Source organism: Suncus etruscus, chromosome 15 (genome assembly GCF_024139225.1).
Source record: "Suncus etruscus isolate mSunEtr1 chromosome 15, mSunEtr1.pri.cur, whole genome shotgun sequence".
Taxonomy (NCBI): Eukaryota; Metazoa; Chordata; class Mammalia; order Eulipotyphla; family Soricidae; genus Suncus; species Suncus etruscus.
In genome coordinates this window covers 77807388-77923940 of record NC_064862.1, presented here as the reverse complement: position 1 = coordinate 77923940, position 116553 = coordinate 77807388, and the positions used below count along the sequence as shown (strand labels likewise).

The 116553-nt window shown below is 55.1% G+C and overlaps 3 protein-coding genes and 1 non-coding gene across 5 annotated transcripts; 2 read left to right on the top strand and 2 right to left on the bottom strand.

Moving 5' to 3' along the window:
• Positions 1 to 14036: 14036 nt before the first annotated feature.
• On the top strand, positions 14037 to 33796 carry WIPI2 (WD repeat domain, phosphoinositide interacting 2). 2 transcript variants are annotated; one of them, XM_049788652.1, is made up of 12 exons: positions 14037 to 14261; positions 18697 to 18779; positions 28569 to 28738; positions 29880 to 29976; positions 30160 to 30257; positions 30337 to 30429; positions 30712 to 30782; positions 31695 to 31802; positions 32069 to 32233; positions 32440 to 32547; positions 32677 to 32780; positions 33218 to 33796. In XM_049788652.1, the coding sequence occupies exons 1-12, from the start codon at positions 14188 to 14190 to the stop codon at positions 33328 to 33330; spliced, it is 1284 nt and encodes a 427-aa protein (XP_049644609.1). In that variant the 5' UTR covers positions 14037 to 14187; the 3' UTR covers positions 33331 to 33796. The 2 variants fall into 2 exon arrangements, with proteins under 2 accessions (XP_049644609.1, XP_049644608.1); XM_049788651.1 differs by having other exon boundaries at positions 32060 to 32233.
• Positions 33797 to 39571: 5775 nt separating this feature from the next.
• SLC29A4 (solute carrier family 29 member 4) lies at positions 39572 to 52386 on the top strand. The gene is made up of 11 exons (XM_049788630.1): positions 39572 to 39768; positions 40672 to 40826; positions 44749 to 44880; positions 44971 to 45084; positions 45360 to 45488; positions 48629 to 48703; positions 49302 to 49558; positions 49932 to 50070; positions 50190 to 50377; positions 51132 to 51372; positions 52029 to 52386. The coding sequence occupies exons 2-11, from the start codon at positions 40688 to 40690 to the stop codon at positions 52172 to 52174; spliced, it is 1560 nt and encodes a 519-aa protein (XP_049644587.1). The 5' UTR covers positions 39572 to 39768; positions 40672 to 40687; the 3' UTR covers positions 52175 to 52386.
• Positions 47721 to 47825, bottom strand: LOC126031451 (small nucleolar RNA U13). Its single transcript, XR_007503325.1, has one exon. It is a non-coding gene; the product is annotated as a small nucleolar RNA U13 (small nucleolar RNA).
• Positions 52387 to 52785: 399 nt separating the features above from the next.
• Positions 52786 to 112479, bottom strand: TNRC18 (trinucleotide repeat containing 18). The gene is given in 30 exon segments (XM_049788568.1): positions 52786 to 54174; positions 54409 to 54480; positions 54572 to 54808; positions 55525 to 56687; positions 56796 to 56963; positions 57245 to 57361; positions 58560 to 58668; positions 58758 to 58833; positions 58939 to 59056; positions 59424 to 59565; positions 59644 to 59793; positions 60636 to 61042; positions 71422 to 71667; positions 75374 to 75649; positions 78351 to 78714; positions 79763 to 79934; positions 81257 to 81393; positions 81602 to 81777; positions 83646 to 84626; positions 85331 to 85718; positions 86533 to 86717; positions 86808 to 86954; positions 87475 to 87595; positions 87597 to 87681; positions 87911 to 88007; positions 89993 to 90420; positions 90422 to 91556; positions 91870 to 91995; positions 94966 to 95121; positions 112151 to 112479. Coding segments are annotated over 30 exon segments (8376 nt in total). The 5' UTR covers positions 112341 to 112479; the 3' UTR covers positions 52786 to 53967.
• Positions 112480 to 116553: the final 4074 nt, after the last annotated feature.

Sequence of the window (116553 nt, the reverse complement as noted above, 5' to 3'; positions counted from 1 at the left end):
AGACACTTGCTTATGACTGGGAATAAGACCTCAAGGCTGGGACATATGCCTTACACATAATGGACTTGGGAATCAATCCCTTGCAACCCATAGGGTCCTTCCAGAGCACTGCCAAGAAGTGATCCTCAAGCACTATCAGAACTCAAGCAAACAAAAGTTGTACACATGGGACCATGCCTCGAAGTTGAAGGAGCTAGAAGATTAAAGGAAACCCTTTTTGTTAGTCACTCCCACATCCACATAATAACCTTTAGCAGGCTGGGAAGAAGCAGAGATAGAGCTGGAGGGCAGAGCCTCAAGTGGGCCTGGGGGGCTGGCTAGGCTTCCCTTCCTGGAGAAGTTTCCTCCTCAGCTATACCCTGTTGGCTTGTCACAAGAACTTTGAAGAACACAGAGCACGCTACATACATATAGCTTGAACAGTTTGTTCTAGAAGTGTCTTCACTAGCAGGCATTACAGCACAGTGCCCTAGCTATTTGGCCAATAGACCCTGATGGGGAAGCCCAGGCACCCTTCCCAGTGTCTGCGTCTGAGGCCATAGCTGTGGCCTGTGAGCCCTTCCCTAGAGATCTCAGCAACTTTGCTAGCCACTCCACAGCTACATCCGATCTCTGTAGTCCTGAGCCAGAAGCAAGACTAGGCAGAGCTGGGTGAGCACAAGAGTCACCTTCCTGAAGCCTCATTGGCCACCCTGTGTGAGACTGCACCTCCTTTGCTTACAGGGACACCTGTCACTTGAGATTAGGGTCCCTCCTAATGATCTTATTCCAGTGTCATCACTTGGTGACGAGCCAGGGCTGGGCCTTGACAGTCCCAGAGCTCAAAGGTCTGCCTCACTCCCCACAGGTCTGTCCCATCCTAGGTGAGCCATTTGCTGGTCCCCAAAAGGTCCCCTACATAAGTGTGATTTCCCCACCTAGCTGTGCCTCCACCACCCTGGGCTCCTGACATAGCCCCAATCAGCATCCTCACTGCAGGGCACCCCCCCCCCCCAGCTGCCAAACTCCAGAAATGTGGTGAGAGGAGGAACCAGAGGGATAGCACAGCAGGGAGGGCACTAATGTTGCACGTTACCAAATCGACTTCTATCCCCAGCACCCCCCAATATGGTCCTCTTTTTTTGTTTTTTTTTTTGGGGGGGCCACACCCATTTGATGCTCAGAAATCGCCCCTGGCTTGGGGAGACCATATGGGATGCTGGGGGATAGAACCAAGGTCGGTTCCTAGGCTAGCGCTTGCAAGGCGCTACCTTACCTCTAGCGCCACCTCGCCGCCCCCCCCCCCAATGTGGTCCTCTGAACACAGCTAGAATAATTCCTGAGTGCAGCACTCCTGAGCATCACCGGGTGTGGTCCCAATTCGACCTCCCTGCCCCCAAAAGAAACTTAGCTTAGAGTGACAGCTATTGACAGTCTTTGAACTTGGGGGCAGGTTATGACGGGATGGGCCTTTGCAGGAAGAGCCCCCTGGGTGTCCCTAGTCTGGAATCTATACCCCACTCTGTTCCCACTCCCTTGGCCTGACTTTACCATTGGATCAGTCAACCCCAGAGTCAATGAAAGGAAGCACCAAGGAGCAGAGGGCTCCAGGCCCCATCAAGGTAAACTTAAGGACAGCAAAGCAGCTAGCCACTAGCCTTCTAGGGGTGCCTGAGGGATGGGCAGGCAGCAGCAGAGATAAGGCTGAGGGGCCATGCAAGAAGAGACAGCAGGAGGCAGAAGGGGAGGCCAGCGAGAGGGTTTGGTCTCAGAATCTCTTCCAGGCTGTCTGTATCAGCGGAGAGAGAAGCCAAAGGTGATTTCATCCTGGCATCCCAGTCTGGAGATCAGCCTACAATCCAAGCTCTAGACCGCCAGGGCCCGGCTCACACCACTTGAAGCCCAGCTGGGGCCCCGCCCACATTCCCCAACTCTGACCTAGTGGGCCCCGCCCACCCCGATTTATTTCCTGCAGGCCCCCTCCCACACCGCTGGGCCCCGCCCTCACCGACTCAGGTCCAAATTTGGACCCCGTCCAAATCTCGGAGGCCCCCACCCACATATCATACCACATACAAGCGGGCTCGGCTTGTATGCAACCGGAGTTCTCTCAAACACAGACCTGGGACAGGGGCGGGAGAGATAGCACAGAGATAGGGCGTTTGCCTTGCACGCTGCTGATCCAGGACCAGATGGTGGTTCGAATCCTGGCATTTCATATGGTCCCCTGAACCCAAAAACAAAACAAAACAAAATAAACAGACCTGGGAAGCCTTCACCTACAGGGACTTTGAAAGGGACCTTCCGTTTCTCTGGAGCAGGCCCGAGGGGGTGTTGTCTCAGATGGAAAATGAGGACACAGGACAGGACACGAGGCCAGATATGACCTCAGTCCAGAATCCACCCAGATGTGTCTGAGCCCCCAGTTAAAGTGATGGGAGGAGGTGGGAATGGAAGGAGGCAGAGAGGCCCACATCACTGCTGAGCTCAGTGAGCAGCTGTTGGGTAGCTACTGAGCACTGGGGGGACTTGTGGGGAAAGGGGAGGTCCCTCTGACACCCAGCTGTTTAGCACCTGTTCCCCGAGTCCAGCAGGGAACAGTCACGGACGTCGCCAACCTGCAGGGCAGAGGGACAGGGGATGGGACACAGCCGTGAAGACAGGGAAGTGAGGGAGGTTCAGAGCCACAAAAACACTCAGGGTCAACCTCTCTATGCCACACTGGTTTGGAGTAAGAAACCATGTGCCACAGTTATAAGCTGCTGAAATGTGAATCTGGGGCTGGCCAGTGGCTCCCTAGACAGAGCACAGAGACTGTACAAGATAAAGCCCACGTCACCACCTACACTGCAGCATCCCACAGAGCAGGAAAGGAGGCAGGGCTGGGTCGCTGTGGCGTGACCTGAGACAGAAAGAAAAGACATAGCCCCCGGCTGTTGAACCATTACTGAACCATTGATGATGAGCAGATAGTCTGGGTGTGGGTATGACACCGGGAAGACCTCATTCCGGCTTGAGAGCCATTTCCTGAGCCCAAAAGGCTGCCACAGAGTTGCCCCTAGGAACAGGAAGAGAAGCACAGGTGCCTCCAGGTCAGCCTGGCCACTTGTGCTGGTAGATATAGAAACAGGGTCAGATATGGGGGTGGGGTTTGTTTTGGGATATAAGAGCCTCTGTCCAGGAGCCTAATGGCACCTGAGAAACTAGTTGGCTTCAACAATCTGAGCTGCAACAGATATGGAGGGGGGAAGGGGCTTGGCTATAGCTGGAGGAAGAATTACCACACAAGGTCCCTGCTTCCTTCCAGACTCAGCAGGGTCCCCAGCACTGTCAGGGGTCACCCTCAAACTGAAGCCAACAAAAAGCAACTCTGCCTAAGGCTCTATGCCCAGCACCAAATTTGGTTCACTAAAGTCCCCAGGGTTCAGGATCCATCCTAAGGGATTCAGTGTTGGAGGAGCTGGAAGACATGTCCACATGGCAGCATTGAATGAACTTTGCTGCATTTCTTGGTTTTACGTGCTCAGGTCTGGTGGGCAGGGCCAGATCAGATCTAGGTGGCCAGAGCCCACTACAGGATCCTAATCATAGTGCACCCCAGCCCAGCCCCAGTCCCAATAGGCTGGCTATCTGCCATCCCCGACAGTGGAAGCCATCCTGTGAGCGCCACCTCGTGGACATCTATGACCCAGCGGTAGACTGGACAGGACTGTGAGAGCTCCAGAGAGACAGAGGACAGAGGGAGTGAAGTGGGGTGAAGGGCTGAGTTTTGATTAGGAGTTGAGTTGAAGGGCCCTGAACAAGACCCATAATTTACACCCTGATTTTTAATTATTTATTAATTTTTTTTGGTTTTTCGGGCCACACTCGTTTGATGCTCAGGGGTTACTCCTGGCTAAGCGATCAGAATCTGCCCCTGGCTTGGGGAGACCATATGGGGACGCCCGGGGATCGAGCCGCGGTCCTTCCTTGGCTAGCGCTTGCAAGGCAGACACCTTACCTCTAGCGCCACCTCACCGGCCCCATTATTTATTAATTTTTATGGGGTAACCACACCTGATAGTGCTCAGGGCTTTCTCCTGCCTCTGCACTTTGAAATAACTTTTGGCAAGGCTCGGGGATTCTATGGGGTGCCAGGGATCAAATCCGGGTGGCTGCATGCAAGGCAAGAACCCTCCCCATTGTACTACCTGGTATATTAAAATAAAAAGGAAAACAAATAGAAACGAAAACCCCAGATCCCAAGACATACTGTGCAAGATTATTGGGAAATCCCTTCATTCACTCCTCCTGAAAGAACTGGCCCTGCACATTTTCACACTCACTGCTGGCCTGGGGTGTCAAGGTGTCAGTACTCGAGTATGGTCATAAACACAACCCAGGACACTCGCACACACACTCCTCGTTCCTGACCCAGAGGTCCCTGGCACCTTTGTTCCAAGGCAGCAGCAGGACCTGTAATTGCAGGAGAGACCCCATCCATCAGGCTGACCTGGCCACCCCCTGCCCCCTGCACTGCCACAGAAACCAGGAATAGGGCCAGAGGGATAGCACAGCAGTAGGGCATTTACCTTGCACTCGGCCAACCCAGGACCAGGACAACTTGGGACTCAGAAACCTGGGTTAGATTCCCAGCATCTCATTTGGTCATCTGAGCCTGCCAGGAGCAATTTCTTAGTGCAGAGATAGGGGTAACTCCTGAGTGCCACCAGGTGTGGCCCAACAAACCAAAAAACAGGAGCCAGAGTGATAGCTTGGAGGTAGGGCATTTGCGTTGCATGCAGAAGGACGGTGGTTCAAATACCGGCATCCCATATGGTTCCCCGAGCCTGGCAGGAGTGATTTCTGAGCATAGAGCCTGAGTGCTGCCAGGTGTGACCCAAAAACCAAAAAAAAAAAAAAACATCCCTCCCCCAAAAAATCAAGAAAAATCAGTGCCAGGCACTGGGCCCAGAACATACCACAGATGCTGAAGCAACTGTCTATGGCTCTCTCTCTCTCTCTCTCTCTCTCTCTCTCCTCTCATCTCTCTCCTCTCTCTCTCTCTCTCTCTCATCTCTCTCTCTCTCTCCCCCACACAGAACTAGTGCCTGGGCCAGAGAGATACCACAGTGGTAGGGCGTTTGCCTTGCATGCGACCAACCCAGGATGGACCACAGGTTCTATTCCCAGAATCCCATATGGTCCCCCAAGGCTGCCAGGAGCGATTTCTTTTTTTTTTTTTTTTTTTTTGTTTTGTTTTTGGGCCACACCCAGTAACGCTCAGGAGTTACTCCTGGCTATGCGCTCAGAAGTTGCTCCTGGCTTGGGGGACCATATGGGACACCGGGGGGATTGAACCGCGTCTATCCAAGGCTAGCGCAGGCAAGGCAGGGGCACCTTACCTTTAGCGCCACCAGGCCCGAGCCCCGATTTCTTTTCTTTTTTAATTTTTTATTACTCAGTCATATACTTTTGACATTATTACCTTAAATTTTATTGGCACTAATGTTTTATAGTCATAATAATTTCCAGATACACATAACTGCACTTTTTCATGGCATAAAACACATTTGTCCAGTGTTAAAATGATGTACTAACTATACTTAAAGTTCTAGCAGCATAGTACAGAAAGAAGAAAAAGAGCTAAGTTGTTTTTTTTGGTTTTTTTTTTTTTTTTTTTTTGTGGTTTTTGGGTCACACCCGGCAGCGCTCAGGGGTTATTCCTGGCTCCATGCTCAGAAATTGCTCCTGGCAGGCACGGGGGACCATATGGGACACCGGGATTCGAACTGATGACCTCCTGCATGAAAGACAAACACCTTACCTCCATGCTATCTCTCCGGGCCCAAGAGCTAAGTTTTTAAGATGTAGAATTTTCTGAATGAAATCGGATGTTCTCCTGAGTCAGGATCAATTTCTGAGTACAGGAGCTAGGAATAACCCCTAAGCGCCACAGGGTTTGACCCCTCCCCCAAAATAGAAAAAATAGAATCACTCTAGCAGGTTCAAAGGACCAGGGTTTGAGCCTGGGTCTGCAGTGTGCAAAACAGGTGTACTCTCCCGCTGTGCTCTTGCTCCAGCTCACTAAATCCTTCTTGGATGGAGGATGGGGTACTGGGGCAGTGCTCAGGGGCTGTTCCCACTCTGCACTCTGCTCAAGGGATCCCTGCAATGTACTGTCTCTACCATTGAAGCGACTGTGTTTCAAGTTTGTTTTGTGGCCACACTCAGCTATGTGCTCAGGATTGCTCCCAGCAGTAATCAGGGGCCAGTGTCTCTCCCGTGCTTGGCCAGTCCCCCACCATACTTGACCCCCAAGGGGAGGTGGCTTCAGTCTAGGTTGAAGCCCCACATATCCCATCAGGCTGAATAAAAGACAAGAGATATTGCCTAGAAAGGGACACACAGTGTGAATAGTTCTGTGGAGGACAGTGCTGGCCTCTGGGGAGGAACCCAAAAGGCTAACGCCCACCAGACACCCCCTCAATGCAGCCTGAAACCTGGCTGGCTGGGGTGGGGTCACTCAGGGCCTAGAAGGGGCTGTCTTCCTGTCTGACTGTGCTGGTGGTTCCTGGCTCCCTATGCCCCTCCTTCTCCCCCAAGCTTATCCAGAGATGCTGGTGCTGAAGGGACAGCTCCCAGGCTGGGTGGCTGCCACGCCCATTGATGCCGGAGCACCAGAAGGGAGGAGGGATGCCACAGGCATGGGAGCACTATAGGTGGATCCTATATGAGTGAGAAGTTGAGAACGAAAAGACTGTCAGCGTGGTGGCACAGTCTGACCGAGTGAGAATGTGCCAGGTGGATAGTTCCAGGCTTTGGAAAAGGAAGAATCAATGTTCCACAGAATTCTGCTTCCAGGTAGAAAGACTAAGTTATACCCCACTTTCTGCTCTTTATAACCCTGAATGATGCCGTCACCTGAAAAGCCAGCTCAGCACTTTCCTGTCTTGGTTTCTGGGCCACACCAGCGGTGGTCAGGACTTACTCCTGGCTCTGTGCTTAAGGATCACTCCTGATCAGGGGACCACATGGGATACCAGGGATGGAACCCAGGTTGGCTGTGTGCAAGACAAATGCCCTACCTTTATGCTATCTCTTCGGCCCCTAGGAGCTTCATGAATTTTAAACCTGTGATTGGGCCAAAGCAATAGCATAGTGGTAGGGTGTTTGCCTTGCACGTGGCCAACCCAGGACGGACCCCAGATTGATTCCTGGCATCCCATATGGTCCCCCAAGCCTGCCAGGAGCAATTTCTGAGTGCAGATCCAGAAGTAACCCCAGAGTGCTGCTGGGTGTGACCCCCCCCCCCCAAATAAAATAAGCCTGTGATTAAAACTCTTTTTTTTGTTTGTTTTTTTGGGCCACACCCGGCGGCCCTCAGGGGTTACTCCTGGCTATCTGCTCAGAAATAGCTCCTGGCAGGCACGGGAGACCATATGGAACAACGGGATTCGAACCAACCACCTTAGGTCCTGGATCGGCTGCTTGCAAGGCAAACGCCACTGTGCTATCTCTCTGGGCCCAATTAAAATGACCACACATGCTATATATATTTTGCTACACTTCTTTTCTCATGATCCAAAGGCCCACCCTACCATGTACTCAGACACCCTGGCGAAAAAAAATAAAGCTCTAAATCCGCTCGAAACTCGTATGTTCGTTTGTTTTTTACTCTTTTTTTTTTTTTTTTTTTTTTTTTTTGTTTTTGGGTCACACCCGGCAGTGCTCAGGGGTTACTCCTGGCTGTCTGCTCAGAAATAGCTCCTGGCAGGCACGGGGGGGACCATATGGGACACCGGGATTCGAACCAACCACCTTTGGTCCTGGATCGGCTGCTTGCAAGGCAAACGCCGCTGTGCTATCTCTCCGGGCCAGAAACTCCTATGTTTTTTTTAAAGGCTTCATTGATAATCACCAAGAATTCGAATCCACCCAATGCCTACCAGCTGGTGCAGACTAGAGCTTGTCAGCTGAAGGGTGTGTATGTGTGGGTGGGTGCTTGGCAACTGGAGGAAGGGGCGGAAATCGGGGAATGACAGTCGGACTGGAAGCTGGATTCTCCCGCCACGATTTGATGCACGTAACATCAGGGAAGGGCAAATTAATTGTAAATAGAAAACTGTGACAGCCTAGCTGAGAGTGGTAAGAGTGGACGACTGAGCAATTGGGTTCATACCCTTGCATACATCAGCCTATAAGCACACACAAATGGGGGCGGAGAGATAGCATGAAGGTAGGGCGTTTGCCTAGCATGCAGAAGGACGGTGGTTCGAATCCCGGCATCTCATATGAGCATGCCAGGAGCGATTTCTGAGTGTAGAGCCAAGAGTAACCCCTGACCGCTGCCAAGTGTAACCCACAAACCAAATAATAATAATAATATTAATAATAACACACACAAATGAGAAATTTCGCTGAGCATAGATCAAGCTTTAAAAAAAAACTGGGGGGGGGGGCGGAGAGATAGCACAGCGGTGTTTGCCTTGCAAGCAGCCGATCCAGAACCTAAGGTGATTGGTTCGAATCCCCGTGTCCCATATGTTCCCCCCGAGCCTGCCAGGAGCTATTTCTGAGCAGAGAGCCAGGAGTAACCCTGAGCACAGCCCAAAAAAAAAAAAAAAAAAAAAAAAAAAAAAAAGGAAAAAAAAAGAAAATTATGAAAGGGGGCGCAGAGAGATAGCACAGCGGTGTTTGCCTTGCAAGCAGCCGATCCAGGACCAAAGGTGATTGGTTCGAATCCCCGTGTCCCATCTGGTCCCCCGTACCTGCCAGGAGTATTTCTGAGCAGACAGCCAGGAGTAACCCCTGAGCACCGCCCGGTGTGGCCCAAAAACCAAAAAAAAAAAAAAAAACCTGGGGGATTTGGGGTCGGAGAGAACGGTAAGGCGTTTGCCTTGCATGCAGAAGGATGGTGGTTCGAATCCCGGCATCCCATATGGTCCCCCGAGCTCGCCAGGAGCGATTTCTGAGCGTAGAGCCAGGAGTAACCCCTGAGAGCTGCCGGGTGTGACCTAATAACCAAAAATAAATAAATAAACAAACAAAATAAACAAAAAACAAACTGGGGAAAATGACTGGAGGAAAAAAAAACAGGAGACATTCTCGGCAGGCTTCTCTGCCTGCACCCTCTGTGCGCGTCGTTGCCGGGAGGTGGCGCTCGTGCCCTGCCCTCGCATCCCCGGCGCTCGCGGTACCCATCTGTGCCGGGAGGTGGCGCTCGCAGTCTCCACTGACAGACGGTTGGCATCACCCAGGAGTTGCTTTGCAGCGACCTGTAAACCCGTCTCGTTAGTACTAGGGCCCCACCTAGACAGACATCCCAGCCTCTCCCCACCTGCCCTGGTCCCTGAACTCACCTGCCTGCTTACAGACACCCCTGTCCTGGTAGGCCTCATGCAGCCCATATGCCGGGCTTTGCTGGCCTCTAGTGGTCGCAAATAGAACTGCCTCCTGTTTAAAGTGATGTCTCTAGAGAAGTGTGTGTGTTAAGTTTTGCTTTTCTTGTCCGTGTGTGTGTGTGTTTGTAAGTCTTGTTTTTTTTGGGGGGTCACACCCGGTAGCGCTCAGGATTTACTCCTGGCTCCACGCTCAGAAATCGCTCCTGGCAGGCCCGGGGGGACCATATGGGATGCAAAGATTCGAGTCACCGTCCTTCTGCATGCAAGGCAAACGCACTACCTCTATACTATCTCTCCGGCCCCAAGTTTTCCTTTACTTGTGTGTGTGTGTGTGTGTGTGTGTGTGTGTGTGTGTAAGTTTTGCTTTTCTTTTTTTTTTTTTTTTTTTTTTTTTTTTTTTGTTTTTGGGCCACACCCATTTGACGCTCAGGGGTTACTCCTGGCTATGCGCTCAGAAGTCGCTCCTGGCTTGGGGGACCATATGGGACACCGGGGGATCGAACCGCGGTCCGTCCTAGGCTAGTGCTGGCAAGGCAGACACCTTACCTTTAGCGCCACCGCCCGGCCCCCAAGTTTTGCTTTTCTTATCTATTCAGGAAGTGGGAGTACCTTCACCTAAGTGCTCCAGCTTGATCTGTCAACATTGCGGATACACATGCCTTATGGCAAACCTCCCCAGCACACATCCAGACTCCTATGTACCTTGTCGTGATAAGTCAGAATGTTCAGGAAACAGCTTGGATGGAACACAGCCAGGACATCGGCAGGTCTCTGTCCCCAGATAGATACATTCAAATATAAGAAAAAGACTGGGAGGGTCCTTGTCTTGCACACAGCCAACCCGAATTCTATTTTTTTTTCGGGCCACACCCGTTTGATGCTCAGGGATTACTCCTGGCTAAGCGCTCAGAAATTGGCCCTGGCTTGGGGGGACCATATGGGACGCCGGGGAATTGAACCGCAGTCCTTCCTTGGCTAGAGCTTGCAAGGCAGACACATTACCTCTAGCGCCACCTCGCCGGGCTCCCGAATTCTATTTATTCGCAGCAGCCTATAAGGTCCCTGAGCCCTGCCAAGAGTGATTCTTAAATGCAGAGCCATAAATCACCCTGAGCATTGCCAGGTATAGCTCCAAAAACCACTTGGGCAGTTGCCACTGCTGTTTCAGTCAGGACAGAGAATCCCACATAAGCAGTGCCGAACCCTTGGGCACATTTACACGCATAGACATGGAGAAGACCCAACTCCAGGAAGTGGCACCTAGGCTCCCGTACCCCTTCCTCCTCCAGAGGCTGCTCGTCTCGGGGTGCCGGGAGGGATGGGGTGAAGGCGACTCCAACTGCCACCAAAGCTCATTTTCCCAAGGAGCTCGGCTATTTTGCTTAAGTTATCACATCCCAGGTGGTTTCAGGCTCCAGGTGGGTTTCTAGATCCCTGAGAGTCTCAGGAGAGTTCTCTAAGCTTTGGGAGAGGCCTGGCTTTCTGCCACTCCCCCAGGGTATGATTCCTACCCTAAGTTTTGTCCTCAGGGCCTGCCCTGGACCATGGACAGCTCTGAGGAGCAGAGGGCCCGCCTCTCCAGGCTGCTGATTACTGGGGCGGGTTCTTTGGGGAACTGGCCCTTGGGAGGATTCCTCGGCTCTGAGTAGAGCAAGGAAGGAGAACACCTGAGGAATGTTCCAGTCATCATGGACAGCGTTTGCCAGGAGGAAGGAAAACTCTGGCCCTGTGCTCAGTCTAGGCATCCGAAGGAATCCTGTCATGTGACACCTCCACATAGGCTCCTGTCTCTGCCCAGCCTCAGGAATGTCATTGATGCTGGCCCCAGGTGACCTGACAGGTGACTCACTCACCTCACTCACCTCTGGAATCTGGCGACTGCTTCCTCTGTTCTTTGTTTTGATTTTTGGTGTTTTGATTTTTTTGTTTATTTGTTTTTTGGACCACACTTAGCAGTGTTCACAAATCACTCCTGGTGTCCAGAGGACTATATGGGATGCCAAGGATTAAACCCGGGTCGGCCATGTGCAAAGCAAACGCCCTCTCAGATGTGCCATAGCTCAGGTCCCTAAGGCCCCTTATTCTTTTTTTGTTTGTTTGTTTGTTTTTGTTTTTGGGTCACAGCCGGCATCTCTCAGGGGTTACTCCTGGCTCCATGCTCAGAAATTGCTCCTGGCAGGCTCAGGGGACTATATGGGATACCTGGATTCAAACCAATGACCTTCTGCATGAAAGGCAAATGCCTTACCTCCATGCTATCTCTCCGGCCCCAGGCCCTTTATTCTTTAGAGTCAGTCTGTGTTATCTCTGGGCCTCATGCAAGTGGATGAGCCCCTGTCTCTACTAAATTATATATATATTGGTTTGTGGGTCACACCCAGCAGCGCTCAGGGGTTACTCCTGGCTCTACACTCAGAAACCACTCCTGGCAGGCTCAGGGGACCATATGGGATGCCAGGATTCAAACCACTGTCCTTCTGCATGCAAGGCAACACTCTACCTCCATGCTATCTCTTCGGCCCCCTGAGTTACATTCTTTTCAGGGGCTGTAACAGCTTATTTCTCTCTCAGTCTAGAAAGCTGGGCTACTTCCAGCTTCTTGGTGAGTGCACAAAGGCAGTTTGTGCACAAAGGCAGATAAGAACATTATCTGAAGAGTTATGAGTCTTGGGGAAAGTGTAGGCACCATTTCAGGGGCTCAGCTGGGTCCTGGGGGTTCATCTGCTTCTCCTGTTGTCTCCCCAGACACCCGGTCATGGTCCTGTCCTCCTTGCTGACAGTCCTGTGAGCATATATTTTGCGCAAACATAAAACAGGAATTGTGGAGGGTTTGGTAGTTTCTTCATTGATAGCATAGATCTTGAAAGATTCTGGAAATAAGTCCTTTGCCAAAAATACATATTGCCAGGATGAGGCTGGCACTGAGGGTGCAGCTCAGTGGCAGAGTTTACAGCACTGTATGTGTGAGGACCTGGCACAGATCCCTGGCACAAAAAAAGAACAATAAATGAAGTTAAATGTGTATATATGGTGCACAAATATTTTATATATATACATATATATATATTTCATTCAGAGATTTGCCCTTTTTAAAACCCTCTGAAAATCCTCTTTGAAAGAATGAAGGTTCCTTTGTTTTGTTTTCGGGTCACAACTAACAGTGCTCAGGGGTTACTCCAGTTTTTACACTTAGGAATCACTCCTAATGTGTTTAGCGGACCATAAAGGGTATTGTGGAACAAACCCAGGTCAGCAACATTCAAGGCAAACATTCCTCCCCATTGTACTATATCGCTCCAATCCAGAAAGGAGGCTCTTAATTTGGATGACACCCAGTCTTTAACTTTGTGGTTAGGACTTTTTTTCCCCATCTTGGTTTTGGTGCAATAACTGGAGGTGCTCAGGGAACAGTATAGGGAGATTGAACCTGTGTTGCCTAGGTTACAAGATAAGTACCTTAACCATTGTACTATCATTCTGACACCCTGGTTAGGACTTTTTCCAAGAACCTGATCAGAAGACTTAGCTCAGCCCAGTGTCATAAAGATACTCTCCCGCACTTTCTTCTAGAAGCTTTAATATTTTGCTTCTCACCTTCGCCTCTCACCATCTCCTGTTAATTTGGGGAATAAGACAGAGGAACTAGGACGTTCTATTGGAAAGAGAAAAATCCTTCCCCCAAAGATTCTCCATGGGCTCTGGATTATCTTCCCTAAGCAAAACAACCTGTTTCTCACTTCTCTTGTCTGACCATTAATTACCAGCTTAACCTGGCCCCTCCAATGCCTTCAATGAAATCATGCCTTGTGCCCATCACCTACCTCACTGAATCGCAGATACATCGCAGACCCATTGCTCACCCAGGCTATTACCTACTACTCAGACATCAATTGCCAGTTCCTCCTTCAGGAAGCCTTCCTGATTGAATACCCTGTTCCCCACCATCCAAATCTTCACTACTCCATCCCTCTTTCTAATATCAGAGTCCTATTCCGTTTGCAGGAAAGGTGCTGCCTGAATATTCCTGAATATTTTTAGAACCCTGGGGAAATAAGGAGGTTGCCAGGCCCAGATCTAACGCCTGACAGACCTGCTGCTTGCTATTTCCCAGGTCTGGGTTTTCTAATAATCTGCATAAAACACCCCCAAACACGCAAGGCCACAGGAACTTGCAGCGCCAGGCGCGCCCCCTTTGCTCAGAATGAATAGCTCCGACTCTTCCCTCTGCGCGTGCGCAGTCTTCCAGGAGTCGCGGGAGATGCCCAACCAGTTCTCACGAGTGCGCATGCCCAACCGAAACCCAGTTCTGGCCAGAGGTGAAGGGGCGTGACCTCGGCGGTGCGTCGGGAGGGGCGGGGTAGGCAGGTCCCGCTCTGGAACGCGCGAGAGGTGGGCGGGGCGGCGGGGTGGGTGGGTGGGGCTTCTCCGCGCAGGCGTACGCGAGAAAGCGTGCGTCGAGGGGCGGGTCCCGCCAGGCACTCAAAAAGAGTACATCCGGAGGGGCGGGTCCGCGCAGGCGCACGCAAGAAGACGTACGCCTCGGGGGCGGGTCCGCGCAGACGCACTCTAGAAGATGTGCGTCCAGGGGCGGGTCCGCGCAGGCGCACTCAAGAAGACGTCCGTCCAGGGGGCGGGTCCGCGCAGGCGCGCAGGGCGCCCCGGCTCTGGAGCATAAACAAGAGCGGGGCCGGGATGAGGCGGCCGTTGCTCCCCGAGCAGCGAGTGGCGGCCTTTGAGGCGCCGAACGGGGCCCGGCGTCGACCCTGAGCGCTCCCGAGCCGCCCCCGGGCCGGCCGCTCGCCCGCCCGCCCGCCGCGCGCCCACCATGAACCTGGCGAGTCAGAGCGGCGAGGCCGGCGCCGGCCAGCTGCTGTTCGCCAACTTCAACCAGGACAACACGTAAGGCCGGGCCGGGCCGGGGTGCAGGCTCGGGGAACCGGGTGCGGGCGTGATCCTGGCTCCGGGGTGGGAGGCAGAAGGGCCCGGGACACGGAGGGCAAGTCCCGGGGTGCGGAGCCAGGTCTCGATGGGCCCCCCTCCTGTGTTCGCACCGAGCACGCACATGCATATGCAGGAGAGAAGGGGGAAGCCCTCCTTGGGGACCCATGGGGTGCTCCCCGGGGTGGGGAGACAGTGCTGGTTCTAGGGGAGCTCGGGCACCATCACATCACCCACCCGGGGCTCCATCACCTACTCCCCAAGTTGTCGCTGAACCTGGCAGGGGTGATGCTTGTCCTAAGGTGCTGGTTGTCCCCCCCCCCCACCGCAACCCCATTATCCTGTGACACCCCCCACCCCGAGCGCCCCTTTCCCCTCCCCGGCTCCCGGTTCTCTCTTGACAGGTCGCACCGATCCCTCCCGGAGGCCAGATTTCACGAGCGGTCCCAGCTCCAGCCTTCCCTGCCACCTAGGGGGAAACTGAGCCCCTAGAAGGGGTGCCCTGTCCAGGGCTTCCTCCCCCCCATCCTGAGCGTGCCCCACCTGGGGAATAGAGAGACAACACCGCCCCCCCCCCCAACACACACATTGCCTGCTCCCGGACCTGGATCCAGTCCAGCCCCGCGTGCCCACGCCCCCGGGGTTCCCTGAGAGAGTGGGGGTGTGGGGCCTGAGGGCAGGAGAGCCATCTTGGGAAGTGAGTAAGAGGAAGTGATGTCAGCAGGGAGGAGTGGGGCCCTGGCCGCCTGCAGCCAAGTGGGGAAAGAGGGGTGCCGCACCATGCCTCCAAGGGGAGCCTGTTAGAGAGTGGCAGGGGCACCCCTTCACCCCACCAGGTGTAGGGCCCCTGAACTGGAGACATTGCTGGGAGCAGTCCACCACTCCCCCCCTCGGGCTCCTGATGAGGAAACTCAGGTTCAGGAGGGGTCAGCAGTTGCCCAACAGCCCCAGGGCAGCGGGCAGAGTGTGCCTCCAGCGTTCCCCAGGCCATGCCAAAGGCCACCACATCGGGGTCCAGGGGCCATCTAGGAATCACACTGCAGTGTCCCTGAAAACCCAGACCCCAGGGTGCTGGGGGTGCCAGGAGCAGAGGTGGCCCCAGGGCTGTTTGCACAACCTGTTGGTGAGGCCACTCCCACGGGGACTGCAGTAGCCAATCCAGGCAGGAACAGTGCTCCCACACCGGTGCCCTGGCTCTGAAGCACTCTGTCTTTTGAGCCCAGTGAGGCTGGTTTGGGGGTGTTCTCTAGGGTAAGAAACTCTTCTGAGCCCTAGTGAGTTGAGCACAAAGCCTGTGTTCTGGCACTCCCAAGTATTCTCACAGGAGATAGGACAGGGTGGCTCTAGCCTCAGAAAGGCCCCATCTGACTTCTAGGGTATCATCTGCACCCACTCTCCACACAATCCTGGAGTGACTATTCCAAGAGGATTTCTGGGTAGTCAGTGCCTCAGAGAGAGCCAGTCAGTGAAGATGGCAGAGACAGGAGCCAAGCATGCCACGGTGGCTGTGAGGTTGCTGCTTTGCCTGGCCTGGTCTTGCTGTAGCAGTGAGAGGGACACCTTCATTTCCCCCGGGGCACGGTCTGGTCCAAGCCCTTAGTCCCAGTATTGGGGGAGCAGACGTGCCTGTGTCTACAGATTGCTTGGTCTGCCTGTCCTGAGGTTTTGAGTATTGCTGGGCTTTGCCAGTTCTTACCCTATGGGTGTCTTTACCCTTTGTTTCATTTGCGTGCTTTTTACACTTGGAGCTTTGCACGAGGCTCCAGCGACAGCTGACCTGGCTTTGGACTACCAGAAAATCCCCCCTGATGACTTGATATGGAGTCGGAGCCTTTGGAAATGGGCTACATGGATTGTTGAGGGGCAGGGGGCCCTGATGTGTGAGCAGCTATGCTGAAACCCCGTTTCCAGAGGGGTGGTCTAGAGAGGAGAGTTTGAGGGGTGAAACTTTTGAGACCCTGAGTGCTGCGGAGCTGCTGTCCCTTCTCCCCACATTAGTCCCAGCACTGCTGGCTCTCTCCTGAGGGGTGTGGAGGAAACAGTATCAAGGGTTCTTCCTTCAGCCTTAGCTGTTCAGGTGAGTGATTCCAGAGTGGACGACAGTATCCTCGGTTACAGCTGAGAGGCTCTTTTTTTTTTTTTGGTTTTTGGGCCACACCCTGTGAGGCTCAGGGGTTACTCCTGGCTATGCGCTCAGAAGTTGCTCCTGGCTTCTTGGGGGACCATATGGGACGCCGGGGGATCGAACCGCGGTCCGTCCTAGGTTAGCGCAGGCAAGGCAGGCACCTTACCTCCAGCGCCACCGCCCGGCCCCGAGAGGCTCTTTCTCCCCCACCCCATGTTTTTGTTGTTTGGATCCCACCCCGCAGTACTCATGGCAGTGTTCTGCAATCAGGAACCAGACCTGGTTGGTGGTGCTAGGGGACCGTATAGGACACCGAAATAGAACCCACATCAGCCCTACCCACTGTCCTATTGTACCAATGCTCCAGCCCTGGGAGGACACTAGAAGGTGGGCGTGGGGGGTGCTGAGTGGCTTTGAGAGTAGGACCATCTCCTGTGTGCATGCAGGATGTATTCCTGTGTCTGAGGCTGCCCCAAGTGAGCCATGCTCATGACCTATGAGACAAGCATGATGCATCGAAGGGAGAGATCAAGGCCATTTCACGGCTCTCAGGGGTCCTCAAACTTTTTAAACAGGGGGCCAGTTCACTGTCCTTCAGACCATTGGAGGGTCTGACTATAGTAAAAACAAAACTTATGAACGAATTCTTATGCACACTGCATATATCTTATTTTGCAATGAAGAAACAAAACAGATACAAATACAATATGTGGCCCGCAGGCCATAGTTTGAGGACCACTAGGTGAAGGGACCAGAGATATAGCACAGTGTGGTAGGGCATACAAAAATAAAATCAAACCAATGCTCTGATGCAGTGGGGAACATCTGCTGAGGGTCTTCTGTTGGGAGGATGGCAGGTGGGATCCACTCTGAGGGCTCCTGAAACAAAATGGCCTGGGATGAGCAGGGAGCCCACAGTTCCAGTCAGCAACAAGACCCAGCCCATTAACTCTAAATCAGTGGAGGAGAGTGAAGGGGCCAAAGGGTGGAGGAAATTATTTTTTTGCTTTGTTTTTTTTTGGGGGGGGTTATTTTTTTGGTTTGGTTTTTGGCCACACCTAGTGGTGCTCAGGGGTTTCTCCTGGCTCTATGTCCAAAAATAGCTCCTGGCAGGCTTGGGGTACCATGTTGGATGCCGGGAATCAAACTTGGGTCTGTCCCTGGTTGGCTGCCTACAAGGCAAAAGTCCACCGCTCCTGCCTGGCTCCGGAATTTTTTTTTTTTTTTTGTCTTTTATTTTGTTCTGAGGATACATCCAGCAATGCTCAGGTTACTCCTTCTGGTGGTGCTGGAGGACCTTACAGGATGCTGGGGACTGAATCTGGGTCGGCTGAATGCAAGGCAGGCACCCTACCCACTGTGCTGTCTCTCTGGCTGAGAAAAGAAAATGTGAAGGAAAAGATCCACAGTTTCTTTTCATTTTGGGCTTCTGTTTTGGGGCTACATCCAGCTATGATCGGGCTTACTCCTGGTTCTGTGCTCATGCATCACTCTTGGGGGAACATACGGGATGTCAAGGATGAAACCTGGGTTGGCTATGTGCAAGGCAGAGCCCTCCCCCTGTGCTATGGCTCCGGTCCCAGCAGCCGTGTTGTTAGAACATGTTTCTTCAGTGCATCTGTGAGAAAGAGTCTCATGACCCCATGTTGGGTTGACAGTCTGAGCTCTGCCTTCACTTACGTGGTGTGGGAGCCTCTGGTCTTTCCTGTCCCCCCTCTTTCTCTCCCGCCACCTCCTGTGCTGTCCCCAAAATACTCAGTTCACAGCGAACCCTCCTCTGCTGCTCCTGCACACCCTTCCTGTTGTCTTGCCTTCTCTCTGTCCTGCTCTTTGTCCTCTGCTTTGTCGGCCATCACCTTCTGACAGGTGTTTGCGGGGTCTCAGCTCCCATGTGCTAAGAGCTGTGGGTTCAGCCTGGAACCTTGGCTCTTTCTCAGCACACTGCTCAGACTTCCATGGGGGGAGGGGAGAGACCATGTCACCATTGGTCCATCCCTTGCACCCCAGCCTCGGCCACACCAGCCTTGCTTCCTCTTCGTCTCTCATCCAATCCACATCAGGCCTGCATGAAGTCTTTCATGTAGAGCTGAGGGGTCTCCTTACTGTCATCTGATGCTGCTCCTTGTTCTGCCACCCGCAGTCCCCGCTCCTTGTCCCTTCCTGGTACTGGTCATCCATTTGGGTAGCACTGGTGTGGGTGGCCCAGAGCACATCTGTGCATGTCCGCTGCCTTGCAGCCTGTCCTCATTTGTGCATTTGCCTTTTTTGCAGGTCTCTAGCTGTTGGTAGTAAGTCCGGTTATAAATTTTTCTCCCTTTCTTCTGTGGATAAGCTGGAACAGATCTATGAATGCAGTAAGTGTTTGCTTTATTTTTCCCCCTTCTTAAAACAAACAGATGGCTAACTGAATGTACTTGCTCTGGAATGTGTCCCGAGAGGCACTCTGGTCCCCCCCAAAAAAAAACCCTGAGCGGGATTGGTCTTCCCTATAGTCTGGCCCCGAAGTGTCAATGGGGACCCTTGGTGGCTCCCTACTCACAGCTGTACCCGCAGAAACTGGACATCCCTTCAGGACCCCCGTTACCCTGGAGCTTCACCCGTATTGGTCCTTTTCACCTCCCAGGTGTGGGTATAGGCCATGGGAGTTGCTTCAGCATTGTTCTTCAAGCTCCTTAACCCTGACGCTAACCGAACCGGGACTAGGATCCCCACTTGATTTTGGGCCTGGAAGCAAATGCAGTCCTTCAGTGTGGCACTTAGTCTGCGTTTCTAGGGAGCACGGGGATTGGGGGGCAAGTGAGCCTCCCTCCCCCACTGAGGGCATGCCGGAAGTAGGGACTCGTGGGTCACATGGGTCCTGTCCTGGCAGGGAGAGAGCTGGGGGTTCCCATAGTCAATGGCTTGTCACAGCAGCAGTCTTCACACAGCCAGGATGCCAGGTGGGAGCCAATGCCTGTTCACAGCTCCCTGATTCTAATCACATATGTGTGCTGTGTGTTTGTGTGCTCAAGGCAGCTGGGCTAGATTGCAATAGTCTCTGTCCAAGTCTCAATCAGAATCCTGATCTGTCCCTACAGCAATTCCACTCTAATGCCTCTGTTAGGCCAGTCTCAGATAGGGGGTAGAAAACAGGCCGTGGCCTGTCTGCCCTACCCCAGCCCCACCGGGCTTGCCTTTGGCCACTCCTGTCTCCATTTTGTCCTTTCAGTGCTGAATAGTGGCCCATAAGAATGACCCTGTCACCTGTGGTAGGACACCAGGGTGGTCACAGTTGTGGCTTTTCCCTGGAAAGTTGTTTAGAGTCTCTTGAGTGGCCAGAGTTCCCGTAGCCAAATTTTCTCCTTCGTGCTGGATTGGAGGTGATACCGGCTCTGAGCCTGGCCTTCCTGGTCCTGTGGCCAGTCACGGCGAGAGACAAGTTCATGTTCCCAGTGACTGGGGGACAGGGAGCTGGGGAGGCTTCAGGCCTGGCCTCTCCAGTATCACACGGATTGGAGGTGGGGCCTTCTGGGGGAGCTGCTGTGTCTTTATGGAGCGGGTTAGTTAGGCTGGAGCCACAGTGGCATACTGATGACAGATGACATGGTCCTGAGAGAAAGGCCTGTCTGGGCTTCCACACCCTGCATACACCTGGCCTGGTATCAGCCCCTCTCCTAGGGGTGACATCCAGCCTTTATCTCCTGCCAGCCAGCTCAGAAGGTGCCTCAGTATCAGCAAACTGGCCCCCAGACTCCCTGCAGTCACTGACCAGGTCACTGACTTCTGCAGGAGGTGAGGCCTAACCTGTGCTTCTGAACCCCCCAGAACGTCTCTACTACTGGGGGGGGGGTTTCCTTTTGTAGTCAGGAGTTACAGATCAATTCTGACCTGGAACTTAGAAAGGGTATGAGACACCCCCCCTACAACATCCTTAAACTAGCCTTTCTTGAGATGTGTGTTTGAGTTTTAGAGCCTCCACTGGCAATGCTCAGCGTTCGCTCCTGGTAGAGTGGGTTGTGCCAGGAACTAAACCAGTGTTGGCATGTGTGGAATCCACACCTCAGGCCTTTGCTGACTCTGGGCATGCTTGGATGAACCTAAGGACTCACCCTTCTTCGAGGGTGTTTTGACCTGTTAGTGCCTTGTCCTCTGGTGTTCCTGTCAGAAGGAAGTAGAGCGTCTGTGCTCAGTTGGGATGCTGAGGAGAGATAGTTCTGGTCAGTGAGCTTCTGGCCCTTTGGAACAAATGAGGAGGGCCAGGTAGCTAGCACCCAGGTAAGGTGCTTTCCTTGCACACAGATGACTCAGGTTCAATTTTTTGTTGTTGTTGTTTTGTTTTTTGGGTCACACCTGGCTACGCTAAGGGGTTACTCCTGGCTCTGTGCTCAGAAATCGCTCCTGGCAGGCTCGGGGGACCATATGGGATGCTGGGATTCGAACCACCGTCCTTCTGCATGCAAGGCAAACGCTTTTCCTCCATGCTATCGCTCCAGCCCCCTCAGTTTTAATTTCTGCACCTCCTATGGTCTCCTGAGCACTGCCAGGAGTGATCTCTGATCATAGAAGCAGGAGGAGTCACAGCCTTAAAACCAAAATAGATGATGGGGCTGTGCCCAGGTGACCAAGCATGTGAGGGACCTCGAGGTCCTCCCCACATGCCTGCTGTGCCCCCAGCACTGCTGGGTATGGCCCCTCTTAAAATTTATGATGAACCAGGGGCCGGAGAGATAGCATGGAGGTAAGGCGTTTGCCTTTCATGCAGGAGGTCATCGGTTCAAATCCCGGTGTCCCATATGGTCCCCTGTGCCTGCCAGGAGCAATTTCTGAGCCTGGCTGGAGCCAGGAATAACCCCTGAGCACTGCTGGTGTGACCAAACAACCACACACACACACACACACACACACACACACACACACACACACACACACACACACAAATTTATGATGAACCAGATAAACACTTCTGAGGGTTTAAATTGAAGCATTTATTTTTCTCTAACCTTTACCCTTTTTTTGGGGGGAGTGTCACACCCAGTGGCCCTCAGGAGTTATTCCTGGCTCTGTGATCAGAAATCACTCCTGGCAGACTTGGGGGACCATATGGGATATGGGATGCGAAGATTCAAACCACCCACACCCTTTAGCTTTGTGCAAGGTGAACTCCTTACCACTGTGCTATCTCTCCAGCCCCATTCTCTTGCCTTTTTTTTTTTTTTTTTTGGTTGTTTGTGTTATGTTTTTTGAGCTACACCCAGCGGCACTCAGAGGTTACTCCTGGCTCTGCACTCAGAAATCGCCCCTGGCAGGCTTCTGGGACCATATGGGATCCTGGGATTTGAACCACCAATGTACGTCCTGGGTCGGCTGTTGCAAAGCAGATGTCCTACCATGCTATCGCTCTGGTCCCACCAGTTTGTTTTTCAGTGTTCAAAGCAGAGAATACTCTCTGACTAGTGCTCACCCCACCTCATTACTGCCTGAATCCTCATCACTGCCTTTCAAAAAAAGGCAGTAAAGCAGGCCCTTGCCCTCAGCCTAGGAGAGAAAGAACAAGCCTCTTGGGGCCAGAGTAATAGCCTTGCATGTGGTCAATACAGGATGGACTGGTTTGATTCCCGGCATCCCATATGGTCCCCCAAGCCTGCCAGTGACCCAAAAACCAAACCGAAACAAAACCCAGAACAAGCCTCTAGGTCAGGGGTCTCAAACTTGCGACCCACGCCCGTTTTTTGGCTCTCTGTACAACATTTTGTGGCCCTGCCCTAGAGGAATCTTTTTTGTTTTTTGTTTTGTGTTAGTTGTTTGGGCCACACCCCCCAATGTTCAAGGCTTACTACTGACTTTGCACTCAAGGATCACCCTGACTTTGCCTCCTGCAGCCCCCACGTAAATTGAGTTTGAGACCCTTGCTAGGTCTTAGGAAAAACAAGATAGACAGGTGCTTTTTTTCTTTTCTTTGTTTTTGGTTTTGGGCCACACCCAGCAGCACAGCGCTCAAGGTTCCTCCTGGCTCTACACTCAGGAATCACTCCTGGCAGGCTCAGGGGACCATTTGGGAATGCCAGGGACCTAACCCTGGTCAACTGTATGCAAGGCAAATCCCCTCCCTGCTGTACTATTGCTCCAGCTCCCCACTTTTTGTTTTTGGTTTTTTTTTTTTTTGGTTTTTGGGCCACACCCGTTTGACGCTCAGGGGTTACTCCTGGCTATGTGCTCAGAAATCGCCCCTGGCTTGGGGGGACCATATGGGACGCCGGGGGATCGAACCGCAGTCCTTCCTTGGCTAGCGCTTGCAAGGCAGACACCTTACCTCCAGCGCCACCTACCCAGCCCCATTCTTTTTTTTTTTTTTTTTTTTTGGTTTTTGGGCCACACCCGTTTGACGCTCAGGGGTTACTCCTGGCTAAGCGCTCAGAAATCGCCCCTGGCTTGGGGGGACCATATGGGATGCCGGGGGATCGAACCGCGGTCCGTGCCTTGGCAAGCGCTTGCAAGGCAGACACCTTACCTCCAGCGCCACCTACCCGGCCCTTAGCTCCCCACTTTTTTCCTTCCATTTTTTTTCCCCCTTGGATTTTTTTGGGCCACACCCAGTGACACTCAGGGGTTCCTCCTTGCTATGCACTCAAAAACTGCTCCTGGCTTGGGGAACCATATGGCATGCTAGGGGATCAAACCGCAGTCCAATCTGGGTCAGCCATGTGCAAGTAAACACCCTACCGCTGCACCATTGCTCCAGCCCCCTTTATTTCTTTCTTTTTTGGGGGGCGGGGGGTCACATCTGGTGGTGCTCAGGGGTTTCTCTTGGTTGTGCGCTCAGAAGTTGCCCCTGGCAGGCTCCGGGGACCATATAGGATGCCAGGAATCAAACCAGGGTCCGTTCCAGGTTGGCTGCATGCAAGGCAAATGTCCTATTGCTGTTCTATCGCTTCAGCCCCTCCGCTTATTTTTCTTTATTCAAACAAAGAACCTTTAACCCAAGTGTCTTTGAAAATTGTTGTGTTGGTTTGTTTTGTTTTTCCAACATTAGCTTTATTTATTTGCTTTTTGTACCCAGGGTACTCAGAGGTTACTCCTGGCTCTGTGTTCAGGAAACCCACTGGGTATTTCTGCCCCTTCTTTTTTTTTCTAGAAGATATACTGGATCCCTGCCCTGGTGGAAGCAGAAAGGGTCAAGTGGCTCAAAGGAATATCACTCATTTAGACACCACATCGGGTATTGGCATATTGTGGTCTGGAGCCAGGCCTAGGTTTCCCTTCGCACCCGTCCTTCTAAGAGTGTATTATGTAGCTCAGGGGCTCGGGTCTGAAGCCCACCACCTGTTTTGTCATCTGCTCAGGACATGCAGTCTGCACTCCAGGGTCCTGGATGGACATTTCCTAGAAAATGGAGTGATGGGTCCTTTAGGGCCTGGGTGTGTGGGTGTGCAAACCTGGAAGGCAGGACCTGGAGGGAGCCCCTAGCATGGGCAGTTGTGGCTCTGTTGACCTGGTGATGGGAGTCTGGGGTGTTGCCTGGGGGAAGCCACCATCTTGTCTTCATTTCTCTCAGACAGGCAGCCACAAGGAAGAGGTTGGCGCTGGTCAAGCCCCCTGATGAGCTCTTTTCCAGGTGGACTAAGCGCACTACACTGTAGGGGCACAACCCCACCAAGGTCCTGGGGGTCACTGCTGGGGTTCATGCTCAGATGTGCCCCAGGAGACCCCGCCTGAGCCATTGGGTACTGGCCAGTGTGACACTCCAGGGGCCTTGGTGCTCCATGGTTGAGACTAGAAGTTTCCCAGGAGGGCCAAGAACCTCGGAGTTTGGAGGAACTGCTGTTCTGGGGCGTGGCTTCGTATGAGGTGTCTCAAAACCCTTCGGAGTGAGTAGGCCAGTGGAGTAAGGTCACAGCTCGGGAAATAGCACAGTAGAAAGAGGATCCAGGGACCAACCTAGGTCTAATCTTCAGCACCACATAGAGTCTCCGAGCCCAACCAAGAACCATCCCTGAGTACAGAGCCAGGAGAAAGCCCAGCTTTCTCATGTGTGTGGCCCCCCCAAAAAGAGAAGACCTAAAACCCCCAACAATGTACAAATAGTAGGTGATGAAATGGGTCCTTGGGATGCCCTAAAATCTAAGGGACCCATTGGCCAGCCTGGGGCTGCCGCTCCTATGCCTCATGCGGTAAGGAGAAGTGGCAGCTGTTTCCCGAGACTGCCTACTGTACTGTCTCTGCCCTCTGTGCCGTGTCCCTCCAGGTGGACCAAGCACACCGCTCCGTGTGGGGGTGCAAACCATCCCCCAGCATATACTGAGCCACATCCTGAGGTCTAACAACTCGGGTGTCCACTCCTGACCCCAACATCTCCCATGTAAAGGTCGGGTTCAGGGGGACAGGACAGTTGGTGACTGAGTCGAGCCGCCTACCCTAATCTAGTTTGCAGGTTTTATCACCCTCCAGTCACTCCTCCCTACCGCTGAGCCCTTGCACAGCCTGATCTGCATCTGTCTCAGCCCAGCATTTCTGGACACCTCAGATAGCTGGGCCCGGGCTGCTCATCCTGGACACAGCATTGGTTCCCTTTCCCTTTCCCATGGGTGCTCTGGCCCCAGCTTCTCCCGGTCTGTGCAACTCTACCCCATGCCCTGTGATGCTTTTTTAATTGTTTTTCTTTTTTTTTTTGTTTTTTGTTTTGTTTTGTTTTTTTGGGCCACACCCGATAACGTTCAGGGATTACTCCTGGCTATGCACTCAGAAGTCGCTCCTGGCTTGGGGGACCATATGGGACGCTGGGGGATCGAATCGAGGTCCGTCCTAGGCTAGCACTAGCAAGGCAGACACCTTACCTCTAGCCCCACCACACTGGCCCCTTAATTGTTTTTCTTTTTCTTTTTTTTTTTTTTTTTTTTTGGTTTTTGGGCCACACCCAGCGGTGCTCAGGGGTTACTCCTGGCTGTCTGCTCAGAAATAGCTCCTGGCAGGCACGGGGGACCATATGGGACACCGGGATTCGAACCAACCACCTTTGGTCTTGGATCGGCTGCTTGCAGGGCAAACGCCGCTGTGCTATCTCTCAGGGCCCTGTTTTTCTTTTTTTTTTTTTTTTTTTTTTTTTTTTTTTTTGGTTTTTGGGTCACACCTGGCAGTGCTCAGGGGTTATTCCTGGCTCCATGCTCAGAAATTGCTCCTGGCAGGCACGGGGGACCATATGGGATGCTGGGATTCGAACGGATGACCTCCTGCATGAAAGGCAAACGCCTTACCTCCATGCTATCTCTCCAGCCCCCCTGTTTTTCTTTTTAAGGTTGTTTTAAAGTGAATCGTTACCAGAGAATGGTAATACATTTTTGTTCCTGTTTTATATGAGTATGTATGTGTGTTCATGTCTGTGCATGCGCATGTGTTTCACATGTGTCTATATATGCGTGTCTGTGTGTGAGTACAAACACATGTAAAAGTGTTTCAGACCAGAGCCAGTGAGAAGAGAGTGCATCTCTGGGCTGTTGTCTTATTCATGGAAGTTTTTGTGATTTACACATGCCCGGTGGGTGTAGGCAGGCACCAAGGGGAGGCTGCTGGGTGGTTGGCTTTGTTTTGCACATGGTAGTACGAGCTGTAAGGGAAATAAATTTCGCAGGGTCAGAAAACTGGTCTGCTGAGAAAAATTTTCTTTTTTGTTTTGTTTTGGTCACACCCGGCATCGCTCAGGGGTTACTCCTGGCTCTGGGCTCAGAAATCGCTCCTGGCAGGCTCGGGACCATCTGGGATGCCGGGATTCGAATCACAGTCCTTCTGCATGCAAGGCAAACATCCTACCTCCATGCCATCTCTCCGGTCCAACAAACATTTTCTTTTTTTTTTTTTTTTTTTTTTTTTTTTTTTGGTTTTTGGGCCACACCCGGCGATGCCCAGGGGTGACTCCTGGCTGTCTGCTCAGAAATAGCTCCTGGCAGGCACGGGGGACCATATGGGACACCGGGATTCGAACCAACCACCTTTGGTCCTGGATCGGCTGCTTGCAAGGCAAACGCCGCTGTGCTATCTCTCCGGGCCCCCGAGAAACATTTTCAATAGAAAGTGAGGACAGGGGCCAGAGAGATAGCATGGAGGTAAGGCGTTTGCCTTTCATGCAGGAGGTCATCGGTCCAAATCCCGGCGCCCCATATGGTCCCCCGTGCCTGCCAGGAGCAATTTCTGAGCCTGGAGCCAGGAATAACCCCTGAGCACTGCCGGGTGTGACCCAAAAACCAAAAAAAAAAAAAAAAGTGAGGACAGCACTTACCTTTTACATAGATGATCAGGGTGTGAGCCCCAACACCCCATATGGCCCCCAAGCTCACCAAGGATAACCCTTGTGTACCGCTGGAGGTAAACCCAAAAATCTTGGAAACATTGTGCCATCTCAGACTTTCCTGTGTTGTCATGGGTCTTCCTGGGACTGTAATACAGACTGAAGGCACTCGCAGCTGCTCCTGCCTGTTTTATCACTCCTTGAATCCCGCTGAGATGGAAACTCTACTTTTTCTTTCCAAGTGCCTGTTTGTTCCTTTGCCTGTTTCTCTCTTGGCCGGCTCTTCCTTTACTAATTCAAAGCAAATGTGCCATTTGTTGTGGGCTGCAAATATCTTTTCTGTCTGGTGTTCACGGTTCTTTCATTTTGAAGCCACGCCTAGAGATGCTCAGGGACTGCATGATGGCAGCATAGATGGGTTGGCCCACAGCACTGCCTTCGACTGGCCTGCCCTTGACTGGTGCCTAGGCCCAATGTCCCTCTCAACCCGGGCTGCCCACAGCACCCTGTGCTTCTGAAGCTTGGCACCAGTCTTCCATCTTCCATTGCCCTGGGGGCATTCCCCGGGCCCTGGTTATTTGCAGGGCCAGGGGCAGCTCCTCCCTCCCACCCAAGGCCCTCTACCAGGTGTCTACCTTACTGGGACTCTGATGTGGATGCAGAATGTGCCCTCGCACACACACCCTGCTTCACTGTTGTGAGCACTGGCAACCGAACAGTCCATGCCGCCCCCACCTGTGGTGTTTGTCACCTGTTGGGAATCTTTTGCTGTTCCTCTGTGCCTGAGTTTATTTACAGGGGTTGGCTAGGCCTGTCTGTCTCTGTCTGGCTTAATGCTGACCTCAGGCCTTTGCCTCTGCACCAGGTTCTTGGGCATTCGAGGCTGAATGGCTGCCTGTGCTATGATGAACCTCTACACACACACATCACATACTGCACACACATACCATACAGACACCATACACACCTGCCAGGGACTGTCCTGTCTCATTGTATGTCTGCCTTCGGACCCTGCTCTAGTCCCTTCCTAGTCCCTGGGTGCATGCATATTGGCTAATGCCTGCTGCTGGCTCCTTACAGAGGAGCCTACCCTCACCTCTGTACCGTGGCCCACGGATGAGGGGCAGCATGGTCAGGAATCCCCAGGCTGCCCCTCACCCTCATAGAGACTTGACCTGGTAGGGAGCTGAGACCGGCCTGGTTCTGCATGACTCCGAAGTGCCCCCTGCCCCCCTAAAATGCCTCCATCCCTCTGTAGTTTCAAGGGTAAAAGCTTAGGGGGTAAAAATACAGGGTGGTATGTAGGCAGATCGACAGGTGCAGAGTGTGGGTGAGGCGACTAGACTGTCTATACTGGGTTCGGGGAACTTGCTTCTCAGGCTCTTTTGGCATTCGTTTATGGGCACTGGTTCTCGTGGGTGAGGAGGCTTGTTTGTGTTTGCCATGTTCCCCCACCCTTGCTCGGGGATGTGGCCAGTGCTTGGAGGCAAGAGTAGCTTGGTGGTGACTGGGCCTGTTGCCACTGAGATGTGCCCCAGGGTGATCCCCTGTGTCTTGGAACAGCCCCAGAAGCCAGAGCCACTGTGTTTCCCAGGTGGCTTTAATCTCTGGGAGTTTTGGATGGCGGCAGGTCCTGCTGTCGGCCTCAGGCAGTCAGGGAAGCTGGGGGATGGGGTATTTCAGGCCTCTTCTGCTCTGTTCCTTGGGCTCTAGAGACCCACCTTTGTCAACAGACTTCCGAATGAGGGTCTCCCACGAGAGAATCAAAGGAATGGGCTCAGGGCTGTCAGGCACAAGGGAAGACTGGAATCACCAGCAAGGGGCACCTCCAGGTGCAGGAAGGGCCTACCCCCCCGACCTGCCACATGCCCATGAGTGTTCCCCACAGCTGACACCGAGGATGTATGCATCGTGGAGAGGCTCTTCTCCAGCAGCCTCGTGGCCATCGTCAGTCTCAAGGCGCCACGGAAGCTCAAGGTGTGTCACTTCAAGAAAGGCACCGAGATCTGCAACTACAGCTACTCCAACACCATCCTGGCCGTGAAGCTGAACCGCCAGGTGAGGTGCTTGCCCCCCTCACCCATCCTCAATCCAGGATGCACTGTGTCTGCTGGGTGGGTGGAAGTAACCCGCGTGCAGTGGTTCCTCCTCAGCACTTCTGCTCTCCCTTCTGTGCTGTGATCTTTCTTTCTTTCTTTCTTTTTTTTGGTTTTGGGTCACATCTGGCAGCGCTCAGGGGCTACTCCTGGCTCTATGCTCAGAAATTGCCCCCGGCAGGCTCGGGGGATTGTATGGGATGTCGGGATTCTAACCACCATCCTTCTGCATGCAAGGCAAACATTCTACTTCCATGCTATCTCTCCGGCCCCTTATTTATTTATTTATCTATCTATTTATTTATTTATTTATTTTAGTTTTTGGGCCACACACAGCAGTGCTCAGAGGTTACTTCTGGCTCTACGCTCAGAAATCGCCCTGGCAGACTCGGGACCATATGGGATACTGGGATTCAAACCATGTGCTGTGATCTTTCTCCACATTGTCTGATCTTACCTGGTCATTCCACCTGGACATGGGGATGTGCACATAGTGCACTGTGACATTCCATTCAGCGCACACTGGGCAAAAGGACATACATTTCCAGTCCAGAAACCAGATCAAAATAGCAAAGAGGTGGCTGGGTCTCGCCGTGCCTGGTTTGGTTTGGGTCTTGGTTGGGACCATCCCTAGCAGTGCTCAGGGCTTACCTCAGGGCTCACTCCTGGCAGTCTCAGGGGACCATACAGGGTGTCAGGGATCAAACATGATTCAGCCACATGCAAATCAAGTGCCCTCTCCACTCTGCTATCACTCCAGCTATTAGCATGTTTGTGACTTAAAATATACACCTGTGAAACTGCAAGGCCAGTGTGAGTGTGATGTTGTGGGGCCTCTGGGGTGCCAGCATGGTGCCCGGTGGGGGGGCTGACTTGTGTGTCCTTAGGGCCTCCTGGCTATGCTTCCCCCTCATCTGCCAACTCCCTGAAGGGCTGTGAGTGAAGCACCCAGGGCATAGGGAGCTTCTCTCTGTTGCCCCACCTAGAACTTTCTAGAAGGCTTTGTCCCCTTGTGCTGCTGGGGGGGGGTCTGCTGGCAGGAGGTACCTAGGACTCTGTGCCCGCCCAGATGCTCATTCCTGATGCTCTGTGGGCCCTGGCAGAGGCTGATCGTGTGTCTGGAGGAGTCTCTGTACATCCACAACATCCGGGACATGAAGGTGCTGCACACCATCCGGGAGACACCCCCAAACCCTGCAGGTGAGCGCCCACTCGTGTCTACCTCTCACGCCCTGCTGTCCAGTATCCCGAGGGTGGTCCCCAAGAATTGAGTGCCACCATTGCAGCCTGAGTGCTGAGTGACATCAGGGCCGGAACCTCACTGCCTTGCCCCTGGACTAGGGTGGGGGTGGAGAGGCTGGCGCTGAGCCCCCATCCCCGCAGGCCTGTGCGCTCTGTCCATCAGCAATGACAACTGCTACCTGGCTTACCCGGGCAGTGCCACCATTGGTGAGGTGCAGGTCTTCGATACCATCAACCTGGTGAGTCTGGCTACTGGGGCAGGGGCAAGGCAGGCTGGGAAGTGTGCCCACGAGAACCTCTCACCACTGTCCATTGCAGAGAGCTGCCAACATGATCCCGGCTCATGACAGCCCACTGGCAGCACTGGCCTTTGATGCGAGCGGTGCCAAGCTGGCCACAGCCTCCGAGAAGGTGGGTGCTGGCAGTGGGACCTCATCATTGCTCATCAGTGGCTCCCCATCCTTTCCTGTACACACTGATGCAGCGAGGAAATCCAGAAAGTACTGAGCCTTGTCCATACCTTTGCTTTGTCCGCCGTATGCCTTCCTGTCCGTGCCCCACCCAGCTCAGCCCGTCTCACTGCCCTATCATCAGCATCACTGCCTCGGGACAGGCGAGCTCTGGCTGTGTCTGTCCCCATGTGTTGTCTTGTTGCTCCTCTAAACCTTCCTCTCTCCTTTCTGCTTGGTACAGGGGACCGTGATCCGGGTATTTTCCATTCCAGAAGGACAGAAACTCTTTGAATTCCGGAGAGGAGTTAAGAGGTAATACATGGGCCGAAGCAGTGGTGTAGGGCGTGTTACATGTGCTAACCTAGGACGGACCACGGTTTGATCCGCCAGTGTCTCATATGGTCCCCCGTGCCAGGGGCGATTTCTGGCGCGCGCGCGTAGCCAGGAATAAACCCTGAGCGTCACTGGGTGTGGCCCAAAAAAATAAAAATGGTAATACGTGTCTTCCTATCCCCAGGACAGAGCTGGGACGGGGCTTTGCTCTCTGGTCCATCTGCCCTGTCTGAGCTCTGAGTGGGGCTGTGAAACAGACTGGACCTTCCATAGGCTGGGGAGATGGGCCAGATTAAGTGGGGGGAGGGCATTTCATCGAGGCCAGCAGTGGACCCAGAGAATATGTCAGTGCCCCTTCCGGGTCCATCCCAGCACTGCCGTGGGTCTGCCCTCTGTGTGCCCACACCACAGCCTTGGGCTCGTCTTTCTCCAGAGGGTCCCTCTGCCGCCCCTGCCCAATCCTCACCCCTCCTTCCCTCAGAGCCTGACACCAGCCCTTTCCCACCTGAATATTCTCTGCTGCCCCTGCTCAGTTTCCTCCTCACCCTGCTCCTTCCGGCCCCAGACCTATGGGTTCCGTCTCTGTGGAACCCAGCAGCTTGTGAGACACTCACACCTCAACCCTCACTTTGCAGAGCTTCACCTGCTGAAATGCTGCCCCCAGGGACTAGATACTTGGGGACCAGGGCTGGACCCCTCCCTTCATCCTGTTAGGCCACAGTGCTAGTGCCCTCTATCCTGACCCTCCAACCCATCTCTGCTGCTGGCTGCTCCAGCGGCCGACCCTCCTTCACAGTAGGGTTCACTGTGCCAGCTGCTGCCCCCCTGTCCCCACTGCTTGTGTGTGCTCCGAGGGGCCCAAGGATGTTTGGTGAACTGCTGTCCCTGCAGGTGTGTGAGCATCTGCTCACTGGCCTTCAGCTTGGACGGAGTCTTCCTCTCGGCGTCCAGCAACACGGAGACAGTGCACATCTTCAAGCTCGAGACTGTGAAGGAGAAGTGAGCGGGGCCCTGGCCTGGGGAGGTTCACAGGCACCAAGCATTCTCCATCCAGCTTTTGGCTGACAGTCACCAATTGGGGGGAAGCAGAAGGGTCCTCACAGATGCCTTGGAACCCCTGGGAGGCGGCTGAGTTCTGGAACACAGGCTCTAGGGCCCAGATGTCCTGGGGTTGTCATTTCTGTGCCCCCTTTTCTAAAGGCAGGGGGTCCCTCAGGGCCAGGCTGTTCCTTGGGCGCCACACCTGACGCGCTCAGTTCCCCCAGGCCCCAGGAGGAGCCCACCACCTGGACCGGCTACTTTGGGAAGGTGCTCATGGCCTCCACCAGCTACCTGCCAGCCCAGGTCACCGAGATGTTCACACAGGGCCGCGCCTTCGCCACCGTGCGCCTGCCTTTCTGCGGCCACAAGAACATCTGCTCGCTGGCCACGTGAGTGCTGGGGGTGTACTGTGGGGAGAATTGCTGCCCTCCCTCAGTGAGGGTGGTGCCCCCTGCTCCCCACTTCAACCTTGGTGCCAGGCTACTGTCCCCTCTTCTGAGCCTGAGCTGACTCTCACTGTGTCCTGTATCTGCGGGGGTAGGGTCCTCTCTGGCTCGTGCAGGAAATCCACATGGCATTTCTCTGGTCTCCCTAGAATCCAGAAGATTCCCCGGTTACTGGTGGGGGCATCTGATGGCTACTTATACATGTACAACCTGGACCCCCAGGAAGGCGGCGAGTGCACCCTAATGAAGCAGCACAAGTGAGTGTGTGTGTGTGGGGGAGGGGTTCTTATGCAGAGAGAGGGGTGGTGGAGAGAAAGAGAGAGAGGAGAGAGAGAGTTTTGTGTATGTGTGTGTGATGGGCACTGCATGACCATCCCCTCCCCCAGGTTGGACGGCGGCAGTACTGAGACCACCCACGACATTCTGGACTCAGCCTCCCAGGACTGTCCCCTGGTGGCACAGCCCTACAGCCCCGCTGCAGCGGCCAAAGGTACTCAGGGGCCTGAGTCTCCAACCCAGCCCTGACCCAACCCCAACCCGGCCCCATAAGAGCAACAGTGTTGACTCTGTCCAGGGTAGAGTCTGGCAAGTCCAAACTCACTCTACTGTCTGGAGAGAACCCAGCACTTGCTGAGTATGAGGAGGGCCGTGGCTTGTTTGTCACTATGGCTCAAACACCATCCTCAGTGCCGGCAGGTCTGGACACCCATGGCCACCCTGCGTCCAAAGCCAGCTGATGTTCCTGTCCTGCCCTCAGACACAAGCACTGTGCAGGGATTACCGGCCCTGTACTCCCTTGAGCCCCTGTGTCTGCAGAATATGGAAGAACAACCTGAGGTTCTTTGACCCCTGGGTTGCAGCTGCCCTACTCTATGTGCTCCACTCCCACCCTGCCGGTGACCCACTCGCCTCATCTCTATCCTGCAGCCTATACAGAGGAGCTGGGCGCCGTGGGCGGTGCCTGCCTGGAGGAGGAGGCAGGTGCGCTGAGACTGGAGGAGGACAGTGAGCATCCCCCGATGATCCTTCGTACTGACTGACAACTGGGGGGTGTCCAGACCCCTGCACACGTCTGCCCGGCTCTACCGGCTGCTAGAACCTAGCCCAAGGGCAGGAGATGGAGCCTGCAGGCGGGACTGTAACTGTGGTGTGAGCCCGCCCAGCGGAAATACATGGTTTTCAGTGGCTTTCAACCCTGCTCACGAATTTAGCTCTGTTTTTTCTCCTTTTGCCAAAATTAACTGGTGAAGCCCTTGCCACCTCCTCGCTTTGCATGCATTCACGTGCCGAGTCAGCAGAGGGCGCCGTGCGCCTTCCCGCTGCCAGAGCTGGGCCTGTGCCTGGAGGGCTGAGGAGCGGCCCCAGGAGAAGGGAGGCCCCAGGGGGCTGGTGGTCAGGGCGCCCTGGATTTCCCGAGCAGGAGGTGTGGGGCCTGGAGGAGCAGCTCCAGAGCCTCTCCTGGACCTTCCCCCTTTATTTTGTTAATTAAATTCTTTCCTACTTGGATGTTCCTGGGATTTCTTCCATGGATCTTGACTGGCCAGAAGAGCCTCTTCCTGGTCATCACAACCTGGGCCTGTCCTGACCTTATGGTATTCCGAGTTTTCTCAGGACAGGGGAAGGTGCAGCACATGGACTAGCCCAGACACCACTTTATGGCGTTAGATCATCCTCATCAGGGGTGGGCAGCCAGTTTTCTAGCGGGGATGTTTGCAAAGCACAGATTTTGCAGATGTGACGTGTGCCCCTGAACACAGGCCCAACCTGCCAGGGTGCCTAAGGACTCCCTAGACCCAGAGAACTTAAAAGATTGGTCCCTCATTGGCTCCCCTGCCCATTGGTAGCACTCAGGCACCCAGGACCTCACACTCTCCTTCCTGGCAGGTTACCTTTCAGGCCAGGGATGTGGAAAGGGTTATCTGTGGCCAAGAGTGGCCCAAAGGAATCCTTGGGTCCTGTGGGGAGCTGGACGGTCCGACGTGTCGAAACTCTATAAGTGTCTGCCTTTCCAGGAAGGCAACACGCACACACTCAGACATGTGCACACGTACACATGCTCACTCATGGCCCCCCGAGTGAGCAGTGACTATAGAATAGCTGTTTCCACCACAGTGCGAGACTGTTTGCATGAGGCGAGAGGGGCCCAGACATGGCATCTTGGCCACTGGACCCCACAGCTGCCCCCTGCACTCAGTGGGACAGAGAGTAATGCTAACCCGATGCCGGCTCCTACCCATCAAAGCACAGGCCTGACTCAGTCAAGCAGAGGCAAGGGTGGCTCTCCAAGGTCTGGGCTGCTGTGAGTACAGTGTACTCCCGCGGAAGGGATTGAGGCACCTCGAAGCCACAGTCCACCACCTGCTGGGGCACCAGCAATGCATGAAGGATTGAGCCCGGGAAACAGTCCTGAGATCTGGTGCTTAGTGCAGCTGACAGAGCAAGTGAGACCAAGGCAGACTGGGCTAAATCCTAACCTGCAAACATGGGGCAGATGGGACCTGGGGCTCATATGAGATGGTTTCTCCACAGGAATAATACTGGGCCCACACACACCCATCACCCGTCGCCTGTCTGGGGGTGCTCATGTACCCACTCCCTGATTTTAAGACTCACTAGGGTATCCTGCGGCAGCATCAGGAGAAGGGGCTATCTACGTGTATCGTGTGTCGTACACACATATCCTGTGCTTGTGTGCATGTAGTGTGTGTCCTAGGTGCTGCACCCACACATTTCACACGCACGTGTCCATGTGCATCCCTCAAGAACAGGAACTTGGTGGCTCGGGTGTAGTTATCTCCTTTGGAGTCTCTTCACTGCTCATCAGGGCTGGTTGTGAAATGAAGCCTCAGAATTTCCTCCTGGTGGGCCCGGAGAGATAGCACAGCGTCATTTGCCTTGCAAGCAGCCGATCCAGGACCAAAGGTGGTTGGTTCAAATCCCGGTGTCCCATATGGTCCCCCGAGCCTACCAGGAGCTATTTCTGAGCAGACAGACAGGAGTAACCCCTGAGCACCGCTGGGTGTGGCCCAAAAACCAAAAAAAAAAAAAAAGTTCCTCCTGGTGCCCTAGGAACAGCAGGGAAGGGGAAGTGGGACTTCTAGAATGTTCCCTCACTGAACCCCTGCAGGAGGATTGCTGAGTCCATGGCTGTAAGGGCCCCAGAGGGAACCAGCCAGCAGGTGGTTGTCGACTGTGTTGACTGATTCACCAGCTGGCAGTGGTCACCTGTCATGAATGGGGTCCACAGGACAGGTGAGCCCTTGAGTTAAGCTAATCAAGGGGTTAGGTTGAGTGGGACTTGGGGGCCACTGTACTATTTCACTTCTGGTACCATGAGGTCCAAGGACAAGAGGGGATGTGTCATGGCAGGAACCTTCTGCCCTTGGTCACTCATCTCCACTGGACACTAAGCCCGGGATGTACGGGGTTCAATGGGAGGGCTCTGGGGGAGACCCTAGGGGCCCCATCCTGGGAGAGGCTCCAAGGTGGCCCCCACTCCATATCCATCCTTGGGCTCCTCCTGCTTTGGGGTTTTCTCTCAAGCTAATGGGCAGCATCAGAGTCACCAAAGTCATGGCTGTGCACTCAGGAGACCTGCTTGGGTGCCAGGCCAAAATAGCAAATGCCCTCCCCATTGTCCTGTTGTTCTGGTGCCCACAGTTCTGGATGAAACTGTTTGCAGGGAACAGCTGTATCCGGGAACAGCTCCAGGGTAACAAGCCCTGAGGCCCTCTCCTTGGGGTAAGCCTTGTCCCCAAATGCTCAGTCCTCACTATACCACCAGGCCACACAGCATCCACAGGCGCTGCCGGGGGCTGGGCTCGCTAGTGTTTTCTGGGCGCTGTAACAGATGGTGGCTACCGCCCACGGAGCCAACACACCCGGTTCCCGCTCACTCACTCACACACTCGCCAGGCTCACGGGCTCTGTAAACAGAGAGTACAAAGGCGGCTGCAGGGAGACCAAGGAGCAGATGAGGGAGCCCAGGTAAGGTCCCGGAGGGGTGCTGGAGGGATGCTGGCTTGGCCCAGAGGTCTGGGGTGGGAAGGGGCCGATGCAGTGGGCAACATTTGTCCTGGGGTTCTCCACCAGCCTGACCCTCCTCCATGAGCCCCCTTCGGACCCTGCCTGAGGCCTGAGAGCTGAAAGGTCTGGCAGGGGCTGTGCTCTAAAGGGGTGAGGTGCCCAGAAGTGATGAGTCATGAAGACCCCCGTCACCCAGTGGTGCCAGGGGCTGGTGTGCAGGGGACACAGAGACAGGGTAGGGCTGGTGTTGGGGGATGAGCTCTGAGCCCCCACACTCTATTTCAACTATCACACTAACCTTGATTCCGTCTGCCTGCAGCAATATCTGAGGGAACAGGCCTGTGTGAACCTGATCAGCCCCTGCCCCATCACCAGGGGTGATCAGAAGGAACATGGCCTCACCCGTCCACCATCTACTTGTCTATACTGTTCATCCACCTGTCTGTGTATACCACCTGTCCATACCACACATTAACACTGCTTATCCTCATAATCCATCTACATTGCCTGTCTGTACTGCAAGGAGGGGGGTTGTGGCCCATCTTTGCCCCTAGAGTCCAGACAGCCATGCCAGCCTCAGTGGAGCCCTCCTGGCATGAGGTTGAGCCAAGCTTCTCCAGACTCTGGCAGCTGTGAGGGGGTGGGACTGGGGGCAGTAAAGGGATGTCTCTGGGGGTGAGTTATGTGGTCACCATTCCCGGGGAATCTTGGACCAAATCAGGGGCTCCCACTGACCTTACACAAGATCATCTGGTTCAGTGCTCAGCACCTCATAGAACCCTCGGAGTCCCTCAAGGGACTCTAAGCCAGAGCCAGGAGTCAGCTCTGAGCACTGTGAGGTGTAGTCCAAGAACCCCAATAAATAAGGGGCTTGCGGATCTGGTCTGGTTAGAGAAGGCTGCTGGCCAAGCCACAGGAGAACCTGAGAATTGGGGTTCTCGTGGCGGCTGGGACATGTCCACACCCGCTGCAGTGTCCGTGCCCCACCTCCACCCCTGGTCCTGGCTTCCTACACGGCCAGTGCCAGGGCGTCTAATGGGCTTTTAAGTTAATAAGTTGAGAAGAAATTAGGTTTCCTCCTGCTGGAAGCTGCTGGCCCAGAACAGCCCCCCTGAGTCAGGGTGTGGGGGGGGTATCGTTGGGGCCCGCACCCTCCCCCCAACCAACCCCTCATCCTAAACACTCCCTGCCCCCCTCCCCAAGGACAAAAACAGACAGGCTGGTGGATGGGGCTGCACCTCCTTTCTGGGTGACACTGCTTCTCATCTACACCCCGAGACGGGCACCAGGAGCCACAGATTCTCCCGAAGAAATCTTGCCCCCATCCCCGCAGTTATGGGTTGGCCTTGGGGACATCTACAGGCAAAATACAGGAGCTGTGAAAAGCACAAATCCTGAGTCAGCAACCAGAGCTGGCAGATGGCCTGCCTGGGGAAAACCATACCTCTCAGGGCTACCGCATCCCTAAAGTTCTTCAGTCCCCACCAAACCTGGAACAGACTCTGCAAGGAAGCCCACCCCCCCAGGATCTTTCTGGGACTTGCCGAGGGGAAGAAGCATGCACTTTCTTGGGCCTGCATGCGTGTGTGCACTGGGCTCAGAGCAGAAGCACCCCATTCTTCCCTTTGCATTCTTCTGAGGGAACCATGTGGTCACCCCAACTACATCCTTCTCTTCTAGGTCTGTCAGTACTATTATTGTTAGTAATAATAATACTATTTGGGACCGGAATGATAGCACAGTGGGAAGGGCACTTGTCTTGCGTGTGGCCAATCTGGGGTTGATCCCTGTTATCTGGGTATAATTCTCCACTTCCTGGGCTTGGCTGAGCCTGACAAAAGTCTCTGTTTGGGATTAGAGCAATAGGACAGAAGGGAGGGTGCTTGCTTTGTTCATGGCAGACCCAGATTTGGTCTTCGACATCCCATAGGGTCTCCTGAGCATGGCCCTTTCATGCCACTTGTTACCTCTCAACTATGTCCTGACAGGGTTCAGGCAGCCGTTGCTTCTGTTCCTACCTATTAGTACTTTTGTTTGTTTGGTTTTGGTTTTTGGGTCATACCCGGCAGCGTTCAGGGGTTACTCCTGGCTCTAGGCTCAGAAATCGCTCCTGGCAGGCTCGGGGGACCACATGGGATGCCGGGATTCGAACCACCACCTTACCTCCATGCTATTTCTCCGGCCCCCCTATTAGTACTTTTATTGTTAGTAATAATAATACTATTTGGGGCTGGAGCAATAGCATAGCTAGCAGGGAGAATGGTTGACTTGTATGTAGTTGATCTAGGTTCAATCCCTGGCACTGCATATGGTCCTCTAAGAATAGAGCCAGGAGTAACCCCTGACTGCTTCTGGGTGTGACCCAAAAACAAACAAATAAACAAAAAATAATAATTCTATTTCTTTGGAGACCACCCCTGGTGCTCAGGGGATCATGTGGTGCAGGGCAATGAACTGTGTGGTCATTTATGTGCAAAAAAGCAAGTTTTTTTGTTTTGGGCCATACCCAGTGCTCAGTTGTTACTCAGTTACTCAGTTGTTGCTCAGGATTACTGTGCCCAGGGTTCTATGCTCTATGCCAGGGATCACTCCTGGCAGTGCTCAGAGAACCCAAAGAAGGAACCTGCATTGGCAAGGCAAAGTCCTCCCAGTCCCATTGCCCAACCTGGCTCCATCCTGCCCAGCTACTCCTGTTTCTAGTCAGTGCCCCTCACTGGGCTGAAGTCGGTTTACAGGACCCCCAACCTACCCACCTCACACATGCAGTAGCCCCCAGACTGACTGGGGACCCCATCATACAGGGAGCACCAGGTCCTGCATGAAGATGACTGAGGGAGTCCCCACACCCATCCTGCCTCCAGCCCCCAACAAGTATTTGCTCTTCTGCTGATGCCCCCTCCCAGGGCCCCAGGGAATCTATGCAGGGCAGCTCTGGGGGTGGGTGCCCAACACCCCAAGAAGTTCCCAGGACAGGAAGGATCTGGGGAGCATGGGACTTGGGATAGGGTGCTAGGGGAGGAGGAGCCTGATGTCCCTAAGGGGGACATGCCCTTGTGTCCCCTAAGAACCACTTTTCCCACTGGTGGTGGACTGCTGGGTGGAAGTGGAGTCCCTGTGAAGGGGGAGAAGAGAGGAGGGAGAGGGGAGGGAAGTACCAGGGTGGGTGGGATGCTGGAGGAGGAGGAGGAGGAGGAGGAGGAAGAGGAAGGGGAGGAGGGACCAGGGCGGGATGCAGGAGGAGAGGGGGTTGGACAGGCGACAGGAGGGAGGAGGGGGAGAGAGAAGGGGCGGGCTGGAGGCTGGAGCGGGCGGTTCGGAGCAACGCTGGGGGGGCCCCCCCAAGGCTGTGCTCGCTGCAGCCGCTGCACCCCCGAACTCTCTAACCGACTGACCGGGGCGGCGGCCTCGGGACCCGTTGGAAGCGGCTTTGGCGGCCCAGGAGCAGGGCCGAGGTAAGCGGGGAGCGGGGACCTGTCGGAGCCTTTGTCTGCGGCGCGCCGGGGCTTCAGCCCCCCTCGGCCCCATCAGGTAAGGGCAACCCCAGTTCAGAGCAGACACTTCGGGGAGAGGCGGGGACCCCCTAGTCGCCCCCATGCCGGGCCCCAACTGGGGGGACCTGCGGGCACCTGCCGGGCCATCGGGCCCGGGGACCAAGTTTGTGCCGAGCGGCCCGCGGGGTGCAGGGGTGCTTGGGGGCGGTGGGTCTCCCCCTCCCCGGCCACACCCGCCCGCAGGGTCTGGACCCGCCGCCGGCCATACGCAGGCGCCGCCACCCAAGGGCGCACGGAGGCCACGGCGGGGAGGGCGCAGAGCCCAGGCCTGGCGGCGGGGCGGGGTCGGTCTGCGGGGGTCCGGCCTGGAGGCATCAAGTTGGGGGGTGTCAGCACCTCCAGGGACAGAATCAGAACCTTCGCTGCAGAAGTGTGGGGGCTGCCTGTCGCGGTGACCCCGCTTTTCTGCGCCTATCGGACTTTCTGCTCGGTTCCCCAGTTCAGGGGTCACAGAAATGGGGGTGCCAAGCTCGCCCCATTGTGAAGTTTCTTCTCATCACCCTCCAGCACATCAGGCAGGGGAAACTGAGGCCCAGCCCCTAAGGCAGGACTCTGAACGCTAGTGACAGATCTGGGAGGAGGGGCCTGAGACTCTGGACTGAGTGAGGGGGCACCAGGGCCCAGTGTGGGGAGACTCAGGACACCCCATACACTTGGGATGAGTCTGGGGCCCTTTGAGAGCTCAACTCCTCTCCAGGAGACACGAGGAACGTGAGTGACAATAGGACCGTGAGAGGGGACAATGACTGATGTGCTCTAGAGGGGCCCCTCGCTACCCTCAGCCCCATCTCACTTTCTCCCCAGCGTGGTCCGGGCCATCATGGGTCCCGTGGGAAACCATCGCCTCAGGGAGCCCGAAAGCCTCGATGCCGACGACCAGCCTGAGCTGGGCATGGGGACCATGGAGGACCAGAGTGGGAGGTCCAGGGATGCCCCCGTTTTCTTCGAATCAGATTATGGTGAGTGAGGGAGTGGGGATAGAATCAGGTTCTGGGGGGCCTGAGGGGATTCTGGGGGGATTGGGGTGTTCAGGCTGGGTCATTTGTTTATTTTGTTTTGGGGCCACACCCACCAGTGCTTAGAAGTTACTCCTGACTTTGTGCTTAGGAATCACTTCTAACAGGCTCGGAGGACCCTATGGGATGCTGGGGATTGAATCCTGGTTGGCCACATGCAAACAGCTTCCCTGCTGTGCTGTCACTCTGGTTCCCCCAGTCAATATTTGTTGTTGTTTTGTTTTGTTTTGAGGTCATACCCGGCGGTGCTCAGGGATTACTCCTGGCTCTGTGCTCAGAAATCGCTCCTGACAGGCTCAAGGGACCGTATGGCATGCTAGGGATTGAACCCAGTTTGGTCCTGGGTCTGCAGCGTGCAAGGCAAACACGCTACTGCTGTGCTATCACTCTGGCTCCTGGATCTATCTTTTTTTTTTTTTTGGTTTTTGGTTTTTGGGTCACACCCAGTGACACTTAGAGGTTATTCCTGGCTCTGTGCTCAGAAATCGCTCCTGGCAGGCTCAGGGGACCTTATGGAATTCGAACCGGGATCTGTCCAGGGTTGGATGCATTCAAGGCAGACTCATATCGCTATGTTACATTCAGGCCCCCTTCTTAGTCAGTATTTGATCTCTGGATAGCAGGCGAGTGTCTGCGTGGACAGTCGGACCTAATGAATTTCCCACACCCAACTAGACAACATCAAGCTGCAGTATGGACCAGAACTTTGTGCCCGTCTGTGGCCCAGGCTTGGTGATCGAGGCTGCTGCATGGTAGCATCTGTGTGAGAGTGACACGCCATGTTTAGTGCTATATGTGACCTGGGCCAGAGCTAAGATCTCTCTGAACCCAAGAGTTGGCTGTGAGTATGCACAGCATGTGGGTCTGCTGCACAGCTTCAGGCTCGGCCTGGCCCAGCTGACCTGAGCCCATCTCTGGATCTCGGCTCCTTAGTCCAAAAGGAGCGCCTGTGCTCCATCACCTCAGCATAGCGCTGCCTCCATAGAGGGTGCTAGAGTTTGTACAGCACATAGGGCTGCCTTTGTTTTCTCTCAGAGCCGCTCTAGGCGCAGTCCCAGGAATTCGGGGTCATCTCTACCTGTGAGCACTGCCCAAGCAAGCCCTCCAGGTGCCTGACTTTTCTTGACCAAGTGTAGCAGTGGATGCCACATGGCAGCAGCCACAGTGGTCGTGGAAATGGCAAGTCTGAGTGTGGTGATGGTGGTGACATCAGTCACAGTTTTAGCCAGAGAAAGCGATAAAGGAGAGAGACAGAGATAGGCAGAGATGCAGAGCTAGAAATCACAGTGCTTGCATGGTCTTCCTAAGGATTAGCTTTCTTCAGTGAGGATTGGCGAGGCCTGGGAGCGCACATGAACGCAACTATTGGGAAGGAAGAACAAACAGGACAGAGTCCCGTGGGTAGCAGGACTCTGAGATCTTTGAGTCTTGGGAAGATCTAAGCAGTGCTCATCTGATTAGGTCAGGCCTCATTGGGTTGCCCTGATTAGGTCAGGCCCATCAGAGACAAATTTCCCTTTTGATTAATTTGAGTCGACTAAAGAAGATCCACAAAAATCTTTCCAGGGCTGGAGCAATAGCAATGTGGAGGGTATTTGCCTTTCACGCGACCTGGATTCAATCCTTGACATCCCCAAACCTGCCAGGAGTAACCTTTGAGCACCACTAGGTGTAGTGCCAAAACCCACCCCCCAAAAAACTCTTTCCATGGGACTGGAGTGATAGCACAGTGGTAGGGCATTCACCCCCAACCCTGCCTAGAGCAATCTTTAAATGCAGAGCCAGGAGTAACCCCTGAGCAACGCTGGTTGTTGCTACCCCCCAAAAAAAAACCCTCTTTCCAGTGCTCATAACATCTGTTTTCAACTTGCCAAATGGGCCCAGCAAAGTGACTGTAATGGTCTCCAACTCAGTCTCCCAGTCTCTTGGCTCTCATCCTTCACCCACAATTCTGACAAAACACTGGAGATGGATGTTCCCACACATCCATAACTCCTATTGTCCCAGAATCCCACCTTTTATGTCCCCCCAAGAAAAGGAAAAATTTTTGGCTACTTGAAGTCTTTTATCTATTTGTTTGTTTGTTTGTTTATTTATTGTGTTTTGTTTTTTGTGCCACACCCGTGACGCTCAGGGGTTACTCCTACTCCTGGCTATGCATTCAGAAATTGCTCCTGGCTTGGGAGACCACACAGGATGCTGGGATATCGAACCAAGGTTCGTCCTAGGCTAGCGCCAGCAAGGCAGATACCTTACACTCCTCGCCAACACTCTGGCTCCTGCTTGAAGTCTTTTTATTTTGTTTGTTTGTTTTGTTTTTGGGCCAGATCTGGCAGGCTCAGGGGATACTCCTGGTTGTGTGCTCAGGAATTATTCCTGGTAGAGTTAGGGGACCATATGGGATGCCAATTATTTGGGGCCGGCTGTCTGAGGTCTTGAGCCACCACATTCTGTTAGGCTCACAGCTTCTGGGAGTGCCACTGCGGTAACCCCATGCACCTGCAGATTTGTGCCAGTGAGAAAGTGATCCCTGGCCATGGTGCTTGTGCTCCATGGGGCCCCATGGGTGGCAGCTCTGGACAGCACCTTTTTCTCTGGTCCAGGCTTTGCTGGTGCTCTGACCTCCACAAGGTTTCTGGGCTGGCGGAGCTGTGGGTTTGGACTTGGAGTTTGCTTGGCTTCATACGGGAACAGGAAGTGCTCTGGGAGGCCAAAGTGGCTCCTACTGGAGCAGTGGATGGGTCCCTGCAGTGGTCCAGACCATCCTCTCGACTCGCATGGCAGCCCCTTCCCTGCTGATAGCTCCAGGACTAGCAGCTGCACAGCCTAGGAAGGCTCAGCTTCTGGCCACAGAATGACACATTCCTTTGATCTTAGAACTCTGAGTCTTGAAAGGTGGGTGAAGGCCAATGAGCAGGTCAGTAGGTGCCCCAGTATGTGCTGGGGCCCCTGCCCACATTAGCAACCCATGGGGCAGCACCCATGCATGTCCCCCCCAGAACCAGCCACCTCCCCACAGGTCCCCTAGACCAGCCTGTAGACTGCCCTGCTCTCTGTCAGCATTTATCTTTGCAGGGCTGGGGCAGCTCAGGAGAGATGGCTAGGGCTCATGAGTGGGAGGTTGAACATCTAGTGGTCAAGAAAGTGGTGAGGGGCTGGAGCAATAGGGAGGGCGTTTGCCTTGCATAGGGCTGACTCGGGTTCAATCCCCAGTATCCGAGAGGGTCCCCCAAGCCTGCCAGGGGTGATTTTGTTTTGTTTTGTTTTGGCTACAGCCACCAGAGCTCAGGGGTTCTCCTGGCTCTGCACTCAGAATTCATCCTTAGCAGGCTCAGGGGACCCTATGGGGTGCCAGGAATTGAACCCATGCCCTTCCTGGGTCTGCCATGTGCAAGGCAAATGCCCTACCACTGTGCTATCGCTCCGGCCCCACCAGGAGTGATTTTTTGTTCTGTTTTGCTTTGTTTTTTGTTTTTGGGTCACACCCGGCAGTGCTCAGGGGTTATTCCTGGCTCAGAAATCGCTCCTGGCAGGCTTGGGGGACCATATGGGATGCCGGGATATGAAGCACCATCCTTCTGTGCCTAAGGCAAACGCCTTACCCTCTGGCCCCAGGAGTGATTTCTGAACACAGAACTGGGAGTAACCCCTGAGTGCTAGTGGGCATGGCCCAACCCCCCCCCCCCAGGAAGTGATGACCAGGAAAGCTGTGGCCACAAAGCAGCATATGTGAATGGCAGCTTCTTGCCTTGTGGACAGTAGCCATGTGGTCTCAGAGAAGTGGCCATGGCCTGTGTGGATGGTGGCCCCAGCTGCAAGGTCACGTCTACCCCTCACTTGATGCATGTGTGTGCATGTGGCTTAGTGACAGACGAGCGGGGCCCCAGTGACCGTTTCCACGCCATCTACTTTGCGATGCTGCTGGCTGGCGTGGGCTTCCTGCTGCCCTACAACAGCTTCATCACCGACGTGGACTACCTGCACCACAAGTACCCAGGTGGGCACTCCACTCCTGCCCCCCCCCCCCGCAGCTCCCCTGGGGTATGCATGCCCAGGCTCTCCTGAGCTTCTGTCATGGTGCTCGCAGGGACCTCCATCGTGTTTGACATGAGCCTCACCTACATCCTGGTGGCACTGGCCGCAGTGCTGCTTAACAACGTGTTGGTGGAGCGACTGAGCCTGCACATGCGCATCACTGCAGGTACATCCGCCCCGGGCCTGACTCCCCTAGGTGAAAAAGTAGGGTCAGGCTTAGGGGCTGGGCTGCCCTGGACCCCTTCTGGTCCTGAGCTTTCATGGCCATGTTCTGACTTCAAAGCTCCACTCCACAAAGCTTTTCAGGTGTCCTTGAGGCCTTGAGCTCCAGGGGGGGGGGAGAGAGAGAGAGAGAGAGAGAGAGAGAGAGAGAGAGAGAGAGAGAGAGATGGAGAGAGCTCCCTAACCTTCACACTTGCCTCATTGCTCCCCCCACCCCAGGCTACCTCCTGGCCCTGGGCCCCCTGCTCTTCATCAGCGTCTGTGATGTGTGGCTGCAGCTGTTCTCTCGGGACCAGGCCTACGCCATCAACCTGGCCGCGGTGGGCACCGTGGCCTTCGGCTGCACAGGTAGAGCCAGAGTAGGCTGGGCAGGTCTGAGTGTCACATGTCACATGTGTGTACATCCACTGCATGGACATACACATGCAAACCAACATATACATATGCCACTGTCTGCTTGAACATACCCACATGTGCCACTGTCTCTGCAGGCACACGCAACGTTACATTCTTGCATACATTCAGACTCATGCATTCACACCCATTCCATTCCCATGTATCACACCTGCATAATTACACATGATCACACTCACATATATCCAACATGTTCAGGTTCAATCTCTTTTTTTTTTTTTTTTTTTGGTTTTGGGTTTTGGGTTTTGGGCCACACCCAGTGGTGCTCAGGGGTTACTCCTGGCTGTCTGCTCAGAAATAGCTCCTGGGTTGGGGGCCGGAGAGATAGCATGGAGGTAAGGCGTTTGCCTTTCATGCAGGAGGTCATCGGTTTGAATCCCGGCGCCCCATATGGTCCCCCGTGCCTGCCAGGAGCAATTTCTGAGCCTGGAGCCAGGAATAACCTCTGAGCACTGCCGGGTGTGACCCAAAAAAAAAACACACACACAAAAAAAAAAAAAAAAAAAAAAAAAAAAGAAATAGCTCCTGGCAGGCACGGGGGACCATATGGGACACCAGGATTCGAACCAACCACCTTTGGTCCTGGATTGGCTGCTTGCAAGGCAAACGCCGCTGTGCTATCTCTCCGGGCCCAGGTTCAATCTCATACACTAACACACACTAACTTTCTGGGTCGTTTTTTATTTTGGTTTTTGGGTCACACCCCGCAGCGCTCAGGGGTTATTCCTGGCTCTGTGCTCAGAAATCGCTCCTGGCAGGCTCGGGGGACCATATAAGATGCTGGGATTCGAACCACAGTCCTTCTGCATGCAAGGCAAATGCCTTCCCACTGTTCTATCTCTCCATCCCCCCACATTCCCTTCCTGTCCCTCACAATTTCCTCACAATTTTCTCACATATTTTCTTTCATACACATTTCCTCAACACATACTATGACACATTTTCTTACACACTCAAACTCACGTTTTCTTACACATTTACATTTTTTTCTCATATATACTCATTGTCTCACAGAAATACATTTTATTTTTGTTTTGTTTGTTTTTTCTTAGAAATACATTTTCTTGGGCCTGGAGAGATAGCACAGCGGCGTTTGCCTTGCAAGCAGCCGATCCAGGACCAAAGGTGGTTGGTTCGACAGGTGTCCCATATGGTCCCCCGTGCCTGCCAGGAGCTATTTCTGAGCAGACAGCCAGGAGTAACCCTTGAGCACCGCCGAGTGTGACCCAAAAACAAAAAAAAAAAAAGAAATACATTTTACACATTTTCTCAAACACCTCTCACAACACATTCTCTCTCACACACTCTTTTTTTTTTTTTTTTTTTTGGTTTTTGGGCCACACCCAGTAACGCTCAGGGGTTACTCCTGGCTATGTGCTCAGAAGTTGCTCCTGGCTTGGGGGACCATATGGGACACCGGGGGATCGAACCGCGGTCCGTCCAAGGTTAGCGCAGGCAAGGCAGGCACCTTACCTTTAGCGCCACCGCCCGGCCCTCTCTCACACACTCTTACATTTTCTCATGTACACTCAAACAACTCTAACATATTTTCTCACACTCTCACTTTCTCACATACATTATCTCAAGTATTTTCTCACACTTTCACATTTTCTTTTTTCTTTTTTTTTTGTGGTTTTTGGGTCACACCCGGCAGTGCTCAGGGGTTATTCCTGGCTCCAGGCTCAGAAATTGCTCCTGGCAGGCACGGGGGACCATATGGGGTTCCGGGATTCGAACCGATGACCTCCTGCATGGAAGGCAAATGCCTTACCTCCATGCTATCTTTCCGGCCCCACACTTTCTCATTTTCTCATTGTTACGCATGCACACATTTTCTCACACACAACTCATTTTTCTTACACATACTTTTACTCACATATTTTCTCACACACATTTCAGTCAGACATTCCACACATTTTCACACACATTTCTTGTTCTCTCACACATATTTTCTTTGTGTGTGTGTGTGTGTGTGTGTGTGTGTGTGTGTGTGTGTGTGTCACACCTGGCAGCGCTCAGGGGTTCCTCCTGGCTCTACGCTCAGAAATTGCTCCTGGCAGGCTTGGGGGACCATATGGGATGCTGGGTTCGAACCACCATCCTTCTGCATAACCTCCATGTTATCTCTCTGGCCCCACACACATATTTTCTTTTCTTTTTTTTTCATGTCAGAAAGGTGATGTGCCGATATCGTAACAAGGTTGAAAGGGAGGCACATATCACACAGGTGTGTGAAAACCAGATCATCATGCTTATGAACCGGAAAAGGATCATATATATATATATATATATATATATATATATATATATATATATATTTTTTTTTTTTTTTTGGTTTTTGGGTGACACCTGGCGGTGCTCAGGGGTTACTCCTGGCTGTCTGCTCAGAAATAGCTCCTGGCAGGCACGGGGTGGGGTGGGGGGACCATATGGGACACCGGGATTCGAACCACCCACCTTTGGTCCTGGATCGACTCTTGCAAGGCAAACGCTGCTGTGCTATCTCTCCGGGCCCTCAATTCCCCTTTATACCCACAAAGATCGCCCCCTCTGGTCCAGGATGGCCTACAGCTATCTGGTCTCTCTCTGAGGCAATCACGGGGTGGAGGAGGATGCCAACAAAGGCCTCTTGCGCATGTGTAGATGAAATCATGGTGACCAACGCCTTCCCGACCTGTGTGCTCAGTTGTCTGCTCCCTCATGGGACTCAAAAGCTGTGGGTCCTGAAGCCGGAGAGATAGCATGGAAGTAGGGCATTTGCCTTGCATGCAGAAGGACAGTGGTTCGAAATCTGGCATCCCATATGATCCCCCGAGCCTGCCAGGAGAGATTTCTGAGCGTGGAGCCAGCAGTAACTCCTGAGTGCTGCCGGGTGACCCAAAAAACTAAAAAAAAAAAAAAAAAAAAAAAAAAAGCTGTGGGACCAGGCCCAGAGAGGAAGCAGGGGGTGGGGTGGGGCTGTGGTTCTGGCAGCCCAAGGTGGTGGATAACTTGGAGCCTGTGTCTTCTGCAGCAGATTTGGGGGGTCTTGGGTGGGGCACAGCTGGCATCTCACAGGCCACTTCTGCCCACAGTGCAGCAGTCCAGCTTCTACGGGTACACCGGAATGCTGCCCAAGAGGTACACGCAGGGGGTGATGACGGGGGAGAGTGAGTATCTGGGCACCACTGCCTGGGGGGTGTCTGGGGCCTGGTGGCCTTCACATGCTCTTGCAGTTCGCAGCCACCCATATCCCACTCATCCCTTCCCACCCCGAATCGGTGACACCTCCATTAAACTGGGGGCTGGTCTCCCCGCTGAGCACTTTGCTTCAGCCCCTTGTGCCTGCACCCCCTTCTGCATCCACTCTGCATCCCAAACTTCTTGGGCCTGGACAAGAACCCCCTTTCATCAGTTTGGAGTACTCCTCCCCTTTTTCCTCATCTGGGCTGTAAGGCCTGGTTCTAAAAGGTTCTGGGCCCCAGTCAGGAAGAAGCAGCATGTTTGGAGTTGCTCTGATGTTTTTGGGGTGATTTCTGGGGCGCCACTTATACATGATGGTGCCTGGATGCTGCTGCTTCTGGCCTTGTGCTGTGTGATCACTCTAGGGCCGGCGATGCCTGGGGTTGAGACTGGCTGGGGTCCACCCCATGCAGGCCTCCTGCCTCTGCAGGAGCTGGCCAGCCCCCCAGCTTTTTTGCAGCGCCCCCCGGGGTGGGCTGGGCTCTGGATCTGCGGGTGCGAGGAGCAGCGCCGGCCTTCCCGCAGGCACGGCGGGCGTGATGGTGTCCCTGAGCCGGATCCTCACGAAGCTGCTGCTCCCCGACGAGCGCGCGGGGACGCTCATCTTCTTCCTGGTGTCGGCGGGGCTCGAACTGCTGTGCTTCCTGCTGCACCTGCTGGTGCGCCGCAGCCGCTTCGTGCGTTTCCACACGGCGCGGCCCCGGCCCCGGCCAAGCCTGCCCGCCCCGGGGTGCGGCTACCGGGTGCACCACGACGTGGCGGCCGACGACGTGCAGTTCTGGGTGAGCGGCGGCGACTTGGCGCTCTCGGGCTCCACCTGGCGGCCGCAGCCCGGGAGTGGCCGAGGGAGGCCGCCAGCGCTGTGACACAAGCTGCGCCGCGCCCTCTGGTGGCCGCGCGCCGCGTGGCAGGTGGGAGGGAGCCCCGAGTACTATGGAGAGAACCTCTAGACTAGAGCATCTTGGGGAAGGCGAGGGCTGGCATGGGGTGGGGTTGGGGGAGGCGACCCGTGACCCGCGGGACTGTAGGCCTCTGCGTGTCTTTGCTAGCAAGCTGAATCCAGGGAGTTCAGGCAGGGGCAGGATTGGCGGGGAGGGTGCCTGGCCGTCCCCCCAAACCCAAACCCGTCCTTCCCTCCACGTATTGCTTCCCCAGGAGCACCAGGGCACGGTCCTGGCCAACGGGGGGTCCCCGAAGGACAGCCCTGCGCATGAGGTGCCCAGCGGCGGGGGCGCCTACACGCGTTTTGATGTGCCCCGGCCCAGAATCCGGCGGAGCTGGCCTTCTTGCAGAGGTGGGGGACCCCAGCGAGCTGCCCCGTCATCCGGAGTGGGAGGAGAGTGTCGGTCGGGCACCTATGGGCGCGTGGGGGACGCCCCTGACTGCCTGCCATCCATGCATCCATCCTTCCAGCCCTGCTGCTGCACCGCTATGTGGTGGCGCGTGTCATCTGGGCCGACATGCTGTCCATCGCCGTGACCTACTTCATCACTCTGTGCCTCTTCCCGGGCCTCGAGTCCGAGATCCGCCACTGCGTCCTGGGCGAGTGGCTGCCCATCCTCATCATGGCCGTGTTCAACCTCTCGGACTTCGTGGGCAAGGTGGGCGGTGCCCCGGCAGATGGCCACGCCTTCCAACGACAAGCTCCGTCCACAACACGACCACGCCCCTTAAAATGTCTGCCCTGCCCATCTTTATGCTTGCCACGCCCCAGCATGGCAAAGACCACGCCCCTCAGCAAAGGACACCGCCCACCATTAAGCCCCGCCCACAACAAACCACGCCCCTTGCCAAATGGTTGCCCTGCCCACCTTAATAACTGTCACGCCCTCAGCGTAATGGAGACCACGCCCTCTCCCGCTGGCCCCGCCCACTCCAGCGCGATGACCACGCCTCTTACTGACTGGTCACGCCCACCTGGTTGCGCTGCTCTTCCCTCAGAATGACCCACCCCCAGCAAAGTCCACGCCCTCTCACTGTGACCCCACCCCCAGGACGATGACCACGCCCACCCTCATGTCCTTCCTCCAATAGCTACGCAGATCACGCCCTCTCAGCGGCACTTGGCCCCGCCGATCCCTGTACCTTGCAGCGCCCCAAGTAGCATGCTCATAATCTGGTGGCATTTTTCTGCGCCGCCCCCAGAACATGTCACACGCCACGCCCTAGTGTCTTGTGACCACGCCCACTCAGCATTCTGGACCATCTTTGTCCTGCCTCTCCCCCTTTATAGAGCTCCACCTGCCATGAGGCGGCAGAGGGGGCAAGGTTGGGCAGAAGGGCTTTGCTGGAGTGTCTGGGGGGGGGGCCGGAGAGCCTGGGTGCAGGTGGGGGTCACAAGCCTGTTCTCTGCAGATCCTGGCGGCTCTGCCAGTGGACTGGCGAGGTACCCACCTGCTGGCCTGCTCATGCCTGCGCGTGGTCTTCATCCCCCTCTTCATCCTCTGCGTGTACCCTAGCGGTGCGCCTGCCCTCCGCCACCCAGCCTGGCCTTGCGTCTTCTCGCTGCTCATGGGCATCAGCAACGGCTACTTCGGCAGCGTGCCTATGATCCTGGCGGCTGGCAAAGTGAGCCCCAAACAGCGGGAACTGGCAGGTGAGCCCGGTGTTGTCTATTACCCCCAGTTGGCCATCTGATGGGAATCAGGGAAAGGGATCGGAGATTTCCTTATGAATCTACAGGGTCAGTAGCTGATCCTGGAAGAAGCAGAGGGAGCCAGCCATGTGGCTCTAGAAGGATCAAGGTCCCCAAGGAGAGGGAATGTTGTGTGTGGCGGAGACCCACTGTGGGTGCATGGGGGAAGCAGGAGCTACAGTGATGGTGTGTCAAGGAGCAAGTGTAGGTTCCACAACCAGGAGGGAGGTCTGGAGAGCAGAGAAGAGGGATGTGAGCTGTAAGGAAGAGAAGGGAGGAAGAATGCAAACTAAGGAGGGAAAGTGTTTAGGTGGAGGGAGAGACAAGATAGTCGGGAGAAGGGAGATGTGAAGCTAGAGTGGGGAGGAGGGTAGTAGGGAGAAGGTACCCACAGGATCAGCTCACACTGGGGTATGGGTGGAGGACGAACCCATGGACAGGAGGCACAGGTGAGGTAGGGATCAGTGCAGCCAGTGGGGGTGGGGGTCAGTGCAGCCTTGGTGGGTTCCAGCAGCCTGTGGGGACAGTGACAGGTGCAGGGAGAGACCTGGAGGTGAGGACAATACAGGAGATGCTCCACAGTGGCCTGTGACCATCTCATCCCTTCCTGTTCACAGGGAACACCATGACCGTGTCTTACATGACGGGGCTCACGCTGGGCTCAGCTGTGGCCTATTTCACCTATAGCCTCACCAGAGACACCCCCAGCGACTGCTTCCCTCCCACTTCCAACACCTCTGTCCCCCTCCCCCATGGCCTCTGAGCCCCAACTCCCTCCCTACCCTGTGCCGGCCACCCAGGAGCCTAGAGGTGGGACTGTCCCCCAACTCCCACTGGCGCCTGTGACCTGCATCCCCACCCATCCCAGGTGTATCTCATAGGCCAGTGCTCAGTGGCCACATGGGCGTCCCCACCCGTAGAGCAGACCCCAGCTCCCCTGGACCTGCTCAGGACCCTGCACCTGGACACCTTGGATGGCTCATCTCATCCGCCTGGGTCTTGGAGGGGACCAAGCACTTCAGAAAACCATGGAGCCCCATGCTGGAGCCAGCCTGGATGATGCTCCTCCCTGCCCCGACTGGCCATTAAAGCTGAAGCCAAACCCATCTGCTGAGTGTCTATTTGGGTCTGGGGTCCCAGGGAGGAGTCTGGACTGCATGAGGATCCGCACATCTGGGTCTCTGGCTGCGGTTTCTGGGAGGTGGACTTGGATATGACTTGGGGGGAGGTATCCATTCTGGGTCTGCTCTGGGGGCCCCTATGCGTGAGTTGGGAGGTGCTGTTCAGAGTCCCACGGAAGGATGGAGGGGTGTCCATAGGGCTGCACTTGTAACCCCACCCAGTGACCCCAGAAATAACCCACTCAGACAACAGTACTTTCCAATAGTAACTTTCTTGGCTTTTTTTTTTTTTTGCTTTTTTTTTTTTTTTATGAAAATGATCACACAGAAATCGCCAACAAACAAGTTAAAAACAAACAAACAGGAAACCATCTTTTCTTCCCCCAAAACAAAACCAAAGTCTGGCTTTTCCTTCCCTTAAGATTGTCTGGACGAGGGCCCCATTCCCCCCCCAAGGGGTGCTTTCTGGTGTGTGTGGGGGGGCACAGGAGGGGCCCCCTCCCTCCTCCTCCCTCCGGGGCAGTACAGGGTGGGGCGGGGTGTGTGTGTGTGCTGGGCCTGGGACGTGAAGCGGGGCACTAGTCACTCACAATCTAACAGGAAATAAAAATAATATTCTGCACGTCAGACTGTTGCTTTTTTTTTTTTTATAATTTCATAGCTATTTTTTTCACAGTTTTAAAAAGTTTATATTTATATATATTTATATATATTTATCTTTATATATAATTAAAAAGTCGACTCCATTTTTGAGGCTCCATTTTACAGGGCTGGGGAGGAAACAGTTCGACTAAGGCGCCCCTCGGGCCGGGCGCGGGGCTGGGTGGCCACGAGGATTTCAGCACCATGGGGGTTGTCTGTAGTGTGAGGGTGGGGGCCAGGCGGTGACCCTGGCCAGGCCTGGGGGGGGCCACACAGTGCCCCTGCCAGTCGACGTTTAGAATGTCCATGTGGCCCTGTTCATTCCGTCCCCATGATTGTTACCACCCTGAGGATGGCGCTGGGTAGACGGGCGCCCCAAGCAGGCCTGGCTTGGTGGCTGAGTCTGGTGGGCAAAAGAGGGGGGGGGGCTCCATTTTGGGGGGTGTTGGGCACCAGGAGTCCCAGAAGCAGGGGGAACTCCAAGGCCAGCGTCTGTTCTGCTCCTTGGATCTTGGTGCCCAGAGCCCCCGCCACTTCCAGGGAGTGAGGCCACCTGGGCCAAGTGCTTGCCAGATGCTGGAGGATCCAGATCCTGATTGTGAGGAGGTGCCCCTGTCGGGGTGCTGGGAGGGGTGGGGAGTACACACGTGTACCCCGGGCATGCATCCGGGCACACGCAGGGCCACGCTCCGGCTGGGCCGCCGCGAGCTCCATGCACACGGCCCAGGCCGTGGTGGCAGTGATGAGTGCCCCCGGGCTCGGGGCCAAGGCAGCTGGTGGGTGCGGGCCAGGTTCAGCACAGCACGGGCACGCCATCAGTGGAGAAGATCATGCCCGTGGTGGGCTCATAGGTGCCCGCGAGGTAGTATAGGCCCTCGCTGTCCTGGTGTTTCTTGGTCTTGAGCATCTGCTCGTACTGCTCCAGCCCCACCACCAGACACTTGTGTGACACTGTCTGCACGTCATTCTCGTCCACATGTGACGACTGGTACAGGGCGCGCTGCGGGCACACGGGTGGTAGGGTCAGGATGGACGGGGTAGAGTTAGGATAGGGACGGGGCCAGTGTCAGGGCCAGGCACTGGGGGACAGAGTGAATGGGGGGAGATCAGGACAGACCCAGATGGGCGAACAAAGACTGCAATCCTGAGTGGCAGTGAGGTGGTGATGGGAGGCAGGAGGAGGGGGTCAAGGAATTAGGTGGGGTCAGGAAGGTGCCCCTCCCTCCCCAGGTACCTCCATGAAGTCCTTCCTCTGACTGGAGGCCCGTAGGGCTGCAGGGAGGCCCCGGCCTGACTTCTGGTCCCACTGTGGGAGGAGAAGGGTCAGTGGTGAGCTCTAGGCTCAAGCACCCCACGCCCCTATACCCATACGCTCCGCACTCAGCCCTGCTGCACACCTGTCCCTCGTGCAGTCGCTTGCCCGGGCTGGTCTCTTCAGGGTGGTAGAACCACTTGACGCGAACTACCATGTTGCTGCCCCATGATTCCCACATGCTCTGGATGCGGCCGATGTAGGGCAGGTTGGGGCGGCCGGCTGACAGGAAGACGGCACAGTCCCCAATGCGGATCATCTCCTTGCCCCGAACGATGGCCTTGTAGAAGAGCTTGCGGGCTTTGCCCTTCATGCCGCGGCGCTGCAGGGACATGGCCCATATGAGTTGACAAGGGACTTCTGCCTGGTTACTCCAAACAGAGGTCATGTGACCAGTGGTGGTACTCCAGGGGATCCTGGAATGTCACTATGGCCCCGGCCAGCACTGCCTGCCTCCTGACATCCACCTTCTGAGGCAGACCTGACTACTGCTATCCAGTAGGGGGTAAGGTCAGGGGGAAATGGAAAGCGAAGCAGTGGCCTCAAAGTACCACATCCTCACCACACCTCTGGAATCCCCCAGATTCAGATGTCAAGCCCAGGCCCCTAGATGCACAGCCACTAAAGCAGGGATGGAATTGACTGGTCCTGCTCCCTAGGAACCTGAGATCAGCAGAATGCCCAGGGGTGCAAGTGCAGACAAGGCCCAGAAGGGTTGGACAGGGCACCCAAGCAGGCATCACCAAAGTAGCCACGAAGCACCAGGGAGGATTCTGGTCCAGGGAAGTGGCTAGAGTCCAGCCTGTCCTGATCAAAGCCCCTTGAGGGACAGGTGAGCTTGGGTGGGTCCTATCCCCATAGAAACCCCGTCTGTGGATGGGATTAGTGTGGACTAGGCGAGTGGGCAGCATTTATGTGGATGCACCTATGTCTGCACAACCTATTATAGGTATGCACACATGTACACACCTGCAAGCATGTGCGTATGGCTTGCACATGTCTGGCCCTCGGGTATGTCATGCAGGCTGGGCCACCTACCTGGGTGGGTTTGCCGAACCACTTCCAAAGCTGTCGGGCAGGTAGGAAGGCAGCAATCTTGGGCCGGTTCTCCACGGAAGGCAGCCGCTGCCTCTTGGCCAGCTCCTTGGTCGTGGGGAGGTGGACGCCCTCCCTCTTCTTGGGGCGGCTCTTGGCCCCAGCTCCCACTGGTGCTTTGGGTGTCAGGGGCTGGGGGGGTTGTGGTGGGGGCACGGGGGCCACAGGTGCCTTCTTGCCAGGGGAGTGGGTTGCAGGATGCACCTTCCCTCCAGGCTTGGCGGCTTTGCTGGGCAGCGGTGGCGGCGCAGAGGGTCCAGCCACGGGAGTTGGGGTGGCCTCGTCGTCTGAGCTGCAGGAAGAGTCGTCGGTGGTGGAGGACGAGGAGGATGAGGATGAGGAGGAAGAGGACGATGACGATGAAGAGGAAGAGGAAGAAGATGACGATGAGGAGGAGGAAGAAGATGAAGAGGAGGAAGAGGATGAAGAGGAGGAAGAGGATGACGAGGAGGATGAAGAGGAAGAAGAGGAGGCCCTGGAGCTGGGTGCATCACAGGCTCCCCCATCCTCGCCATCTTCATCAGTCTCAGAGCTGCCACTGTCACTGCTCTCAGACGCTTCGGCCTGGCCTTTGTCGGGGCTCTTGGGGGGCCCCGAGGCATCACAGTCAAGGCTGGGACTGGGCTCTGGAACCGGGGCCAGGTCGGTGTCGCCGCTGCCCAGGCCCAACAAGCTCCCCGGGTCCTCCCGGAGTTTTAGTGCCTCCTTGGCTTTCTTGCTCTTGGGGGATGTCACCCCCTCATGGTCCAGCTTGACCAGCGGTTCGGCCGCCTCCCCGGGTCTCCGTGCTCCCTTGCTGGAAGGCTCATCGGGGACTCGGGCCTTCTTGGGCTTGGGCCGGGAGGCAGGAAGGGCTCCAGGCACTGGCACGAGGGGTGCGGGCACCAGGGTGGCTGAGGGGGCTGGCAGCTCCCGGAAGGGCTCGGGCGTAGGGCTAGGCTGTGGGGCTGCTGGGCGGGCCTTGGGGGCTCTGGCCCGCTTGTCTACTGTCTCTGGGGGGCTCTTCTTGGTGCTGGGGATGGTGGCTCCACTGACAGGCTCCGGTGCCTCCGGAGGATTCGGGGTCTCGGCAGTGGTGGCCCCCTCCTCCAGGACGGAAGCTCTGTCTGGAGAAGCAAGACAGCGAGCCTGAGGCCTTCCTGGCAAAGGCAGCAGCCCATAGGCTATGCCCCACTGCCCCCCACCCTTTGGCACCTCCGGCTGAGAAAACATACCGCCCTTGGCTTTGGCACTGGGTCTCCGTCCACGGCCTCGAGCTTTGGCACCTGGCTCCTCGGACCCGGGTGTGGCCCCTTCTTTGCCTTCCCCTGTGGTGTCTTTGCTGGTTTTGCGGCTGCGACGCTTGGCGCTGGGCACCAGGAGGGCCGGTGATGGCTCGGCACCTATGGGCAGGAGATGGCTCAGGCCAGATGGGGACCCCGGGGATGGGCTGTGGTGGACACATCAGACAGGGTAGGTGCATCTGTCCTTTTGGGACCCACCAGGGTGCCTAGGCTGGAGCTGGAGGCAAGGATCTGAGCAGCCCAACTGCTAAGAACACTGCTGCTCCATAGGCCCAACTCAGACCATGTCAGGTGCCCCGGACTCAGCTGGAAACCCCCAATCTGCAGAGCCCCACCCACACTCCTCGGCCCAAGCCCCTGACCTGAAGGCCAGCACTCACACTGGATCTTGTAGTCTGGTGGCAGGAGGCGGATGTGTGACAGGGGGATGCGCCCGGTGTCCCCATCATCAAACTCCACTGTGATCAGGTCCCCATCATCCTCGAGGTCCAAAAGTCCTGGGGGGACAGGATGTGGGGGGGATCATGACTTAGCTGGGGAGGGGGATGCACCAGATCATGGGGTCCAATCTTCGGGGACATGCAGTGTCTCCTGTAATATCTAGGTTCAGCAAGGAGAGGGAGAAACGGGGTGTCCAGGGGACAAGGAAGTGATGAGATGAGGGTGTCTCAGAGAAAGCTGAATCTCCCCAGGAAGTTGGGATTTGAGTCCAGCAGGACAGAGAGGCATGCATGCGTGAATCCTGGTCTGACTTCTGGCACCGTTGGCTCCCCCCACTGGCAGGTGACCCCGACATGTCACCAGGTCACACAGCCAGGCTCTGGAAGCTCCCCACGCAGAAAAACAAAAACAAAAACAAAAACAAAACAAAACAAAAATAAAAACAAAAAAAAAAAACAAAAACTCATAGGATCTGTGCTCAGGGAGCACTCCTGGTGGTTTTCAGGGTGCCCCTGGGCTGTCAGGGCTTGAACCCGGGTTGGCTGAAGACAAAGCAAGGGCCACTTAACCCTGTACTATCCCCTCCAGTCCCCAACTTTTTTCAATGACAGTAGAAATTTCAAATGAGAAACAGAAAGACAGATGAAGTTGGGAGAACTTCCCAGAAAACAGCCATAGGCTACAGACAGGACAAAAAGAGTGAAGCAAGACAGGCCATGACTTGCTTAGGAAGGAGCCAGGACTACACGGATGGGCTTCGAAATCCATAGACAAACAGATACACACACACACACACACACACACCAGAACTGCAGGAAATGAGCCCCCCAATGCATGCAGATCCCAATCAGCACAGCACAGGCACAAACCGAGCTGGTGTCTACCCACACAGACCCACAGGGATGAGGGGGCCCCCGTCAGGGATGTGGGGTGAGGCCCCGCCATGCTGTCCTCCTGAGTTTGTCGTTGAGTGCTGCCTACAGAGCCACAGGCACCTGCCCCTTCTGGGGCCCTTCCCCTCTTCCCTTTGGGCCCGAGCACGTCCAGAACCTATAGTGGATCTGAGATGCTCCTGAGGAGAAGGAAAAAAGGGGCGCCCATCCCTCGTAAAATAGGACGAGGTGATGGCCCATGTGAGGAGCAAGGATGGGTTACATGCAGGTGAGGTCAGCATGGACAGCAGCCTGGGGTCTGAGGGACAGGGCTGAACCTGTCCTCTAAAGGGCCGCCAAGCACAGCCCCCTTGGGACTCACCTCGAACCACAGTGCCAGGGTACAAACATCGGTACTGCTGACTCCAGTAGGCTGCAATCCGGGTCCCTTGGGGCAAGAAGCGGGTGGAAGCCGGACGCACATCGATGATCTGTGGGGGTGTCAAAAAGAGGGCTCAGGTCATGTGCCAGGACTAAGTGCAGTGGGGCACCCACAGCCCCGAGTCCACGCCCTGCTCACCGCCTCCTGCAGCAGCTGCTCCAGGCAGTAAATGTGGGGCCGGTTCCCACGCTCCCCCTCCACCACCACTCGGTATCTGGGTGGGGGTAAGGGCAGAGGTCAGTGTGCGGCAGCCTGGGCTGGAGCTATGCGTGTGTGTGTGTGTGTGTGTGTGTGTGGGGGGTGCCTGGTCTCCACTCACATGTCGGGTGAGTGCACGGTGTGGACATGGCCCGCGTAAAGCAGCTTGTCGTCCATGGGGATCAGCACCCGAAGACCGTCCTTCAGCTCGTCCTTGTCGATGACGCAGGAGCGGGGAGCTGGGGGGGGTAACAGTTAGCTCAGGGGGGCAGTGACAGGTGCCCCAGCTTCCCCCGCCATCACCTGCTGAGCCTAGTACCAGCCCCAACACACCCTATCAAGCCAAACTAAACTTCCTTATCAGGGTTCCCCTTTCTCCCTGGGGGACCCCTCATTTGCTGACAGCCTCTGCTTTTTGGACCCCAGACAAGGCTGCAAGCCGTGCCTGAAGCCCTATCACCCCGTTATGCTCCTTTACCCCAAGTGGGGCTGTTCTCCAGACTCAGGGCCAGGCATGCCCCTCCCAGGATACTGGCCTCAGCTCAGATCCAGGGTCTGGTGCCCACCCCTCAAACCACCTCTCCCCTCATCCCCCCACACCCTTACCTGGTGTGAGTGGCCGCTCAGCACTGGCGTTGCGAGGCAGGTGCTCATCTTCGGAGAAGCTGGAGTCAGGGCTGGGCTCGAAATCCTCCTCAGCCGCCATGCTCTGCATCAGTCGACTCACAGCACCCCCTTTTCCTCGGGCCTGAGAGCAGAGTGGAGGGGCTCAGCCAGATACCCCCATGGGCTCACAGTGCCCCTTTCCCGGGCTGGCTGTCCTCACCTCCTTTTTCACCTCCTTCCCCTTGGCTTTGGCTTTGCTCCGCTTGGCGGTGGCAGGGGAGCTGGTGAGGGTTGCCCGGGCCTCGGGGGCCAGTGCAGGGACTCGGGGTGACAGCCCAGCTCCGGAGGCTGCCTCCTTTCCCTTCTTCTTCTGGGGAGGGAGCCACAGAACAGAGCCCTCAGAGGTGTGCATCCTCCTCACCCGACCCTCCCACTCTGGCATCTTGGTTTTCGCTCAGATGGGCCAACGCTAGGTAGTGTGCTGTGAGCCCAGAAAAGCTAAGGGGTGCTAACGTGGATTCCCCTCACCCACAGGTAACCAGAGCCCCAGGGGACACGAGCTGGATCCTTCCAGAACTTTCCAACAGGCATACAAGCCTGGGCTGGCACTTGGTGGGAATTTACCTGAAATCCCACCTGCAGATCCCAGGCCTGCCTAGGAGACAGGCTGAGGGGCCAATCAGGCAGACCTCGCTGAGGCACAAGCCTGGACACAGGAATGACCACCCCCCTGCTGCTCGGGGGCCACAATCCCAGAGACCCCCATGAGGGATGTGAGTACAGTCCTGCCATATGGGAGCAGACACAGGTCATGCTAGGGCACAGCTGTAGCCACAGAAAGTTCAGAGGGAAGCTGGGTATGGAAAGAGGGGGCCAAGACCCTGGCCCAAACCAGGTACATCGGGCCCGGAGAGATAGCATGGAGGTAAGGCGTTTGCCTTTCATGCAGGAGGTCATCGGTTCGAATCCCGGGGTCCCATATGGTCCCCCGTGCCTGCCAGGAGCAATTTCTGAGCCTGGAGCCAGGAATAACCCCTGAGCACTGCCGGGTGTGACCCAAAAACCACACACACACACACAAAAAACCAGGTACATCCCTTGTCCACGTTCCAGAAGGTCACTAAGGGTCTCAGCACACTGGAATGTCCATCTAATCTCTGACCTTCTGGGGTCCCCATCCCATACTTTCTGGTGTCCTCCCCCCCCACTTACCTTTCTGGGATCCTTCCTGTCCCGGGCATCTTTGCGTGGGCTCAGGGCACCCCCCTTGCCACAGCGGCTAGCCTTAGGAGGGGGTGCAGGACCGCGGGGAGCAGGTGGGGCAGCAGCGTCATGCAGAAAGATGCGCTCACTGCGCCTGCGTGCCCACAGATCGTCGTCGCTGGCCTCAGGCCCTGCCTCAAATCCGGGCTCCTTGGGACCCCGAAGCCGACGGGCTTTGTGGCCCCGCTCAGCCAACTTTGCCTTGTCGGGGCTGGAGGGGCCGGTTCCCCGGGACCCGGGCGAAGGGCCAGTCAGTGAGGGCCCCAGCTCGGTGGGCCCCTTCTTGGGTCGCAGCAGGCCCTTCCGCATCTTGACCTTGACCTCGCCCTCTGAGTCGGTGACCTCCAGCTCCGTGCCTGCGGCAGGCAAGGGGGTCAGTGGGTGGGGTCTGGGGCCCAATGTCCATCCCCACTGCCTGTTGTGTACCCATCCTCGACTAGACTCCACAGGGCCCATGCCAGCTTCTCCCTTGGGGCAAGGGCCTTGCTTCGGCATGGGGGGGGGGTGTCTTTCCGTGCCTAGGGGAGCCTGAGCAGTGTGGCCAGGTTCATCCCATCCCATCAGACACCAAGCACAGCCCCAGGCCAGAACTTGAGGCAACTTTGGTTTCCCGAAAATGCAGGAACATGGTCAGAACCAGCTCTGATGAAAACCCCATTTCCCCACTCTGGGACCTGGAGGGGCTTTTCTGATGTCTGACACCACCAGCCTGAACCCTGGCCACCTGGGCACCGTACTGCTAGGGCATGTCCTGCCCTCTGTTGGCCTGCTTGAAGCCTTGCCTGGTACTTGGAGTCTTGGTGAGGGTGAGGTTGGGCTCATGGCTGGCACTACTGCTGAAATCTGGGGTGGGCCCCAGACTGGACCGGGATGGAGGGGATGCCCCTGGGATGCCCAATGGCCCAATGAAAGGAGCCGTGGGACCTTTCTTGGCTGGGGGTGGGGGAAGAGGGAGGTCCCACAATAGCACCACAGAAAGTCTTTAGAAATCCCTGTGATCTCGACACATAAGGGAAGGGTCAGGTGACTGCAGGACTCGGCACAGGGTAGAGGGAAGGCCCTTGAGAGCTTTCAACAGGAGATAGGATCATGTCCTATTTCCTCCCTTTCCCCCTAAAGAATAAAAATAAAGAGTAAAGAGTCCCATGGGGCCAGAGAGATAGCATGGAGGTAAGGCATTTGCCTTGCATGTAGGTCAGTGGTTTGAATCCCGGCATCCCATATGGTCCCCCGTGCCTGCCAAGGGTGTTTTCTGAGCACAGAGCCAGTAGTAATCCCTGAGCACTGCCGGGTGTGACCCAAAAACTAAAAAACAAAACAAAACAAAACAAAAAAAAGAGTAAAGAGTCCCAGAGGGGCCAGAAAATGGACCCCAAAATTAAAGACCAAAGCCTGGGGGCCAGAGTGATATAGTACAGCTGGGAGAGCATTTGCCTTGCATGTGGCTGACCCAGGTTCTGATACCCGACATCACTGAGTCCTTTGAGCACCGCCAGGAATGATCCCTCAGAGCAGAAACAGGAGTCAGCCCTAAGAGTGGTGGTCCAATAAAACAGTAACAGCAAGAAAATTTATATTCAGAAGCCAAAAGGTCCGGAAAAACCAAGAACACATTGTCACCCACAGAGCAGGGTAGTGTGGGGGCTGTTAAGTGAAGAAGGCAAAGGAGAGAACTTCTTTTTTTTGTTTTTTTTGGTTTTTGGGCCACACCCGGTGATGCTCAGGGGTTACTCCTGGCTATGCGCTCAGAAGTTCCTCCTGGCTTGGGGGACCATATGGGACACCAGGGGATCGAACCGCGGTCCGTCCAAGGCTAGTGCAGGCAAGGCAGGCACCTTACCTCTAGCGCCACCGCCCAGCCCCAGGAGAGAACTTCTAAGAGTCTCTGGTCTAAGGGTCTCTGACCGGTGAGGAGAGGCCACAGAACACTTACATTAGGGCTGGAAGACCCAGATGGCTCCAGGCTAGGAAAATAACCTTCCAGGACCAGAGAGAAACATCAGGGAGAATGCTGTTTTTCCTCATAGAGCTCCCATTGATTACCATTCCCCTATCCCCTTGGAGTGGAAAAAGATCTTGGTGATAGAAATCCATGGTCAATAATCCACAGAGAGCAGCATCAATAAGGGCCTCAAGCTCAGATGTCCAGTCCCTCTAAGCCTACCACCAGCTCCAAAAAACCTCGAGCAAACAGCAAAACTACTCCAACTGACTCCGAGCACTTCGCTCCCCCCATCTGGAAGGTCTTAGGTGGAACAACAGGCAGACTTTCATATATAAAAGGAGAGCACTAGCTCTGTAGGCTGCTGGCCTGGATTTAATCTCCAGCACCGTGAGAGGCCTGTGAGCCCTGCCAGGGGTAAGTTCTGAGCATCACCAGGTATGGCCCCAAACCAAAAAAATAAATAGTTAAGAGACAAGGGTGAGGTGAAATGATGGGGCCGGAGCGGTGGCACAAGTGGTAAGGCGTTTCCCTGCACATGGCTAATCTAGGATGGACCGTGGTTCTATCCCCCGGCGTCCCATATGGTCCCCCCAAGCCAAGGGGTGATTTCTGAGCACATAGCCAGGAGTAATCTCTGAGCATCACCAGGTGTGGCCAAAAAAAAAAACAAAAAAACAAAAAACAAAAAACAAAAAAAGATGATGTGGGACTGGAAGGCTGCTCCAGCGCTGGGCTCACACCCTGCATTGCTGAGTCATGGCCCTTGAGTCGTCCAAACACTGGCCACCCTGAAGGCTGGGACCAGTGGGGCACCAGACAGTCTGGGCACTGCTGGTGGCCATGTGATGGGACACAGACACGTTGCGGGCCAGTTGGCTGGTTTCTTAGGACACTCAAGAGTCACACTCAGTGACACACCTCAGGGAATAAGGCACTGGCCTTGTGTGTGTGGTCCTCTGAGTCTCCCCAGCCATGACCCCAAATCACCTCAAAAAATAAAGAAGAGGGGCCCGGAGAGATAGCACAGCGGCGTTTGCCTTGCAAGCAGCCGATCCAGGACCAAAGGTAGTTGGTTCGAATCCCGGTGTCCCATATGGTCCCCCGTGCCTGCCAGGAGCTATTTCTGAGCAGACAGCCAGGAGTAACCCTTGAGCAACGCCGGGTATGGCCCAAAAACTAAAGATAAAAAGGAAGATGAACAAAAGGGCTACAAAGGCAGTAGAGGGATTGTTATGGTTTATGTCTTTTTGCTTCTGTTTTGGGGACCATACTCTCTGTGCTCAGAGATAAGATAACTCTTGGAGGGTCTAGGGGACAACGTGGGGCTACAGGGATGGAATCAGGGTTGGTCACACGCATGGCAAGTGCTTTATGCTGTGCAATAATCTCTTGGGCCTCTAAGGTGTATGCCTGAACAGGGCTGAACCCAGTTTGATCCCTGGCGCCACACGGTCCCCTCTATGCATCACTGTGTCCCTGAAGGCCCTAAGCACCACTTGGATGTCAGGGTAACTCTCAGCATGAAGGGCTCTGGTTGACTGGGAATTGTGGGAAGGGAGGTTCTAAGTACTGCTTGGGAGGCCCCCAAAATTTAGAAATAGGGGGCTTGAGCAATAGTACAGTGGGATGTAGCTGACCCGGGGTTTGATCCTCAGCATTCCATATAGTCCCCTGAGCACCACATATGGCCCAAAAAGCAAAAACCAGGGGCCGGAGAGATAGCACAGCAGGAGAGCATTTGCCTTGCATGCAGCAAATTCAGAATGGACAGTGGTTCGTATCTCGGCATCCCAAAGCCTAACAGGAGCGATTTCTGAGTGCAGAGCCAGGAGTAACCCAAGTACCACAGGGTGTGACCCAAAAACAAAACAAAGCAAAACAAAATAGAAGTGAGGGTCTGGAACTATAGCATAGCAAGGAAGGCATTTCCCTTGTACACAGCCAACCCAGGTTTAATCTCTGGCATCCTATAGGGTTCCCAAGGCCCACCAAGAGTGATTCCTGAGTATAGAGCCAGGACTGACCCCTCTGAATGCAGCCAAACTCCCCTCAAAAAAACCCTTTCTCACCATCTAATCCAATGCCTGCACTCTTGACCTAAAAGCTGAAGATTTTCAGTTCCTAAAACCCCTTAGCTGTTCCCCTAGCGGCACTGGGAGAGGGCCTTGGCTGCCTTCCAAAGAGGATCAGCAGGTTCATCACTGTGCAGCCAACATAAGAGTGCTTGGCACTGAGGGGAAATGTTCCACTGAGCCCTGACCAGACGCCAAGGGACCCTCCCCATGGCACCCCAGACACAGAGGCAGCAGGAGCTGGGCAAGCTGCAACTTCCTGAAGCTCTGGAGAAACAGAACAGGGTATCAGAATGCCAGCAGGGGGCGCTGGGCACAGGCTCTGAGGCAGGAGGCCTTGACTGAGTCCCAGCACCATGGGAGTATCCCCAAGCACTTGGGATCGATCCCTGAGAACACATCCAGAGACAGCCTAAGAGCAGCCCCCCAACAAAGAGAAGCTAGGTACTGTGGGATGGGGGAAGAGGTGAGGAGAGGCGCAGGGAGGTCTAAGCAATGAAAGGCAGGGTTTGCTCCCCAAGCCCACATTCTCCCCTGATCTCACTTTCTTGTCTCTGTTTCTGTTTCTTCCACTCTGGAGAAGCCTGTATCCTCTAACACACGTTTCTTTTTTTTCTGTCCTTTCACATTGCCCTTAAATAAGTCTTGTTTGATAAAAACTGTTTTTTTGTTTTGGTGCCACACCCAGCATTGCTCAGAGGGGTTTTACAGATGGCTCTGTGCTTAGAAATCACTCCTGGCAGGCCAAGAGATCCTATGGGATGTCAGAGATCGAACTTAGGTCGGCTGTATGCAAGGAAAATGCCCTCCCCGCTGTGCTATTGTTCTGGCCCCGAGTTTTTATTATTTTCATGATTATTTTTGGGTCTATTTTGGGGCCATACCGGCAATGCTCAGGGCTTGCAGACTTCTAGCTCCACACTCTGGAATTGCTTCTGACGGATTTAGGGATGATGAAGATAGAACCCAAGTTAGACACATGCAAGGCATTACCACTCCAGCCCCATTTAAAACTATCTTGTGGACAGGAGTACGCCCTGGACACTGCAGGGTATGGCCCCACCAAAGACAAAATAAAAAACTATCTTATAGGCTGGGCAATACCATAACTGTATAGAAATAAAAAAAATAAAAGGGGGTCAGGCCCGGAGAGATAGCACAGCGGCGTTTGCCTTGCAAGCAGCCAATCTAGGACTTAAGGTGGTTGGTTCGAATCCTGGTGTCCCATATGGTCTCCCGTGCCTGCCAGGAGCTATTTCTGAGCAGACAGCCAGGAGTAACCCCTGAGCACTGCCGGTTGTGGCCCAAAAAAAAAAAAAGAAAAAGAAAAGAAAAGGGGGTCAGAGTAATTAACAGTGGCGAAGGCATTTGCCTTGCATGCAGCCATCATGGGTTTGATTCCCAGCATCCCATATGGTCCCCAAGCCTAACAAGAGTGATTCCTGGTGGGAGGAATAGTGCAGTGGTATGGCGTTTGCCTTGATGGCGGCTATCCGGGACGGACCTCATTTGATCCCTGGTGTCCCAAATGGCTCCCCAAACCAGTAGCAATTTCTGAGCACATAGCCAGGAATAACCCAAGTGTCACCGAGTGTGGCCCAAAAACAAAAACAAAAACAAAACAAAACAAAGAGGTGGAACAACAAACAAGGTAATAGAGATTAAAAAAAAAGTGACTTCTGGACTGGAGAGAGAACGTGAGGTAGGGCGATTGCCTTGCATGCAGGACGGTGGTTAAAATCTCAGCATCCCACATAGTCCCCTGAGCCTGCCAGGAGTGATTTCTGAGCATAGAGCCAGGAGTAACCCCTAAGCGCTGCCAGCTGTGACCCAAAAACCAAAAAAAAAAAAAGTGATTTCTGGGGCCAGAGCAAAAGCACAGTGGTAGGGCATTTGCCTTTGCACGGTGGCCAATACAGGACAGATCCAGGTTTGAATCCCAGCATCCCAGATGGTCCCCAAAGTCTGCCAGGAGTGAGTTCTGAGCGCAGAGCCAGGAGTAACCCCTGAGCGCCACCCCAGTCTGACCCAAAAACTAAAAAAAAAAAAAAAAAAAAAGTGATTCCTGGGGCTGGAGAGATAGCACAGAGGTAGGATGTTTGCTTTGCACATGGCCGACCTGAAACGGACCTGGGCTCGATTCACAGCATCCCATATGGTCCCCTGATCATTCCAGGAGGAATTTCTGAGCACAGAGCCAGGAGTAACCCCTGAGCGTAGCCAAGTGTGGCCAAAAACAAAACAAAAACAAAAACAAAAGTGATTCCTGAGCACAGAGCCAAGAGTAATCCCTAATCCCTGGGCATCACCATGTGTGATCGAAAAAAAAAATAAAGGAAAATAAAAGAAAGAAATGTCAGAGTCGGTGCTGCAGGCCCGTAGCTGCAACCACCGGTCACAACACAGGGAAGGTAGGATACCAGGTGCCTTTCACATTAGCCTGGGAGCAGGTTAAGACTCACAGTCTGAACAAACAAAAATCCACTTGGTGGGGCTCATCACGGGCGGGGCCCAGGGCCTCTGGGAATCCCAGGGTTTCCCTCCCATTTTCCTGTGAATCTAAAATGACTCTGAAAAGTGGTTTACTGAGAAAACAGGAATTGACTACTAACCTATAAGACCATTCCAACACTCTCTCCTCCAAGTGTAGAAACCAGATCTGGAAGAGGGGAGCGGGGGTGTGGGCAGATGTGGGATAATGTGTGGGGTTCACTCTATGGATAAGGACAAGGGGCCCAGAGACGGTGCAGCAGAGAGGGTGATGGCCTTGCAGGTGAGTTCGATCCTTGACACCCCAAAAGGTTCCTGAGCAACCACCGGAGTGATCCCTAATATAAAAGCCAGGACTGACTATGGACCAGACTCAGAAGGAGAAAACAAAAACTCAAAAACCAGAAAATAGAGCAACTCTGGCATCCCAGGGTGATGATTCACTGGTCCAGGAACAGCCAAGGACACTATTAGCAGCAAACAGGTTGGCAAGAGAAGAATTTCAGTTGTAAATGTACACACGCCAAGTAACAGCTTTAAATGCCTGAAGCAAATGCTGCTGGAAGGAAATGCAAGGAGAAAGGGGGTGCTCTGTCACCACACTAGAGAATTTGGAGCCCCCCCCTTGGGCAGACCAGATAAAAAAAAAATAGGGGGCCAGAGTGATAGCATAACAGTAGGGTATTTGCCCAGCAGGAGGCCCACCGGGGATGGACCCAGCATCCCATATGGTCTGAGCCTACCAGGGGTGATTTCTGAGCCCAGAGGCAGGAGTTACCCAAGCACCACCAGGTGTGGCTCAAAAACCAAAATAGAAAAAAAGGCTATGTGCAGGAAAACACAAAACTAAACTGGATGCGTACTCAGGCCAAACCTGGAGACCAGGTGCACAGAACAGAGCTTGATGGCCTGGAAACGCCCTGGGGCCTCAATTCTGGAAGGCCAGTCTGGACAGAGCTTGATGGCCTGGAAACGCTCTGGGGCCTCAATTCTGGAAGGCCAGTCTGGCTGGAGAAGTCAGGTCTGAAATCCAGACAGGTGGGTGGCCACGGCTCATAGAGTCTCCCAGCTCTCTCACTCAGGTGAGGCACTTCCGAGTCAAGAATCATAATGACATGCAGTGCTTGGTTCATTCCTGGGCTTTACTCTCTAGCCCTGGTGATGTCAGGAACTAACCTGGGGATCCTGAGTGCAAAGCGTGTGTGTGTGTGTGTGTGTGTGTGTGTGTGTGTGTGTGTGTGTGTGTGTGTGTGTGTGTGTGTGTGTGTGTGTGTGTGTGTGTAACTAACCTGGGGATCCTGAGTGCAAAGCGTGTGTGCGTGTGTGTGTGTGTGTGTGTGTGTGTGTGTGTGTGTGTGTGTGTGTGTGTGTGTGTGTGTGTGTGTGTGTGAGGAACTAACCTGGGGATCCTGAGTGCAAAGCGTGTGTGTGTCAGCCGTGTGTGTGTGTGTGTGTGTGTGGGTGTGTGTGTGCCCTTTGGGTCATCTCCCTAACCCACAGACACAACTAAAGAGCCAATTTTGGTGAAGAAAAGAAGGTCCTAAGTCTACACCTTACGAAACAGGATGTAGGGGCTGGAGAGACAGCACAGCAGGTAGTAGGGCCTTTGCCTTTGCCTTTGTTACAGTCAACCCACATTCATTCCCTATTATCCTACCATCTCTAGCATCCTGAGCCTGCCAGGACTGATTACTGAATGCAAAACCAGGAGTAAAGCCTGAGTATCTGGCCCCAAAACAAACAAAAATAAAAATTTTGGTTTTTTTTTTTTTTTGGGGGGGGGTCACACCCAGTGGTGCTCAGGAATTACTCCTGGCTCTGGGCTCAGAAATCACTCTTGGCAGGCTCAGGGGACCATATGGGATGCTGGGACTAGAACCAGGGTTCATCCAGGGTTGGCCGCATGCAAATGCCCTACCACTCCAGCCTCCCAAAAATAAATTAAATCAACAGGCTGAAATGACAGTACAGTGGGAATGATGTTAGCTGTGCACGGGCCTGACCTGAATTCAATCTCCAGGGCCTCATGCCTCCAGGAGTAATTTCCTTTTTTTGTTGTTGTTTGTTTGTTTTGGGGGCCATATCCGGTGGTCCTCAGGGGTTACTCCTGGCTCTATGCTCAGAAGTTGCTCCTGGGAGACTAGGGGGACCATATGGGATTCGAACTGGGGTTCATTCCAGGAGTACTCTCTGAGTATAGAGTGATCCCTGAACACTGCTGATAGTGGCAAAAAAAAACAAAAACAAAAAACCAGAAACATGAAATATGGGAGTCAGAGAGATACCAAACACAGCAGATAGGAGGTTGAGCTTGCCTTGCATGTTGTCAATCCCAGGTTCAATCCCTGTCATTCCACAGGGTATACCCCAACCATAGTCAGAAGTGACCCTGAGTACAAACTCCAGAGTAAGCCCTGAGCACAGCTGGACATGGCCCAACAACAAAAAATAAAAAGCAACAAAATACAAGGGCTAGAAAGATAGTACAGAGGGCCGGGTGGTGGCGCTAAAGGTAAGGTGCCTGCCTTGCCTGCGCTAGCCTAGGACGGACCACGGTTCGATCCCCCGGTGTCCCATATGGTCCCCCAAGCCAGGAGCAACTTCTGAGCACATAGCCAGAAGTAACCCCTGAGCGTTACCGGGTGTGGCCCAAAAATCAAAAAAAAAAAAAAAAGTAAGATAGTACAGAGGCCCGAGTGATAGTACAGCAGGGAGGGTGTTTGCCTTCCATGCATACAATCTGGGTTTGATGATCCCCAGCATCCCATATGGTCCCACTAGTCTCCCAGGAGTGATTCCTGAGTGCAAAGCAAGGAGTAATCCCAAAGCACTACAGGGTGTGGCCCCAAACAAAAAAAAAAAAGGCAGGAAGGAAATATGACCACATGCTGAAAAGGAAGCAAGCAAGAAGCCATGATGGGCAAGTGACAAACATCAGACTCAGGGACACTGGAGCGGGTATCTCTCTGGCTCTTCTTTGATTTTTTTTTTTGTTTTGTTTTGTTTTTGGGCCACATCCGGTAACGCTCAGGGGTTACTCCTGGCTATGTGCTCAGAAGTTGCTCCTGGCTTGGGGGACCATATGGGACACCGGGGGATCGAACCGCGGTCCATCCAAGGCTAGAGCAGGCAAGGCAGGCACCTTACCTTTAGCACCAACGCCCGGCCCCTCTTCTTTGATTTTTATTTGATTTTTCGGGCACTAGGATGGGGATGGAGGTGACAGTGGGTGGAGGCCTCAGTCCAGTAAGCAAGTTTACACCAGGTACGCCCCAAAGCACAAGGCCAGGCTGATGGCTTGGCTGTGGGGATCAAGGGGAAGGCGTAGTAGCTGGGGCCAGTGTGAGGCTGGGTGTGATCCCAAAAGACCCTAATCACCTCACATCTGGTCAGCATATGGGAAACCCTGGTGAAAAAAGGGAAAAAGAGAAGGGGCCAGGGAGACGGTACATTGGGAAAGGCACTGGCCTTGCACATGGCCAACCTGGGATCCATCCCTGGGGTCCTATATGGATGCTCCCCTGAATGCTATGGTCCCAGGAGCGATCTCTGAGCACAGAGCCAAAAATAAGCTAAGCCCTGAGTAGTGTCGGGTGTGCTCCCAAAACAAAACAAAAACAAAGGAAGCCAAGGAAGACTCCACCGGGAAAAAGGGCAGCAGCCCCCCTTCCAGACCCTCTAACCGCAGTACAAAAGGACAAACTCAGTTAATGTGTTACCAGGTGGATCAAAGGAATGTTGGGGTCAAGCTCAAAAGCCAGAAAGTTCTAGAATACCAGATGCATCCGGCTGACTGAGGGCATCGAGAGGAGCTGGTCAAATATGGGCAGTGGGGTCTGTCCTGCCTGAGAGTCACTGGACCAGCCTGAAGCTGGGGAAGGAGGCAGGAAGAAGCCACAGGAAAAGACCGATGGAGCTGCTGGGCACAGTGCCTGGTCCTCCCCAGGCCCCACACCCAGGCAGGTGGACCAGGGGGGAGCCAGGGTGAGGAGTGGAGACACCAAGACCAAACCACACAGATGTGCCCGCCTCTTAGCCAATCAGAGGGGGCAGGTCAGACAACCGCTGGGAATCCCAAGCCCTTTGTGCCTGAGGCAGCCAGGTTCTTTCAGGGGTATGCCACAGTGATCCCCTGAACACCCCAGCTAACTCCTGATACAGAGCTGAGGCCTCTCACAGCCCCAACATCACTCCTGTCTCAGTTTCCCTTCAGAGCCCACGCACTCACCCATCAGATTCTGGCGCTCCTCCTTCTTGCGGGCTTTCTGCTTGGCCTCCAACTGCACCACCGACAGTGAGGGTGCCCCGGGGGGACTGGGCAGGGCACTGACCGCGAAGCGTGCCAGTAGCCCCAGCCCTGTCTCATCCAGGCTGGGCGACAGGGCCCGCTCACGGGGGCCCAGTCGGTAGCCAGCGGCAGCAGCGGTGACATCCTCGGCCTCATCCCGTTCCAGCCCGTCCTCGTCACTCTCATCTGGCGCAGAAAACAGGGAGCAAGTCAGGGCCCGGCCAGGCCCCCCGCAGCCGCCCCCCGCCCAGCAGAGCCATTGGAGTGACCACCAGGGGTGCCCGGGACAGCCAAATCCAAGCTCCTCACCGGGGGGTGCGGCTCCAGACACGCCCACCAGTGCCCCTGGCCCTGTGGGCCCGTCCATTCGAGCCCCAACAGGCTGGCGGCCACTTTGGGGGATCAGAGTGAGCCCCAGGAGCAGGAACACAGACATGCACCTGTGCTGGGGACAGACACAACAAGGACAGGACACAGCTCTCGCCACGCTCACACACACACGCCCGGACAGACAACATGAAGGCGGGGAGGGGGGGGGACGGACAGAGAAAGGGGGGCTCGGGCTCAGGTCTCTGGGGACGATTATCAGCCTGGTGGCAGGAGAAGGAGGAGCTTGGTCTCTCTATGGGAGTCTTACTTGATACCCTATGCAGATTCCAGGTCCCAAAGCTAACAGGCAACATCCCCCTTGAGTCGCTGGAGACCATCTTGGGACCCCTATTTCCTTTTCTTTGGGGGCCACACCCTGTGGAGCTCAGGGATTACTCCTGGCTCTGAGCCCAGGGTAGACTCCTGGCAGTCAGTGTTCAGGGGACGCTATGGAATGGGATCCGGGGATCAAACCTGGGTTGTTTGCATGCAAAGCAAACGCCCTCCCACTATATTATCTATTGCTCTGGCTCTCTAGGCCCTCTCTTTTCTTTGGTCAGGATTGACGCCCCCAGATCTGGCTGAGCCACAGGATCCACCTCTGCAATATCCAGAAGTAGGTGCTCAGTCCTGGACCCCGCTCCAAAGACCAAGGTCTGGAATGACCAAGGCTGGAAGCAGCCAGGTAAGAGGTCAGGCCCAGGTGGGCTATGCTGTGGCTTCAAACATGGAAAAGACATCTGAGGAATTCCAGGAGCTGCTGTGGGTGCTACTGGCTCTCTCAACAAGGGACCCTGAGCTCTGTGGGGCCCTATGTACCCCACATACCCTGTCCTCTGCCCAACACTGTCTAGGGGGGACAGGCTTGCTCCTGACTGTCCACAGCCTCAACACACACACATATGCTTGGGTGATCCCTGTACTGAGGGTGGGTAGGGACACAAAATTCCCCTCCTTACTGCAGGGGACTCAGGAAGGCCATTGGGATTAAGTCCACATTCTCCTGCCAGCACCCCCAGCCCCAGTGAGCCGACAAGGTCAAAGGTAGGTGCTTTTGGGGACTGCGGGAAGGGAAGACATGGGGAAGAAAGGTGGGAAGAGCTGAGGGGTTCCCAGAGGGGTAGGTGGGTTGCTCCCAGAATCCCCGAGCGATGGATGAAGCAGGATGGAGGCGGCGGGTGGCAGGCAGTGCGCACGGGCGAGCATGGGCGAGCGGCGCGGGCGGTCGGCAGTGCTGGGCGGCCCAAAGCAGGCTGAGTGTAGGGCAGGGAGCGCCCAAAGCGGCTGAATGTGGGGCAGGAGGGTGGCCCCCGTGGGCCTCTGGATGGGCCTAAAGTGTAGGGCAGGGGTCAGCCCTGTTGTGTTCTGGGCTGGGCCTGTCTGAGCAGGAAAACAGCCAGGCTCGGCTCAGCTCGCTGTGTCCAGCTCCACAATGTGCCCCCACACTCAAACCCCCTGGAAGCTGAACTGGCCCTGGGTTTCTGGAATTCCACATCCTCGAGACCCCAGCCCGAGAGGAGCATTTGGGAAAGCAAATGCCAAAAAAAAAAAAAATAAGGGTGTGCACTACTAGTGTGTGTGTGTGGGGGGGGGGGGGCACACTGCCCTCATGGTTCCAAGACCCTGCTGTTCCCTCTCTGGATGGCGCTCCTGGGGGCCAGGGTGGTAGAGAGTCTCAGAGACCACAGAACTGGCCACGGGTAAAGGGAACTAAAGTGTAGAGAAAATGTTTTGGAAAATGTTCCCCTACAAAAATCTCTTAGCTTGGTGTGTGAGGTGTGCGGGGCTACTCATTGGGGTCCAGTGGTAGGTTAAGTGCCCTAGCGGTCACTGCTGCCATGTTGGAAGGGGCGGACCGAGGGGAGGGCGGGGAGACAGAGAGAAGAGCTTTGCCTACCTACGGAGCAACGAGCCAGGCTCGACCCAAGCTCAGCGCCCCCACGGCGCCGTCTGCCTACTCCCAGCCTTCGCTTTGCGTCCAGAGTGCAGCGTGAGAGCAAATGCAAGAGACCAAAACAGACATTCAAAGCATCATGGTGGGGTCGGGTGGAGGGATGGGCAAGCTGCCGGGGGGAGCGCAGGCACACTGCGGCCACGCCACTGAGGGGCTGGAGTTCCGGCACCCATAACTCCCGACACCCCCACCCCGGTCTGCATGCCCGACACCCCCCCACCCCGTGCCCCTCAGCTGGGGCGTGGCCGCCGGCTCCCTCTGGCCGCTCTGGGCAGAAGACCCCTGTCTAAGCCGCCTGAAAGCTGCCCACTCGGAAGGGCTAGGCTGGGGCAGATGAACCCTTAAATTTGGCAGTGCGGACCCTGGCTCTTGGGGAGGGGTGTAGTGGTGGGTAATCCCGCCAGACACCACAGGTCAGCTAGAGGCTGCTTCAGGAAAAGGTGGCTTTGGCCTGGGTCCTGAGCAATGCTCAGTGGACATCAGGGGCCTGGGTTTGATATCTCCCTGTCAGCCCCATCCTCATCAGCGTCCAGTGACATGGGCTGGGGCCCAATGGAGCCTGTTCTGGCTGTTTCAACATCTCTAACCCCAGAAGTTGAACTCTGATGTTAGAGAAAAATTGGAGCCAGGAGGCCCTGGGGTCTCCCTGAGTGAGGCTGAGGACAGCTGGCCTAGCCAGAGGCCCTCTCAAAGGCTGTTAGTGCTGCACCCTCTCATTCTGCTCAGACCCAGGCACATGGCAAGGTGGGGAACCCTGCACTGCCTATAGGCCTATCAGGTCAAAGCAGGATCAGAACCTGGGAGAGCTGACACAATGCTCGGCCCGGGCAGGGAGGAGACATGGGGCTCTGAGCAAACAGGACAAGCAGACAGAAAGACCTAGAGAGCAGAAATAACAGGGTGAGGCTTGAGGGGGGGGGGACTGGAGGGGAGCAGCTGACTCGGAACATGCCCAGAGCGACCAGGGTGCGAGTCACAGCACAGAGAAGCGCAGATGAGGGTCCTTCTCCCCGGCTGGCCGGGGAGGCAGGGGTGCGGGATGAGGGTGGGTGGGAGAGGGGGACAGAGAAAGGGAGGCAGGAACACAGCAAGAGAGACGAGCCACACGGGTTTTGTTAAAAATGAACTCGATATATTTAATAAAGCTCGGTATTACCAAAATCGCGTACAAACATCAAGTCACACGCCCACACGACAGGATTCCGTGTACGAGCTGGGCCCGCCGCCACTGATGCCACCGCCGGCCACACCACACAGCCTAGCCCATGCTGGGCTGGGTGGAGGGTGGCAGGGGCCGGCTAGGATGCGTCGGGGGCCCAGTGGAGAAACTACAAAAACAGTCCATAGAAAAAAGCTCCAGCGCAGGTGGCTGGTGGTGTTCTTTATCACAAGGATAAGGGGACAGGCCACCCAGACTCAGCCGGGAAAAACAGGCCAGGTCGCCAAGAACCGACCACGCTGGGGGCCCGGCCAGGCAGCCGGCACATCCTCTCCTGCGCGCTCGCTCTCGCTCTCACTCACTCGCTCGCTAGGAAACATGGAAGGTTATTTGTGTTTGGAGCTAGTAACCTTGGTCAAAGGAGTCCTCCGAAGAGTCGCTGAAGGAGGGTCTGGCCTCGACCTCTTGGAGCAGCAAACAAAAGGGCTGCTTTCTGCCGGTGGCCGGCCGAGGCTTCAGAGTCCGGGCAGCCGCCAGGGCCCGCTTGGCTAGTCTGGGGCCTGTGGCTACCTTTCCACTCTTGGCCACCAGGCCACACAGGAGAGACGGCGTCAGCTTGGCACTGGAGGGGCCTTGAGTAGGCCACTCATCCGGCAGGAATTGCTCCTCATCCTCGGAGTCCGTATCTGCGGTCAAAGCAGTGGTGACAAGTTAAGTCACAGGGCCGGGGCTTATGGTGGGGCCGGGGAGGGGCAAGGCTTTCTCTCACTGAGTTCAGCTAAGGAGTGCAGAGAGCACCCCAGAATAGGCCACCACACACACACCCCTGAAGCCACACATAGCATGTCTGTGGCCTCAAAACCACAGAATCTGTGGTCTGCTGCTGCCAAGTCTGAAGACCTGGCTCTTGGTCAGTGGCAAGCACCTGAATTCTCCCCACAGGTAGCAGCCTCCACAGTTCACACATCATTGTACCCATCTGTAGACACAAGGGGCCCCGTCCATGGCTAAACTGACCAGCCTTGGATTAAACCCACCACTAAGGGTCAGAGTGATAGCACAACGGGAAGGGTATTTGCCTTGCACTCAGGCAATCCAGGTTCAATCTCTGGCAACCTATGGTAGCCTGAGCCCCCGAGAGTGACTTTAGAGTGCAGAACCAGATAGTAAACCCTGAGCACTGCCAGGTGTGGCAAAAAACAAAACAAAACAAAACAAAAAACTCCATCCCCTCTTTCCTGAGCCACATCCCAGGCTGGGAGATGCTTGCTGGTAGGACAACCAAGACTTCCCACCCCTGATTACAAGACCCTTAATCCCCACCCCTCCACCCCACCCCCGCCTGCTTGCACCTCCCACTGGCCTGGGGGATAGGCCAGGCCACAGTCTGCAGAGCAATGCGGTGGCCACCAAGGCAGAGGCATGGCATAAGTCGCCCACTTCTCCCCACCAGGACCTAGTTTTTGCTTCTGGGTGACTCTGACCCACCTGCAAGTTGGGGCCTCCCATAACACTACTGACTAGACGCAACTTCTCTGCATGGACCTGCAAGGAGCAGCAGGACTAGTTTGAAAGGAGCTGCGGTGGCTTTGAGTTTTTTGTTTTTTTGGGTCACACCCGGCAGTGCTCAGGGGTTACTCCTGGCAGCTTCGGGGGGACCATATAGGATGCCAGGATTCGAACCACCATCCTTCTCTGTATGCAAGGCAAACACCTTACCTCCATGCTATCTCTCCAGCCCCAGCTTTGAGTTTCATACGCAGGCCCAGGGCCACACCTCAGCACCACTATGAACTCCCAATACAAAGCAAGGAAGGCTCTCCCAAGTAAATGTTTTTTTTTTTTTTTTTTGGTTTTTGGGTCACACCCGGCAGCACTCAGAGGCTACTCCTGGCTCTACGTTCAGAAATCGCCCCTGGTAGAATTGGGGGACCATATGGGATGCCAGGATTTGAACCACCATCCTTCTGCATGCAAGGCAAATGCACTACTTCCATGCTATCTCTCCGACCCCTCTCCCAAGTATTATCACTGGTGTGGTTCATCATTCCCCACCTCACCAAAAGACAAAGTGAGCCCAGGGTCTATGACCCGCTCTCTCACCCTATGAACATTTCCATTAGCACCAGGAGGTGCTCCAGGAGATGATGATGCTGAGTGACAACCAGCCTGGAATAGTGGGGCATGGACCCCAATTCTGCCAGACTGAGGCCACAAAGGAAATGCTTGGCCTCCAACCTGAAGCTTATTCACAAACCCTCCAACCTAGCATGTCCCCTAATGCAACAGATCAACCAGCCCAAAGCAACCTCTCTAGGCAGCAAACATTCCTGTCCAGGACAATTTCTATTTAGAAAAACAACAACCAGAAACTGGAGCAATGGTGCCAAGTGGTAGGCATTTGCCTTGCACACAACTAACCTAGGACGGTCAACAGTTGGATCCCCCGGCATCCCATATGGTCCCAAGCCAGGAGTGATTTCTGAGGAGCACATAGCCAGGAGTAACCCTCGAGCATCACTGAGTGTGGCCCAAAAACAAAACAAGAAAAACAAAACCCCTCCAATCCAGCCACTATTAGAGCCACCAACAGCTCAAAACCCAGCTGTTGACAGGAGAGATAGCATGGAGGTAGGATGTTTGCCTTGCATGCAGGGCGGTGGTTTGAATCCCGGCATCCTATATGGTCCCCCGAGCCTGCTAGGAGTGATTTCTGAGCATAGAGCCAGAAGTAACCCTTGAGCGATGCCAGGTGTGACCCAAACAAAACAAAACAAAACAACAAACAAAAACCCAGCTGCACATCTGTGCCCTGCAGTAGCCCGGGGCCCTAGGCTCTGAAACCAGAGAAACATTTCCCATAATAAAGTGCCCAGAGCATCAGACAGGGGGCTTGGTCCTTCCTGGGCATCAGACTTAGGTTTCTGGAACATAGAACCACCTGAATGGGACACATCCTTGGCATCCTCTCCTCAGTCACTTGAAGCAGAACACCCCAGTTCTGCCACAGCATGTCAGGAGGGGCATGTCTCCAAGATACCAAGTTTCCCAAACCATCTGATGACCATGGTGGCCATGACAAGGAAACCCCTCTGGACAGTGAAACTCCATCAACTCTATGCCTCTTGGGAGTGGCATGTCTAGACCAGACAGTCAGTCAGTCACCAACTCAATGGCACAAGGTTCGTTCACAAATGTCTACCATAGCCAGTCAATCAAAGGTGCCCACCAATCATAGGCACTCGCTGTCACAGCTCTCACCCCAAGCACCAAGTCTCTACAAATTACAACCACTGCAGCCTCTAGCAGCCTTACTTCCCCCTAAGAACCTGAAAGAGGCAGTGAGGAGAGAGAATTGTGGCCCAGAGCAACTTTTGGCCTACTTACTGTAGGAGTAGCTGCTCACTTCCGAGGCGAAGGGGGAGTGGGCAGACTTGGGCGGACCTCTGGCCTTGAAGCCCACCTCCATCTTCCGGGCTTTGGCAGCCCTTTTGTGTTTACCTTCTCGAGAGGCTTTGAGAGACAGGCCAAGCCCTTTGGCCAGCGCCTTTCGGTCCTTGCCCAGGAGTCCATCGTAGGGTGCTGCCAGGTAGCGGCCGCAACCCCCGCCCGCCTTGACCTTGGCCCCTGATGCCTCAGCAAACTTGAAGGGCGACTTGAGCTTGTCCTGCTTGGTGAGGGACAGGGCTCTGTCCAATTTGCTAGCCAGCTGCTCCTGGTCGCTGGCCATCTTCTTCTTTTTGATCTTCAGCTGCAGAAAAGATGGGGTGGGGTGGTGGATTGAAGACGGTGCCTGGGGCAGCTGCTCTTGAAGTGGCTGGCACCACCAGGAGCTGAATTAACACCGAGTTAGGGTGAGGATGAAAGGAAGTAGGTGGGAACCCCAGATCGCAGTGAGGATCCCATGGCAGTCTCTCCCCTAGTGCCGGCTGCCAATGCCCTATAATCAGCAGGGTACCCGGAGAGCATGATTCAGGAGCCGATGGATGCAGAGAAGCCTAGTTGAAGACTTCAACACTGAGATTACTGTAGCAGCCTGTCAGTCAGCCTCTTTTTTTTTTAAGGGGGCTCACACCCAGCAGTGCTCAGGGCTGACTCCTAGCTCTGCACTCAGTAAACACTCATGGCAGTGCTCAGGGGGACTATATGGGATACTGAGGATTGAACCCAGACCCTGAGTGTTATCACTCTGCTGCTTCAGAGTGCCCTGCACTTGGGGGGTGGGGGGCACATCTGGTGATGCTCAGGACTGACTCCTGGCCAGGCTTATGAGATGCCAGAGACTGAACCTGGGTCAGCCACATGCAAGATGGGCGTCCTCTCTCTGGAACATCTTATTCAGGTGATGTTTCAGAAGGCAGCCAAGTTGGTGGAGTGTCCTTGGACTCCCTTCCCCACCTTCCCACATGCAGTGCCAGGGAGGACAAGCAGGGAAGGCGAACAGGCAGGGCCAAGGGCCTTATGGGGCAATTTCCATGTTTCCAAAGAAGAAAAATAAAGAAAAATTATAGAGTTGGCTTTCCCTCATTTCTGAGAAATATCAGTGATATTGAGCCCTTTGTTTTCAAAAGCCCAGGACAGGGAAGCTGGTCATTAAATGATCATCTGGCTTAACAACACAGGCTGTGTGCTATTTCACAAGGACACAAACTCAGCTTGGCAGAGGGTCATGGTGCTCAAACAGAACAGGACTGGCAGGATCCGTGTCCCCCAACTCTCTGACCCGTGGAGCTGGTGTGCCTCACGGGAACTATGAGGAGGCCTAGAAGAGGCCGGTGGAGCTTGCAGGGCACACTGACCTGACTCAGGAAGTCCGCTGAAGCTCCGTGCTCATCCCAGGGCTGGCTGCGGCCCCGGGCTTTGCCTGTCCCTGCGAGAGCCCCATGCTCTTCCTCGGAGCCTTTGTGTCTCTTCCGCATCCCTGCTCCCAGCTCCGAGTCATCCGACGTCAGGGCGGCCTTGCTGCTTGGCCTGAAACCCAGATATGGCCCATCAGACCCTAGCCAGGTGATGCTTGTAGTTGGCGCAGAAACCTACAGTAACCACAGTAGTAGGCTAGGGGCCTGGGCCCAGGCAGAGTGGCTTGAGTTTTGACAGCAAGACCCACACATGTGGGTCACACATGCGGCAGCACCCAGGTACCCAAGACAAGGAGCACAGGTCCTTATTTCCATTCTGAGGCTACATGGGACAACTCAGTGGTCACTCCCAATGGTGCCAGGGTCCAAGCTTGGGGTGGCTCCTGCAGGTACAGCAGGTGCCCAAAAATAAGGACAAAAGCAGAGAGCTCTCAGGGTGGGTGAGGAGCTGTGAGGAGGCCCTAGGGGGTGGGTGAGAGCTTGGCTACCTCCACCCCATGCCCACCACAAGCTTGAGTTTGGCCTGTGTATCCAGGTAGCACATCTGCTTTCATGGCAGCCACACTCTGTGCCACCTTCAGAGGCTGCCAGAGCTGTACCACCCAGAGAAGTCCCACATTATGGTACCCCTGGGGTGACCCTAGCAGGAAATGAGGTGGCCTCAGCGTTTAGTACCAGGATGACTCCTCTCGCCACTTCTCAAACTGGAGTGTGGGGAGTCTCCACACTTAAAAACAACCTGTGCCAGCCAAGACCCTCTAGTGCAGGGGTCTCAAACGGCCCTCCGTACAACATTTTGTGGCCATGCCCTAGAGGAATCTTTTTTTGTTCTGTTTTAGTTGTTTGGGTCACACCCCTCCCCAATGTTCAAGGCTTACTACTGACTTTGCACTCAAGGATCACCCCGACTTTGCCTCCTGCGGCCCCCAGGTAAATTGAGTTTGAGACCCCTGCACTGCCTGGGCTGTCGGGCACTGTGCCCCCTGCCCCCCAGTCCAACCAGAATCCTAGAAAACTAGAAAGAACCACAAAGGAGCTAGAGCTATAGTATAACGGGAAGGGCATGTGCCTTACATGCCACCTGGGTTTGGGGTCCCCGACACCTCATCTGATTCCCCAAGCACTGACAGGTGTGACCCCTGAGCACAGAATCAGCAGTAACCCCTGAGCATTCCAAGCAAAAAAAGTAAAATAAAAAATAAAGTGGCATTTGGAACCCAGCTAACCTCTGCTCCCTTGGAGCTGTCTGCAGGCACAGAGGTGGTGGCCCAGGAGAGACAGAGGACAGGGACATGGTCCATAGGAACATGGAGAGATGACAGTGGGCGGGTGAGAGGGGAAGGTAGTGGCGACAGCATGGGGACTTCCTACTCCAACCCTGGGCCCAAAGTGACCATGGTGAGAAGGAACAGAGCCCCCAGCCCCATAACTCACTCGCAGTCGTGGCGCCGCTGCAGCCGCACTAGTTCCCGCTGCTTCTCCTTGTACTGTCGCTGCACCTCGGCCAGCCGCATGCGGAAGTCCAACTCCATGGCACCCATGTGCTCCAGGGGGGGCTTCAGGGCGAACAGCTGGGGACACGCTGAGTGAGCCCTGGCCAGGGCACCCCTCCCCGGGCCCACCCACGTCTCCTGCAGCACAGGCACTTCCACATACAAGCAGGGCCCCACACACAGCGCCCGACACTGCCCGTCAAAACTCACATACAAACTGCCCCAACTCACCAGACAGACGGACAGACACACACACACACACACACATATGGTGTTCCAACCCTACCTGCTCCTCTTTCTTTTGCATCCAGCTGTACTTCTTGTTGGGGTTCAGCTCCCGTGGGAGCCGCAGGTTCTTCAGTGGGTCCCCAAAGGGGCCATCCAGCATCTCTTTGAGCATGTGGCTGCTAGCCACCAACAGGCTCTCCAGCGACGGCCGTACCACAGGGCTGCGCTCGGCATCTGGCATGGGGTGCAGGGGTGGGGGGGATGGACAGTGAGCCAGAGTCATTCCACCCCAAAACTGTGGCAGTGAGGGCTCTCCTTGCCCAGCGCTGCTCATGCTCCAGCTCCCCACTGTGCTCACGGCTCACAGTTGACACAGCAAGATGGGTGTCTGGTAAGTCACCCCAAGATCACAGAAAAGGGGATGAAGTTAAATCTTTACCATCCAAACACGCCATATCAGGAGGAAGGAAGCTATATGCTCCCACACAGGGGACACGTGCCTGTGAGATCAGGGGTCAGTGCCTGGCCTGCACGGGAGGGGCACTGTCAAGGCCCTAAGTGGTTGGGGTGACATCAGGCTTAGGCACCGGAATGACAGGAAAGGGTGGCAAAGAACTGAGGAGGCCACCAGGGGGCACTGTTTGCTCCCAGAAGAGGCACATTTTCCAGGGCACATTGAGCGAGTTTTTCTATTGCTTTTTTCTTGTTTTTGGACCATACCTGGCAGCTCTCAAGAGGTTTACTCCTAACAGGCTTGGGAAACCACCTGAGATGCCAGGGACTGAACCTGGATCAGCCATGTGCAAGGCAAACACTCCCTGCTGTGCTATCTTTCCAGCACCAAGAACAACTTTTTCTGGAAGGAGGTGCAGCCCGATATGTCTGTGAGTGTGACATGCACCCACCAGCACAATCTTCCAGGGCCAGGGCCCCCAACTCACTCACCAGCCCTGCTGGTGGGGCTGAGGACTCTATACAGACTTCTAAGTTATTTCTTTCCTTTTGGGATGATGGACAACTGGAAAAACTCCTGCTGCTCTAACCTTGTGCCTCTGCCCCATCCCTACAGCTTGCCAGGAGAGATGGGGAACCTAAAGCTCACATCTGCCAACCTGCCCACACCAGATCTAGACACTGGCAGCCTTGCAGACTGCCCACTAGGCGGCAGCAATGCTCCCTGCAAACAGCTCGGGTGCCAGGGAAACCAAGACAGAAGCCTGTACTGGCTTCAGGTTCCCAGATCCTAAATTCTGAACTGTCTCTTGGGGAAGTCAGGCAAGAGGGGACCCCGTGGTACTGCTGTCTCAGCAAAATCACAGGCCACACTGGGACTTCCAGCCATGATATCTCAACACCTCAGAATGGGCTTCAATAAGCCCAAAGGGGGGATAGATAGGTGGGAACTGACACCTACTCTGTAGGGAACACCTACTCTGCCTCTCACTTTGGAGCACCCAGGGGGTGCCCGAGACACGACTGCTACCAGCAGCCCTTGGGGATGAGGCCAAGAGAGGAACCTGCAGGGAGGCCAGGGCTGGGGGAAAGAGGCAACCCTCAACTCAGAGCTGACACAGATGCTGTCACTCAGGGCTCCTGGGGACAGAGAACAGGGACAGAGGGCCCAGCTTCCCCTGCACCAAAACTGTGTGGGATGCACTGCCAAGCACCCCAAGCTCAGAAACTGCCAAGTCCACTTGGGTTCCTGATAAGAATGGGAAGAATATGGGGGCCCAGGAAGAACCCACCTTGACTATGCTGCAGGGAGGAGTGAGTGGCAGCACAAGGACCAGTGAGGGAGATGAGGGAACTATAGTGATTTGGATCAAGCCAGATTTGAAGCTTTTCTCATCCTTGCAGCACTCAGTGCCTGGAGCCCAGCCTGCTCCAGCCTTGGCTCTCCGATCCCCCCCACCCTCGTTTCAAGCCAGTTTGGAGGAGGTTCAGGGCCTATAACCCTAATACAGAGAGGGGTAGGAGGAGGCATCAAAGGCGTGAGGAAACTTACTGAGGTGCCAACTGGGGTCCAAGCAGGTCTGTGCCCCCCAAGGAGGACATGCCAAGAAACAAGTCTGAGCACCCATCCTGAGCCCTGCCCAGCTCACCTCCTGCCTCCTGCGTCCTTCTCTCCAGCTCTAGCCCAGCGATCTCGCTCAGCAGCGTGATGCCCTGCAGGAAACTCTGCTCCAGGCCTAGGCTGGGTGCTGCCTCCAGCTGCTCCACACTTTGTACTCCGACAACTGGCGATGGCAGAGGCCTGGCCTGGGGCAGCTCTGCAGCAGCTGCTAGGGCATTCATACCAGCAAGCGGGTCCTCCAGGCTGGGCAGGAAGGGCTCAGGGGGCATCTCCTCCAAGAAGCAGGTGTTGCTGCTTCCATCAGGGACCGGGATGGCTTCTTGGGGCTCCAGACTCAAGCACTCTGCTTCCCCAGCTGGTGCAGCGGCAGCATCCACTAGCTCCAGGCTGGGCCGGGGTGCGCTGGGAGCCACCTGGGCCAGCTCTTCCTCCGGCACCGCCTCTACCAAAGTCATGGCCATAGGCACGTCCAGGGGTACCTCCACAGGCTCTTCTTTAGCCTCCACCATAGTTTCTGGAGTCAGCCTCCCGCCTAGATCCACAGCGGCTGTGCAGGGCTCAGTCCGGCCCGGAGAGTCAGCCCGCGGTGTTTCGGGACCCTCAGAGAAGTTGGGGTCCCTAGAAGACTCCATGGTTCCTGGGCCCACACTCAGGGCCTGGGTGTCCAGCAGGCCAGCACCGCAGCTGCTCTCAGGGCTGGGGGCCACCAAGGCTTTGTCGGGGGTCAGCGGGGAGCCCAGCGCAGGCCCCTCGTCCATGTCCTCTACCTCCGCTTTCACCTCACGTTCAGGGAGCGGTTCCTTGCAGGGGTGCTCAGGCAGCGGGCAGGGGGACACGCGCAGTGGCTTGTCTTCGGGGGACATCGCCAGGCGCTCGGGGCCATCTGCCGGCAATGGCACGTCGGGAGCCAGGCCGTCAGCATCTGTGGCCGCCGTGGGCTGCAGCAGGAAGGGGTATGGTCGCCCATAGTGTGGGGGCAAAGCTGGAAACGGGTATGCAGGGGGCATCTCTGCAGGATACAAAGGGCACAGGTCAGGAGGGGCTCCTCCCCACTTGCACACCTACCCTCTGCCCCAACCAGAACCAGACAGGACATACTGGAAGCTCAAGGCACCCTGAGACCTCACCCAGGGCCAGGAGGGAGAGGCACAAATCAGCCCAGGGCCAGCCCACAGCATACGAGGATGGGTGGCCGGGAAGGGCCCTCCAGGAGTACACAGCAGGGGACAGAGAAAGAGGACCCAATGGGATGCTGGGGACCAAACCCAGGTCAGCCACATGCAAGACAAATGCCCACCGAATTGTGCTATTGCTGAGCCAGAAAGTTTTGTTTTGTTTTTGCTTTGCATTAAGCCACACCCAGCTGTGCAGGATTCACTCTTGGCTCTGTGCTCAGGGTGAGCTCGGGACCATATGTGTTTCAGGGTCTAAACCCAGGTTAGACATGTGTAAGCAGGTGTCCTCCCTGCTGTACTACCACTTGGTTCCCTCCAGGGTGAAAATAGGCCCCAGGGCCCCTGGGCCTCATATCACATAAGCTCCCAGCACCCATTCATAACTCATCCCATTATCCAAACTCATCCCATTCCAGCCCCACTTGAATCTGAGGTGAGCTCCTGCTCCTCAGGTGCCCCACAGATAGCCCTGCATGTGGCAGGGGCTGCTTTGGGCTGCAGTCAAGAGTGGCCTGGAAGGGAGAGATGCCAGGCTCACCGGAGAACATAGCCTGGAAGGGGCTCGGCGTCTCCTTGTCCACCTCCAGATCCTTCTTCTCCACCACATTCTCAGGTGCTTCTTCCTTTCGAGCGATGCCGGGGGCGGGCGGGGGTGAGGTGGGGTGGGCGCTGGGTGTGGCAGGGTAGGTGTAAGTGGGTGGCTTGGACGCAGACTCCAGCTTCTGGATGACCTTGGCCTTCAGGGCAGCCACGGGGGAGCCACGGGGAGAGGGTGGGGGGCTCACAGCCTTGCCATAGGCCCCCGCTGTGCCAGCGGCTTTCCGGGGAAGTAGCCCAGGGCCCGCCTTGGCCACAGAATCCAGTCCGCGTTTGCTGACCTTCTCTTCCATCTCGGCCCGCTGCTCTGGCACCTGCAGCCGCTCCTGCTGGGGAGGCGTCCCATGGGCCAGGTCAGCATGGCCTGGGTCCCCCGGTGCTGTCCCCGGTCCCCGTGGCCACTGTGGGGGGGAACCGAGTACACCGGCCAACCACCCTGCACCCAAGCTGGACATTCCACTGTGCCTGCGTGTAACAAGCGCCCAGACCCAGCAGTGTTCCGAGCCCGGAAGGCGGGTAGGGGGCCAGGCCCTCAGATCCACAGAGGGATCCCCAATTTGCCAAGTGGGCAGGGCGGGGACAATGCCTGAGAATCTTTGTTGCCTTTATCACGGGTCCAGTGGGGAATCAAACACAGAATCTCACATGTGCCAGGCCCCATTGTGGGGGGGGGGCAGCAGAAACAACTGGTTAAAGCCAAGCCAGGACATCCTGAGGTTGCTGAGTGCTCAGTGGGTCCCCTCTCCAGAGCCTTGGTTTCCCCATTGTCCCGTGCCTGACTCATACCATCCCCTGAGCCAAGGGCTAATCTAGAGCAACTGGCGCCTTCTTTTATGTCAACTCTTTCTTTTTTTTTTTTTTTTTTGGTTTTTGGGCCACACCCGGTGACGCTCAGGGGTTACTCCTGGCTATGCGCTCAGAAGTCGCTCCTGGCTTGGGGGACCATATGGGACGCCGGGGGATCGAACCGCGGTCCGTCTCCTAGGCTAGCGCAGGTAAGGCAGGCACCTTACCTCGAGCGCCACCGCCCGGCCCTATGTCAACTCTTTCTCCTGACCACCAGCCCCACTCATGAGAGGCTCCCGTTTCTACTGACTGCCTCATTCCACATTCCCCCTTCCTAAGACCCTCTGGGGAACTCACCACCAGCTGGGCACTCCTCTGCAGCTCCAGAGCTTGTGCCGCCTGCTGCTGTAGGTAGAGCAGCTCCTGCTGGCGCAGGAAGTGCTGCTGGGAGAAGAGCTGCAGCTGCTGGGCATGGTGCAGGGGGCTGCGGCCCGGCGGGTAGAGAGGCCAGAGCGGGGGCACTGCTCGCTCCACTAGCTCCGCTGCAAGGACAGCCAATGTGAACGGGACCTAGGGCACTGGCCCCACCCAGGGCACTGTTTCCCCTTCACAGCTTCCTACACCATGCTTACCCAGGTGGGGCAGGTGATCACCGGGGATGACCACCAGTTGGCCCGACTGTGGGTCCCTGACGAACTGGTAGGCTGATGACAAGGAGCCCCCCAAGCTTGGTGGGAAAGCGGGTGCCATGCCCTGATGCAGGGAAGGTGGTCCCAGGCCTAGAGGAAATGGGATGGAACCAAGTGAGGGCGGGGTCCAGGCTCCCAACACACACACACACACACACACACACACACACACACACACACACACCCATACCCCCAACACACACACACAGAAACACCCATGCCCCCAACACACAAACACACACACACACACCGGGGTCCATGGCGGGGTCCATGCTCCCAACACACACACACCCATGCCCCCTACGCGTGTGCACACACACACACACACACACCGGGGTCCATGGCGGGGTCCATGCTCCCAACACACACACACCCATGCCCCCTACGCGTGTGCACACACACACACACACACACCGGGGTCCATTCCCCCAAAACACACACTTTAGAGAAAGACATACAAACACAGAAACAGACACACACACACACACAGAGAACACACAGCTGGCACCAGCACCCCCAAGCCCACCTCCCAGGGTCCCTTTCACAGGGGCAGAGATCGAGGCTGCAGAAGTACCTCCCTCCCTGGCTCCCAAAAGCAGGTCCCACGCACCGTAGGGGTGACCTGCCAGCCACATGGATGAGCTACCAGAACGAGGCAGCCAGGGGTGTGTAGCCAGGTGGGTGGAAGGGTCGGTCGACCAGCGCCCCGAGCCAGCCAGGGCAGGGCCCCCCCGTCACCATGAGGTTGGGGTTCAGGCCGTTGGCGGCACAGCTGCTGGGGTGCAGGCGGGCCAGGTCAGCCAGCTCCTTGCTCTCCCTGGAAGGAGACAAGAGACATCAGTGACAGGATCCAGGGGCCCCGGAGCTTTCTGGGGGTGACAGGGCAGCCTCGAGGCAGCTCAGAACTGAGGGTGCCCTGGACCTCCTAGAGCAGCTATGAGTGTCATCAGGTCCAGGCTGGACTCAAGCCAGAGGCCCCACCATCAAGCTGAGAGCCCCAGGGTCCAAAGCCTGTACCCTCAGATGTTGTGGGGTTCCAGCCTCACCTCAGCAGCTTCTCCTGGTCCCGGTCAAGCCGCGCCAGCAAACGGTCCTCCCGCATCCGGGCCCGCTCATCCCCACAGTCCTCGTCACGGCCATGCCCTGCGGAGTGTAGAGAGTCCAGGCCCCGCCAGGCCCCATGGATGCCCAAGACATGTCCGCCCCCAAACATGGTCTATTGAGGACCCTGACCCAAGTTACCTCCCACTCCTCCCTCTGACCTCCTCCTGTTCCCTTTTCCCTCTGACACTCTCTTCCTCAGGCTCCCACCTTAGGTGCCCCAGGAAACTCTGGGTGCTGCAAGGTGGGTAGCAGGAACCCTAGGCTCCCCATGTCCCAGGAGCAAGAAAGATAGGGTCCCTGCCCTAGCCTTGCTCCCAAGCAGGGCTTGAGTGACAACGGGAGCTGAAGGGATGCGGAAAAATGCCTGCAGGACCTCCATGTTCAGGCCTGGACACCAAGGGCTGACCATTAGCTGGGCCACACAGAGGACAGACATAGTCTCCAAGGCTACCTGCAACCTGGAGAGCTGCACAATGGGATGCAGGGCCCCCCTTGGGCGGCCAGTATCTTGTCCTTGCTGCTGTCAGTCTGTCTGTCTCCAGGAACATAAAAAGGGTGATGGGTAGACCCAGCCTGGCTTTCATGAACAGAGCAAGTCCAGTCACCAAAGGACCCCAAAGTATTTCTTAGGGCTGGAGCGATAGCACAGTGCGGAGGACATTTGCCTTGCATGTAGATGACTGGGTTTGATCAACAGCATTCCATAGGGTCCCCAGAGCCCACCAGGAGTAATTTCTGAGTGCAGAACCAGGAGTAACTCCTGAGAGCCACCGTGTGGGGCTCAAAAACAAAAACAAAATAAAAATTAAAAAAAATCAAATTAGGGCCCGGAGAGATAGCACAGTAGCGTTTGCCTTGCAAGCAGCTGATCCAGGACCAAAGGTGGTTGGTTCGAATCCAGGTGTCCCATATGGTCCCCCGTGCCTGCCAGGAGCTATCTCTGAGCTGACAGCCAGGAGTAACCCCTGAGCACCATTGGGTGTGGCCCAAAAACAAAAACAAAAACAAAAAAATCAAACTAAGGGGTCAGAGCGTTGGTGCAGTGGTAGGATGTTTGTCTTGCACATGACTGATCTAGGACGGACAACAATTTGATCCCCCAGTGTCCCATATGGTCCCCCAAGCCAGGAGCAATCGATTTCTGAGTGCAGAGCCAGACCCTGAGCATCACTGGGTGTGGCCCAAAAACCAAACCCCCCCCCCAAAAATCAAAGTGAATCACACCTGTACCCCACCAGCAAGAAAAGATATGAAGGGGCCAGAGATAGCACAATGGGCGGAGAGCTGACCTTACATGCATCCACCCAGGTTCTGTCCTGAGCACACAGCCAGGAGTGAATCCTGAACATCACCAGGTGTGATTCCCAAAACCCAAAAGAAAACATGGGGCTGGAGAGATAGCACAGCCCTAGGGCATTGCCTTACATGCAGCCAATCTAGGAGGGGCCCAGTTCAATTCCGGCATCCCATATGGTTTCCCAGCCTGGCAGGGACGATTTGAGTTGTACAGCCAGGAGTAACCCGAGCGCAGATGGGTGTGGCCCAAAAACCAATCAAACAATCAATTAATAAAGTTTAAAAAAGAAAAAAGAGGGGCCCGGCGAGGTGGCGCTAGAGGTAAACCAAGAAAGGACCACAATTGGATCCCCCAGCGTCCCATATGGTCCACCCAAGCCAGGGGCAATTTCTGAGCGCTTAGCCAGGAGTAACCTCTGATCATCAAAGGGGTGTGTGTGTGGGGGGGGGGACATAAAAAGGGATGGAGGTGGGAGGATATAGCAGGGAGGCTGTTTACAGCATAGAGCTGACCTGGGTTTGGTCCCCAGCACCCTTATGGTCCCCTGAGCCTGCCAGGAGCAATTTCTGAGCATAGAGTCCTGAGCACTGCTGGATGTGACCCAAAAGCCAAAAAAGAAAAGAAAAGAAATGGGAGGGGAGAGAAGGGCAGAGGGGAGGGAAGCCTGAAGAAGATGGACATGGAGATGATCAGTGAGACAAGGGGAGCAGAGAAGTCCTAGACCCACCTTTGACACTGCCCAGAGACAGGGAGCGCTCCTGGTCAGTGAGTCCCGGTGCCAGGCGCCCACTGTCCCGCTGCCGGGCCACAGCCACAGCGATGCCAACTGGTGGGTGCCGCACCTCCGCCTCACCCTGGGCCCCAAGCCCGTCACGCCCGAAAGCTTTGTTGCTCTCAGGCCTCTCAGGGTCCCTCTTGAGCTGCCGGCCACCCCCGCTGCTGGCCGGGGTCCCTGCATGGGGAAGGCGGGCCTGGGAGCGTGCAGTGTTGGCTGCGGGGGACGGCTCGGGCTTCATGTTCCCCAGACCCCCGAAGGGGCTCTTCTTGCCGCAGACGCCGGGGCGCATAGCCACGGCCTCGCGTGCGAAGCTACCGCTGTACTTGATGAGGCTCTGCATGGCCGAGGCCTCCCCGGTGTGCAGGTCTGGCGGGGGCTGCTCGCGGGGGCAGCGCGCCCCCGGGGTCCAAGTAGGCCTTCTTGGAGGCCGCCTCGTCATCTCCGCGGCCCACGTGGTGGTGCTGTGCTGCCAACACGGCCATCTGCGTGGTGGCAAAGTGGCCCAGCTCGAAGGGTTTCCATTTGGGCTCAGGGCCGCCGGGGGGCCGTGTGGGATCCAGGCCCGCAAAGAGCTTGGAGGGCTGCTGGGAGGTTGTATTGGTGGGGAGGCCCCGCAGGGCGCGCTCACAGGTCCGTGACTCCAACTCGGGCTTGAGCAGTTCCTTGGCGGGGAGGTAGGCCCGGGAGTCCGGGGAGGCGCGCGCGGGTGTGGCCCTGGCAGTTGGAGCGTCGGTGGACGGTGGCGGCCGCTTGAGGGAGCGGATCACCGAGTTTTTCTCACGGATGATGCCCTCGGGTGGCCGCGGGGAACTGGGCGCAGTCTGCAGGACCCCGGGCCGAGCAGCCTCGCGCTCCCCTCGGGTTCGCACGTCCCGGGCCTGTGACGCGATCTGGATAGGGCCCGGGCGCTCGTCGAAGGCCTCCACAGAAGGCACGAAGGTGGGTGCCACCACGCGGTGCTCCCGGCCGGGCTCTCGCGTCGTGCCTGCAGGGAACACGGTGTAGACACCCGAGGACTGGGGGGCCGCAAAGGCTCCGGATACGGTGCTGGGTACCAGGGGCCCCTTGGCCGAGCCGGAGGTTAGAGGCGAGGGGCAGGGGCAGGTGCTGGGCAACAGCGAGTCCATGCGCCTCGCCCTTGTGCCCTCGTCCTTAGTGCCCCGAGTGGCCTCGGGCGTGTCCCCTGCACCATTGCACAGGCCCAGGCCGGGTGGGGGTGGAGGTGGATGTGCCTTGGCCTTGGCCTCCCGCGGCCCCGGCTCAGCCAGGAAGGGTGACAGGCGATCGGTGAGGCGTGCCGCACCGCGGGCCTCCTGGGTCAGGTCCACCACCCCGCGCGGGGCCTCCTCGCGGGCACGAAGGTCCTTCTTGCCAAAAAGCGGGAGTCCGTCCCCTCCGCGGCCCGCTCGCTCCCGAGATGAAGAGGTGCCTTTGGCTGGGCCACTTGGAGTCCTCGAGGGTCCCAGAGAGTGCAGGGCACCGGGAGCCCCTGGTCCTGGCAGGTAGAAGCCATCTATGTGTAGAGGGAGAAAACATAGGGTGAGTGAGGCTGCAGCTGCCTAGCACCCCAAATATGCAATCAAAAGTGACCTGAACAGGGGTTATATCAACTTGGCCACCCCTAACCTGAATAGGCAGTAAGGAAAAAGGCAGGTGGCTAAGGGAGTTACTCAGATGGTCCCATTCAGTCATGGGAGAACTTGCTAGAAGGTACCAGAAGGTTAAGAAAGGGCAGGAGAGGTTCTCAAAGGCATATCGGGCTCTGAAAAGCATTGGATGCAGCCTATTTACAGGTGTACCCCTCCCTCTCCATTCCCCAGCCTCACCTTTCTGTGTGTCGAAGAGGCTGGGCTGGCCCAGCTGGCTGAGGAGGGGGCTCCCACTGCTGGGGGGCTCCAGGTGGTTCAGGTGGAGGTAGGATGGGTACAGCCCACTGGGTAGGTGGGCGAAGCCTGCTAGAGAGAAAATGAAGGGCAAATGGCCCACATCTGCCCACCCAAGGGTCCTCCAGGAGAGAAACCGCGACAGTCCCTGGCAAGGGGCTGGGGGGGGAGGGGGTGTCCAGTGCCCAGAAGAACTGAAGGAGAAAGATGAGGAGGAGCTGGTAATGCCCAGCACCCACTGCTATGTATCCTTAATTTTTTTTTCTTGGTTTTTGGACCACATCCGGCGGCACTCGGGTTACTCCTGTCTCTGTACTCAGAAATCGCTCTGGCAGGCTCGGGGGACCAGATAGTATACCAGGAATTGAATCTAGGTCCATTCTAGATTGGGTTGGCTGCATTGGATTCTCTTTGTTGTTTGTTTTTATTTTTGTTTTTGGGTCACACCCGATGGCACTCAGGTTACTCCTGGTTCTGCACTCAAGAAATTGCCCCTGGCAGGCACAGGGGATCATATGGGATGCCGGGATTCGAACCACCATCCGTCCTGGATCAGCTGTGTGCAAGGCAAATGCCCTGCCACTTTGCTCTCTATGGCCCTGTGACTGTGTTGGATTCTTATTTAAACGTTCAACTTCCCGGGTCTGACACCACCAACCAGGCTCTATCCCCAGCATCCCATATGGTCCACTCCAGAGAGTTTTCTGAGAGCAGAGCCAGGAGTAAGCCCGAGCATTGTCGGGTATGATCCCATAAAAGGCAAACTATAGTGGAGAGGGAGTGGGAGAGGGAGAGAGAATTTATAAGTCCAGAGTCAGGCAGAGGGAGGACAGGAGGGAAACAGGACACTGGTGGTGGAAATGGACACTAGTGAAGGGGATAATAAAAAGTCCAAGTCGGGGCTGCAGTGATAGCGCAGCGGTAGGGCCTTTGTCTTGCACACTGCTGATACAGGATGGACTTCGGTTCAATCCCTGGCATCCCATATGGTCCCCCAAGCCAGGAGTGATTTCTGAGCACATAGCCAGGAATAAACCTTGAGCGTCATCGGGTGTGGTCCAAAAACAAAAAATAAAAACAAAACAAAAAAGTCCAAGTCACCACACCACACTCCATTGAGTCTGATTTCTTTGTGTCTCTTTTCTCTCCTTCAGCACTTCCCCAAGGAAATTATTTACTTCAATAAATATAAAAAATTTAAAAAAAATTAGGACTGGAGAGATAGCATGGAGGTAGGGTGTTTTCCTTGCATGCAGAAGAATGGTGGTTCGAATCCCGGCATCCCATATGGTCCCCTGATCATGCCAGGAGTGATTTCTGAGTGTAGAGCCAGGAGGAACCTCTGAGCGCTGCCGGGTGTGACCCAAAAACAAAAAAATAAATAAAAATAAAATAAAATAAATAAAGAGGCTGGAGCAATAGTACAGTGGGAAGGACGCTTGCCTTGCACATGGCCAACTGGAGTTCAATCTCTAGCATCAAACCATAGGGTCCTCCAAGCACCACCAAGAGTAATTACTGAGCAGAGTCAGGAATAAGCTCAGAGCACCACCAGGTGTCGCCAAAATATACACTTTTATAAAAAAAAAAAAAAGAGACCACCAAGGGGCAGGAGCCAAGGTATAGCAGGGAGGGTCTTTGCTTTTGCATATGACCAATCTGGGCCTGATCCCTGGCATCTCAGAGTATCCCCCAAGCACCACCAGGAGTGATTCCTGAGCAGACACAGGAGTAACCCATGTATCCCAGGAAATGAATAAAAATAGAAAATTAAAAATAAAATAAAATGACCTGGGGCCAGAGATAGCATAGCGGTAGGGCATTTGCCTTGCACATGGCCAACCCAGGACAGACCTGTGTTCGATCCCTGGCATCCCATATGGTCTCACGAGCCTGCTAGGAGTAACCCAAGTGCCATCGGGTGTGTCCCAAAAACCAAATTAAAATAAAATGACCCATGGAACACGTATTTGGGAGTTGGATCTGCTGAGGTGCTCAGGGGCTGCAGGGCCACTGAGATCCTAGGCCGGAAGATATGGAACTGCTCAGTGCTGAGGCGGTGGGAGCAGGTATGCTGGGCTCAAACCTGGGTTCCCACAACTGCAAAACAACCCAACACTTGTGCTCTTTCCAGGTCCCATTTACAGCTGAGAAAAGTGCGAGAACCTCCCCAGCTGGGGATACCCACTGGGGCAGGACTCTGCAGCCATCACCAGCCACGTTGCCAGTTCATGCAGTCCCCACTGTGACACCCAGCAGGACACTGAGTCTCTCTGAGCCTGCACCTAAAGAGATGCTGTTTGCTCCTCAGAGCCCATCCATGGGACTCCAACAGGAAAGCCCAGAATTTGGGCCGCAAAGGACAAGTGAGACATAGCAGAAAGTTTGGGGACACACAAGACATGGACACCAGGCTCAGAGGCCCAGGAGGCAAGTGCTAAGAGCATGTTAGGGTCCTGATTCCCTAGGGTGATTCCAGGTGGGGCAGAACCCTTAGAGTCCCACATGGGCTGGAGCCAACACAGCTCCTGTCCCTGGCCCCAAACCTCAGGGGGGGGGGGGTTGATGCTGGAGCAGGAAGCAGGGAAGCCCAGAAGACAGGAAAGCCCCAGCTCAGGCCCAGTACCCACACACCCCAGACCTGGGCATGGCCCTAAACCCCTAGGACCATTGGGTGCACATGGGAAGCTCCCACATAGGGAGAAAGGACACAGCAAGGCACAGTCTGTGTAAGTGTGGGGGGCTGTAGAGTAGCAAGGGTGGGGGCTGCATAGACAGGATGCTGTTGGGTCCTGGTGGGTAGGGCCATTGTGCAGGAGTGATGTGGTTGTGGCCATGAGAAAGGTGTCGTTTGGGAGGGGCCTATGTGAGAGTTACTGTGGGCAGGAAACTGGGGTATAGGAGCCTTGAAGACTACTGTGGGCATGCTGTGGGTTAGAGCATCCTCAAGGCTCAGTCCTTTGCTGGATCGGGTAATTGGGGGAGTGGTCGTGGAGGGGCCAGGATCCTGGTGGGGAACCAAGCAGTGTCATTCCTTACCTTCATGAGCATGCGCAGCCCACAGCTGCACCATGGGCAGGTTGCTGGGAGTAGGGGAGCGGAAGGAGAGGTCAGAGGGCAAGGACACGGGGCTTCCGTGGGGGGAGGCCGAGGGCCCCATCCCGCTGGCCACAAAGCTGCCCAAGAAGGCCTCGCCTGCGGAGAGAAGGAACTGTCAGCCACGCCGCTGCTGTCCGCCTTCACAGGACACCCCCATTCCCAGCACAGACCAGGTGTCCGGCCCAGGTCCCAGATGGTGCAGCTAACAGGGTAGGGGGGTGCACAGCCTGCATTCCCCACTCATGTGAGCCTCCACGGGGCAAGCACCCTCCCAGCAGGACCCACATCCATCTCAGTTTGGGGCAGAGGAGGAAATAGGCTCAGGGCTGGGCCACACTCCCCCAGACTCAGGAACGCCCAATTGGCAAGACATTGTCCCCATCATGGACAGGAGTATCTATCTACAGGGGGTTTCCCATCTGCCCAGCACAACACCTGGGTACGCGCCCTCTGCAGTCAGAGGAAGGAACCAGGGCTCAGGGCAGGCTATGGGTGGCCATGGAGACCGCCTGGCCAACCACTCATGTCCTCTGTAATCCCAGGAGTGGCCAGGTCCCGGGCCCAGGTTCCAGAGGGTTCAAGGGCCCCCTCTATCCCATGCCTAGATGGAGGCCAACTGGAATTGCTGAGACCCAGGCCCCCACATATGCAATGGGGTTGTCCCCGAGGCCTGCCCCAGCCCCACAGACACCCTGGAAAACAAGAGGGGAAACACTCCTGCCCTCTGCACCCCCTACCCCACCACATGGGCATCACCCCACCCTACCCAGGACCCATCCGCCCCCTCCTCCTGCCCCTCACCAGAAGCTGGAGCGCCATGTGGCCCGAAGGGCGCTGGGGCTACTTCCTCCCGGAAGCACAGGAGGGGTGCACAAGGGTTTCCACCCACCTCTACTCTTCCTGCGCCCGCCCAGCCACCAAGGGGGGCCGAACCCCACCAACGGCTCGTGCCCACAGGACACCAGAGGTATCTCCTGGCCTGGGGCCACAAACTGGAGCACTGCAGGCTGACTCTGTCTCCCAGTATGCTGGAAACAGCACCCAGTACACACACATTCGCACCCCTCCTCTTTCTCACAAATACTGTAGCCCTGGGAGCCTGCACATGCTTTATTTCATTGTTCTTGTTTAGGGTTTTGCTTGGTTTTTTGGGGGGGGAGGTCATACCTGATGGTTACCACTGGCTCCACCCTCAGGAATTATTCCCAAGGGACTCCAGGGATCACAGGAGGTAATGGAGATAGACTCTAGTGAGCTGCCTGCAAACCAAGAGGACCTACCCATTGTGCTATCTATCTCTCTAGTCCCCAAGGCACTTGGTATAAATGAAACTTTCTTGGGCCATGCAGTGGTAGGGCATTTGTTTGCCTTGCACACAGCTGATCCAGGACGAACCCCAGCGTCCCATAAGGCCCCTCAAGCAATTTCTGAGCGCATAGCCAGGAATAACTCCTATCACCAGGTATGGCCCAAAAACCCAATAAATAAATGAAATTTTCTTTTGCAAAAGGAACGTCAAGGGTCAGAGCTAGTATAGAAGGTGCTTGCACTGCACAGAACTGATCTCAGTACAAATCCCCAGTACTCCTTATGGTTCCCAATCCCCTCTAAGAGTGATCTCTGAGCATAGTCAGGAGTAAGCCCTGAGCACCATCTGGTGAGGTCCAAAAATAAAGGCGCATCAGATGAACTACAGTAAATAAACACACGGAGCTCTGTGTGTGTGTGTGTGTATGTGTGTCTTTTTTTGTTGTTGTTCATTTTGTTTTGTTTTTTTTTTGGGCCATACCTACGTGTGTGTGTGTGTGTGTGTGTGTGTGTGTGTGTGTGTGTGTCTTTTTTAGTTGTTGTTCGTTTTGTTTTGTTTTTGTTTTTTTTTTTTGGGCCATACTCAACCGCTCAGAGGTTACTCCTGGCTCTGCGCTCAGAAATTGCTCCTGGCAGGCTCAGGAAACCATGTGGGATGCCAGTAATCGAACCAGGTCCATCCTGGGTCAGCCACATGCAAGGCAAACTCCCTACCACTGTGCTATCTTTCCAGCCCCATCATTTTCTTTTTCTTTTTCTTCTTCTTTTTTTTTGGTTTTTGGGTCACACCTGGCAGCGCTCAGGGGTTCCTTCCTGGCTCTATGCTCAGAAATCACTCCTGGCAGGCTCAGAGGACCATATGGGATTCCGGGATTCGAACCACCATCCTTCTGCATGCAAAGCAAATGCCTTGCCTTCATGCTATCTCTCTGGCCCTGGCCCCATCATTTTCCATCTAATCCTGGGCTGCACATAACAGACCCAAATTCAATCCTGGCACTCATAAGGCCCCCAGAATCCCACAAGAAGTAACCCCTGAGCAGAGTCAGGAGTTAGTCTCAACCACCACTGGGCAGCTGGCCTGATAGAAACTGCCCACTCCTTCCGAACAGCACCATTTGGACACAGGGGAGTGGAAGGTGGACAAGCACAGAGGGGGATGTCCCCAGCACATAGGTTAGAAAAGGGAACACCCAGATATGACAACAAACGTGAGCTGGTCAGCATCGCCCCATAGCATGCACATGTGTGTTCTACATACATGTTTATAAACATGTGTGTGCATACATGCATGAACACTTGGCAGACACACGTAAACATGTCTTGTTTGCACATAAGTTTGTATATGTGCATATGTCTGTTCACAGAAAGCTAAAAGGCACTGTTGGGGTGCAGAGCTGGGCCCTGTATATGCAGGCACCACTATCAGCAGCAATGACCAGAACTACATGCCCTCCAATAGTCCCCAGGGTCGCCCAGCTCTAGAGACAGGCTCTGGGCTCCACAAAGGAGCCAGCGACCTAAGGGACAGGGACTGAGCGGAATCTGGCCCTGCAGAGCTAATCTAAATGAGGGTTGGGGGGGGGAGGGACAACGGACATCTAAGACAGGACACTGCACCTCGGCTACAGAGGGTCAAAGTAGACCAGAGACCTTGAAAGGGACAACATAGAATCATCAGGGACAAAAGACAGAGCTGCAAACAGGCAGATCACACTGATAGAGGGACAGAGGGATAGGAGGAGAGAGGGACGAAGAGGCAGAACAGGCGAGGGTGGGTTCCAAGGAGAGAGGAAGCCCCCAAGGAGACTGATGGTGGTGGGGGTTGCGCAGGCCAGGCCCTCAGCTTCACACATTGAGGCAGAAACTTAATGTCTTAAAAGAAAATGGGGCCAGAGAGATAGCATGGAGGTAGGGTGTTTGCCTTGCATGCAGAAGGACAGTGGTTCAAATCTGGCGTCCTATAGGGTCCCCCGAGCCTGCCAGGAGTGATTTCTGAGGGTAGAGCCAGGAGTAACTGGAGCACTGCCAGGTTTGACCCAAAAAAACAAAAACAAAAACAAAACAAAACAAACAAAAAGCCAGAGGATGGGCAGGAGCAGTGGCACAGCCGTAGGGCGTTTGCCTTGCACACAGTGACCTAGGAAGGACTTCGGTTCAATCCTGAATGGTGGCGTGGAACAATAAGGTGTCTGCCTTGCCGCCCGCTAGCCTAGACGAACCACAGTTCGATCCCCCGGTGTTACATATGGTGCCACAAGCCAGGAGCATTTTCTGAGGCATAGCCAGGAGTAATCCCTGAGCATCACCAGGTGTGGCCCAAAAACTGCAAATAAACAAATACATAAACAAAAATAAAAATAGTAACAACAAATGGAAATCAGAAACAGCTCAGAGGATCCAACCAAGGACCTGCACTAGGGGATCCCACAGATCAGAGGAGGCCCCGAACACTGCTAAATATGGTCCTGTAAGAGAACAAAATAAAACAAAAAATAAAATAAAATAAGAGGGGGCCGGGCGGTGGCGCAAGAGGTAAGATGCCTGCCTTGCCTGCGCTAGCCTTGGACGGACCTCGGTTCGATCCCCCGGCGTCCCATATGGTCCCCCAAGCCAGGAGCAACTTCTGAGCGCAAAGCCAGGAGTAACCCCTGAGCGTCAACGGGTGTGGCCCAAAAACCAAAAATAAATAAATAAATAAATTAAATAAAATAAAATAAGAGACTAAAACAAAGATTGGGAAGACAGTTCTGGTGCAACAAGCCTGGCTCACATGGGGACCCTTGGGGTCCCCATATCCCACGCCTCTGAAGGACACAGGTAGCCCCAAAAGCCAGAACTTGCACAGCCCAAACTGTGAAGCCACTAAACTCGAGGCCAGGGGGAATCAATCACACAGGGAAGGACTGCACCCCAGCAGCACTCTAGAGAGTTGGGTTTTTGGGGGTTGGTTGGTTTTGTGTTTGGACCACATACAAAGGTGCTCAGGGCTTACTCCTGTCTCTGCTCTCAGGAATCACTTCTAGTGGTGCTCAGGGACCCTCAGGAATGCTGTAGATGGGACCCAGGTCAGCAAGTCTAAATCCCTCTTTTTTTTTTTTTTTTTTGGTTTTTGGGCCATATCTGGTGGCGCCCAGGAGTCACTCCTGGCTCTGCACTAAGAAGTGGCCCCTGGCAGACTCAGGGGACCCATATGGGATGCCAGGAATCGAACCCAGATCCATTCTGGGTTGGCCTCGTGCAAGGCAAAGGCCCTACCGCTCTACTCTCTCCGGTCTCAAGAACCCACTTCTGTTCTACAAAAGCTCAGAGTTCTGGGGTTCAGTCAGGACCTCTCGTGGGCAGTTAGTTTGCACTAAACTAAAACTTCAGACGGATGGGGGGGGGGGGGCTTTGCAAATGACAGGAGCGTCTATTTCTGTTCTTTTTCCTCGTGGCCACTCACAAAACACTGCTAAGGAGCTACTCCGAGACACACACCACAGTGCTCAGAAACTACCCCAAGCTTGTAACTGCAGGTCATTAATCCCAACCAGCCCCAGTGTAGGGGAGGAAGGGAGCAAAGTAGCTCAGCTTTGTAGGTTTTGAACAAGGCTCAGGAGGCCCTGCATGGACCCATCACTGGTGCCAGGAGATGCCCCAAGCATCCCGCGTGTGGTCCAATCACAAAGCTCTTTGGTTCTGGGGACCTCTCACCCTGCATGGTTTTGGGGGACTGCTATACAAAAAGAAAACCTGGGTTCTACCTGGTGGGTGGCACCACAGGCCCACCCTAATCACAAAGGTTCCTTGTTAGGGGAGCAGGTATTGCTCTGATTTGGAGCCACTCCTGGCAGTACTTTGGGATACTCCCAGCTAAGTGCTCAGAGGTGGTTCCTCCAAGTCCAGATGATACTGGGGTTCATGTGACACCAGGAATTGAATGCAGACCTTCAGAGCAAAGATTGTTGATCATCCTGGCAGGTCAGAGTGGCCGATAAAATCCTCCAGGCAGCATCAAATCACTCGGTGAACACCAGTGACAAAGCATGTCAAGATCAGAAAGCCAAGGAAAGAAAGAAAATCTCCCCCGCCATGCTCCTTCCTTCTCCAGGCACTGGCCCCTGATCTCCCTGGCCCTGAACCCTGACCCCTAAGCTCCTGGCCTCTAACCCAACCTCTGGCCTCCCCAGGCCCTGGCCCCTGACCCCTCAAGCCCCTGATCCCTGGTCTCCTAACCCCTGACCCCCAGGCCTGATTCCTGGTATCCTTGTCTGTGACCCTCAGGCTCCAAGAGTTGGTCTCTCTGTACAGCCTTGGTAGAGGCACTGGACCTCTCTGAACTTCCTCTCCAGAGCCAAAAAGGCAATGAAGCCAGGAGGCTGGGGCAGACAGGGAGGAAAGGAACAGAACATGGTTCTGGGGGCCTCACCATACATGGTTCTGGAGTTGTGTGACCTCCCTTAATTTCTGCCCAAGGACAGGGAACTGAGCCACAGGGTTCAAGGTTCAAGATGGGCTGTGGGCCCACCTACATACCTTGGGGGGGTTACTCCTACTACAGTGCTCCTATCCTCCACACTCCCCCCCCCCCATCAAGGCTCTGCCAGGAAGGGTCCCAGGCATAATCTCTCCCATCCCACTGAGATTCTGGAATCTGGGCTGTCCCCATACCAGGCAGAGCCGGAACTAGGTGGCCCCTCCCTATCTCAGTCCAGCCCCTAGAGGGAATCCCCCTACCCAGCCAGGCCCTGGAGCAATCAAGCAGGATTTCCCCAGTCTAGGGAGTCCAGTGACCCAGGACAGCCCCAGGAAGGAAGGGAGGGGTGGGGGCCTTCCTGGATCCTGGGTCAGAGATAGCACAAAGGGGTAAAGAAAGTGACTGTGCTGGCCTTGGGAAGCTAGGATCCAAGAGGGAGATGACAAAAGGGTATAGGGGTGGGAAGCTATATCCCCAGCACCTCCCCAAGAAGGCTGTCCTTAAGACAAGCAGGGTTGCAGGAGAGAAAGGGGATCCTCTTCTCATTAAAGAGTGAGGCTTGGGGCCAGAAAGATAACCATGGAGATAGGGCATTTGCCTTGCATGCAGAAAGAAGGTGCTTGAATTATGGTCCCTGAGCCTGCCAGGAGCGATTTCTGAGTGTAGAGTCAGGAGGGACTCCTGAGCGCTGCCAGGTGTGACCCAAAAACCAAAAAGAAAAGAAAAGAATTCCCTATTTAAAAACAAACAAACAAAAAAAAAGAGTGGGGCTATCTGTGGACCAGAGTGATAGCACAGCTGGGAGAGGCTTGCACACAGCTCACCCAAGTTCGATCCCTAACACCTCATATAGCCCCCCCAAGCCTGCCAGGAGTGACTCTTAAGCAGAGACGGGTGTGGCCCAAAAACCAAAGAAAAGAAATTGGAATAATGATTACAATGTTAAATGGGGGAACAGTGGTAAGCGTTTGCCTTGTATGCAAGCAACACAGGACAAACCGCAGTTCGAATCCCTGCATCCCATATGGTCTCCCGAGGCTGTCAGGGGCAATTTCTGAACACAGAGCCAGGAGCCCATGAGCACAGCCGGTGTGACCCAAAAAGAAAAAAATAAATAAATGAAATAAAATGTTAAATGGGGGGGGGGGTCCAGGAGATAATCCAATGGGCAGGGTTTATAGTCAACCCTGGACTGATCCGGGCATCCCATATGATCCCTGGATCACTGAGCACAGAGCCAGGAGTCATCCCTGAGTGGGTGGCCCAAAAACCAAACCAAACCCAAAACAAACAACAACTGTGAGGCGACCCCATCAAACAAATTCTACCCATTTACGTACGTGAATTCATTGTGTTCTCCTCAAACAAGAGGGGGTATGAATATTCGTGTTACAGAAAAAATTAAAGCAAAAAGCCTTAGGTAACAAATAGGAGGCCACTCAGGCATGTAGAAGCAAGAATTCCAAACTTGGAAGCGTGAGTGAGCAAGAGAGCATGCGAAAGTGAAAGAGCGAGTGAAGGATCGAGTGAAAGAGAGAACACGTATGAGAGAGAGAGAGAGAGAGAGAGAGAGAGAGAGAGAGAGAGAGAGAGAGAGAGAGAGAGAGAGAGATCATGAGCCTTACAAGAAGCCAAACCCAGTTAATCTCCGAGGACAAACAGGAGTGACCAGCCAGGAGTAAGCTCTGAGCACTGAGGCAAGTGGCTCAAAAACAAAACATATAGGGGCCAGAGAGATAGCATGGAGGTGTAAAGGCGTTTGTCTTTCATGCAGAAGGACAGCAGTTCAAATCCCGGTATCCCATATGGTCTCCTGTGCCTGCCAGGGGCCATTTCTGAGCATAGAGCCAGGAGGAACCCTTGAGCGCTGCTGGGTGTGAACCAAAATCCAAACAAACAAACAAAAAAAAACATAAAAATAGAATCCCAGAATCCAAGTTCCTCATTAGTCAGTGACTCTAAAGAATGTGACTCTAAGGCTGGGCCCAGAATATAGCACAGTAGAGCACATGGCTGACTGGGGTTGAATCCCCGGCATCCCATATGATCCCCTGATTCTGCCAGGAGTCATTTCTGAGCACAGAGCCAGAAAGAAGTTCTGCCTTCTTTCTGAAAGAGTGCTGCCCGGTGTGGGTCAAAAACCAAAATAATAATAAAAATATTTATATACTTTTTGGGTGGATGGAGGATAGTGAGCAAACAAGTCAGAATTAAAATAGTGTGTGGTGTCCGCAAAGTCACTGCTGATGCTGCAATTCCTGCCACACAGCAGGGGAATTTATTTCCTAAATGTCCTTCGTGTGTGTAAGGGTGGGGTAAAAGGCATTTTAGGCATCCCGGGCCTGAGAGGAATCTGCCTTCTATGTATTCTTCATGGAATGCTACCTCAGGATATGCTTCAGTGAAACAAGAAAAACAACAAGGGAAAAAAAAAAATACAGAAACCCAGGATGAGGCTTCAGGAGTCAATTAGCCTGGAGTCCAAAGATTTAAAAAAATGTTTGAGGGAAAGGAAATAATAAAGGACAGCAGCTAACCTACTTTCCCTGTGCCCAACTCAGGTGCCAACATGGGCTCCCCATTGGGTCCCCCAGAGCCCAGCAAGAGTGCTCCCTGAGCAAAGAGCTAAGAATTAGCCCTTAGCACCAAAAGAGTTCGCAGAGGCGGCCTGTGAGGTGGGTCAAAGGGCAGCCAAACTTCCAATCTAAATCCAAAGATTCCAGAGATGCCCCACCCCCACTTGTTACCGTGACCCAAAAACAAAACAAAATCCAGGAAGGAAAGTTCGAAGAAAAAAAGAGTCAAATTACACAACTAGATAGCACAGCAGGGAGGGTGTTTGCCTTGCATCAGCCTATCCAGGCTCCAACCCCATCATCCCATAGGGTCCCCCCTGAGCACCTGGGAATGATTCCTGAGTGCAGTCATGAATAAGCTCTGAGCATTGCCAGGTGTGATGCCACCCCCACAAAAAAAAAAAAAAGGAAAAGAAAAGAAAGAAAAATGCAGGGCCAGAGAGATAGCATGGAGGTAAGGTGTTTGCCTTGCTTTTAGAAGGACGGTGGTTCGAATCCTGGCATCCCATGTGGTCCCCTGAGCCTGCCAGGAGCGATTTCTGAGTGTAGAGCCAGAAGTAACCCCTGAGCACTGCCAGACAGACGGAGGGAGGAAAGGAGGGAGGGAGAGGAGGGAGGAGAGAGGAGAGAGAGAGTGAGAGAGAGAGTGAGAGAGAGAGAGAGAGAGAGAGATGAGAGAGAGAGAGAGGGAGGGAGGGAGAGAGGGAGAGAGAGAGGGAGAGAGAGGGAGAGAGAAAGAAAGAAAGAAAGAAAGAAAGAAGAAAGAAAGAAAGAAAGAAAGAAAGAAAGAAAGAAAGAAAGAAACATTAGAAAGTCAGAAATGAAGGAAGCCCAGCAAACAGGGAGGAGGAAAAAGCAATCAGAAACTCCAGGAAATAAGAGAAATGAATTTTTATTATGCCTCGTGGATCAGATGTAAACAATACTTGCAAAGCCATAATAATAAACCGGTTTAAACAAAGCTGTGGTGCACAGCGATTAGCAGCCGGAGTGAGGGAGGGAACAACGGCAGCAAACAGTGACTCAGAACTGGGTTCTGTACCGAAGGTTTCCAGAGCAGTGAAAGAGCAGGGACCAACCAGCTCAGTTAATCCACGCCCTATCTCAGGAAGTCAAGATTATTCCATAGCCAGCTCCTACAGGCAAAAACCCAGAGGTAAATGCCTCACCCAATCTCACACTAACAGTTCCATTCACTCAAAACACACACACAGACACAAACACATTTTTGTTGTTTTTTTGGGCCCCACCAGGCAGTGCTCGGGATTACTTCTGGCTCTGCACTCAGGAATCACTTCTGAAGGTACTAGGGACTATAGGGAATGCTGGGGCTCAAACCCAAAAGGGCCATGTGCAAGGCGCTGAAATATCTGGCCTCTCTATACAAAATTTTGACTTCCATAGAGGCCAATCTCAAAAACAAAAATGGGAAGAAAAGACCCAAAGAAATAGCCAAAGTTAAAAGTGGGACGTAAAAATAGAAAGACTGAAGGGGGTGGATTAGATCCCTCAAATCTCTATGGTCCCACAAGCACTGTTAGGAGTAATTTCTGAGCATTGCTGTGTGACAAAACACACATATGCACAGGCAGACTGCAGGGCCCAAGAGATAGGAGACTAGGCCAATACATGGAAGACACTGGCCTTGCCTGTGGCCAGTTCCTGAATCACCGGAAGTCACCCTTCAGCACTACCTAGTGTGGCCCCACACCTTTGCCAAAGACCAGCTTTAAAGGGTTGGAGCAATTGTAAGGACCAAAGGGAGGCCGCTTGCCTTGCACACAATTTCAATTGCAAGGATGCTTGCCTTGCATACAGCTGACTCCAGTTCAATCCTCAGCACCATAAATGGCCTGAGCCCGATCAGGCGTGATCCCATCGAAACAGGAATAAGTCTTAAGCACCACTGGGTGTGGCTCAAAAAAAAAAAATGAAGGAGAGAACGAGAAAAGGGCATGGAGCTGCAGAAACATTCCAGGAGCCAGGGAGTTTTCAGTGAGCAAGGGTTTGCGAACCAGCAGTTGGAAATGGTTTGATCACCAGAATAGTACCCAGGTCCGTAAGCCTGGTGTGGGCTGAAAAACAAACAAACACACACACACACACACACACACTTTCTAAAGGTACACAATAATACACAAAATATCCCTGTGTATGCATTAAAATGAAGATAAACAGAGTGGGTTAAAGTGACAGCACAGCGGGGAGGACATTTGCCTTGCACGCAGCCAACCCAGGTTCCATCCCCCGCATCCCATATGCCCCCCCCCAGCTTGCCTGGAGTAATTTTTGAGCATAGAGCCAGGAGTAATCCCTGAGCACTGCAGTTATATATTGCTTAAAATCCAAACAACAACAACAACAACAAAGAAACACAAAGAAATGGACACTATCAAGTGTTAACAAAGATGCAGAACACCTAGAATGCTATGACAAAAGAGGAGACAAGTTCCTTCTGCTGAGGGCGCTTAACATGCACACCCCAACCCTTTACCCGTTTGTCCCATGACAGAGACCCTGCTGGCACTACAGAATCACCTCTTTAAGACACTAGAACCTTCCTGCTCACTGATGAAACACACTCCCAAACACCTACCACTCAGAGAACACTCCATGCTTCCCTAGTGTAGCACGAAATATTCTACAACAACCAGAAATCAGAAATCAGTGTTTGAAGCCAGCAGGAAGGGAATGAGGCAAGGCAAGCAGGCCACAAGTGAGCTTCTGCTCATAGATTTGAAAACAGGCAAAATGCATCAAAGGCACTAGAAGAAAAAAATGGGGGGAGGCACTGGAGGGTAAGGGGTTCGTATTATAAGACTGTAAGGGGGCAAGTTTCTCTAAAAAAAAATCAATTAACGCAGAACCTGAGTGATAGCACAGCCAGGAAAACACTTGCCTTACACACAAATTCAATCCCCTCAGCACAGCCAGAAGGAATTCCCGAGTGCAGAGCCAGGAATAACGTCCCAAACATGCCAGGTGTGGTCCCCAAAAATAAATAAATATGATTTTTTTTTAAGAACTATTAACACAAGAGGAAAATTCTTTTACGGTTCATCTGCTACACATAAAACAGGCGCACACAAACCAAATAGAGGAATTTCTGCCAGAGTTCTATAGATGAATGAGCTCACTCACTGGCCAAGCTGAGTGAGCTCTGTGTGGTTTAGTTTGGGGCTATATCAAGGCTGCTGAAAGTTGTTCCTGGCTCTGGAGTTCCTTACCATGGTGCTCAGGGGACCATGGAGTACTGAAAGTGGGGTCCAGGGCTCCCTGGTGTCAGGCCACCAAAGCTGCCCTTTCTTTAGACCCTTCCCCAGAGCCTGGAAGTGGTAGACTAGAGCAAGGAACTTACTCAATGATGACAGAGCTCACTCTCAGGACCATGGTATCCCAGTCCCCCAACTTTCCCCACCCACTGAGACAGAACCAGATGGATCCATTTTACAGATAGAAACAATGAGGGCTCAGAGGACCCAAACCCAATGAGCTGAGACAGTAGGTGTGAAGGGGCCTGTGGGGCCTTATCAGGGGGCACTTTGGCAGACCTCCCCGAAAGCACAGAGTGGTGGGTCACATCCAGTAAAGACCTGGAGGGTTCCATGGCTATGTCCCAGAGGCTCCCCAAGTCAGATGCCAGGCTCCGAAGCCAGCGTGCACACAAGAACACTGACCATCACCAGTGCCAACCCTAGCTGTTGGGGGGAGGTGGCCCAAAACCTAGTCCCCCACCACAGCTGGGCTGGACAAAGGGGACAGGGTGTCCTGGAGATACCACAGACAAGGGCCGAGAAGCCCAGGGCACGTAGGGGACGCCTCAAATCAAGAATGCTCAGGGCCTCCCTGCCCCTCTCTGTTCCGCCACAGATTTAGATTCACAGCCAATTCAGGCTTCTACTTTCTCTTGGGGGGGGGGCCCATATCCGGGACACTCAGGTTCTGCGCTCAAGTATCACACCTGGAGGCCTGGAGCAATAGCACAGCGGTAGGGTGTTTGCCTTGCACACAGCTGACCCGGGTTCAGACCCCAGGATCCCATATGGTTCCCCCAAGCATTGCCAGGATTAACCCCTGAGCTGAGCACAGAGCAAGGAGTAACCCCCAGCACTGCCGGGTGTGGCCCATAAACAAATGGCAGAATAGGGAGACCATATGGGATATCAGGACTGTGTGCAAGGCAAATAAATGCCCTCCCAACTCATTGTATAGTAACACGAGTCCTAGTTTTTATTTTGCTGTTTTTCTTTTTTCTTTCTCTCTCTCTCTTTTTTTTTTTTTTTTTGAGGGTGCCCCACCTGGCAATGCTCAGAGGTTACTCCTGGCTCTGCACTCAGAAATCACTCCTGGCTGGCTCAGGGAACCTTATGGGAAGCCAGGGATCAAACCCAAGTGGGCTGCATGCAAGTCAAAAGACCTATCTACCTTGCTATCACTCCAGCTCCAACTTAATAGTTTTCCATTTTTATTTTTTTAAAGTATGCTCAAGGGCATCTTTCATTGGTGGGGGGAGAGGTTTGGGGCCACACCTGGTAGTGCTCAGGGGTTACTCCTGGCAAGCTCAAAAAACCATATGGGATGCTGAGGACAGGTCGCCCACATGCAAGGCAAACGCCCTTCCTTCCGTGCTATAACTCCATCTCCTCTCACCACCCCTCCAATTTGCTCTCAGGGCACCTCGGTCTCCACCTTATCTCACTGCTTCTTCCCTGACCCAGCCCTCTTGTCAATCGAGGTGTTTTCAGCCCACCCAGACATTTTTATTTTTGTGTTTTTTTGTTTTTTGTTTGTTTGTTTGTTTGTTTTGGTTTTTGGGTCACACCCGGCGGTGCTCAGGGGTTACTCCTGGCTGTCTGCTCAGAAATAGCTCCTGGCAGGCACGGGGGACCATATGGGACACCGGGATTCGAGCCAACCACCTTTGGTCCTGGATCGGCTGCTTGCAAGGCAAACACCGCTGTGCTATCTCTCCGGGCCCGTTTTTTTGTTTTTTGGACCACTCCAGGGGCACTCAGGCAAAAGCCTTCCCCATTGTACTATCATTCTGGTTTTGAAATAATTTCCAAATCGTCTCCAAGTCTGCCTTCCTCTAAGCTGCCTTCCAACCTTCTTCCAGTTCCGACCAGAGCAAACCGCTTCTCCACTCCCTGGATACCAGACAACCTTTCATCTTCCACCTCCGGTGTATCTGGGAATCGTGGCTACTGCCTAATGCTCAAAAGATCCAGGGATCACTCACTGGGGGGTGGCCCATAGTGGCCACAGCCAGATTGGGCCACCCCAGAGCCTGCCCTTCTGAGCACAATGCCGGTATCTAGTGTCAACCGACTATCCCACACATCTTTGGCTCAGCAAGGTCCTATATCTGGGGGTGTCCTGAACCCCATCCACAACCCTTCAGAACCGTTTCTCCTGAGCCCACAATCACTCCAGGGCCACACATGGCCTGCCACAGCCCCATTCCTCTGTGCTTTTTAAATCAGGAACAGTGCTCGGCTTCCTTTGCAGGCCAGGAACATTTTTTTTTCCTTCCCTTCAAGCATCCAGGCTTGTTCTGCACAATCAATGTCCTTCAGCTGAGTTTCCCCACCCCATCCCCCCACCCCCCCCACCCCCTCCACCTGAACCCCTGCTGTGTCCTCATCACTCAAGGTTGGAAATTCCAAGACCTCATTACCGGCCTTGGGGGACACCAACACCCTCCCTGAGCCTCTCTCTCCAGTGCTGGTCACACAACAGCCCCACAGAGCCCCTCAGCCCTCACAGTCCAGCGTGGCCTGCAATTCTCCTTCTGCCTGTGGTGTGTGTTTGCATGCCTCGGATTTGTGTGTGTGTGTGTGTATTTTTGTATACCGCTCCTCCTGCCTGTGGTGTGTGTTTGCATGCCTCGGACTTGGAGTGTGGGTGTGGGTGTGTGTTCATGTCTGCACCACTGGACCCCCAAGGCTATAGGGGCACCTGGACTGCAAAAACCACTTGGAAATCGTTTGCTGGGGAAGCAAAAGACCCTGGCATGACACCAGGGCCTTCTGAGCGCCTAAGAATCAGGAGACCCCATTAGCCGGATTCCAAGGGGAACGGATCTGAGGTGAGCAGAGAACAGAGAAGGCGGCTCTGAAATCCCCCTTTATCTAGGGGCCCCTCGTCACTCTACCAGCTCAGCCCGTCCCCCTGGTGAATCTTTTTAAATCAATCCGGCAAGCCAAACAGGCTGGATTCCAGAGAAAGCACTGATGAGCAGCTCAGCCGGGGAGGGCCCCTGGATTTGTCTGGGGATGGGGCCACCCCATCCGGTTATACGTGAGCCCTACTTCTCAGGAATAGGGTGCCCCTGAAACGAGGGGCCCAGGGAACAGACGAGCACAACCACCATTAATGGCTCTGAGAACAGTGCATGCTGATCGCCCCAGAAGTAGAGGCAAGCCTCTGGGAGCTGGTTTGTCCCTCATCTGCAAGGCCTTTCTGACACCCCATTTGGGACACCAAGACACCCAAGAGGATTTGGGAAAGGAAACGGGGGTGGGGGGGCTTCCTCTCTACTTGAGTTTCCCTCCCGTCCAGGAGACCCTCTGCCTAAGATAAGGCTCAGGCTTCTCTCGGGATCCATAGGGACTCCCCTCCCCCACAGGGTGGGGAAGTCTCTCCCCTACTGTGTGACCTCAGGCCCATAGTTCAACCTCGGGGTCCTTTCCAGAACAAAAATAAACAAATAAAGAGGGGGGCTGGGATCGCTGGCCTGACCTCAGGAGCCGACAGCCAGGAAGGGGAGGGGCCATGAAAGAAAATTTAGCACCTGCACCCCCACATGGAAAATAGGGCGGGGCCCAGAGTTGAGGAATTTGTAATCCAACCGCCCCAAATAGAGAGCAAAGGGGGAGAGGAGATGAGGGTTGCACCCCATCCCTTCTCCCAGGGAGCAGAGATTAGCACAGCCAGGCCAGGCCTGGGGCGGGCATGGTCAGCGCCACCCATTTCTGTGCCCCAAGCTGGGCGGGCAGGCAGGCAGGCGGGTGGCCTTCCTCCTCCAGGCTGGCCGCCAGCCCGGCCCGTTTCCTCCATGACCTCAGCCGCTGAGCACGCACAAGTCCAGCCACTTGCTCGCGGGAGGCGCCCAGACAGGCCTCCCAGCCGCCTTCCATAGCACTTCCTCGTCCTGCCAGCCTCCTGCCCAACCCCATCAGGTTCCCTGGCCTGGCCTTATGGCCACACTCCCCCTCCTGAAAGCACTGGGAGGGCAGGCGGGCGGTCACACTGGACACAGGGCGGGCATCGCGACCACACCAAGGCTGTTTGTGTTCCGGGCCTGGGCAAACTGGAGAAAGGAGGCCCCAGCTGGCCACACCTTCTCTGGACTCCTAGACACGGTTCTCAGGGCCAGTGACCCTCGGCCGGCCACCTCGTCTGGACCCGAACAAGTGCTCTGATAAGCTCAAAAGACAAACATCCAGTGCTTCTTGAGCACACATACAAAAAGGGGTGCCCCAACTCTCCCTGCTTCCCGCCAGGCCTCGAACAGCAAAAAAGAGCAACCTCCCTCCTCGCCTGCATCCTAAAGACTCAAGTAGCCCACCCCAGTGTGGGAAGCCTGGGGCTGGAGGGGTTCTCCGTACTGGGGAGCCACACCCCACCTGCCCTGGCCCTCCACAAAGGCCCTTTTGTCCCTAGAGTAAGGAATTCTGGTTCCTGAAAAGTTCCTGGAGAAAATTTAAAGCGGGAAAGCAAGGACATAGAGGGTGAGAGGGCAGACCACAGGCAGCCAATTTGCAAAGGGAGTCAGGGGCCTTGTCCTCACTAAGACCCCAGGGACCTGAGACCCCAGCGGCTGCCACGAATCACAAATGTCCTATAACACCCCCCTCCCCAAGTGGCCTTTTCAGAAGTCTGAGGTGCGCCAGGCAGAGAGAGCAGCCCGAAGAGGGAAGGAACCGGCTCACCCTGCCGGTCAGGAGCTTCCCGTCCTGAGTCTCCCTGTCCGAAGCGCCCAGACGAGCACGACCAGAACCCAGAGAGATTCAAGCCCACTGCTGGTTGCTATTGCATCCGTCAGCGGAGTGGCCAGCCCAGGGGTCCTGGCGCCTGGCTGTTCTCCCCCTGGGTTGGGGAGCGAATGGGGAAAGAGGATCCGGGGGTTTTCCCAGCAGGGCGGGTGCCAGCCTAGCACTTGGGCTCATCGTCCCTCTCCAAGTGTCAAGTTTCCGGGGGGGTGGGGGTATGCAGCCCCAGTTTGCACACACCCCCACCCCTCTTCAGCCCAGGTCTGCACCGGTCTTCCTGCCCAAACTAGGGACTCCGGGGCCCAGGTCGCTGGCCTGGAGTCGGGTTGGGGTTTAGGAGCACCAGGACTCCCATGGAATGGACTTTCCCTAGGGTGCAGATTGTGTGCTTGGAGGTGGAAAACTGGGGACTAGCCCGAGACCCCACGCTGGGCAGGAGGCTGGGGTAGTCAGCTCCCTAATATTTCAGCTGCGAAGTGGGGAGGCAAAAAGGGAGAACTCGCCCATTTTTTAATCGCCCTTGTTAAGCACCCTGGAAAGCAGGGGAAACAGCCGTGATCTGGGCGCACGCACCCGGGCGGCTTGGGTTTTTGGCAAATGTAGGCGAGCCGTGAGTGCACGGTGGGGCGCGGAGTCCCGCACCGCGACCCGCACCCTGGAGCGAGGCGGCCGAGGGGGAGACAGAGGCAGAGGCCCTGCGCCCATGGTCCCCCGCGAGGTCCCACCCCGGGCGTCCCTCCCCAGAGGCTCCCGGAGGGTACAAGGGGAATCGCGCCCCTAGAACTTACCAGGGTGCGGGTGAAGGTTGAGGCCGGGCAGGTACTTCCCGGGCTGCAGCGGGCCCGGCAAGCCCGAGGCGGGCAGGCGACCGGCCGCGGCTGCCGCGCCCACGCGGTGACTGTCCATAGCCAGGCCGGACAGCAGCGGCGGCGGGGGGCCGTGCACGGACCGCGGGGGCCCGAAGTCTCGGCCATCCATCCTCCGCCCGAGCGCCGCGGCCAGCCCCGCACCCGGCCCAACGGCCTCGCTCAGGGCGACCTAAAAGCCGGGCCTCGGCGGAGTCCCGGGGTCCTCGGGCGGCGGCGGCGGCGGCTCCACGGTGAGCATGGCGACAGCCGGCGGCCCCGGAGCCCGCGGGAGGCCGGCGGAGGGGCCCGTCCGGGTGGCCAGGCGGAACGGCGAGCGGCGGCAGCGCACCCGGCGTCTTGGCAGGGACAGAAAGAGGCAAAGAAAGGGGGGTAGAGAGTAGGGGAAAGAGGAAAACACGAAAAGAAACAAGTTTCAGAAGGGCGCCTGGGCATTGGCGGTCCCAGGTCACCAACTGCGCATCCAGAAATGAAATCAGGGACCCCTTTGCCATAAAGATAAAACAGTGTTTTTGGTTTACAAAATCGGGGGCAAGGGGCAGAAAAGAAAAATAAACTCAAGGTTCTCCCCTCAAGGCTCCCAGGGTCCGGTTCAGATACTTGGCCCGGCCCAGGGCGCGCTGCACAACGCAGCGTGGACCCGGGCTGGGCGGGCGCTCCGGGCGTCCCGGGTCCCTGGACAGTGACTACAAACCTCCCGAGTGTTTTATTCCTGGGCCTGTGTCACATGTTCGGGGTTGAAACCTTTCCACAAGCGGCTTGAAATGTCTCCTTAAACGCTCTGTCACTATCTGATCCGCAAAGTTTAATATTTAACCTCGGGGGCCCTCGCCTCCCTTCTTCTCCCGGTCTGGGGCTTCCCGAGCGCGCAGCGAGCCGCGGAATGCGGGCTGGGGTGGGGTGGGGAAGAGGGCGCAAAGACGTTTTTAGGCTTTAATATTTTCATTTAAAAAATAATAAAAAAACGAGTCTGGTCGCCCCCTCCCCTTGGCCCAAGCGACTCGCCTAGTCGGAGTTAAAGAGCCCCAGACGTGGCATTTCTTTCGCCCCAGGACTGGAAAGAAAAAAAAAAATCCTTCAAAACAAGCTTTGGTTTCATTTTCCAGAGCCCAGAATCTGCGAATCCCGGGGCCCAAGGACGTGGCCAAGCGCAGGGGGGTTGGGGGGTGGGTCCGAGGAGAAGCAGAGGGCGCAAGGGGTTCTGCTCCAAACCCTATACAGTGCGTCCCCACCCTCCATCCAGCCCCCCAAAATAACCCACAAAGGCCTTCACAGCGCCGGCCAGCTCAGGGGCGCCTCCCCCTTAGCTATGGATGTTAAATCCCACCGCCCCCCGGAGTTCCAGTTTCAAGCTGTTAGTTGAAAAAAGATTTGTCCTTAGCCATTCCCGAGGGGCGCGGGGGCAGGAAGGGGGTCTCGGAACAAGCCCTGCCTGGGTTCCCCTTGCCCGCAGCCAGCTCCAGAAGCGGCGGAAAGGGCCGGAGTCTGCAGTGCCTGCCCTGCACCCCGCATCCAGTCAGTCCCCCGACCTGCAGCCCCTAGACGACCACCCCCCGCTTCTCCTGCAGCCTCCCTCCCTAACTCCGTCCTAGGTAGCTGCTTTTACCTCGGTTTAAGCTTACGGGCACCCCCCTGCAGCCCGCCCGCCCTCCAGCCCTTGCTTCTCTTCCCACCCGGCTCTGGTTACCAGATCCGCGTTTACTTTGGAAAAAAGAAAAAAAAAATCTTAAGATCGCCACATCCGAAGAAGAGACATGTCTTAGGGCGACCCAGAGCTCCCCGTGATTTTATTTTTCTCTTCTTTAAATGTCCTTTGTGTCGTTTTTCCTTAAAAAGCAAATGCTTCGGAGCATGCCACGGCGCCCCATATATTTCGGGGGGAAAAAGTCGGCATGAAACCCCCACCACCCCTCTCGGAACAGCCTCGCTGGTTCAGCGCCGAGAAACAGCTGCCTTGGCCATCTGCAGGGCAGGGGGGCTCGGCTGCCTTCTCTTCCCTCCTTGGCTTTGCTTCCCCCCCCCCACCCCCTCTAGATTGCAGCTAAAATGGCTGAATTCCGGGCTTTTAATTAAAAACAGCCTAGCATCGGCCACGCCAACGCCGCGTTCCAGGGTTCGCCCGCCGTCGGCTCCGGGCGGCCGGCCGGGCTTGCTTGGCTCAGGTTGTGGGAACCCCAGGGCGCACGGTCGAACCCCCTTACGCACCCTATAGTCCTCCCCAGGGCGACTCCCACTTCTCCGGGCCCCGGAGACCTGCGTGGGGAGGATCGCCTGCGGCACCCCAAGGGCGAGGCGGGCTGGAGAAGTTTGGAGAGCCCAGCGCGCCGGCCAAAGGGAGGACGCGCGCACCGGCGGGCACCGGGACGGACGCGTACCTGGCCCGGCGGCGCGCGGCTCCGGCGACTGCGACTCCGGCGGTGGCCCCGCGGCTCCCGGCGCGGCTGCTAGAGCTCTGCGGCCGTCCAGCTCGCCATCCCGCGGCCGCGGCGGCTCCCCGGCGCCCCCCGCAGCCGCCTTAGACTTTTTGCCCGCCTTTCCTTTTTTTGGTAGAAAACCGCTCCCCGGGACGAGCGCTCGGCGCGCCACCAACTCCTCCGCCCTCCCGCGGCCGGGTTCCCGCAGCAGCAGCAGCGGCAGCAGCAACGGCAGCGGCAGCAGCAGCAGCCCCCGGAAAAGCCAGCTTTCCTCCTCCTCCACCTCCTCCTCCTCCTCCTCTCCTCGCCGGGCGCCCCGCTTTTTAATAAAATCCAGGTAGCGCCGGTTTAAAGAATCCCAAATCTCCATATACAGCCCGGGATTGGAAAAAGGTACATGACACAACCCCCCTTTCAAGTTCCTCTCGTTGGATCTTAAAAAAAAAAAAAAAAAAGAGTTGGGGGGGTGGCATAGGGGGGGGAGCAGGAGCGGCTGGGGGGAGGGGAGCACTCACTCCCGGGCGAAGAAACACGCATTGTTCCCCCGAGCCCGCCTCCCCCCCCAGGCCGGCCCCCGGACGCCGCCCATTGGCCGCGCGCGCCGTCCGTCGGGCGCATGTAAACACCTTGGCGCAGCGCCTTGGCCATCAAACCAATTACGGGCCGAGGGGGGCTCCGGCCGTTTCCAGGCTCCCCTTCGGCGGGCCTTGAATGGTCCAAACTGGTGGTGAGAATTTTTCCGGGCCGTTTCTAGGCAGCCCTCCCTCCCTCCCCCAGCTCCGACACCCCCCCCTTTTTAGCCTCCACCGCTCCCGCCTTTCCTCCTCTCCTCCTCCTCCTCCTCCTCCTCTTTTCCTCCTCCTCCTCTCCTCCTTCTTTTTTCCTCCCCTTCCCCCCCTCCAGCGTCTGGGCTGAGTGATCAAAATAGAGGAAGGAGGTTGTCGCCGCCATCCAGGGCTTTTTGCAAAAATTTTGCAAGGCTAGGCGCGCTTTCTTGGGCCTGCTTGCTGGACCTGGAGGAGGAGGAGGAGGAGGAGGAGGAGGAGGTGACAAGCCCAGGGAAAGGAGCCTTAGAGAAGGGCCTCGGGGAGCAAACCCGGCTGCAAAAAAAAAGAAAGGAAAAAAAAGAAAAACCACGCGCACCCCAGGCGGCCTCTACTTACCCACCCACCCACCACCCACCCTACCCAAGCCAGCCCACCACCTCCTCCCCAAGGGGTTGAGCTGAGCCTTCCAGGACGCGGCCTGGCGGAGACGCCCCGACAGACAGACCCCTGGGTTGGGCAGCCTGACCCTCCCCACCCCACCCTGCTTAAAACAAAGCCGCGATTCATTGCTCTTCCCCCCCCAGGGGTGGGGTAGGGTGGATGGGCCGGCGCGAAGGCTGTTTTTTTTCGTTTGGTTTCTTTTTGATTGATTCTTTATTTTTCTCTTTTTTTTTGTTGTTTTTTTTTTTTTTTTTGGCTCGGTTGGGCATGCGGGTCCCTCCCCGAAACGCACGGTGTCAGATGGTTACTGATTAATATTTTGGAGAGGCCGCGGCGGTGGCGGGCAGCGGTGAGTCTTAAATCTCCTAAAAAAAAAAAAAAAAAAAAAAAGGGGGAATCGTTCCTATAGAAACGGGGGGGGCCCCGCGCGCCCCTCCCCACCATCCAAACCTCCCTCCCTCCCCCCAACCCCCAAAATCAGAGCAGAAAAAAAAGAGGATTAAGATCGGGCTGAGCTCAAACCGGCTTCCTCTCTGCTTGCTGACATTTTAGCCTATTAGCATTTCTCCACGGGGCCTTCTGAAACCTATTAAAGTGTAATATTAAAAAACCTCTTGGCTGGGGGCCTCTCTCGCCTTCCATCCGCCGCGCCCCCCCTCCGGGGAGGGCGAGACCGGGAAGGGAAAAAGAAAATCCGTTGAGC

Bases quoted from the DNA above. Each gene is read 5' to 3' on its own strand.
- WIPI2 (XM_049788651.1), top strand. From the start codon at position 14,188: ATGAACCTGGCGAGTCAGAGCGGCGAGGCCGGCGCCGGCCAGCTGCTG. The intron at 30,783-31,694 runs GTAATACATGGG...CTGTCCCTGCAG, and splicing joins TTCCGGAGAGGAGTTAAGAG to GTGTGTGAGCATCTGCTCAC. The intron at 32,781-33,217 runs GTACTCAGGGGC...TCTATCCTGCAG, and splicing joins CCCCGCTGCAGCGGCCAAAG to CCTATACAGAGGAGCTGGGC.
- SLC29A4 (XM_049788630.1), top strand. From the start codon at position 40,688: ATGGGTCCCGTGGGAAACCATCGCCTCAGGGAGCCCGAAAGCCTCGAT. The intron at 50,378-51,131 runs GTGGGCGGTGCC...TGTTCTCTGCAG, and splicing joins TCTCGGACTTCGTGGGCAAG to ATCCTGGCGGCTCTGCCAGT. The intron at 51,373-52,028 runs GTGAGCCCGGTG...TCCTGTTCACAG, and splicing joins CAAACAGCGGGAACTGGCAG to GGAACACCATGACCGTGTCT.